General features: G+C 45.8%; 1 protein-coding gene and 2 long non-coding RNA genes across 4 annotated transcripts; 1 reads left to right on the top strand and 2 right to left on the bottom strand.

Annotated features, from left to right (window-relative positions):
- Window positions 1-8,336: 8,336 nt before the first annotated feature.
- Window positions 8,337-55,050, bottom strand: LOC106995144 (uncharacterized). Of its 2 annotated transcripts, XR_013412686.1 has the most exons (4): window positions 54,832-54,951; window positions 53,211-53,329; window positions 48,806-48,900; window positions 46,326-46,465 (listed from the first exon to the last, which is right to left on the bottom strand). It is a non-coding gene; the product is annotated as an uncharacterized LOC106995144 (long non-coding RNA). The 2 variants fall into 2 exon arrangements; XR_013412685.1 differs by lacking the exons at window positions 46,326-46,465; window positions 48,806-48,900 and adding an exon at window positions 8,337-9,612 and having other exon boundaries at window positions 54,832-55,050.
- An 85-nt stretch (window positions 55,051-55,135) lies between these two features.
- LOC106995143 (uncharacterized) lies at window positions 55,136-107,717 on the top strand. The gene is made up of 8 exons (XM_077988176.1): window positions 55,136-55,323; window positions 62,526-62,594; window positions 65,498-65,542; window positions 66,145-66,244; window positions 69,398-69,442; window positions 70,115-70,183; window positions 105,944-106,094; window positions 106,277-107,717. Exons 3-7 carry the CDS (start codon window positions 65,519-65,521, stop codon window positions 106,057-106,059), a joined length of 354 nt encoding a protein of 117 aa, XP_077844302.1. The 5' UTR covers window positions 55,136-55,323; window positions 62,526-62,594; window positions 65,498-65,518; the 3' UTR covers window positions 106,060-106,094; window positions 106,277-107,717.
- On the bottom strand, window positions 94,489-100,733 carry LOC114675028 (uncharacterized). The gene is made up of 4 exons (XR_003726121.2): window positions 100,651-100,733; window positions 100,092-100,217; window positions 95,119-95,227; window positions 94,489-94,936 (listed from the first exon to the last, which is right to left on the bottom strand). It is a non-coding gene; the product is annotated as an uncharacterized LOC114675028 (long non-coding RNA).
- Window positions 107,718-133,682: the final 25,965 nt, after the last annotated feature.

Here is a 133,682-nt window from a genome sequence, read left to right on the forward strand (position 1 = left end):
GCACTTTCTTGACCCTTAGCAGGAATTGCATATGTCCCGACAATTTATCACAAGAAAGACAAAGTAAATGCCCCAGATGGATCAGCTCAAATGCATCAGTACTAGTAGAAACAACTAAAATGATAGCTACCTGGCTGGATTCATGTTCTATGGTAGCATCTTCCTCCGTGCTGATGTGAGGTTGGTCCCTGATGCAGAAATGGCTCTTGTCACCCAGGGACAAGGAAGTCTTGGCTGGGGACGGTGGCTCATGCCTGTAATCCCAACACTATGGGAGGCTGGGACAGGAGGATTGCTTGAGCCCAGGAGTTAAAGACCAGCCTGGACAACATGGCAAAACCCTGTCTCAAAAAAAGAAAGAAAGGAAGAAAAGAAGAAAGAAAGAGAGAGAGAAGGAAGGAAGGAAGGAAGGAAGGAAGGAAGGAAGGAAGGAAGGAAGGAAGGAAGGAGGGAAGGAAACTGAGCAGAGCCCCCCAGGCTTGGTGGCTGAGATGAAAGGGTCACTGGAGCCCAGCAGGTTGAGTCTGCATTGAGCTGTGATTGTGCCACTACACCCTAGCCTGGGCTACACAGAGAGACCATTTCCAAAACCAAGAAAGAAACAAAAAAGGGAGTCTTGCTAAGGTGATGCCTTTAGAACTTGTTGTTCGTAGAGACAAAGTTGGTGTGTGAGGGCTCCCCGTGGACTTCTCTGGAGGATAAGAGAGGGTAGTGCCATTCTGCATTGAGAAAAGTGCATTTGCCCAGAGGGCTTGGGGGCTCAGGTTTAAAAGGAAAAGTCTGAAGGTCAGTGCTTGCTGATGATAATAAATGATGCTGAAATTATCTAGCATCTAGATGCTGAAATGTCACCATTTACCGTCTTTTCAACATCCTTCTGCCTCAGTGGTATGAAATGATTAATTTCACCCAGGGTAATTGGCTATTTAAACTTACTGGCACTGGCAAAAAATGCATTAAAGTGGACATTCTAAAATCAAAGATATTAATATAAAGATCTATTTTGTTTCTTTAAAAAATTACATGAGATCTTTCAGGGACCATGTAATGAGTAATAGTTAGCATATAAAGTACTCCAGACCCATCCAAACATTTGTCAACACTAGATTATAAACATCATTCCTTTATTTTCCAAATTTCTGGTGTAGAATGTGTTGCAATTGTTGGAAACTAGACTGAGATTAAACAGTGAGTAATACTCAGTATTGCAACCTGTCGTTTCCAATTTCCTGAGCCGTCGGGAGAATACAGTGCTTCTTTTTAGTGTTATTTATGAACCATAGCTTTTGCATCAATTTTGCAATTACACATGGCCAATGTTAAATATATAAAGTCATGAAAACTCTTTGGAATCTAATTGTTTTTTTCCCCTCTGGCTGGAACAAATAGTTAAGCAGAGAAAACTGTAAAGAGGTTCATGCACATTTCACAGAATGTGTTTTGTGATCTTTTTGCATCATGAGTTTGGCTCTGTCTCCAGGGGAATATGATTCCCCCAATGAAATGGGGAACTCAGGCTTCTTCCAACCAAGTTGTTCTCTTCCCTTGAATTTATTCCGTGGCAAAAATTGAATAGCCCTGCAAAGATTCTCTAGGGTGATCCAGACAAAGTCAATTCATTCATTCATGGTTGTATGCATTCATTTAATGAATATTAATGACCTAGACTGTGCCAGATATTGGAGTATGCCTGCATATATATGGGTCCCAACATTTGGTCTCAGAAAGTAATAGGTAGATAGACAGATAGATGGATGGATGGGCGGGGTAAGTGGATGAATGGATAGCTGGATAGAAAGTTGGGTGCATAGATGGATGAATTGTTAAATGGATTAATGGACGGACAGATAGATGGGTAGATGGATAAGTGGGTAGCTAGGTAGTTGGATAGTTGATTGGATGAATGGACGGATAGATAGATGGTTATACATAGAGATGGATGGATGCATATTTGGATGATGGATGCACAGATGGATGGGTAGATGGATGAATGGGTAGATACATAGTTGGTTAATTGATTGAATGAATGGATGGTTAGATAGCTGAATAGATGGTTATATGGAGAGATGAATGGATGGATATATGGGTGATGGATGGACTGATAAATGGGTAGACGGATGATGGGTAGATAAATAGTTGGATAGTTGATTGGACGAATGGGCAGATAGATAGTTGGATAGATGGTTATATGGAGAGATAAATGGATGATAGACGGACAGACCGCATGGGTGAATGGATGTGTAGATAGTGGATAGGTACTTGGTTGGATGAATTACAGATGGAAAAATAGATGAATATATGTATGGATAGATAGATAATTGCATAGATGGTTGGATGGACAGATGGAAGATTCTCAACTTCATAGTTTAATGCCAGCTCCTCTCCACCTTTCATGTCGATTGGCGGTCCCAGAGGGTGCAAAATGGGTGGTCCCATACAGTAGTTCTAAGCAGGTGTGCTGTTCTCAGCAGCTTCAGGGACTGGCTGTGTTATCTTGTTTATGTAACTCAACCTCTCTGCTCCCGTCACATCTTTAAAGCAGAGGACAGGATGGCTGCGAGAATCATGCGAGAAAATCTGGGTCTCAGTGGCGGAGAATGGTCCTCAGTAGGGAGAGCTGAAGGGATGCTACTACAATTCGGAGAGTGATCATTAAATGTGCCTCTTCAAATGCACTTCAGGACAGTCCTCTTCCGTGGCTCAAAAAATGAGGTCAGTCATTTCCCAACCGCAAACCCTGTCCATTTGTGTATCGCTTCAAAGTAAGTGACCTTACTTTTGAATTTACATCTCTTCCAATAAAAGAAACGGGAGCCCAAAGTTATCTGGAATAAGACATGTCATAAAAACACAGGGGTGTCAACCACAATGTGGAAGATGAATAACCCTGTATAAAACACAGGAAGAACAAGAAGCTGTCTCCATTCAGCCAATGAATGAAACAAATCCAAATGCAAGTGAGAACAGAGGTAAGGGTTATTACCAAGCAGGTTCACAGGCTTGCTGACGATTAAATGAAATTTTATTTATCCTGGGAGCACTGACTCTTACACTGTGGCAATCACTGTGTGTGTGTGTGTGTGTGTGTGTGTGTGTGTGTGTGTGTATTATTATTATTATTCTTTTTTGAGACAGACTCTCACTCTGTCACCCAGGCTGCAGTGCAGTGGCATGATCTCGGCTCACTGCAGCCTCTGCCTCCTGGGTTCAAGCGATTCTCTTGCCTCAGCCTCCCTAGTAGCTGGGATTACAGGTGCCCGCCACCATGCCCTGCTGATTTTTGTATTTTTAGTAGAGACAGGGTTTCACCATGTTGGCCAGGCTAGTCTCGAGCCCCTGACCTCACGTGATCTGCCCGCCTCAGCCTCCCAAGTGCTAGGATTACAGGCATGAGCCACTGCGCCCGACCTCCAATGACATATTTTTATTTAACATCATGCTACAACATGATGTTACAACAGACACTGTGCTATGTGAAAGTGCTTATGCCAAAACGATGCCTTATTTTACTCTCTCAGAATTGACTCTAGGAAATGGAGCTCTCTATTCTTCATTTCCAGAGTAAGCAGGGGGCATGTTAGCATGGTTCCCTTCTATTTTTTCACAACACTCTAAGTTTTCTCAGCTAGGTGCAGTGGCTTACACCTGCAATCCCAGCACTTTGGGAGGCTGAGGTGGGAGGATCACTGGAGCCCTGAAATTTGAAACCAGCTTGGGCAACATAGCAAGACCCCATCTCTCAAAATATCTTCAAAAAATTAGCCAGTCATGGTAGTGTGTGCCTGTAGTCCCAGCTACTCAGGAGGCTGACATGGGAAGATTGCTTGAGCCCAGGAGGTCAACACTGAAGTGAGCTATGATGTCATTCCAGCGTGGGTGACAGAGTGAGATCCTGTCTCAAAATAATAAATAAATAAATACATAAAAGTATTATCTGAAAGTACTTGATTTTAAACACTTTCTCCAAACTCCCAATAGGGCATGAAACAGCTATTAACAGTTAATTACCTTAACAATTTCTTTTTGCTATGGTCGTATCTGCAAATTATAGGAAGGACACTGAGTCCACTGTAGCCAGTATACGCAGTATATCTGAGACGCCCAAATCAGTGTGTCTCATCAGAGCTGCTCATAGACATACAGAGGTTTCAGCAAACCCCCGATAACCCATGCATGACTTTGCACAGGTATGACTGTGCCCGGTTTTCATTCATATTCAGAGTTTTCAGGTCAATCTCAAATATACCTGTCTTCCCATCTGTACAGGGTTCTCTAGAGGGACAGAACTGATGGAATCCTCTTTCTCTCTCTCTCTCTACATATATATATATGTGCATATATATATACACGCACATATATATGTGCGCGCGCGCGTGTGTGTGTGTATATATATATATACACACAAAGGGGAGTTTATTACGTATTAACTCACACGATTACAAGGTCGCACAATAAGCTGTCTGCAGGCTGAGGAGCAAGGAAGCCAGTCCAAAAACTGAAGAACTTGGAGTCCAATGTTCAAGGGCAGGAAGCGTCCAGCACAGGAGAAAGATGCAAGCTCGGAGGCTAGGCCAGTCTCTCTTTGCACATTTTTCTGCCTGCTTATTTTCTAGCTGAGTTGGCTGCCGATGAGATGGTGCCCATCCAGGTGAAGGGAGGGTCTGCCTTTCCCAGCCCACGGACTCAAATGTGAAACTCCTTTGGCAGCACCCTCACAGACACACCCAGGAGCAGCACTTTGCATCATCCAATCAAATCAGGTTGACACTCAGTATTAACCATCACACCATCTTTTCACAGCTGCTGCCAAAAACACGACTGCAATCTTCAACAGAGTCTTTTTAATGTAAAAGAAGTATCTTCGCCATTCAGAGTTTTAGACAAGGTTCAAGGCCCTTTTCAAAAAAACGTAAATTTTTAAAGAGGAGTGTAAATTCTTATCTTGTTAGCTAGCATTCAAGGATAAAGTTGCAGCTGTGACTTAATTACAGAATCCTGCCTGCTTAATTCAACAAGATTCACACTTAGGGTCACACACATCTATTTTTTCTCATTTTGTTCTTTGGTGAATTTAAAATATTCAGAATACGAGACGGGCGGATCACGAGGTCAGGAGTTCGAGACCATCCTGGCTAACACAGTGAAACCCCGTCTCTACTAAAAAATACAAAAAACTAGCCGGGCGAGGTGGTGGGCGCCTGTAGTCCCGGCTACTCGGGAGGCTGAGGCAGGAGAATGGCGTAAAAACCCGGGAGGTGGAGCTTGCAGTGAGCTGAGATCCGGCCACTGCACTCCACCCTGGGCGACATAGCGAGACTCCGTCTCAAAAAAAAAAAAAAAATAAATAAATAAATAAATAAATAAATAAAATAAAATATTCAGAATAATGGTAATGGTAATGGCTGTGAGTATCCTGGGCTTATACTGTGCTAGAAATTTTTAAGCATATTCTGCAAGTATTAATATATTTCTTTATTATTATTATTACTATTATTTTGAAGACAGAGTATCAATCTGTTTGTTGCCCAGGCTGTAGTGCAGTGGTGCGATCTCGGCTTACTGCAACCTCCACCTCCCGGGTTCAAGCAATTCTCCTGCCTCAGCCTCCCAAGTAGCTGGGATTACAAGCGTGTGCCACCATGCCCGGCTAATTTTTTTGTTGTTGTATTTTTAGTAGAGAAGAGGTTTCACCATGTTGGCCACGCTGGTCTAGAACCTCTGACCTCAAGTGATCTGCCTGCCTCAGCCTCCCAAAGTGCTGGGATTACAAGTGTGAGCCACTGTGCCCAGTGCGTATTAACATATTTCTGTGTGATATGCATGTAGAAATATTGTGTTGTGGTAGGCATTATATTATCGTTATCATTGTTTTTCAAACTGGGGTACCTTAGTTAGGCAAAGGTTAAGGAATTGGCTCTGGTTATGTTACAACTGTATGCCCAAACTGGGCTTTAAGCCAAAGCAACCCGATTCTAGATCTAGACTATGCTCTCTGTCCAGACCTTTGTACTGGATGGACCCTGACCCCTTCCGTTAAGAGAGGCTTCTCACCTTATTTTATACCTAAGGACAAGCGGTAGAGAGATCAAGTCTGTACGGCAATGTTGAATGTTGGGTATGCACCCATGAGTCTGCATGTGTCTTACGACAATGCTCCGTCAACCCGTCGGGAAGCTCTGCCTTCCTCTAGAGCTCTCCCCACCAATGCTTGGGCCCCCATACTACCACCAAGCCTGCCACTTTTATTTCCTTTTTTTTTTTTTATTTTGAGACAGGGTCTTGTTCTGTTACCCAGGACAAGGGTAACAGAGTACAGTGGCACGATCTCGGCTCACCACAGTGGTGCGATCATAGCTCACTGCAGCCTTGACCTCCCAGGCGAAAGTAATCCTCCCATCTTGGCCTCCTGTGTTACTGGGACCACAGGTGCACACCACCATGCCTGGTAATTTTTTAAATTTTTTTTTTTTTTGAGATGCAGTCTTGCTTTGTCACCCAGGCTGGAGTGCAGTGGCATAATCTCAGCTCACTGCAACCTCCGCCTCCCAGGTTCAACCGATTCTCCTGCCTCAGCCTCCCGAGTAGCTGGGATTACAGGCATGTGCCACCATACCTGTATACTTTTGTATTTTTTTTTTTTTTGGTAGAGACGGGGTTTCTGCATGTTAGTCAGGCTGGTCTTGAACTCCTGACCTCAGGTAATCTGCCCGCCTTGGCCTACCAAACTGCTGGGATGACAGGCATGAGCCACTGCACCTGACAATTTTTAAAATGTTTAGTAGAGATGGGGTTTCACTGTGTTGCCCAGGCTGGTCTTGAATTCCTGGGCTCAAGGGATCCTCCCTCCATGGCCTCCCAAAGTGTTGGTATTATAGGCATGAGCCACTGCACTGAGTCTCAGCCACTTCTTGATGATCTTCCCACATTTTCTTAGATGAACGAAAACTATCTTATGCCATCTGTCACCCCAAGATAATAAAGGCCCCTTCCCAGAGGAATGTATCCTCCTCACAGCCCCCTCAAACACCCAGACATCTTGTTAGCTGTGTAGATATGAAAACTAACCCTTAGCCATATGTCTGCCAAGTTTTCCTTCTTGGGGCTAATAATAAACTAAATGTATTAAAACTTGAGTCGATGGGATGCGGTGGCTCACGCCTGTCATCCCAGCACTTTGGGAGGCCGAGGTGGGCAGATTACCTGAGGTTAGGAGTTCAAGACCAGCCTGGCTAACATGCCGAAACCCCGTCTCTACTGAAAAAAAAAAAAAAGTATACAGGTATGGTGGCACATGCCTGTAATCCCAGCTACTCGGGAGGCTGAGGCAGGAGAATCGCCTGAAGCTGAGGAGATGGAGGTTGCAGTGACCTGAGACGGCACCACTGCACTCCAGCCTGGGGGACAGAGTGAGACTCTGACTCAAAAAAAAAGAAAAAGAAAAACATGTTATTCTTTAATCATAAATACAATTAAAATTGTGCTTATGAAATATGCCTTTTCAAACTTTGTCTCTTAGCTTTTGACCCTGTTCTGGGGTAGGTCGAGGTACTTGTGTGAGTTTTTCTGCCTAGTTGTCTGACTGGCACGTTGAGCGCCTGCCCAGTCAAAGCTGAGACCAGCAAGGGTGGAGTGCCGTGTTCCCCTGTGCAAAGGGTTAGGAGCCTTCCTGAGTTTTTCTGAGACACAGAGAAACCAGACCTCCTTGAGGAAAATGACTGTTGAATAACTCGATTGTTAACATCATTGTGTGAACTTTGCCAGCCACTTTTTGTTGTTGTTGTTTTAATGGAAAGCATCCCTTCCCACAGCTCTGGAGACCCTGTGAGAGGCATCTCATTCTATAGAATGCACCGACAGGCCGGGCGCGGTGCTTCACTCCTGTCATCCCAGCACTTTGGGAGGCCGAGGCGGGCAGATCACCTGAGGTCAGAAGTTCGAGACCAGCCTGGCCAACATGGCGAAACCCCGTCTCTACTGAAAATACAAAACAATTAGCCATACCTAGTGGTGGGCACCTGCAATCCCGGCTACTTGGGAGGCTGAGGCAGGAGAATTGCTTGAACCCGGGAGGCGGAGGTTGTGGTGAGCCGAGATCGTGCCACTGTACTCCAGCCTGGACGACAGAGTGAGGCTCCGTCTAAATAATAATAATAATAAAGTAATAATAATAATAGTGCACAAACAGCACACTGCGCCAACATCAGCTGATAAATACATTTCCACCCATGCTCCTCTGCAGGGCCAGTGAATACTCTGTTATCCAAGTGCCACCAAGCTAATGGTATACAGGCTAGGGCTCTGTTTTCACAATGACACAAAGAGCTGCACCTGAGCCGTGTGGTTTCAAAAAATATTTTATTTTCTGGAATAGCCATAATATCTCAGCTCTGTCTTTATGCCCTCTCTCCACACGGAGGAGGCAGAAGCTATGACGACACTGAGGTGTCACACATCACACCAGCAAAACAGAATAATGGGAGTGTTTAGGAGACTGTAGAAAATGCTCACCAGGGTGCATACGGACAGGATGGGGGCTGGGTGTCGCTGGGCTGCTGCTGTCTGTCAAGGACATTCAGAGAGATACACATGTCCCCTGGTGCAGGGCCCGCCTCAATCTTCATCTCTTCACTCTCATATGTTAAGTGAAGCAGAGGAAGAACAGCAGAGAGTCCTCCGCGGCTGCTGGACTCGGCAATGCAACTGTCACAGGTGATGAGACTGGGAATGTGCCTTACACATCCCATAGAGTCCGACGGTCACGAATGCAAGATTTGCTTCAAGAAATTTCTGGGATTCTTGTTTCATGTGCAAAGTGTCTAGTCTGAATTTGTAGGGTGATGCCGTTCTTCCAAGACGTGACTTTTCCTCTTTGCAACAGACAGGATAGGAATATTTGGGGTCACTTGGCAACAATGATGACGGGGAATCCTGTGTGTCTCTTCCCTGGAGCATTTGCTCTGCACACAGAAGGAAGCCATTTGCACTGGATGGAGTCTGTATGAAGCTGGCAGCAGGGATTGCATTGGAGAGTTAAGTAGGGCAAGCCTCCGAGTTGCACCCACTTTAACGATGGTAAAATCTGAAGCCGATTTGTCCTCTGGACGTCTCCAGCCAGTACTAAGAGTGAACAGTTCCACTGGGCTTCCCTTGGGCATTGGAACCTCTGTGAATTCTGACTCTGCACAAGAGGAAGGCGGATGAAAACTTCACAACAGAGTGGGCCAGGCAGGGGGTCAGAGATGGCTGGATGGGACCACAAGGATGGATGGAGGTTACAGATGCCAGCACGGCCCCGGAGGTGGCACTGCCCATGAGTCCTGGTTGCCCGGTGATGGCTTGGCAGAATGAGTGACGGGTGGGGGAGATGGCCTTAATCCTTATTGACAGTCATCCCACCCTTCACCCCCGCAGTGCAGCTGGGTTGACATGCTGGTGGACAGTCTTCAGAGAAGGGCCGAGCAGTGACCTTCAGAGATCCATCCCTCCACACTGGAGTCCTGGCCTGCTGGTGGCTTACGAGGGGGATGATGTTACCACTCCCTGGCTTGCACCTGGCATGCAGGCAAACTGAGGACTCCACAGCCACCAGCGCTCTCCATCATTGTAGGGGCCCTAAGTAGATGCAAAGGAAAGGAAAAAAGAGTAAGAAAAAAAATCAATGGTGATCTGATGAAAGATTACCTCCCCCAACTCCCTGCCACCCCCTCATTCTCTTTAGAGACAAGGTCTGGCTCTGTTCCCCAGGCTGGAGTGCAGAATCATAGCAATCAAACTCTTGCACTTTTTTATTTTTTTAGAGACAGGAGCTGGCTCTGCTACCCAGGCTGGAGTACAGTGGCACAATCAGAGCTGACCGTAATCTCAAACTCTTGCACTTGTTAAATTTTGTTAGAGACGGGGCCTGGCTCTGTTACCCTGGCAGGAGTGCAGTGGCACAATCATAGCGATCAAACTCTTGCACTTTTAAATTTTTTTAGAGATGGTGCCTGGCTCTGTTGCTTAGGCTGGAGTGCAGTGCCACAATCACAGCTGACTGTAATCTCAAACTCTTGCACTTTTAAATTTTTTTCGAGATGGGGCCTGGCTCTGTTGCTTAGGCTGGGCACATTGGCGCAACCATAGCTGTCATCTTAAATGCCTGGGCTTAAACAATTCTTCTGCCTCAGCCTCTTGAGTAGTTAATGCTACAGGTGTGTGCACCAAGTAGCTAATTAAAAAAAAAATTTTTTTTTTGTCTCGTTAAGCTTCCCAGGCTGGTCTTGAACTCCTGGACTCAAGTAATCCTCCCACCTCAGCCTCCCAAAGTGCTGTGCTGACAAGCAAGAGCCACTGTGCCCAGCCAGTACGTCTCTTTAATGCTACTGACAAGTCATTTCACCCAGCACTTTGGTTCCTAGTATCATATTCAGATAAAAAGTACCAGGGCTCTCTGGAATAATGGTTAATTCTAAGAATGGAGCTTGGGTGATACAGATATGCCTGGACCATCTTGTAGTACAAGCAAATAAGAAAATGCTCAAACACACAAAAAACTGAGGGTGTGTGAAAGATAAGGAAAAGCCAACCTGAAAGAGCTCCTGGTGCTCAAAGCTGAAATGACTTGGGCAATAAAATGAAATAATATTAGATGGTAACCCAAGGCAGTCAATAATTGAATAAATACATAAAGGAAGGAGGAGATACAAATCTCCCATGCAGAAGAGTTCCAAATAATTGATGTAGATATTTTATTCTCAAGAAGATGAAATACAACTCCCCACTCCATTAAGTGTGGGTTGCATGTAGAGACTTCCTTTCAAAGAGCATGGTCAGGGAGATCAATAACTTTTCAGTGGAGAAATCTGACAAACACCACCTCAGACGTGATCAAGCCAATGTCAACGGTGGTAGGTCATGCTGACAGTATGTACCTTGATATGATGTAATGAGAATGACTCTTCATCTCTGCCGTCATCCTCCCCAAAGCCAAGCACCCTAGTCTCACCATGAGAAAAATTGCAGACAAATCCCAACAGAGGGACAGCTTGACAAAATACCTGACCCGTTGTCCTCAAGACAATGCTTCTCGTACAGTCTGCAGGAACGTGAGCCAAATAAACCTCTTTTCTTTATAAATCATGCAGCTCAGATACTCCTCTATAGCAATACAAAATGGACTAATACACAAGCCACATCCAAGTGCCACTTGTGGCTAGGGGTCCTTGTATGGTCTGCAGGCCTTGCTTTGGATGACCTTGAAGTAAGGTCTTGTATTTGACTCTTGAACAGTCTGCAGAACCGTGAGCCAAATAAATATCTTTTTAAATCAAAAAACCCATACAAGAGTCATGTACAAGACCTTGCTTCAAGGTCATGAAAAACAAGACAAGTCTGAGAAACTGTCACAGCCAAGAGGAGACATGACTCAATGTAATGTGGGTTCTGGATGAGATCCTGGGACAGAAAGAGGATATCAGGAGGAAAGCAGTGAAGTCCAGTCAACAGAAGAGTTGAGATTACAAAGGGTGTGGGGTGGGGGGCGGCCAGGACACCCTAACCAGTACCTGCATAACTAGCATATAACTAGCATTTTTCCTTTCTTTTTTTTTTTGAGAAGGAGTCTCACTTTGTCACCCAGGCTGGAGTGCAGTAGCGCGATCTCAGCTCACTGCAAGCTCCGCCTCCCGGGTTCAAGCAATTCTCCTGCCTCAGCCTCCCAAGTAGCTGGGACTACAGGTACCCGCCACCACACCCGGCTCATTTTTTGTATTTTTAGTAGAGATGGGGTTTCACCGTGTTAGCCAGGATGGTCTCGATCTCCTGACCTCGTGATCCGCCCGCCTCGGCCTCCCAAAGTGCTGGGATTACAGGTGTGAGCCACCGCGCCCGGCCGCATTTTTCCATTTATAGATTATTTGTATTCTGTATATGGTAGAACCAAATGAAAGTCAAGACACAAGCATCTAGGGTGTCTGGAGCCTGAGAAGACCTATCTAGAAGGTTGACAGAAATTCTGAACCCCCACTGACTCTCAGTTTACCCAGAAAGGCAATGATCCAATAAAGAAGCAGACTGTAGTCCTGTGTGAATTTGCTTGGGCTGTGTGCGGGGAGGCCCCTCTGTCGGGGATAGTTCTGGCTAAAGAGCACACGTAGAAAACCACCAGACGGTTGAGAGTGATGACGAGAGAAGAGCCAGGGAAGGAAGAGGTGCTGTCTTCAGGGCCAGGGCAGAGAAATTCCGTAAGAACAGCACAGTGTTAGCTGGAAGATAAAATGAGACTTGTGCTACCCAGCACTGGGGGCACCAGTCACAAATGGCATTTGGATGTGGTTTGCGTCTTAGTCCATTTTGTGTTGCTATAAAGGAATACCTGAGGCTGGGTGACTTACTAAAGAAAAGGGCTGTATTAGGCTTACTGTTCTGCAAACGGTATCAGAAGCAGGCATGGCATTGGCATCTGCTCAGCTTCTGGTGAGGCCTCAGAAAGCTTTTACGCGTGGAGGAAGGCAAGGGGAACCAGAGTGTCACAGGATGAGAGACGGAGCAAGAGAGAGAGGAGGAGCAGCCAGGCTCTTTTTAACAATCAGCTCTTACATGAACGAATATTGTGAGAACTCACACATTTCCGTGAGGACAGCACCAAGTCATTCACGAGGGATCTGTTCCCGTGACCAAAACACCTCCCACCAGGCCCCACCCCCAACACTGGGGATTCTATTTTAACAGGAGATTTGGAAGGGACAAACCCCCAGAGGATGTCAGTTCATCTGAACTGAGATGTGCTCTAAGTGTACAATAGACACTGGATTTGAAGACTTGGTGCGAAAAAAGAATGTGCACTATCTCACTTATGACTATACATACAATTCTAATCTATTCTAAATAACTTTATATACTATTCTAAATAACTACATATACAATTCTAAATCTATTCTAAATAACTACATATACAATTCTAAATCTATTCTAAATAACTATACAATTCTAAATCTATTCTAAATAACTATATATAGAAAATTCTAAATACATTCTAAATAACTATACAATTCTAAATAATTATACCATATATACAATTCTAAATATATTTACACATATTTAAAAATATATAAATTTGAAATAAATTATGTGTATATGTATACAATTATTTCATATACTTATAAAATACATATATTCATTTATGATATTTATAAACATATGTTTATATAGGAAAAAAATATATATTTTTGAGACTGAGTTTCACTCTTGTTGCCCAGGCTGGAGTGCAGTGGCACGATCTCAGCTCACTGCAACCTCTGCCTCCCGGTTTCAAGCGATTCTCCTGCCTCAGCCTCCTAAATAGCTGGGATTACAAGCATGCGCTACCATGCTCGGCTAATTGTTTGTATTTTTAGTAGAGATGGGGTTTCTCCATGTTGGTCAGGCTGGCCTCGAACTCCCAACCTCAGATGATCCGCCTGCCTTGGCCTCCCAAAGTGCTGGGATTACAGGCATAAGTCACCACGCCCGGCCAGAAATATATCTTAATAAAATGTGTACATATTTAACATTAAAAATATATATATAAATTTATATATTTATATAAATATACATTTTGAAATGACACTATTTCATATAGTGATAAAGTATCTTACATATAAATATATTGTAATAAAATTTGTACAAATTTAATAAACTGAAAAATACACATAAGCTTTAAATTTGTTTATGTAAATATAAACACATACATGTTGAAATGAGACTATTTGATATAGTGATTGAATATATATGAAAATATATTTTAATAAAATTTGTACATATTTAATTAATTTTAAAATATAAACTGTAAATTTATATATTTATGTAAACATAGAAATATACATACATGTTAAAATGACACTAAATAGTGCCATTAAATACCATATTTATTATTAAATACCATATTTGCATATATATTTTAATAAAATTTATACAAATTTAATAAATTTAAAAACATACATAAAAATAAATTTATATATTTATGTAAATATAAATATATATACCTGTTAAAAGGAGACTGTTTAGATATAGTGATTAAACATATTATTAAAATTGATTTCACCATTTTCATTTTACTCCTTTGTTAATGTGTTTAGCAAAGAGTTTTCAATTGCTCATGTGGATCATATTGTATTTCTTTTCTTTTTTTTTTCAGACTGAGTCTCACTCTGTCGCCCAGGCTGGACTGCAATGGCGCCATCTTGGCTCACTGCAACCTCTGACTCCTGGGTTCAAGCAGTTCTCCTGCCTCAGCCTCCTGAGTAGCTGGGATTACAAGCACCTGCCACCACACCCGGTTAATTTTTGCATTTTAAGTAGAGTAGGGGGTTTCACCATGTTGGCCAGGCTGGTCTCAAACTCCTGACCTCAAGTGATCCACCCACCTTGGTCTCCCAAAGTGCTGGGATTATAGGCGTGAGATACCACACCCAGCCCATATTGTATTTCTAACGGGCAGAGTTGTTCCAGACCCTGAAAACCTGGGGCATCCAGGGAAAATACAGAAACAGGGCTCCGGGTACCTCAGTGGAGTACTAGGTGGGGCTGTAGTCACGTAGCTGTGTTCCCCAGAGGCCCCCCAAACCCCCATGATCTCTATGGACACTGGGCCGGGCAGGCTGCCGCTCCATCTCTCACCCCTGTGAACCCCAGCCCCTCCACCTTTCACAGCGGCTTGAAGACTCTTCCCAATTAGGATGACCTGAACAGCTGGATCAAGGAAGACTCAGTGCCCCAGGGAGCCGTCCTTGCTCCAGGCAAATCAGCTGGAGCAACTTGGAAGTGACTAGATAGTTATTCTGAGCACTTGGGACGAAGCTTGGGGGTGCAGGGAATTCCTTGATACTTTCTCAAAGAATTCAAAGCCTACTGAAAAGGGCTTTCCTTCACTTGAGTATCTCAAATGTTCAGCTGGGAATGACTTCTACCACCTCCTGAATCGCAGCTGTTGGTAAGAGAATGGGTTGATCCCCACAAAGTATCACGATGATCACACTTGCTAGCCCCAGGAACCAGCCGCATCCAATTCAGCTTTTGCAAGGAGTCTAATTCCTGTCTGTCTTTTCCTCACCTGTAACTCTCTAAATCTTATCTTTAAGAATGGGTGGGTGCTGGCCGTGGTGGCTCAAGTCTATAATCCCAGCACTTTGGGAGGCTGAGGCGGATGGATCACCTGAGGTCAGGAGTTCGAGACCAGCCTGGCCAACATGGTGAAACCCTGTCTCTACTAAAAATACAAAGATTAGCTGAGCGTGGTGGCGGGCGCCTGTAGTCCCAGCTACTCGGGAGGCTGAGGCAGGAGAATCGCTTGAACCCGGGAGGCGGAGGTTGCAGTGAGCTGAGATCATGCCACTGCACTCCAGCCTGGGCGACAGAGCTAGATTCCATCTCAAAACAAAGAACAAACAAACAAACAAAAGGAATGGGTAGGTCTCCACCCATTCCTGTGTGTTTCCATGAGACTGACGCCCAACAGGGTTGAGTCAGACGGCCAAGAAGCTGGAGTAATTCGAGAGGCACAGAGAGTGCTGTTTCTGGCTGGCCTTAGAGTTGGGGTTGCCACCTTCACAAAGCATCCCTGGCTTGCTTTCAGACACAGAGATTCTGGGAGGTCTCAGGAAAATCCGACAATACTGCAAGAGGTGTAAACATACCCACTCATGCTGTCTTGTTTAACGCCAACACGGCTCCGGGGAGCAGGAAGAAGGGCCAGAGGGAACAATACGCAGGATGATGGCTTTGCTTTTGAACTGCACTAATTATGTTCCAGGTACGCCACCGCTTTCAGAGTCAGTTTCCAGAGGTGCAATTTTAGTACACAAAAACCTTTATCAGCCCCTTACTTTCTCTGTTTCTTCATGAATTCTTGAGGTAGAGCTCCAACATGGAGAACCATGGTGCTCCATGTGAGTGGTGGACCTCGGCCAGGTGACTCGGGTCTCAGGCAGCACGTCTGCGAGTGAGGATCATGTTACTTACCCGCCAAAGCTCATGTGTGCATAAGGTGTTGTCATAAGGTGGGTTCTCCAGACACAGAGACTGAGGTTGGGATTCAAAGGCATAGAGCATTTGCAGAGGGAGGGAGGGAAGCCCGTTTAAAAAGGCACTAAACCGGCCAGGGGTGGTGGCTCACGCCTGTACTCCCAACACTTTGGGAGGCTGAGGCGGGCAGATCACGAGGTCAAAAGATCAAGACCATCCTGGCCAACATAGTGAAGCCTCGTCTCTATTAAAAATACAAAAATTAGCCAGGCGTGGCAGCGTGCACCTGTAGTCCCAGCTACTTGGGAGGCTGAGGCAGGAGAATCGCCTGAACCCAGGAGGCGGAGGTTGTGGTGAGCTGAGATCATGCCACTGCACTCCAGCCTGGCGACAGAGCAACACTCTGTCTCAAAAAAAAAAAAAAAAAAAAGGCACTGAGGCATGATTTGGTCTCAGGACATAGCTCAATGTGGTCAGCAGCAGGCTCTGGAATACAAACTGGGCTGCAGAATTTGCTGCCTTTGGGCATGAAAGAGTGTGTGTGTGTGTGTGTGTGTGTGTGTGCGCGCGCGTGTGTGTGTGTGCGCGCGCGCGCATATGTATGCATGCATGATCTCACTTGCTGTGGCTTCCTCTACCTGAAATGAATCTTCGCGTTATCTGGATAACCGTATCTTGACCTTCAGGGTTACACCAAGCATCACAATGCCTTAAACATCTCCTCCCAGGCCCACCTGGGTTCCTCCTCCGTGTTCCTGTAGCACAGAGACTCTGAGATCTGTCTGCCAGCTGTTTTATGGCATGTGGCCCAGACTTCTGTTACACCCTGGATCCAAATGTACCATGATGATCCAATGACCTTGCCATCTCCCCAGCTGAGAATTTACACTCAGAGAGCAGGAACCAGGTTTGTCCAGTGTTATAACTGCTGGTACAGAAGAACTAGGAGAGGTTTGTGAAATGAGTGTTTCAGGCTAAACTGTGTCTCTTCGAAACGCCTATGTTGAAACCTTAGCCCTCATTGTGACGGTGTTTGGAGATAAGGCCTCCAAACAGGTAATTATGCAAAAATTGTGTCATAAGGATAGGGCCTGATCCAACAGGACTGGTGCCCTTAAAAGAAGAGGAGACGAGGACACAGACACACACAGAGGGTTGACCCTGTGAGGACACAGGGAGAAGACGGCATCTCCAAGCCCAGGAGAGAGGCTTCAGGAGGAACCAGCCCTGCCCACACCTTGATCTCAGACGTCCAGCCTCCAGGACTGTGGGAGAATCAATGCCTGTTGCTTATAAGCCACCCAGTCTATGGTATTCTGTGATAGCAGCCTGAGATGCACTAAGACACTTCATAAGACAAGGAGATGAGGACACAGACACACACAGGGGTACGATCCTCTGAGGACCCAGGGAGAAGACAGTGTCTCCAAGCCTAGGAGAGAGGCCTCAGGAGGAACCAGCTCTGTCCACACCTGGATCTCCGACTTCCAGCCTCCAGGACTCCAGGAGAATCAACGTCCCTTGTTGAAGCCCCCAAGTTGGTGGTCCTTTGTTATGGCAGCCTTAGCAAACTAATACAATGAATGAATCAAACAGCACATAGATTACAATTCTAGCTGTGCTATCCAATAGAATAGCCACCAGCCACACGTGGCTGTTTATGTTTAAATCAATTATAGCTCAATAAAAATAAATATTCAAGCCTTGAATGAATCCATACTCAATAGCCACTTATGGTTGGTGGTTCCAACACTGCAGTTGTCTTCCTCCTCACAAGTCGTGTTCTTGGTTGAATTCACCTCCCCTACCCCTGAGGAAAGCACCCTTGTGTCTCTGCACTTCTGAAGGTTACTGCCCCACCATCTGTCCCCAGACGGAGAGCCCTTGCAGGATGCAAGGGGATATTGAAGTGATGTTTGCACTGGGCAGGATGGCTCAGGCCTGTAATCCCAGCACTTTGGGAGCCCAAGGTGGGTGGATCACCTGAGGTCAGGAGTTCGAGACCAGCCTGGCCAACATGGCAAAACTAAAAATACAAAATTAAGCCAGGCGCAGCGGCACATGCCTGTAATTCTAGCTGCCCGGAAGGCTGAGGCAGGAGAATCACTTGAACTCAGGAGGCAGAGGTTGCGGTGAGCTGAGATCGTGCCATTGCAGCACTTCAGCCTGGGCGACAGAGTGAGACCCTGTCTCAAAACAAAAACAAAAACAAAAAAACAGTTAAAAATAAAAAAAGAAGAAGAAAAAGAAATGATGTTTGCCATGGTTAGGGTGGCTCACACCTCTACTCTCAGCACTTTGGGAGGCTGAAGCAGGAGGATCAGTTGAGCCCAGGAGTTTCAGAACAGCCTGGGTAACATGGTGAAACCCCATGTCTACAAAAAATACAAAAATTAGCCTGGTGTGGTGTTACATGCCTGTAGTCCCAGCTACTCAGGAGGATGAGGTGAGAGAATCACCTGTAGTCCCAGCTACTCCGGAGGCTGAGGCAGGAGAATCACTTGAACCGGATCTCGGCTCACTGCAACGTCCACCTGCTGGGTTCAAGGGATTCTCCTGCCTCAGTCTCCTGAGTAACTGGGATTACAGGTGATTGCCTGCCACCACACCTAGCTGATTTTTTGTTTTTGTTTTTTTTAGTAGAGACAGGGTTGGCCTGTCTCTACAGCCATGTTGGCCAGGCTGGTCTCGAACTCCTGAACCTCAAGTGATCCGCCTGCCTTGGTCTCCCCAAAGTTTTTTTCTTAAGCATCTTTTTAAGATGCCTTTGTTCTCATATTTCTGTTTGTCTCTACTATTTTATTCACTTAGTTTTTTTTTGTTTTGTCTTTTGTGGTCTTGACATTTTTGCTGACAGTAGGAAAGATCCAATTTCCATGTTATTGTAATTCCCATTAGACTTGTCCATCGGTGTCATACTAAAAGATGAGATATTAAAGAAAATTGGCCTGGAATGGTGGCTCATGCCTGTAATCCCAGCACTTTGGGAGGCCAAGGCAGGCGGATCATTTGAGGTCAGGATTCGAGACTAGCCTGGCCAACATAGTGAAACCCCATCTCTACTAAAAATACAAAAATTAGCTGGGTGTGGTGGTGGGTGCCTATAGTCCCAGCTACTCAGGAGGCTGAGGCAGGAGCATCACTTGAACCCGGGAGGAGGAGGTTACAGTAAGCTGAGATCATGCCATGTCCAGCCTGGGCAACAGAGCGAGACCCTGTCTCCAAAAAAAAAGAAAAAAGAGAATCATATTTAATTCATTTAGCTTTCATCGTAATTATAGTCACACTTCACACACATGGGAATGAGGGAGCAATGAAGAGTAATGCAGCAATGCCTTGTGTCAGACCACCATTAATGGGTCGGTTTTGGGGATACTTTGCTTTTCTCTTTCACGAATGATGTCCGTCCATTTTCCCCGAGGATCTTTTCGTGAGCCTTCTGTATGGTGGGCTCACTTCTGACCTGAATCACTGCATTCACGCCAACAGAACCAAAGCATAGGTATGCTTAGTCATCCGATGACTCAGAGACAGGGGTAGGCGGACGGAATGGAAGGGTGCCTGGTCAGATGGTAAGAGATAGTACAATGACATGAAAAATAGCCACCGCTGACCGCGGGCAATCTGGCCTTGAGATCGCTAGTGGAAAGTTATTATTTACTATTTATTTATTTTGAGACAGGGTCCCGCTCTGTCGCCCAGGCTGGAGTGCAGTGGCACGATCTCAGCTCATTGCAACCTCTGCCTCCCGGGTTCAAGTGATTCTCCCACCTCAGCCTCCCAAGTAGCTTGGATTACAGGTGTGCACTACCACACCTGGCTAATTTTTGTATTCTTGCTAGAGACGGGGTTTCACCATGTTGGCCAGGCTGGTCTCGAACTCCTGACCTCAAGTGATCTGCCAGCCTGGCCCTCCCGAAGTGCTGGGATTGCAGGCGTGAGACACCGCACCCGGCCATGGACAGCTTTTAGAGCACATAATTACAGACAGTTTTCACCTTCCCCAGAAGAAAACATAACAGCCTATCCAAAGGTTTCGTAATAAAAGCATAAAATTGTCGTAAATCCACAGTAGGTATTCAATAAATGTATACATCTTGCTCCCACACCCGAAAAGTCCTAGTTAGGAGGTGAGCGAGGAGAGTTTACAACAGAAATTGCACCTGAGGTTTTGCACACGAGTGAGTTTGATCCCTTCCCTCCAGTAGGCAGGCTACTCATTCAAAGGGCCCAGTTGGCTTCAAACTATTTTTGGAACTGCTTCCGAATTGCCTCCAAGCGCCTGTCTAGACCTTACCTTACGCTGGCGCTATTTTGAGCTAAAAGCCATATTGATTAAATTGGCTTCTAAAGTTATCCCCCAGACTTGGCGCTGAAGGAGGCTTAGGTATTTCCAAAAATCCTTGCCTCTGCCTGGAAGGCTCCCCAGCTAAGGATGCAAGACAAGGACCAAGGACAACATTTCTTGAAAGATCCTGCCTCTGGGGACAGTTTCGGTAAGGAAGCGCTCAGGTTTGTGAGACAGCAGCAGGGCGCTGGGACCCTTCTCAGATGGGGGTATATCCCCCTCTAGGTCAGCACGCCCTACCCCAGCACTGCACTGACTGTAGGTACCTCCAAAGTCACCCTTTCTATTTCACTCATGTTTCCCTTGAATTTACACTTTACATGTTGCTAGACCAAATCGGCGGAGGGGAAAAAATAACTCATGGAAACATGATCTTTTTAGAAATGGCATTACTCAGAAAGCACAGCAGGAGTTTGGCTTATGGTACGGTGTTGTTTTCCTGCTTTGAGGCGCTGTTACAGATTCGTCTTCCCACTGTACAGCTTCCCGGCCTGACACGCTGCCTTGGGAAGTGCGTGAAAGTGAACGCAGCTTCCTCTTCCCCTTAGGAGCCCTCCGTTTCGTGTCTCCCACATCCTGAAAGGACCCAGCTCTCTGAGTCAGGCCTCAGTACTGTCCCTCCTACTCCAAATCCACATCTATTTCCTACTTCACCTTCTAAATGGGATTTAGCTTGACACTGTGGAGCTCAGAGTATCACGGAGCTAATATGTAAGAGCCAGACTGGTCTTTCCTTCTCTGTTGGCACCTTGCAATTCTCTATTATCTTTCAGCCTCTGCCTCCCCTCTCCCCCTGCTTTCTTTCTTTTTTTTTTTTTTTACAGACATCTGCAATGCAGGCAAGTTCCAATATGAACATCTGTGGAACAGGGCCTGAGAAGAGGAGATATAAAAGGATCTTAATTTTAGGGTAAAGGAGGAGAAGAATCGTTAAGGAGCATCTCAATAACCTGAGCCACATTCTCAGACTCCATCTTCATTAACTGAGAACAGCTTTGAAAGCAACAGTGAGATTTTCAACCCAATTCTTTGTCCCCCGCGTCACTTATCTTGAATTCCAAAATGTTTTCTTCTGCAAAAGAACCTTGTTTTTTTTTTTTTTCCAGTGATATAAATTTGAAAGGTATGTAAATATTCTTTTTGAGTGTGAAGTCCTATGACCCAAACACTTGCTTCTTCGTCTCTCCTCCCCGCTACACTTCCCTTGGGGAAGTGTACACAACAAGGCAAACACCTCTGATCACTTCTGAGGCAGCCTGTTTTCTTTTCTTTTCTTTTCTTTTCTTTTTTCTGAGATGGAGTCTCACTCTGTTGCCCAGGCTGGAGTGCAGTGGCGCAGTCTCGGCTCACTGCAACCCCCACCTCCCAGGTTCAAGCGATTTTTCTGCCTCAGCCTCCTAAGTAGCTGGGATTACAGATGTGTGCCACCATGCTTGGCTGATTTTTGCATTTTTAGTAGAAACGGGGTTTCACCATGTTGGCCAGGATGGTCTGGAACTCCTGACCTCAAGTGATCTGCCCGCCTCAGCCTCCCAAAGTGATGGGATTATAGGTGTGAGCCACCGTGCCTGGCCCCTACTTTTTTTTTCTTATAGAGATAGAGTCTCACTATGTTGCCCGGGCTGGTATCGAACTCCTGGGCTCAATCGATCCTTCCACCTCGGCCTCCCAAAGTGCTGGGATTACAGTCGTGAGCCGCCGTGCCCACCCTGTCTTTAACGATCAGCTTGAGAAAGTTCTCTCTCATCTAGTTGACCACATCTCTCTCATCACTGCCACCAACTGTCCCTCATTATGGTGTCTAGATGTTTTGTCTTGCTACATCTCAGGCTTCATTACACATCTAACTTACCCTCTTCCCTCAACTCTTCTTGTACAGAAGCTGAGGTTTCCAGGAGGCCCTCTCTGCCCCTTGGGGGACCTGCCCCTTAAATTCGGAAGCTGCCAAAACCATAAAAGGGAGATTTTAGGAGCGGGATTCACACTACATGGGATCCCAAGAAAAAATGCATTTAGGGCCAGTTTTTCAGCATCTTCGCTTTAAGGTTCATTTTTTTTTAGACTCATAAAAATCTTTACAGTTTGGAACACATAAAATATATTGGCTGGGTGTGGTGGCTCACCCTTGTAATCCCAGCACCTTGGGAGGCCGAGGCAGGCAGATCACTTGCGGTCAGAAATTGGAGACCAGCCTGGTCAACATGGCGAAACCCCATATCTACTAAAAATACAAAAATTAGCCAGATGTGGTGACACAAGCCTGTAATCCCAGCTGCTCGGGAGGCTGAGGCAGAAGAATTGCTAGAGTCCAAGAGGCAGAGGTTGCAGTGAGCCAAGATTGCGCCACTACACTCCAGCCTGGGCAACAGAGAGAGAAACTCCTTCTCAAAAAAAAAAAAAAAAACGCGCACACACACATTATATATATATAAAGATCCTCTTACAAAATAAGAGAGTTTTCCTTATTCTAGGGATATAACTGACAACTTCTAAAAGATGGAAAAACTCTTGAATTGACTTTTTAAATTTTTTATGACTGATTGTCAATATCAAAAAATACATCAAAAGCCTGTAATGCCAGCACTTTGGGAGATCGAGGTGGGTGGATCACTTGAGGTCAGGAGTTCGAAACCAGCCTGGCCAACATGATGAAATGAGGTCTCTACTAAAAAGTCCAAAAATTAGCTGGGCATGGTGGCTCAGGCCTGTGGTCCAAGCTACTCAGGAGGCTGAGGCATGAGAATTGCTTAAGCCTGGAAGGTGGAGGTTGCAGAGAGCCAAGATCACACCATTGCACTCCAGCCTGGGTGACAGAGCCAGACCCTGTCTTAAAAAAAAAAATACATAAAAAGTTTTAAAAATGGAAACCTGTGTGAGCAGCATCTAGAAACAGATAATTAGCAGTTATTCCATAATCAATTTTTAAAAAACTTTAAAGAGAATGATTAATTTTAAACCCTAAAGGAGAGCTGCAAGTAGAAATATAATTTAAAACTTTTGTGTAATACCACTGCAATATATGTGAGATTTTACATGCACACACACACACACCCCATAAACACACATGTGTGCCACAGGTCCGTTGGTAAAAGCTTGGTTACTGATGATTGAGATTTTTCTTTTATTCTTGGGGAAGTTACATAACCTTTTTTTTTTTTTTTCCCAGCCTTATTTTTCCCTTCTGTGTAATTGGGATACTAATATATTCATGTTGCTGTCAGGAGGGTAAAATACAATGTATATAATATTATTTTCGCTCCAGGTCTGGTGTTCAGTAAAAGACTCAGCAACTATTAGGTGTAATTGTTATTCATAGGAAACTGTAGGTCTTTTGACAGTAATCATAACCACCCTGGCATGTGTGGGTTGTCCATAGAAAATTAAGATAATAGCACACAGGTTTCTGTGTCATCATGCTCTTCCCAGCTTAATTGAGATTGTCCTTTTTTCCAGTCAGGGCTTATCTTTCTAGGTTCCAGGAAAGCATCCTGAGTGACCATGCTGCTGTTTTGATACTCATATCTTCTTTAGGTGTGAAATACCCAAACGGGCCAGAAGCAGTAGCTCATACCTGTAATCCTAAGCACTTTGGGAGGCTGAGGTGGGCAGATCATGAGGTTAGGAGTTTGAGACCAGCCTGGCCAACATGGGTGAAACCCCATCTCTACTAAAAATATAAAAATTAGCCGGGCGTAGTGGCACGTGCCTGTAATTCCAGCTACTCAGGAGGCTGAGGCAGGAGAATCGCTTGAACCTGGGAGGCAGAGGTTGCAGTGAGCCGAGACTGCACCACTGCACTCCAGCCTGGGTGACAGAGCAAGACTCCATCTCAAAAAAAAAAAAAAGAAAAGAAAAGAAATACCCAAATGGTCACCATGATCTAAGGACTCCCTTGGAGAACTGTTGGATGTCAGTGTGCACGGATGGACATAAAACAGGACCACAGAGAAGAGTCACACGCGTGGAAAGAAATGCCCCCCAATCTGTAGCCAAAAGCTCCAAGTGGTAGTCTGCTGTCACTGTGACAGCTCTGCACTGACTTGCTGTGTGACCTTGGGCAAGAAGCACTTCTACCTGCCTTGGTTTGTGTACCTGAAACAGGGATGTGAGCACCAACCTGGCGTCTTCCCAGGACAGTGGCGTAGATTTGGAGGAACACTGCATGGGAAGGGCTTTTGTAGATTACACAGGAGGCTACACAGACATGAGTTACTGTGATTTCCTTTTGTCTAAAGGTTTCTTTCTGGTTCTAGCCTTGTCTATCTGGGGGAAGGAGACAAGGCTATGTGATGGGGGTGAGTGTTCTTTTCCAAGAGCGTTAATTAGCTGTTCACTTGGTGACTTGGTGAGCGCCCTGCCATTTGAATTCTGAATCCCTGCGTTTTGTTCTCATTTGGTGATGAGCTTTCAGCAGACATGGCAGTGACTATTAAGCAGGAAATTTAATGTAATCATTCATAGAATCAATATGTAGATGGCTAGTTTCTAATTTATGAGAAGGCATTCTCTGGGAAATTGAATAAACAGTGCTCAATTGGAATGGAAATTTTATGTAAAAAAATAATCCAAGAGAGGCTGAGAATGTACAAGCCCTAAGGAATTATCAGATGTGAATAGGACTTCAGCTATCATGTTTAGGGTGAGCTTGGTTAGCGGCTCACATCCAGTTTCAGCTGCAACTGTATTTTCATATCATTCCCAGACAAGCCCCGCTAGTGGCTGGCTCTATAACCCTGTTTCTTCCCAAATCCTAACCTGAGAAACAGGCTTCTTGGATTAAATCTTCCTTTTTCTATTCGACTAGCCCACTGGGTATGTGCTTGGCATAATTTTGGATCCCCTGGGTGGGATGTGCTTGTGTGAACCTCCAGTAGCCTTTTCTTCTATGCCGGGAATAATCTGCAAAGCGTCCCATTTTGGATTTTCATAATATTTCTTTTCAGTTAATTTAATACCTGGAGCACAGGCAGTACTTCAAAAATATTGGTCCGTTCTGGTGTCAGAGAGTCTTTTCGGACTGAGCTGTAAAAATGGTACATTTGGGTACGTGACCTGGGAGTTGGGGGCCAGGTTGAGGAGAGGCAACAAATTCCAGAAACAAACTTGGCATCTTGGGAGATGTAATACACATACCCAGCCACAGAGTCCCATGAGAAGGTATTTTAATGGAGAATGTGGGGGACTTTGCAAATGTTTTCATCTTCTCAGGGCATATCTGTTATTCTGAAAGTGGTGTGTCTTCCGCCTAACACCCCCTGGCCCCCGCCACCTTTGCAGACACTGTTGTCTGTGGACATGAGTTAGGTGCTGCAGAATCACTCACGGTGTCAACTCCGATTTTAACTACAGAAAACAGACACACACACACAGTCACACTCACACTCACACCCTAACCATCCCAAATCAGACATTTGCAGTCCCATTGGATTTCCAAAGATTCCTGGGACAAGCAATCCATAGGTTATCCTGGACCCCCAAAAAAAAAAATTCCCAGGATTTTTAGTTTCCTTAACCCATAAGTGGCTGGAAACTGTTAATCTGAGAGGAATCCATGAACATAAATAACACCAAGCCGAGCTCTCTCAAATCCGAAGTGAGCCCCCAAACAGCTTCTGTCTGCCCTGATTACCAAAGGAAGCCATACCCACGCATCAATTGGCAGTCTGTGTAAACTGGGTGTTTTTCCTCACCGTTTTATTTATTTATTTGTTTCCCAGAGAAATATTCAAAGGGAGGCATTTTTCTGGCTAAGAAGATATTTATTTAAGTCACAGATTGCTTCACCGTCCCAAACTTGCCCGGCACGCTTGGTGTAGGGCAAAGCCTCATCCTTGTCACATCTGTCCCTCTCCCCTCTGGAGCAGGGGCCAGAGGACTTTGGAGGACACCTCCTCCCCCCACCCCCAAGGCTTCGGCTTCCCTGGGGGCGCTCGGAAGTGTGAGAAAGGCAAAGAGTCTTCCGACCTGGTTTAAATTTTGTTTTCCATTGCTCCCTAGAGGTGTCCCTTGGCCGTGGATAACCCTCGCTCGGTTCCTAGCCCCGCGCTCACCGTGTTTGTCCGTGGAGGTTATAGGGGACCTGAGTGCAGGGTCCCCATCGCCGAAGCAGAGGGCTGAGGACTTGATAGCGCCTGGTGTGCCATAGCGCAGCGGACCCACCTGAGAACCCGCGTTCTGCTGCACCAGTGGCGGCCACAGGCGGGAGCGCCTATGCTTCTCGAACCCAAGGCGCCCAGGGGGTGGGGGGGACGGACCTGGAGGGGGCACGGGAGGACCTGCGCCCACCCCTCTGCACGCGCACCTGCCGCTTCCCGTGTCCCATGGGGGAGCCCCGGGCTCAGTGAATCCTCGGGTTCAGTCCCGCGTCCGGATTCAGCTCCTTCCCCGAAGTTGGGGTTCCCCAACCGTGGCCCCCCAAAGCGCCCGCACGAGCGCACTCACCCGCTCTCTCCGGTGCGTCCCTGAAGGTCAAGGCCAGGAGGCGGTGGAGGTGCAGGGCGGGCGGCGGGGCCCGGAGTAGGGGGCGCGGGCGCTGAGCTGGGGGGCACTGCGGGACGGCTCAGTCCCCATGGCCCCGGCGCTGGGGGCGCCCCCTGCGTGGCGACCCCGGGGGTCCGCGGCGCTCAGATGCCATGGTCGCAGTCCACATCGCGGCAGATGTACCATAGGATCACATAGAGGATGAGGAGGATGGCGAAGATGAAGAGGGCCACCAGGATCGCCTTGGTCACCGGCGAGATGAGAGACTGCATGGCCCCAGCGGGGCGCGCGGGAGGGCGGGGGGCGCGCGGGGGCGCGGGGCGCGGCGCTCACGACCCCCGAGCGCGCCCGGAGCCCCGCGCCGGCCCCGCGCGGCATCCGCAATGCTCCGTGCCCGGGACAGACGCTGCCTGGGTGGCTGCTCGGCGGCGGCGGTGGTGGCAGTGGTGGCTGCTCGGAGGCCGGCGCGCTCGGGTGCAGGCGGCTGCGCGCGGGGCTCCCACCGTCCGGGTGCCCCCAGCTGCTGGCGCTCACCGGGCCCGGCGGCCGTGGGGCTGGGCGGGGGGCACGGGGGCCCCGGGGGGCGGCCGGGAAGAGGCGGCGGCGGCCATGGGGGAGAGCAGGAGGAAGGCGGCGCGCCGGGCAAGTCCCCCGAAAACTTGGGGCGGCGGCGGCGCGGTGACAGGTGGAAACGCCAGCCCCGCGGGCAGCAGCGCGCTGCCGTCCACCGGCGGCGGGGGGCGCGGGGGCGCGGGAGGGAGGCGCGGGGGCGAGCGCGCGGGGAGGGGCTGCGGCGCTGGGCGGGGGGCCTCCCTTTGCAGATGGGGAGGGTGCGGGGAGAGCAGGCGTCCCCTACTGCGCGCCTCTCCATCACCCCTCCCACCTCTCTGCTTTCCCCGGTCCCCTCCCTCCAGCGCAGCGGTGGATGTCTCTCTCGTCCTGGTCTTGCATGTCACCCCTTCTTTGGGAGTCCCCTTTCTTTCCTCTTTCCCTCACTCTCACCCTGCACCCCGGTATGGGTGAGCTGCGATATTCTCATCAAAGAATGAAGGTGCTAATGGAGACAGGCTGCCCCTTCTCTCTCTCTGTCTCTTGTACAGGGAAGGGGGTTTCAAGTTGCACCTAACTCATTGCTGACACCAAGCAGGATGGGTCCAGGCAGGAAAAAAGCATACACCCTTGCCCAGAGTCACAGCTTACATAAGGGGAAGGGGGCGACTGGGTTCTGTGATGAAGGGGTGAGGAAGACGTCTTGGTGTGAGACTCACAGTCCCGTGATAAAGGGCGATGCACACAGACGCCTTAGTTTAAGAATCCAGGTTTCTGCCCTTGCATCACAGAAAGCCCTCCACACCACGTTTGTCTCTTACTCTTTGGGGCTTAGCCCTGGGGAATGGAGAGACAGGCGTTGCGGCACGTGGGTGCACACACATTTTTCCTGAAGCGTGAGCTGCGTTTAGGGCTGATGTCTGGTGGAGACACGAACAGGTCAGGGCACAGCACAGAAGGCCGAAGGAGCCCAAATTATCGGGAAAGGAGGTAGTTCCTCCCCAGCTGGGCATCCTGAATACTCTCTTTAAGGGAGGGAGGGAGCTGGCGGTGTTGGACAGGGGTGTAGGGCTTGCACCAGGAATCCATGACACGGAAGAACGGGGACCACCCAGTTTCCCAGCAAATACACAATTCGGGCCTTTCATGCCCTGATTTTTGTCTCCGCTACCTGTGGCCCCTAACACCGGTGAGCAGGAGCTGGTCCCCGATGCCTGGTAGAAGTCTTGGCTTGCCTGCAGTGACGCACTGCTGAGGGAAAATTATATACCTGCATGCAGTGACCCCAGCACCGATGCCCTGCGGTTCTGGGAGACAGAAAGAGCTTCAGGGTTGGAGAGCCTTTGTCTGAGATCCTGGCTCCCGAGGGTAAGGCATTCCTGACCTTCAGAAACAGGAACAAAGGAGAAGATACGACCTGACCCAGGTAAAAATAGCCTCCCCTGCTATGGTCTAGGATGGATTTGCAGCTGAGTAAGGATGCCAGGAAAATGTACCACAATATCAGAGGGCTGTGCGGGTCTGGGGGAAAGGAATTCGTCAAGCACTAAAGTGGTGATGCAGTCTGTCCTCTGCACCCTCCTTCCCAGTGTTTCCATTCCAGAGACAGCTCTTCCCCCAGATGACACAGGTGGGAGGGAGGAGACCCTCTTCCTGCTGAGGGCAAAGAGGAGAGCCCACCTCAGGGTCTCCCAGCAGACAGCGGCGTGGCTGGCATGGCTTTCCCTTGAATCTGCAGTCTGTGAAAGGTTTTCAAGCAAAAGTGGGGAGCAAGGGAAGAGTTTTGTGGATGGTATGACCCATGCCAGCAGGGCTTGCAGCCAGGCAGCTTCTTCTTGCCACTTTAGAGAGGAAATCAAGCGTGTGTGTGTGTGTGTGTGTCTGTGCGTGCGCACGCGCCTGTGTGTGTGTGTCTGTGCGTGCGCACGCGCCTGTGTGTGTGTCTGTGCGTGCGCACGCGCCTGTGTGTGTGTGTGTGTGTCTGTGCGTGCGCACGCGCCTGTGTGTGTGTGTCTGTGCGTGCGCACGCGCCTGTGTGTGTGTGTGCGTGTGCGTGTCTGTGCGTGCGCACGCGCGTGTGTATGTGTGTGTGTGTGCACGTGCCCACACGGTGAACTGTCAGTGTGCTGCATGAAAAGGTCCCCGCTCAGCAGCGATAGCGCGCACATTTCCAGGGCGGCAGCTTCTAACTTTCAATTGAACTTGCATTTCCAGCCTCTAGCTGTTCATCGGCTGAGAGAAGAGGGATAATTGAATTTCTATACTTCCACTTCTCTGCACATGAAGAGTTGGTATTCCTCAGGGGAATTCCTCAGGGGAAGAAACACCAAAGTTTCAGACAGTTGGTTAAACTTAATTTTGTCTGTACGATTTATCGGACACCCACAGTGAAGCCAAGAGCAGAAAGAACATCCAGGTGGAAAGGTATAAGGCAGGTGTCAGAGCTAATACACCACGATTCCTTTGCCACAAATAGAATTTGATTTTTTTTTTTTTTTTTTTGAGACAGAGTCTTGCTCTGTCACCCAGGCTGAGGTGTGGTGGCATGATCTTGGCTCACTGCAACCTCTGCCTCCCGGGTTCAGGTGATTCTCCTGCCTCAGCCTCCTGAGTAGCTGGGATTAGCCCGCCACCACGTCCAGCTAATTTTTTGTATTTTTAATAGAGACAGGTTTTCACCATGTTGGTCAGGCTGGTCTCCAACTCCTGGCCTCAGGTGATCCACCCACCTTGGCTTCCCAAGGTACTGGGATTACAGGCATGAGCCACTGTGCCTGGCCTAGAATGTGATTTTTAATGTAGGAAGACACAGAACAGAATAGACATCCCAGGAAAAGAAACATGGATTTACACCCAACTGACTTTTGACAAAAGCAGCAGGAATGTACACAGGGAAAAGAACCCTCTATTCAATAAATGGTGCTAGAAAAACTGGATACTGTACTCAGAAGAATAAAACTAGCCCCCATCCCTCACCATACACAAAAACACACTCCACATGAATTAAAGACTGAAATATAAGACCCCAAACGATGAGATGACTAAAGCTAAAAGAGGAAGAAATGCTTCAGGACCTTGGTCCAGGCCACACTTTTGTGGCCACAACTCGAAAGCATAGGTACCACAGCCCAACATAGATAAATGGGTTATATTAAACCAGAAAAGCTTCTGCACAGCAAAGGCAACAATCAACTGAGTGGAGAGACAAGCTGCAGAATAGGAGAAAATATTTACAAATATTTGGGAGACAATAATTACTCATCTGACAGGGGATGAATCTCTAAAATTACAAGGATCTCAAACAACTCAAGAGTAAAAACAGTAATCCAATTTAAAAATTACCAAAGGGGCTAGGCGTGGTGGCTCACGCCTGTAATCCCAGAACTCTGGGAAGCTGAGGCAGATGGATCCCCTAAGGTCAGGAGTTCCAGACCAGCCTGGCCAACATGGCAAAACCCTGTCTGTACTAAAAATACAAAACATTAGCTGAGTGTGGTGGTGGGGCACCTGTAATCCCAGCTACTTGGGAGGCTGAGGCAGGAGAATCACTTGAACCTGGGAGGCGGAGGTTGCAGTGAGTCGAGATGGTGCCAAGCCTGGGGTACAGAGTGAGACTCTGTCTTAAAAAAAAAAAAAAAAAAAAAACAAAAAACAAAGGATCTGAATACAAATTTCACCCAACGAAGAGAGACTCATGGCCAACTCGTCCTAGTTAGATTCGCTATTATCAAAGAGACAAAAAGTAAAAAATGCTGGTGAGGACTGGGCCAAACGGAAACTCATACCCTGTTGGTGGGAATGTAAATGAATACAGCTAGGATGGAAAACCACACGGCACTTTCTCAGGAAACTCAAAGTAGAACTGCCATATGATTCGGTAATCTCACTACTTTATACATTTCTTAAAAGAAAGTCCGTCTATCCAAGAGGTATCTGCACCCCCAAGTTTATTGCAACACTCTTCATAATAGCTAAGATGTTCATTAACACATGACCGGATAAAGAAAATGTGGTATCTATACACCATGGAATACTATTTGGCCATAAAAAATGAAATTCTCCCATTTCAACAGCGCAGATGAAACTGGAAGACATTATTTTCAGTGAAAAAAGTCAGGCATGGAAAGATAAATACCCCATGTTTTCACTCATAAGTGGGAGCTAAAAAACAGTTGAGCTCATAGAAGTAGAGAGTAGAATTATTGTTATTAGAAGCTAGTGGCTGGGTGCGGTGGCTCACACCTGTAATCCCAGCACTTTGGGAGGCTGAGGCGGGTGAATCATTTGAGGTCAGGAGTTGGAGATCAGCCTGGCCAACATGCTGAACCCAGGAGGCCGAGGTTGTAGTGAGCCAAGAACGCGCCACTGCACTCCAGCCTGGGCAACAGAGTGAGACTCTGTCTCAAAAATAAAAATAAAAATAAAAATAAAAATAAGATGCTGTTTCTGCTGCTTAATCCTGCAGTCAGGTACATATCCTTCATTTTCCTCATCCCTGAGTGACTTCTCGAACTAAATCTGGTGGGAAGGCAATGTTTCAGTGCAGCCACTCTCCCTAGAGGGAATTATTTTAGAATCAGAGAAGTGGTTGCTTCCTAAATCACGACGTGTGAACTACTAAATGCTCTTTCTATATATGGCTTGCGGTTGTTTGCTCCTGAGATGCAGAGCTTCTAACAGGGACAGTAATCTATTGATTTACTATGAGTGATTAGGACTTCTCCTTTTTAATCTGTGTATCTGGGTTTTCTTTGTTTGTTTTTGTTTTTGTTTTTGAGACATAGTCTCACTCTGTCACCCAGGCTGGAGGGCGGTGGTGCAATCTCAGCTCACTGCAACCTCCACCTCCTGGGTTCAAGTGATTCTCCTGCCTCAGCCTCCCGAGTAGGTAGGACTACAGGCACCCACTACCACACCCAACTAATTTTTGTATTTTTAGTAGAGATGAGGTTTCTCCATGCTGGCCAGGCTAGTCTCGAACTCCTGACCTCAAGTGATCTGCCTGGCCTCCCAAAGTGCTCACAGGCATGAGCCACCGTGCCTGGGCCGGTGTGTTTTTATTTTAGCTTATAGTTGCATGTAGAAACTCATGGACAAGATGAACCATGAGCCCTGGGGCAGGCAGATGAGGGCAGGGAAAGTCCCCCATTGACCAATTCATTACTGGGTGATTGAAAGTATTGGAAGGATTTTATCATTTCTGATTGGCTCAGTATCTGTGTGAGTAAGAGCTGCTCATGGGCTGACCAGAATCTGCTCCAGGTGGACAGCTCTCTCTGGGTCTGTTTATTGAAGAAATGTGTGCACTTTCTTGAATGTGCTACAACTGTTCAGGGTATCCCTGGAGAACTTTGGGATAGGTCCAGCATTCCATATAGAAGATGGAACATCTTTCCCAAGAGTTTTTGGACCGTGTCTATCTCTGGCTTGACTCAATCGCCTAAAGTAATTGAATAATAAGTGCTTTTCCTCTGTTTCACTTTGAATGCTGAAACATGCATTTTGTTTTTTAACCAGAGGAAACTTGCCCAAATTCTTTACAATCCTGGGATCCTTTGGAGGACTGAAAATCTTGGGTCCTGGCTCTGTCTCCTGGATCTGCATGTTAGGTCATCGATATTGAAAATAATTCAAACTCAGGTGATCCAGTGACCAGCTTTCACAATTTGCTATATGAAACTCATTTGGCTGGGTGTGGTGTCTCACGCCTATAATCCCAGCACTTTGGGAGGCTGAGGTGGATGGATTGCTGGAGGTCAGCAGTTCAAGACCAACCTGGCCAACATGGTGAAACCCTGTCTCTACTAAAACACAAAAATTAGCTGGGTGTGGTGGCAGGCACCTGTTGTCCCAGCTACGAAAGTTAGCTGGCTGTGGTGGAATGCGCCTGTAGTCCCAGTCACTCGGGATGCTGAGGGAGGAGAATTGCTTGAACCCGGAAGACGGAGGTTGCAGCAAGCTGAGATTGCACAGGGCACTCCAGCCTGGGCGACAGAGTGAGACTCTATCTCAAAAACAAAAAAGATTTGGGTTACAAAATCAAGTCTGTAAACCAAATCAAGTTTGTGGTATGGATTTGTGTCCAGTCCCTCTTTATGTGTGCCTTTGTGTTGGGGTGGAGATGTGGACATGTGTCAAAATAACAGTTATTGTTTTTTCTGATACTTTTTCCTAATGTGTTATTTTTAGTGAGGTTAAGTCTACAGCTTAACTGAGGCATAAACAGACTTGCTATATTTGCTAATTTAGGCAAAACACAAAGCCAGTGATAAAAACCGATAAAACCCAATGGACGAAAACGGATGTTTCTGTAGTAGCAGGAGTTGCTTAGAGGTTCAAAAGCATTTTACTTTCTTAGTTCATGGTTGCTGCTTTTCTGTAGTCCGCCAGTATTGTTGCCTTTGGGATATGTCTTTTTACTATTTGCTCAAATTATTTCAAAGATGATACAGGGCAGTGTTGTGTAAAATAGCTAAGATTTTATGTAGATGCTATTAATAAATTTAAACTAACATTTTAGGTGTGCAGCATTTTTCCTCTATGAACAGAGGAGCTCACACTGCAAAGAGTTATCTTTACAGGGAAGCAGGTATCACCCACCTGCTTTTTAGAATGGGGTAGTTTTACAAGGAAACATCTCTCTAGTTTTTGTTTTGTTTTGTTTTTGTTTTTTGTTTTTGTTTTTTTCTGAGCCAGAGTCTCACTCTGTCACCAGGCTGGAATGCAGTGGCACAATCTTAGCTCACTGCAACCTCTGCCTCCTGGGTTCAAGCGATTCTCCTGTCTCAGCCTCCCAAGTAGCTGGGATTATAAGCACGTGCCACCACACTCAGCTAATTTTTGTATTTTTAGTAGAGACGAGGTTTCACCATGTTGGCCAAGATGGTCTCGATCTCCCGACCTTGTGATCCACCCGCCTCGGCCTCCCAAAGTGCTGGGATTACAGGCGTGAGCCACCGCGCCCGGCCAGAAACATCTCTTAGGTTCCTAAGGTAATTGCTTTGTTCCAAAACACAGATTCATTAAACTCAGTATGTGTGAAAACTAGTAATAAGTTAGCAGAGCTGATGGGGAGTTGAAACTTTAGTGTATGTTTTTTACTACCTTATTCCAGCAAGTATGGGTTGGTGACAAAACCATATGAATGACAGAAGAAAGGACATTTTATTTCTAAAATAGCAGAGCGGGAACCAGTCAGTCATAGATTCAGATGACAAAAACGACCAAAGAAATATGCACAAACTCTCATAGTGTTGTTTCAACAATGAGTATATATTTCCAGATTGTCTAAATGGGTATGCTTTTTAGCTTTAAGCTTTGCTCTCATTTTTATTTAGTTTGTGGGAAAAAATATGAAAACCAACAGAGTTGGGGAACACAACATTGGCCATGCATTCTAATTAACTTGTTTTTTTGGTTTGTTTTTGTTTTGAGATGGAGTCTTACTCTGTCACCCAGGCTGGAGTGCAGTAGCATGATCTCGGCTCACTGCAACCTGTGCCTTCCAGGTTCAGGCGATTCTCCTGCCTCAGCCTCCTGAGTAGCTGGGATTACAGGCATGACCACGCCTGGCTAAGTTTTGCATTTTTAGTGGAGACAGAGTTTCACCATGCTGGCCATGCTGGTCTCAAACTTCTGACCTCGGGTGATCGATCTGCCTCGGCATCTCAAAGTGCTGAGATTACAGGCATGAGCCACACCGTGCCTGGCGACATAAAAAAATGTTGAAATTAAGTCGAATCAAACTGAATTTCTTTGTCGACTAGTGGTTTCAGCATTGGTTTGAGGGGAGTTTTGTTAAGGGCTGTACATTGCTTTTTGATATTGTAGGCTGTTTCAACTGGCATCTCACATAAGTTAATATTTCTTCCTGCCTCCATGTCTTGGAAAGGAAAGGCCTTTTCACTTGGAAAAAGTTGAATTATTATCACACATTTTTTGCTTTCTCTTTTGTTTGTTTGTTTGTGTTTTGAGATAAGGTCTTGCTCTGTCACCTAGGCCGGAGTGTAGTGATGCAGTCATGGTTCCTTGCAGACTTGACCTCACAGGATCAAGCTAACCTTTCACCTCAGCCTCCCAAGTAGCCGGTGCTATAGGTGCGCACCACTATGCCCAGCTCATTTTTAATTTTTTGTAGAGATGGGGCCTTGCTATGTTTCCAGGGCTGATCTCCAACTTCTGGGTTCAAGTGACCCTCCTGCCTTGACCTCCCCAAATATTGGGATTAGTAGCATGAGCCACCACACCTGGCGATAAATTTCTTTATACAGTGTTTGGAAGCTATAAAACACTGTGTACTGATTGAATTTATCGTCTCCATTTAAAATTTTTTTATAAGTTGTATGCAATCATTTTATTTCTCAGGCTACTATGTACAGAATATGGGATTTGTTATGATTTGCATACAAATCTGTGGCTTCTCAATTAACATTTGAAACAATCTTTAATTATGAGGTGTTGAGACCCAACTTCAATCCATATTTTATAGCTTTGCCCTTTATGTAAATAGGAGAGTAGCTGCCTGACAAAAACGGATGGTCTGTGTCTGAATTGTGAGAAGGGGGCAAAATCTCCAAGTCTAGGAGAGTTTATATTGCTTTCTTGTTTTTTGTTTGTTTGTTGAGATGGGGTTTCGCTCTTTCACCCAGGCCATAGTGCCGTGGTGCGATTTCGGCTCACTGCAACCTCTGCTCCCTAGGTTCAAGCGATTCTCCTGCCTCAGCCTCCCAAGTAGCTGTGATTACTGGCACCTGCCATCATGCCTGGCTAATTTTTGTATTTTTAGTGGAGATGAGGTTTTGCCATGTTGACCAGGCTTGTCTCGAACTACTGACCTTGTGTGATCCACCTGCCTTGGCCTCCAAAAGTGCTGGCATTATAGGCATGAGCCACAGCACCCAGCCAGTTTATATTACTTTCTATAATCATTATTCAGGATGGCTTTCCAACCTACTGAAAAGTAGAAAATATCCCGGGTGGGGGTGGAAGCAGATGCAGATTATTGTCACATACTTGCTCCGGGACAGCTTGTATGAAAACGCTGAGTTGGAGAAGAAAAGCTCGAACAAGCTTAACTCTTCTCCTTTAATTCCTTTAAGACAAGCTGTCCCTCTGTCTCAACCCCATGCCTTTCCAAAAAGACAGGCATACCAAGAAGATCTCATGGCTTTATCCACTGGACATTTGACAACAACTTTTTTGTTTTTTTTGAGATGGAGTCTCACTCTGTTGCCCAGGCTGGAGTGCAGTGGCGCAATCTCAGCTCACTGCAACCTCCGCTTCCCAGGTTCAAGCGATTCTCCTACCTCGGCCTCCTCAGTAGCTGGGATTACAGGCACTTGCCACCACATCTGGCTAATTTTTATATTTTCAGTAGAGAAGGGGTTTCACTATATTGGCCAGGCTGGTCTCAAACTCCTGATCTCAGGTGATCCGCCCACCTCGGTGTCTATTCTTTGTAACAATCATGTGCCTTGATTTAAGAATTCCCATGTGGTCAACCTTCTTGACCATCAGAGCGATTGTAAGATAAAGTAAGAATGAGACACCCTGAGGTCTCATTCAGGCCAGTGGGGATATTTGGGAAAAACAAGAAACAAAAACAGGAAATACAGGTTAGTCACTAACCATTTAATGGTGTTTCCTGTGTGTTAAAACTTTTTACATAGAGCCACTGCCTCTCACGTAGGCATGACTGTGTCCCTTTTTCAAATGAAATAGTGGGGGCAGCCAGGTGAAATCACCCGTGTGATTTAAACCCGTGCATTACTTGGGGGAGAACTGTTGACATAATTCAGTGTCATTAGGGGAAAGAACATGTTCTGTTTCCAGAAGGGTATAAAGGTACTGGCTAGGCGCGGTGGCTCACGCCTGTAATCCCAGCACTTTGGGAGGCAGAGGCAGGTGGATCACCTGAAGTCAGGAGTTCGAGACCAGCCTGGCCAACATGGTGAAACCCCATCTCTACTAAAAATACAAAAATTAGCAGGGAATGGAAGCGGGCGCCTGTAGTCCTAACTACTTGGGAGGCTGAGGCAGGAGAATCACTTGAACCCAGGAGGCGGAGACTGCAGTGAGCCGAGACTGCTCCATAACACTCCAGCCTGGGCGACAGAGTGAGACTCTGTCTCAAGACAAACAAATATATAATATAATCTATTATATATATTATATATAATATATATTACAATCTATTATATATATTATATATTATAATATAACATTAAATATTATATCAGACCAGCTAAAATCACGTATATACATATATATATGGGTCAAACATAAATGTGGTGTTTGAAATGTTCCTTTTCTTTGACACAAATCTTCATTTTTCAAGGCTAAAGCCAGATTTTGATGCCCATTTGCAGTGTGCAAGTCCTCATTATTCCAATGCTTCAGAGTCTGTATTATAGGCAGAAATGTAAATATTTATTCTGTAATCATCCTTTTTTTTTTTCTTTCCTGCATCACAGAGTTTTTGACTGGCTGTTTCAGAAGACTATGTGTTAGTTTCCTTTAACGGTGGGAGAAGAGCCCTTCATAATGGTGCTAAAGAATGATGATGCCTGTGTGTGTGGGGACCTGACCAAATTCTCAGGTTTGGGGTTACGCTCTAGATTCTGATGGGGAGAGTGAGCTGTGATTTAGTTAATGCTTATCTGGCTGCGCCACCTACCGGTTCTGCAGGGAATAAGCTGCCTGCCTCTGAGGTTTTCACGGAGGCCGGGCGCAGTGGCTCACTCCTGTCATTCCAGCACTTTCGGAAGCCCAGGCAGATCATGAGGTCAGGAGTTCGAGTCCAGCCTGACCAACATGGTGAAACTCTGTCTCTACTAAAAATACAAAAGAGTAGCCTGGCGTGATGGCCTGGCGCCTGTAGTCCCAGCTACTCAGGAGGCTGAGGCAGGAGAAATGGCGTGAACCCGGGATGCAGAGTTTGCAGTGAGCCAAGATCTCACCACTACACTCCAGCCTGGGTGACAGAGTAAGATTCCGTCTCAAAAAAAAAAAAAAAAAAAAAAAAAAAAGGTGTGTGTACCCCTGCATCCCTGCAAGGGGATGTAAAGCACCATGGCCACCTGTCATCGTTTTCAGATCTGAGAAGAGTGAAATTAAAAAAAAACATGCTTACTGTGTTCAGATAGATTTTGGAGTTTTAAAGCCTGCTTGCTGTGGGAGATTTTTAAGCATTCAAACCTTTATATTTAAGTATTATTTTTGATGATGTTGTGTCTTTTTTTTTTTTTGAAATGGGGGTCTTGTTCTGTCACCCAGGCTAGAAAGAAGTGGTGCCATCACAGCTCACTGCAGCCTTGACTTCCTGGGGGCAAGTAATCCTCCCACCTCAGCCTCCAGACCAGCTAAAATCACAGTCATGTGCCACCATGCCCAGCTAATATGTTTGTTTGTTTTGTAGAGATGAGGTATCACTATGTTGTCCAGGGTGGTCTTGGACTCTTGAACTCAAGAAATCCTCCTGCCTTAGTCTCCCAGAGTGCTAGGATTACACATGTGCGTTACCGCGTGCAACCTGATCTTTTATCTTACAATGGTAGGGAGGGACTAGAAGAGTCAGGGAGGGGAAGATGGAGACAGAAAGGGAAAGGAATACAGAGAGAGAGAGAGAGAGAGAGAGAGAGAGAGAGAGAATGACACACACACACACACACACACACACACACACACACACACACACACACAGAGACTGATGGAAATTGTTTTCCACCAACCGAGAAGAGAAGCAGCATCCCATCAGAGGGGGTTGATCCAAGCCATCTACTGTATTAGTTCATGAGAAATGACTGGCTGTAACACATGAGCCCTGGAATTTCTGTGGCTTAACAATTAAATAATTATTTCTTACTTATCCAGTTATCCAGTGTAAGATCCAGGGACGCCTAAGCAGGCGGCCAGCTTTCAGCGCAGACAGCACAGTACCAGGGTCACAGGAATTTTGGTGCATGGCCAGCTGGTTCTACTGCACCTGCCCAGGGACACTGGTCTCCAGGCTCCTGGCTTCTCAGCCTCAGCACAGATATCTGCATCCCCAGAATTTTAAGGGAGGCTGCTGGAAGCCGGGGCAGGAGGTGGGATGAGAATGAAGCTTTTCAGAGCAGAGACCATGATGGACCAGTTTTCAAATCGGCTCAAAATGGAGCGTGACCCAAATTCTTAGGAGACTCTAGGGAGGACAGGAACTGCAATAATAGCCGAGATCACATTTCCCATGGGAGTGGAGTCTAAGAGTCAGATCTGAGTCCATTTAGATTGAAATTGGAAAGATACAGAGATGGAAGAGTCTGATGTTTCCTCAAAAGGTTAACTGAAGACATACCATAAGTATTAGTCTGTTTTCATACTGCTGATAAAGACGTACCAAAATTGGGCAATTAACAGAAGAAAGAGAGGTTTAATGAACTTAGAGTTCCACGTGACTGGGGAGGCCTTATAATCACAGCAGAAGGCAAGGAGGAACTCACGTCTTACATGGATGGTGGCAGGCAAAGAGAGAGCTTGTGCAGGAAGACGCCCCTTTATAAAACCATCAGATCTCATGAGACTTATTCACTACCATGAGTACAGCATAGGAAAAACCTGCCCCCATGATTCAATTACCTCCCACAACACCTGGGAATTCAAGATGAGATTTGGGTGGGAACACAGCCAAACCACATCACCCTATGAGCCAGCAATTCTGCTTCTGGGCATATACTCAAGAGAAAAATGAGAACATGTGTCCACCCAAGAGCTCGTACATTTGTACACGTAATGTTGATAGCTGCAATACTCACAATAGCCAAAAAGTGGAGGTGACCCAAACATCCCTCAGCCGATGAACGGATTTAACAAAATATGGCATATCCATACAGTGGAATGTGATTCGGGCAGAAAAAGGTTTCAAGTACTGACACATGCTACAATGTGGGTGAACCTTACAACATACACTGGCCAGGTGCAGTGGCTCATGCCCGTAATCCCGACACATTGGGAGGCCAAGGCAGGTGGATCACTTGAGGCCTGGAGTTAGAGACCAGCTTGGCCAACATGGTGAAACCCCATCTCTACTAAAAGGAAAATGCAAAAATGAGCCAGGTGCAGTGGCACACACCGGTACTCCCAGCTACTTGGGAGGCTGGGGCATGAGAATTGGTTTAGCCTGGGAGATGGAGGTTGCAGTGTGCAGTGAGCCAAAATCATGTCACTGCACTCCAGCCTGGGTGACAGAGTGAGACTCTGTCAAAAACAAAAACAAACAAAAAAACCCACTAACACCAATGATTGCTTATGAGCTTTTTATAAAAATCGCAATCTTGGTCTCCTAAGTCATATTTTGGGTGGTGGTATAGCTCGGTATCATATAGGACATTCCTTTAGGTATTGCTCATTCACCCAAGATGGCAGATTCCTATGGATTCCATCATAAATCAAGGACATGAATGAAGCCAATATTCTGTTCTCTCCCGTTATAAATAAGCATCACGAACAAGACAGGAAAAACCATGTTGTGGTTCATGCTTTCCATAGAACTCCCGTAGCACTGACATAGTCTGCTTTATTCGTAGCAATGTGCCACCAGGACATACTTGCTTATTCCTTGCAGAAATTAAGGGTAATGACAACCACTTTCAGTTTACCAAACATTTTGAGCATGTAACTGAAAAGTGCATTCACTGTATCTCCAAAAATAATGACATGCATGCATATTTGTTTCTTGCAAAAAATGTAAGTGCTCACGCTATATCTCCAAAATGATATGCGTGCATATTTGTTTCTTGCAAACAAAGTGCTCATGCTATATCTCCAAAATAATGATATGCATGCATATTTGTTTCTTGATAGGAGAGATATAAATATCTATGTGTGCTAAGATGTGTGGGACACTGAAAGGCCGCTGGGGTTTTTGCAGGCCCCTTAGAAGTGCTGTGTGTGTTAAGAAGATGGGAAATACCTTATTCCATAATTTGTGGATGCTAACTACATTCTCTGGCTCCCTTTCAGAGCCTGTCAGATACAAATGTAAAATTGTGCTTTCCTTTCTCCCCATTATTTTTCCATGGATGTCATTTAGGAAATGAAAACGAACTCATGAGGACATGAGGACTGGATTGGATTCAACAAGGAAAGTGAAGGAGGGGTTTCAACAAAGTTCACCAAACTCCAGGCTCTTCATGGTGTCTCTCTGTATGATTCAAACTGTGATACACCCAGGCTTCCCAGAATTTAATTGACAGGTAACATTTCAACATGTTTTCTGGAAGCACAGAAAGTCTAGATTTCAAGGAGGTGAAAGCAGACCTTGAGACCACGATTTTACTACAAAGCCTTTGTGTTTGGGGAGGGTGGGAGGGGAGAGGGAAGGAAGACAGAGAGTAGAAGATATTATCAAGCCAGTGACTGCAATGAGAGCTTGGAGACTCAGGGTCATCCCACCTGAGGAGTGAGGAAGACCGGGGTCTTTTTCGGTCATTTCCCAAAATGTGTTGGCTGAGGCTGCTTCTAGGAGGGGGGCATGTGCTAGTTTTCTTGCACTTCCAATCTGCTCAATGGGTGGTGTATTCGGCCCTTCTTTCACTGCTATAAAGAAATGCCTGAGACTGGGTAATTGATAAAGAAAAGAGGTTTAATCGATTCACAGTTCTGCAGGCTGGACAGGAAGCCTGACTAGGGAAGCCTCAGGAAACTTACAATTATGGTGAAAGGCAAAGGGGAAGCAGGTGCATCTTACGTGGTTAGAACAGGAGCAAGAGAGAGAGTGAGAAGGGAGGTGCCACACACTATTAAACAACTTGATTTTGTGAGAACTCACTCACTAGCATGAGAACAGCACCAAGAAGAGGATGCTAGACCATTCATGAAAAACCATCCCCATGACCCAGCCATCTCCCACCGGGCCCCAGCTTTAACATCGGGGATTACAATTTGACATGAGATTTGGGTGGGAACACAGATCCAAACCATAGCAGGTGGGAAAGCAGGCTCAAGGGATAAGAGAATGCCATTGGGAAAATGAGCGCGTGTCTTGGCACCCAGAGGTTGGACCGTCTTGCACTGACTGATACTGATAAGGAGATAAAGTCCACGCCATATTGGTGAACTCCAGGAACATGCTTCATTTTTTTTCACAAGCAAGCAATGGCATCTTTCATATCTAAGCAGCAAGACAAGCTGCCATCTTGTTTATCAATAGCTCTAACATCTGCCTATGAATTCCTACATCTCCTATCTGTTTGTCTATGAGAATAGCCAAGTTGCCTCTTTGCCTTGAGAGGAAAGGATGGATGGAAAAGAGTTTGAACACTCCAGGTTTGCTGGAGGGAGTGATGACATCTGAACAGAGGAGTCAAAGTGTTACTAGAAAGGGGTCCCAATTCAAACCCCAAGAGAGTTCTTGGATCTCATGCAAGAAAAAAATTCAGGATGAGTCCACAGAGTGAAAGCAAGTTTATTAAGAAAGTAAAAGGGCTGGGCAGGGTGGCTCATGCCTGTAATGCCAACACTTTGGGAGGCTGAGACGGGCGGAATGCTTGAGCCCAAGAGTTTGAAACCAGCCTTGCCAACAAGACAAAACTCTGTCTCTACCAAAAATACAAAAATTAGCTGGGTGTGGTGGCGTGCACCTGTGGTCCCAGCTACTTGGGAGACCGAGGTGGGAGGACTGCTTAAGTTCAACAGGTTGAGGCTGCAGTGAACTCTGATTGTGCCAATGGACTCCACTCTGGGTGACAGAGTGACATCTTGTCTCAGGGAAAAAAAAAAAAAAAAGAAAGGAAGGAATAAAACAATGGCCACTCCACAGACAGAACAGAAGCATGGGCTGCTTGACTGAGTATACTTATGGTTATTTCTTGATCATATGCTAAACAAAGGGCATTTAGCATATAATCTAAATACCATATTATATGCTAAATATAAGAGTTTTCTGGGAAACGGGAGTTTCTATAACTGAGGGTTCCTCCCCTTTTAGACAATATATGGTAACTTCTGGATGTTGCCATGGCATTTGTAAACTGTCATGGCACTTGTGGGAGTATCTTTGAGAAGCAAATTTATTAGAATTAGGATATAATGAGTAGTGAGGACGATCAGAGGTCACTCTCGTCACCATCTTGGTTTTGGTGGGTTCTGGCCGGCTTCTTTACCGCAACCTGTTTTATCAGCAAGGTCTTTATGACCCGTATCTTGTGCTGACCTCCTATCTCATCCTGTGACTAAGAATGCCTAACCTCCTGGGAATGCAGCCCAGCAGTTCTCAGCCTCATTTTATCCAGCTCCTATTCAAGATGGAGTTGCTCTGGTTCAAATGCCTCTAACAAGAGAACATGTTGGGGTGGGCGTGGTGGCTCACACCTGTAATCCCAGCACTTTGGGAGGCCGAGGCGGATCATTTGAGGTCAGGGGTTCGAGACCAGCCTGGTCAACATAGTGAAACCCTGTCTCTACTAAAAATACAAAAAATTAGCTAGGCATGGCGGCGGGCGCCCGTAATCCCAGCTACTCAGGAGGCTGAGGCAGGAGAATCTCTTGACCGGAGAGGCGGAGCTTGCAGTGAGCCAAGATCGCACCATTGCACTCCAGCCTGGGGGACAAGAGCGAAGCTCTGTCTCAAGAAAAAAAAAAAAAAGGGAGAGAGAATGTGTTCGTCATGTACTTCCTTGGCCAAGAACCTATGTGTGAGTCTAATAGTGAGAAAAATCTAGCACCATTCACTCCGTCTTGCTTCTTACCTCACAAGCTAACTGCGTTTGCTCATTCCTACAAATAGGCCAAGCTAATCATGAATTCAGATTATGGTTTAACTTTAAAGCAAGAATGATCATAGTCCCTTCCCAAAAATAACCCCCAAGGGGATCAGGAGGATGTACACAGAAGGAAAAATGCTATGTCAAAGATTTGTAAGAGCACTGTGACCTGACCAAGGACGAGGAAGTTCCACAAGGCCCCCTGGACCATAACAGCCGCCCAGATGTCTACGATCATTGCTCACCTCCTGCCCTCTATCACCCTCCCTCTCCCCCTAGCATAAAAGGAGCCTAAAATTCTATTAAGATGGTTCTTTCAACCCAAATGCCCATCAGTGATAGACTGGATAAAGAAAATGTGGCACATATACACCATGGAATACTATGCAGCCATAAAAAAGAATGAGTTCATGTCCTTTGCAGGGACATGGATGAAGCTGGAAACCATCTTTCTCAGCAAACTAACACGGGAACAGAAAACCAAACACCGCATGTTCTCACTCATAAGTGGGAGGTGAACAGTGAGAACCCATGGACACAAGGAGGGGAACATCACACACCGGGGCCTGTTGCGGGGTGGGGGGCAAAGGGAGGGAGAGCATTAGGATAAATACCTAATGCCTGTGGGGCTTAAAACCTAGATGACAGGTTGATGGGTGCAGCAAACCACCATGGCACATGTATACCTATGTAACAAACCTGTACATTCTGCACATGTATCCCAGAACTTAAAGTATAATAATAATTTTTTTTTTAAAGATGGCTTTTTAGGACGGCACTCTTCTGTCTTCTCGACTTGCTGGTTCTTCAAAATAAAGCTGCTGTCCTTACCTTTACACCTTGTCTCTAGACTTACTGGCTGTCATGCAATGCGTGGAGCAAGCTTTAGGCGCGACGATGGGAGTGTGAAGGGGGTGGTCACATGTGGAAGGAGACAGAAGGAAAGGTGGAGAGAATTGGGCAAGTGGGCAAGGTACCTGGCACAGCTGACCATTTTGTGTGATTCTGGGACAGAGAGAAGTGATGGTAGGTAATCTCCCAAAACTGTTTGGCAGCTGAGAGACCTGCTCCTTCCCCCAGCCGGCTCCGAGGCACTGCCTTCCTGCACAATGCACAGTAGCCCCCCTTATCTGTGGTTTTGCTTTCTGTGGTGAAAGAGTTTGGATATTTGTCCCTGTCAAATCTCACGTCAAATTGTCATGCCCAATGCTGGAGGTGGGCCTGGTGGCAGGTGTTTGGGTCATGGGGGCAGATTCCTCATGGCTTATGTCTGTCCTCACAATAGTGGGTTAGTTCTTGCCAGATCTGGCTGGTTCAGTGTTGTGGCACCTCTCATCACCCCCGAGTTGCTCCTGTTTTTCTCGTGTGATATGCTCACCCCCACTTCATCTTTCACCATAACTGGAAGCTTCCTGAGGCCCCCCAGAAGCTGAGCAGATGCTGGTGCCGTGCTTTCTCCACAGCCTGCAGAACCGTGAGCCAATGACACCTTTTGTGTGTGTGTGTGTGTGTGACGGGAGTCTTGCTGTCGCCCAGGCTGGAGCGCAGTGGCACGATCTCAGCTCACTACAACCTCCGCCTCCCAGATTCAAGAGATTCTCCTGCCTCAGCCTCCTGAGTAGCTGGGATTACAAGTGCCCACCATGACCCCGACTAATTTTTTGTATTTTTGGTAGAGACAGGGTTTCACCATGTTGGCCAGGCTGATCTTAAACTCCTGACCTCAAGTGATCCTCCCGCCTCAGCCTCCCAAAGTGCTGGGATGACAGGCGTGAGTCTCCGTGCCCAGCCCACTTCTTTTTTTTCATATAAATTACCCAGTCTCTGGTATTTCTTTGCAGCAATGCAAGAACAGCCTACAACATGTGGTTTCCGTTATCACTGGTCAACTATAGGCTGAAAATACTAAGATATTTCAAGAGAGAGACTGAGACACACACATGAAAGAGAGAAAGAGCACACCACATTCACATAACTTTTACTACAGTATATTGTTATAATTGTCCTATTTCATTATGAGTCTGTTGTTCATTTTTCACTGTGCCTAATTCATAAATTAAACTTTATCATCATAGGTTTGTTTGTATAAGAAAAGAAACAGGCTGGCCGCAGTGGCTCACACCTGTACACCCAGCACTCTGGGAGGCGGGTTGATCACCTGAGCTCAGGAGTTTTAGACCAGCCTGACCAACATGGCAAAATCCCATCTCTATTAAAAATACAAAAAAATGAGCCAGTTGTGGTGGCAGGCAGCTGTAATCCCAGCTACTTGGAAGGCTGAGGTGGGAGAATTGCTTGAACCCGGGAGGTGGAGGTTGTCGAGAGCCGAGATCACACCATTGCATTCCAGCCTGGGTGACAGAGCAAGACCCTATCTCAAAGAAAAATAAAAAATAAAAATAAATAAATAAAACATACTAAAGGAAATAAAAATATTTTATCTCAAAATATATTTCTTTAATATATTGGGGAGTACTCCTGAAATGCTATCTTTCCACTTCTCGAAAGAAGACATTCATGTGGCCAAAAAAAAAAACATATGGAAAAACCTGAACACCGCTGATCATCAGAGAAATGCAAATCAAAGCTAATGACGAGACACCATCTCACACTAGTCAGAATGGCGATTATTAAAAAGTCAAAAAACAACAGGTGCTGGTGAGGTTGTGGAGAAACAGGAACACTGTTACACTGTTGGTGGGAGTGTAAATTAGTTCAACCACTGTGGAAGACAGTGTGGCGATTCCTCAGAGACCTCAAGGCAGAATTACCCTTTGACCCAGCAATCCCATTACTGGGTATGTACCCAAAGGAAAAATCATTCTATCATAAAGATCCATGCATGTGTATGTTCACTGCAGCACTGTTCACAATAGCAAAGACACAGAATCAACCTGAATGCCCATCAATGATAGGCTGGGTAAAGAAAATGTGGTGGCCAGGCACAGTGGCTCACGCCTGTAATCCCAGCACTTTGGGAGGCCAAGGCGGGCAGATCACTTGAGGTCAGGAGTTCAAGACTAGCTTGGCCAACATGGTGAAACCCCGTCTCTACCAAAAATACAAAAATTTGCTTGGTGTGATGGCGGGTGCCTGTAATCCCAGCTACTCGGGAGGCTGAGGCAGGAGAATCGCTTGAATCTGGGAAGCAGAGGTTGCAATGAGCTGAGATTGCACCACAGCACTCCAGCCTGGGTGACAGAGCAAGATTCCATTTCAAAAAGAAAAAAAGAAAAAAGAAAATGTGGTACATATACACCATGGAATACTATGCAGTCATACAAAAGCATGAGTTTATGTCCCTTGCAGGAACATGGATGGAGGTGGAAGCCGTTACCCTCAGCAAACTAATGCAGGAACACAAAATAAAATACTGCATGTTCTCACTCATAAGTGGGAGCTGAAGAATGAGAGCACAGGGAGGAGAACACACACTGGGGACTGTGAAAAGCTCGGGGGTAAGGGGAGGGAGAGCCTCAGGAAGAATAGCTAACAGATGCTGGCTTAATACCTGAGTGATGGGTTGATCTGTGCAGCAAACCACCATGGCACATGTTTACTTAGGTAACAAACCTGCACATTCTGCACATGCACCCTTGAATTTTAAATTAAAGGTGAAGGAAAACAAAAAAGAAGAAACACCGTCTTTTGTGGGGGAACCCTGCGTCTGTTGATCTGTAGAGGGTCTACTGTAAGGCGGCCAGCCCTTCTCTTGTCTGGATTAGACAGTCAGCTGTAAAGTGACCAACTCTTCTCTTGTCCGGATCTAGGAGAGATTAACTGAGAGTATGGAGCTTTTAAAGACCTGAAAAGAAATATTCACCATCTCTTCTCTCTGGGGGCTGCTACCTGTGAAGTTGCATCTACATAACGAGCCCACTTTTGCTAGCAAAGCCTTTTCCTTTCTCCCTCCCATAACCTGTCTTGCAGCTAAAACTTGGTTTCGGCTGTGCTCCGAGTCTGCATTCTTGTTTTTTATTTTGTTGTATTTTGAGATAGGGTCTCAGTCGCCCAGGCTGGAGTGCAGTGGTGCAATTACATCTCTGCAGTCTCCACCTCCCAGGCTCAAGCAATCAGCATGCCTGGCTAATTTAAAAAAAAAAAAAAAAAAAAAAGGGGAGGCGGGGGAGGTGGGCACTGTGGCTCATGCCTGTAATCGCAGCACTTTGGGAGGCTGAGGCACAGGAATCACCTGAGGTTAGGAGTTTGAGACCAGCCTGGCCAACATAGTGAAACCCTGTTTCTACTAAAAATACAAAAATTAGCCGGGTGTGGTGGCGCACACCTGTAAACCCAGCTACTTGGGAGGCTGAGGCAGGAGAATCGCTTGAACTCAGGAGACGGAGGTTGCAGTGAGCTGAGATCACACCACTGTACTCCAGCATGGACGACAGAGCTAGACTCTATCTCAAAAAAAAAATTTTTTTGTGTAGAGATGAGACCACACTTAGTTGCCTAGGCTGGTCTTGAACTCCTAGCCTCAAAGCAATCCTCCTGCCTTGACCTCCCAAAGACATTACAGGCATGAGCCACTGTGCCTGGCCCTGGAAGAGGAGAGAAGGTCTGAAAAGCTTTTCTACTCGTCGAGCAACGGCATTTGCAGGTGGCACATTGAAGAAGTAATTAGGTTATTAAGTGGAATTAATGTCTCTGGAAGGAAGGGGCTAGCTATTGTGGGACTGTGGCCCCCTTGTTTTTCTTGAGCACATACCTTCTCTCCTCGTCCACTTTCTCTCCAAGCTATGAACCAGAATGAAGCCCTCATCAGATTCAGCTGCTCCACCTTGGACTTCCCAGCCACCACAACTGCAAGTTAAAAACACCCTCTATTTTTAATAAGCTACTCAGTCTGTGGTATTCTGTGATAGCAACAGAAAACAGACTAAAACACACCCTTTCTACTTCTAGTGCTGACCAACACTTTCTCCTTGTCACAAAGGCTGGATGTGATGCCCTCCGTCACCCTCAGGGAGGGAGGGGTCTCCTCTTCATTAAATATGGCAGTGGTCAGGCCAGATGCAGTGGCTCATGCCTGTAATCCCAGCACTTTGGGAGGCCAAGGCAGATGGATCACTTGAGGCCAGGAGTTTGAGACCAGCCTGGCCAACATGGTGAAACCCAGTCTCTACTAAAAATACAAAAATTAGCTGGGCATGGTGGTGCATGCCTGTACTCCCAGCTACTCAGGAGGCTGAGGCAAGAGAATCACTTGAACCCGACAGGCAGAGGGTGCAGTGAGCCAAGATTGCATCACTGCACTCTAGCCTGGGGGACAGAGGAAGACCTTGTATTAAAAAAAAAAAAAAATTCTATCTATCTATCTATCTATCTATCTATCTATCTATCTATCTATCTATCTATCTGATTGTGGTCAGAAACAAGTAAATGTAGGGAAGCCATAAACTCAGTAATGAACTAGACTCCTTTTAGGGAGATTAGGCTGTTCCTGGTGTGTGCTATCAGAAATTCTGAAATATTCCTTGAATGCCTCTCAGAGTGATATAGTTGACCACAAACCTCCCCCATCTGCTATATCTACTTGTCTTGTCCCCCGAAATTGTTTTCTCCTTGCTTTGCTTTTCCTGATGGGGTCAGGAAACATTCCACCCGGAACCGTGGCATTTGAGAAAACAATGTAAGTAAGAAGGTCACTTTCACCTTACCCTCACGGGTCTTCCTTAACGTAGGTCATAAAAGCTCAGAAGGACTCTCTGATCTTACCCTGAAGCAGGTCACGGGACCCCCACTCCGGAGGTCCCCTCCCTATACCAGGAGGAAGAGAATATCCTTAACTCTGAACACGCAGGGACGCAGAAGAATCTGAACAAACAGGCCCTGCTAAGTTCCCGCAGTTTATTCTCATTAGATCAGATCCTTTTGCCAGAGGTGTGTAAACCAGAGCCACTCCATCTTGAATAGGGGCTGGGTAAAATGAGGCTAAAACCTACTGGGCTGCATTCCCAGATGGTTAAGGCATTCTAAGTCACAGGATGAGATAGGAGGTTGATACAAGATACAGGTCAGAAAGGCCTTGCTGATGAAACAGGTTGCAGTAAAAAAAAAAAAAAAAAAAAAAAAGCCGGTCAAATCCCACCAAAACCAAGATAGCCACAAGAGTGACCTCTGGTCATCCTCACTGCTACACTCCCACCAGCGCCATGACAGTTACAAATGCCATGGCAACATCAGGAAGTTACCCTACATGGTCTAAAAACGGGAAGCATGAATAATGCACCCCTTGTTTAGCATATCCACAGAAATAACCATAAAAATGGGCAACCAGGAGCCCTCGGGGCTGCTCTGTCTATGGAGTAGCCATTCTTTATTCCTTTTGTTTCCTAATAAACTTGCTTTCACTTTACTCTGTGGACTCACCCTGAATTCTTTCTTGCTTGAGATCCAAGAACCCTCTCTTGGGGTCTGGTTCGGGACCCCATTCCTGTCACACTTGTCCAATAATCACACTTCTCCATCACTGTTCACTCTTCATTAAAACTAAGCATATCACATCTGTAATCCCAGCACTTTGGGAGACCGAGGCAGGTGGATCAACTGAGGTCAGGAGTTCGAAACCAGCCTGGCCAACATGGTGAAACTCCGTCTCTACTAAAAATGTAAAAATTAGCCGGACGTGGTGGTGCTTGCCTATAGTCCCGGCTACTCGGGAGGCTGGGGCAGGAGGATCGCTTGAACCCACGAGGTGGAGGTTGCAATGAGCCGAGATCACGCCATAGAACTCCAGCCTGGGCGACAGAGTGAGACTCCATCTCAAAAAACAAACAAACGAACAAACAAAAAACCAAAACCGAAGCACAAAAATACTCACATTTCCCTATTTATTTCTTATGATGGCTTCCATGTCACATAAAACCTCAATACATGGACCTGCTTTTCTCTTGCTATTCTGTTTTTGTTCTAGGGGCCTTAGTCATAAAGCCGATGATGGGTGAAGAGAAACATTTCTCTCTCCCTGCTACCCTGCCATTACGACAGGCCACAGGCAGCACTCCCAGCTGCTCCGTGGATGTGCTGCAACTTGAATTTGAACTTATTTCAAGTTCTTTGCCTTCAGAATGGTCAGGAATAGAGACCATGTTCCAGGTGAAGCACAGCCCCATCATGTCAACAGGCTTAGACGCAATGACACTGGAGAGGCTTGACTGCTCAAAGTGAAGAAGGAAAGTGCTTCCTAGGATAGGGTTTGTAAAGGAGCTTAAATTAGTGATGTTTCCTTGCATCCGGTCCATGCCAATGTGCAATTCCATTTTGTTTCTCTTTTTACAGAAAAGGCTGGCCCCTGACTCTCTGGAATTGTATGCATGAGATATTTCTCCTGAACCTACAGAGACTCAAATCCCCATGACTCAAAGGCAGAATCTGTGAAATTTTACTGTCTGATCTGGGAACAGTTTCTAGGATGTCATTGTCATCGGTTGATTGGATTTTGAGTTGACCCCCAAAAATTCAGATAAAGAACATGTGTCTGAGCAGCTCTGGTAGGCTGTGCCCCCCCTTTTTTTTTTTTTTTTTTCTTTTGAGATGGAATATTGCTCTGTTGCCCAGGCTGGAGTACAGTAGTGTGATCTGAGCTCACTTCAACATCTGCCTCCCAGGTTCAAGTGATTCTCCTGCCTCAGCCTCCTGAGTAGCTGGGATTACAGGCACTCACCACCATGCCCAGCTAATTTGTGTATTTTTAGTAGAGACGGAGTTTCACTATTTTGGCCAGGCTGGTCTCGAACTCCTGACCTCAGGTGATCCACCCACCTCAACCTCCCAAAGTACTGGGATTACAGGCACGAGCCACCGCGCCCGGCCTGCCCTTCTTTTCTTGCATGTCTTTGGCTGGTATTTAGCATGCGAACATGGCATCACTGATACTGTACTAGCCAGCTGAAAAGACGCATACACAGGCTCACACATCAAGTTATTGCCAAATTAATTATTGCTGTAAAAATGCTTTGTACCACTGAGGGGACACAGATCATGAAATTTCCAATGTATGAACTCTAGGCTACCAAATACTGCTTACCTTTGGGCGCTGTGAACCGCGAGGAAAATTCCAGTGATCTGGGGGCAGTCACAAGGCAAAGTGGTCCAAATGGCCTGAACTCAGAATCAAAGAGCCCTTCGTTTTGATCCCAGCCCACTGCTAATGAACTCTATGGCCCTGTGTTGTTTTCTTATCAGCAGACATGAGCTAATAAGTCCAATATCCATGTATCACAATTATTTCCCAGTGAATCAACACATAGAAAGTTATACGACAATACAAAAATGTCAGGTAAAAATTTACTTGTTTGTCCATCAATCCATCTATTCACCTACTCATCCATCCATTCATCCATCTATTCTTCTACCCACCCATCTATCCAGCTATCTATCCACCTGTCTGTCTGTCCATCCATCTATCCATCCGTCCGTCCGTCCGTCCATCCATCCATCCATCCATCCATCCATCCATCCATCCATCTATCCATCCACCCACCCACCTACTCATCTATCTCTCTACCCATCCAGCCAGCCAGTAATCTGTCCACCCATCTATCCATCCATTTGTTCACCCATTTATCCATCCATCCACCCACCTACCCATCTATCTCTCTACTCCTCCATCCACCCAGTAATCTGTCCATCCATCTATCCTTCCAACCATCCATCCACCCACCCATCCACTCACCTATCTATCCATCTATCCATAGATCAATCCATTTATCCCCGCTTTCATCCATCCATTTATTCATCTGTCCATTTATCCATCCATTCCTCCACCCACCCATCCATTCATCATTTATTCATCTATTCATTCATCTATTCATCCACCCACCCATCCATTCATCCATTTACTCACATGTATCCATCCATTCATCCATCCATCCAACTATCTATCCACCCAATCGCCCACTCATCTTTCCATACATCTATCCACTCATCCTCTCATCCATCCACCCATTTGTCTGCCCATTTATTCATTCATCCAGCCATCTATCTCTTTATCCATCCTTACAGCAAGTGATCCACCCATTCGTGCATGCAGATGGCTGTCTGTCCATTCATTCATCCATCCACCACTTCCTACCCTCAGACCCATCTATATCCACCCATCATCCACTGACCTCAAAAACTTCATTTGATCGTCTGTGCAGCAGACATGGTGTGTAACGCTCAGACATCTCTTAAGGGTCTTGGTTGTCCACAAGAACCTCACAGGAGGTCTCTAAGTTGGGTTCAGACCCTGGTAATGAAAAACAGAAATAAAAGTGATTTAAAGAAAGCTGATGGAGACCTGACTTTAGCAAACAGTGAGATAAAAATGTACGCCTCTGTCCTGTAAAATAAGTTGGGAGAGTGAGTCTGGGGCTGGCATGGCCGTCGTGCTATGTCACCAGCCACCCTGACACCTTTGCTCAACGTGTTCTGCCATGCTTAGAATACAACTTCTGGCTGGGCGCAGTTGCTCATACCTGTAATCCCAGCACTTTGGGAGGCCGAGGTGTGTGGATCATGAGGTCAGGAGTTCGAGACCAGCCTGGCCAACAGGGTGAAACCTTGTCTCTACTAAAAATACAAAAATTAGCCAGGCATGGTGGTGCACGCCTGTAATCCCAGCTACTCAGGAGGCTGAGACAGGAGAATCACTTGAACCCAGGAGGCGGAGGTTGCAGTGAGCCAAGAGGGTGCCACTGCACTCCAGCTTGGGCCACAGAGCAAGAATCCATCTCAAAACAAACAAACAACACATACACAACTTCTATCCTGTAGGAGACTTCCTGCTCCAAACTGGCTGCTGGGACTTCAGTCATCACGTCATTATCCCAGGCAGGTTCAGGACGAAGCAAAGACAAAAGAAAAAAAAAAAAAAAAAAAGAAAGAAAGGAAAAAAAAAAAGAAAAAGAAAAGTGATTCCGCCTCCAGGAGTGGAGTGCATAGTTTCACTGCTGCAATCCTCAAACCCCTGAGGTGGGCCCTGGGGTGCGGAGCCAGGCCCTCTGGCCTTGCCTGTGTCTGATCCAGGGGCACAGATGGTCTGGGGAAAGACGGTGTCGCCGCAGGCCTGGCACAACACAAGACCAGTGTTACCGAAGGGCCCCTGACTCAGCCTGCGGGGGCAAGTCGCCAAGGACCAGGACTCAGCCAGGCCACCCAGATAGGGGTCTTACCCCCAACCCCAAACCACGGCCACAAGTCCTCACTCCCAACCCTGTCTCTGAGCTTGTGGCCGAACGTCCTTGGTCCCGCGCAGAGTGGGTATCCGCAGTGTGTCCCAAAGCCCCTCACCCCCGCCATCCCTCTCCACTGAGCGCCCCCAGCTCCGACGCTCCAGAAAGGACCAGGGGCCGTGGCTGCCTGTCGAGGCCTACGCCTTTCTGAACAGGGAAGGGATTGCACTTTGCACCCCTTGGGGAGCGCCCTGAGCGCCCCGCGAGCAGCGGGAAGAGGGCCCCATAGTTTTCCGAGCAGAGAAGCAGGAAAAGTTTCATTTTCTCCCCGTTGGGGCTGCCTGGGAGGGCGCCTGTTAGGAACAGAGAGGGGACAGCAAGGGCGAGTGCGGAGAGGCCCACACCTCTCCAAGAAGGGCAGTGGTTTCTCTTGGCTCCAGGTAGGGACCACCCTCGGGCGTGCATTTAAGGGGCTGTAAAGAGGGAGGGACCCGCACTTTCCCGGGGGTTGCACTTTGCTCTAGTTGGCGCCGTCCTGGGCGTCCTGGCGACGGGCCTGTGGGCCGGGGGCACTCACAGTTTCCTGAGAAGGGAAGGGGGGGCGTCCCGTGCTCCCCTCGGCGCCGCCTGGGTCACCTCCGCCCGTCCCCTCCCCGGGGCCCCTCCTCCGCCCCCTCCCCGGGGCCCCTCCTCCGCCCCCTCCCCGGGGCCCCTCCTCCGCCCCTCCCCCTCCCCGGGGCCCCTCCTCCGCCCCTCCCCCTCCCCGGGGCCCCTCCTCCGCCCCCTCCCCCTCCCCGGGGCCCGGCGTTGCCGCCCCTTCCGTGTGCACGTGGAGGCCGGGGTGGGGCGGGCCAGGCGCAGCCCGGGCTGAGCTTGCAGGGCTGCTCCACTCACCCAACCTCTTCGAGTCCTCCGCGGGCTCCGCCCCACCCGGCTAGTGGGGGAGGTTCTGTCCCGCAGCCTTCGCGGGCGCGCTGCTCTCGGGGACGGTTCCTGCTCGCGTTGGGCGCACCATGGCGCGCTGGGCTGCTGCTCCTCGGCCTGCTCCGCCCTCTGGTGGCCGCCCCTGGTGAGCGAGCGGCGGGATCCGGGTCGGGGGACGCGGTGGGGCGCGGGTCGGGCCTGGAGATCCGCTTGGGGATGTGGGTTGCGGGGTGGTGCACCCCGCTGGGACACCCGGTCCCTGTTCCCTGCCCGGCGGGACGCGCTGTGCCCACGGGGGCCCAGGTCCGGAGGAGGCGCCTACTTTCTCCACAACGCTCTTCCTGGGGCCAAGTGGCAGCCGTTTCAGAGGGAAAGGTCGGCGTTTCTTTTGTAAACCAAAAAGTACCTGGGACAAGTCTCAATACATTTGAGTTAATTTGGCGAAGGTCAGGAAGGAGCCCTTTCTCCAAAGGTGATACTGAGGGCTTAGGTATTTAAAGGGGGGGGGGAAGCACGCTGGAGGGGAAAGGAGGAGGAAGGCTCATTTTACCCAATTTACCTGTTGCAAAAGAAAAGGAGCAGGTAGAATAGTCAATTATGTGTTTGTCTTACGCTCACTAAATTGGCACTTTACTAAGATAAGGTCAACAGAGTTGTTGCATTCTTTCTCTGCATCTATCTGCTTGGGAACAGAAGGAAAGACAGCTTTTTGCCTAATTCAGCTTCCAGCTTTATTTATTATTATTATTATTATCATTATTATTTTGGCAGAGTGAACTGGGGTTCCAAGTTTTAATTTTCCTTCTACACTTTTCAGAATCGCAAGCTCTTAAATTTAGAGGGACCTGGGGAAGAGGTGGCATCCGATTCACCCCAACCCTGGTGACGTTCTTAGGGATCTCTGCCCCTTTGCATGAGCCCCTCACGTCCCCTGTTATCTCCCCACCGCCCCCCAGGATTCTGGGACCTGGGTCTTGGTTAGGGCAATTGGGGAGGTCTCCCTGGAGCAGCCTCCCGGAGCCACGCCCTGCATCCCGGGCCTAAATTTGGAATTGCTGGGAGCCTGAGACCCGGGGTGGGGGAGGGGAAGGAAAGTTAGAAAAAATGTTCACTCCTGAAAACGTTCAAAAATACTTTGCGGGCCGGGCGCGGTGGCTCACGCTTGTAATTCCAGAACTTTGGGAAGCCGAGGCGGGAGGATCACTTGAGGTCGGGAATTCGAGACCAGCCTGGCCAACATGGTGAAACCCCATCTCTACTAAAAATACAAAAATTAGCTGGGTGTGATGGTGCACATCTGTAATCCCAGCTGCTTGGGAGGCTAAGGCACGAGAATCGTTTGAACCCAGGAGGCGGAGGCTGCAGTGAGCCGAGATGGGACCACTGCACTACAGCCTGGTCGACAGAGTGACACTCTGTCTGAAAACAAACAAACAAAAAAATTAGCGGATACAGGCTCCAGGAATTTAAGCCCGTGCGCTGTGCGACAGGTCCCTGTGAAAAGCGACACGTGGGGGTAGAAATGTGCCCCTACCAGATTGTCCGTGTGTACCAGAGGAGAATTCGGAAAACAGAAAAAATACCAGGAAGGAAGGCTCCCCTGCCATCCCCGACACTGTTACCTTAACAGTGTTTTTCTTTATTTTTTATTTTTGTAGGTACATAGTTGGTGTATATATTTATGAGTCTATAAGATATTTTGATACAGGCTTGCAATAAGCAATAATCACATCATGGAGAATGCAGTATTCATCCCCTCACGCGTTTATCCTTTGCGTAGCGAGCAATTCAATTATACTCTTTAACAACATTTTTCTATCCCCAACCTTTTAAAATAAAACAGGGGAACCTGCTGGCTGTCCTGTGTTATAAATTCCTTTTTCCACTCCCTGGTGCATTTTTGGTCCTTAATATAGTCAGGTTTTTTTTTTGAGACAGAGTCTAGCTCTGTCGCCTAGGCTGGAGTGCAGTGGTGCAATCTCAGCTCACTGCAACCTCCTTCTCCCAGGTTCAAGCAATACTCCTGCCTCAGCCTCCTGAGTAGCTGGGATTACAAGCACCCACCACCATATCTGGCTAATTTTTGTGTTTTTAGTAGAGATGGGGTTTCACCATGTTGGCCAGGCTGGTCTTGAACTCCTGACCTCCGGTGATCCTCCTGCCTCGGCCTCCCAAAGTGTTGGGATTACAGGGGTGAGCCACCACGCCAGCCTAGTCAGGCTTTTAAGTAGACCGGCTTGCAGGCAGTGTCGTGTCTGGACTGGCCTTACCTGTAGGGTCCAGCCCTACAGGGCTTGGCGGGTGTTCCCCCGTGTGTGGAGACGAGAGATCATAAGAAATAAAGACAAAAGACACATAGATAAAGAGAAAACAGCTGGGCCCGGGGAACCACTACCACCAAGACACCGAGACCGGTAGTGGTAGCGGCCCTGAATGGTTGGGCGCTGATAATTTGTTGTATACAAGACAAGGGGGCAGGGTGAGGAGGGTGAGTCATCCAAGTGATTGATAAGGTCAAGTAGCAGAGAGGGAAGGCAGCATACGTCAACGTTTTCTTCTATACACTTATCATAAAGATCAAAGACTTTAAGACTTTCACTATTTCTTCTACCACTATCTTCTAAGAACTTTAAAGAGGAACCTGGAGTATGGGAGGAACGTGAAAGTGGACAAGGAGCGCTGAAGCACAGCACCACAGGAGGGGGCTTAGGCCGATGACTGCGGGCAGGCCTGGATCATATCCAGCCTTCCACAAGAAGCTGGTGGAGCAGTGTTCCCTGGCTCCTAAAGGAAAGGAGACTCCTTTTCGTGGTCTGCTAAGTAACGGGTGCCTTCCTAGGCACTGGCATTACCGCTTGACCAAGGAACCCTCAAGCGACCCTTATGCGGGTGTGATAGAGGGCTCACCTCTTGCCTTCTAGGTCACTTGTCACAATGTCCCTTCAGCACCTGACCCTATACCCGCCGGTTATTCCTTGGTTATATGAGTAATACAACAAAGAGTAATATTAAAAGCTAATGATTAGTAATATTTATACTAGTGATTGATAATGTCCATGATCATCTCTATATCTAATTTATATTACAACTATTCTTATTCTAACCGTTTTCTTTATTACACTGAAACAGTTTGTGCCTTCAGTTTCTTGCCTCGGCATCTGGGTAATCCTCCACCCACACTTACCAGGGCTGAATATATTTAGGATTAAAAGCCTGCATGCCCGGCTCTGGGGAAGACAGAGGAGGCCGGGTTTGCTCAGCAAAATTTCTTCTTAATAGTATGTAACTCAGCCTAGAGCATCTCTTAGGAGTCCGGCCCTCTATGTTTAAGGAGGAATTGCTAATGGCTTTCCACATTTCAAAAAATGTGCCCTGGGCATCCTAGAAATTGTGCTTTCAATTGGTAGAGATTAGAGACAGTGAGGCCTGCTCCATAGGGGGAACCTTAGAGGAGCTGGCAGCCTGCAGGGGAGGTTCCGAACAGGGCTTCATGTTTTTCCGTTTTCTTTATTTTTTATTTATTTAATTTATTTATTTTGAGACAGAGTCTTGCTCCGTTGCCCAGACTGGAGTGCAGTGGCGCAATCTGGGCTCACTGCACTCTACACCTCCTGGGTTCCAGGGATTCTCCTGCCTCAGCCTCCCAAGTAGCTGGGATTAAAGGTGCCCACCACCACGCCCGGCTAATTTTTGTATTTTTAGTAGAGACAGGGTTTCACCATGTTGGCCAGGCTGGTCTTGAACTGCTGACCTCAACTGATCCACCTGCCTTGGCCTCCCAGATTTTTTTAAATTAATTTTTTTATTTCCATAGGTTATTGGGGAACACATGGTGTGTGGTTACATGAGGAAGGTCTTTGGTGATGATTTGTGAGATTTTGGTGCACCCATCACCCGAGCGGTATACACGGCACACTATTGGTAGTCTTTTATTCCTCACCTCCTTCTCACCCTTTCCCCGTGATTCCCCAAAGTCCATTGTGTCATTCTTATGCCTTTGCATCCTCACAGCTTAGCTCCCACATGTGAGTGAGAACACACGATGTTTGGTTTTTCATTCCTGACTTACTTCACTTAGCATAATAGACTCCAATCCCATCCAGGTCGCTGCGAATGACATTCCTTTTCATGGCTGAGTAGTATTCCTTTGTATGTACATACCACAGTTTCTTTACCCACTTGTTGATTGATGAGCATTTCGGTGGGTTCCACATTTTTGCAATTGCAAATTGTGCTGCTTTTAAAATGCGTGTGCAGGTATTTTTTTCATAGGATGACTTCTTTTCCACTATGGAAAACAGTATGGAAGTTCCTTAAAGAACTGAGAGTACAACTACCATTTGACCCAGCAATCCCGCTACTGGGTATTTTCTCTTTTCTTCTTAACTGTCCTTCCTTCTTCCTGGCAGGCTACCACCGTAGACAGGATGGCTCTGTCGGGTTTTATCGGCTGCATTTGTTCCCAAGCCACCTGCAGAAAGGGTTTTTTCTTGTCTCTCTGCGAATTCATTTCTTCATCCTTCATGCATTCCTTCCTTCCTTTGCACCTACGGTGTGCTTGGGGTCAGGAAAATATATCCAAGGGAGTTCTGGTGGCCTAAGAATTCTGTTTCCTGGAGAAGAAAGGCATGTAACAGGCAGACAGGCGATAGGGCGACAGGGACCACCATACTTGCATCAATAACGATGATTTGCAGGAGTGTTGGTTTCCGTGTAGCCCCTCGAGTTTCCTTCATGGAAGCCTCCTTATTCGCCCTTCCCAATTGAAAAGTGCCTCAACTGTAGTTGGGATTTGAAAAGCTTGAAACTAGATGGCCCCTCTGACATCATGGTAAATGGTCACATCAGTTTGTGGGGCATAGCTGGGTTGGGAAAGCCACTTCTTGGACACCCTCTAGCCTAAATGTGATGACAGTCATCTGTCTCCACCTCTTAGGGTCTCCCTCAAAAAAGCTGTTGGGGACGTGGGAGGAGAGGATGGTGGGATGAGGAATCAGCAGGAGGGACTTGTGTGCAGGGAGAGTTGGAATTCCAACCTGGTACTGGTGGCACAATTGATTTAATACATTTTTTCTCTCTCTCCTCTCTCGTGCTCTCTCTCCTTTCTCGCTCTCTATTCTCCTCTCTTCTCTTTCCTCTCTCTCCTCTCCCTGTTTCTCTTCTCTTTCTCCTCTCTCTTCCCCCTCTCCTCTCTCTGTCTCCCCCTCTCTCTCCTCTCTCCCCCCTCTCTACTCTCTCTCCCCCCCCTCTCTCCCCCTCTCCTCTCTCCCTCCCCCTCTCCTCTCTCTCTCCCCCTCTCCTCTCTCTCTCCCCCTCTCCTCTCTCTCTCCCTCTCTCCTCTCTCTCTCTCCCCCTCTCTTCTCTCTCTCCTCTCTTTCCCCCTTCCCTCTCTCTCCTCTCTGTCTCCCCCCTCCTCTCTCTCTCTCCCCTCTCTCTACTTCCTTCTCTCTTCTTTCTCTCTCATCTCTCTCTCCTCACTCTCCTCTCTCTTCTCTCCTCTTTCTCCTCTCTCCTCTCTCTCCTCACTCTCCTCTTTCTCCTCTCCTCTTTCTCCTCTCTCTCCTTTCTCTCTCTTTTCTCTCTCCTCTTTCCTTCTCATCTCTCTCCTCCTTTCTCTCACCTATCTCTCTCCTCTCTCCCTCTCTCTCCTCTCTCTCCCCTCTTCTCTCTCTCCTTTCTCTCTCATCTCTCTCCTCTCTTTCTTCTCTCCTCTCTCCTCTTTCCTCCCTCTCCTCTCTCTCGTCTCCTCTCTCCGCTCTCTCTCTCCTGTGTCTTTCTCCCCTCTCTTCTCTCTCTCCTCTCTCTTCTCTCTCTCTCCTCTCTCTTCTCTCTCTCCTCTCTCTTCTCTCTCTCTCCCCTCTCTTCTCTCTCTCCTCTCTCTTCTCTCTCTCTCCTCTCTCTTCTCTCTCCCTCCTCTCTCTTCTCTCTCTCTCCTCTCTCTTCTCTCTCTCCCGCCCCTCTCTCATCCCCTCTCTCTCTCTCCGTCTCTCTATGTCTGTCTCTCTCTCTCTTACTCCCTCTTTTTCTGTCTCATGCTCATCTTTTACTGTTTTCACCTGAGGGAAGAGTGATGTGAAAATAGGAATTCACTTTTTCTGAAGTGGTTAGAAATGTGGGGCCGTGGTGTGTTCTCCGCCTGTTTTGGGGTCATTCCTTCCTCATTCCTTAGAACGTTGGTATTAACAGCTTATTTCCCTCCTTTAGGGGCTGATTTGAGTTAGCAGATGCCTTTCGTGATGGAGGAAACAGTGAGGAAGTTTTTAAAGTCTCCTCTGTTGCTGGCTTTGCTGATTATCATCGAATTATTATAATTTTCGAGACATCTCTTTTGCATGATAAATGAATGGAGTTTGGACAGTGGAAACAGAGGAAGTACATGTGTTGTTTATTTTTGTTGTTGCATTTTTGATTATTATTATTATTTTTTTACCGGTATGCTGGCTTTTTTTTTTTTTTTTTTTAAGTGTAGTTTCAGAGTCTAACTCTGTGGCCCAGGCTGGAGTGCAGTGGTGCGATCTCAGCTCACTGCAACCTCCGCCTCCTGGGCTTAAGCGATTCTCAGGCCTCAGCCTCCCCAGCAGCTGGGATTACAGGCGCCCACTACCATGCCCGGCTAATTTTTGTCTTTTGGTAAGGGCTGGGTTTTGCCAGGTGGACCAGGCTGGTCTCAAACTCCTAAACTCAAGCTGTGCACTCACCTTGGCCTCCCAAAGTGCTGGGATTATAGATGCGAGCCATCACGCCCAGCCAGTATGCTGGCTTTTATTTTAAAATGGTTACAGTCTTTGGAACAATGTAAGGCAAATGTGACTCCCCTGACCAGGTCAGGCCTCATGGGCATATGACCTGTGCAGTCACACAGGGACCTGTGCTCACAAGGGTGCCACGGTTTATTGCTGTATTGCTGCCATCTTCAAGTTCTTCATAAAGCTGGAACAATGGGTCGCACATTTTCATTTTGCACAGGACCTCCCAAATTCTGCAGGTGGTCTGGACGCCTGATTTAGTTTTCTCTGAAAATACTTGAAGTTAAATCCTGTAGCTGGAAGATGACAGAAGGGAATTGGCAGGAGGCTACGAGTATGGGCATCCCCACCATGACAAAAACAGGGGTCAATTTTTACCTGTTTAGTCAACAGTCTCTATGCAAATTGATATTTCATTTGCTTTTCTGGTCGCTATCGAAATTGGTTTTTCATTTTCTGGTTGCTATCAATATTGATTTTTCATTTTCTTTTCTGGTCGCTATTGAAATTGATTTTTCATTTTCTGGTTGCTGTGGCAATTGATTTTTCATTTTCTTGACTACAGGCACTGATGATCGCAACTCTCATGTCTTATAAACAGGTGACCCAGCACCCCTTGATCCCCCCGAACCAAAGCCAGATCCAAACCCCAACTGACCTGGTTTCACTGGTAAGAGCCTCTAACCCTATGGGTGGTCTCTATGTTGTTTATTGTAACATTATTTTATACTTATTAATAAGAATATTTATTCACGTTTTCTCATGTCGTTTTCTCATTTCTATCATATGACATTTACTGACAAATACTATTCTATCTAAGTATATAATAAAATACATTAATTTCTTTAATCCCTAACGTTGAAAACGTGTCCTCTGACATTTTAGAATTATGAATTACAAAGCCAATTTGAGTCAACTTTATCTATTCTTTTTCATTCCTTTGAAGAGATTTCTGGTATTCAGATTGTCTAGATCAATGCATATGACTACTTTTATAGCTTTTAACCTGGTTGTTTGCTTGCCCCAGAATCGCACCAGTTTGATTTGATACCAGGGTATCTGCAAATGTCTGTGTCTTCAAACCTTTTCCAGTAGCAATGATCACCTACAAAACCTTTGTCGAATAGTGTCATTATTATATCACACTAGTCTTAGTTTCACATCTCTCGTTCTGAAATGTACAAAGCATAATGCATCCCAATGGGCCATGGAGACTGCTTCTTCTGTGTATTGGATGCTTTGGCCTTTATCCTTCAATTCATGGTGCCCGCCACCAGGCCCGGCTCAGTTTTGTATTGTTAGTAGAAACGGGGTTTCACCATGTTGGCCAGGCTGGTCTCCAACTCCTGACCTCATTTGTTCCGCCTGTCTCGGCCTCGCTACCTACTGATGTATAAGCCTTCTTCAGTGATTTATCGATATAAAAGATTACCAGCCACTTATTATGAAAATGGTTTTGCACTTTATTTTTGCCTTTGAATATTTTTAACAGGAATGTTTTACAAGCAGTATGTTTATTTTTTTTAATGGTGTCTTACATTTGTGTGGGTATCCTGCTTCATGTAACTTTTTCTTTTCCATTTAAATTGGGAATCATTTTGCTGTTGTCTCTTCTCTTGGGAGAAGTAAAACCTTCTTTTTAATTTCGTTTGAATTGTTTATAATCATAGGTTGATTCAAGGAATGGTAATGCGTTTTCAATGTTGAGCTTTTTCTTTTTTTTGTTTTGTTTTGTTTTTTGAGACAGACCCTCAAGTGGCGTGATCTTGGCTCACTGCAGCCTCCACTTCCTGGGTTCAAGCGATTCTTGTGCCTCAGCCTCCCAAGTAGCTAGGATTACAGACATGCACCACAATGCTAGGCAAATTCTTGTATTTTGAGTAGAGACGAGATTTCGCCATGTTAGCCAGGCTGGTCTTGAACCCCTGACCTCAGGTGATCTGCCCACCTCAGCCTCTCAAAGTGCTGGGATTACAGGTGTGAGCCACTGCGCCTGGCCTGAGCTTTTTCTTTGAGATTAGATTTGTCTCTTTCTCTTGTTTCCGTCAATGGGTTTCTAAAGTGTTTTTTCCTTGTTTTTGTTACTCTGAATCCATTTTCGTGTCCACTATTTTTCTGTTTATTTCTGTCAAGTAGAAACGATTGTGTATGTATTTTTTTACTATCTATGAAATGATGACCCTTTGTTAAAATCCAATTTTTTTCTCGTCATTTCTGACCTTTTCTAAGAAGTCTGTCATATTATTTGGTAATGGGTTTTAAAAATTTTCCCCGTTCCTGGATTTATATGTTCTCTTTACAGTTTATCTAGCTAGTCTTCAGCGTGCATTCATATTTTTATTGAATTGGCTTTGCTGGAGAACACATGATGGCTTTAAGTATGAGTGAAGAGAGGAGACATTTTTTTATTCCTGATTTCAAGGCAAAAACCTAAAGAGGTTCACCTTTAAATAAAATAAATTGTCTTTGCAAAACCAGATATTCATTTCAAGAAGATCTCTCTATTCTAGTATACTTTATTTTCTAAACATATAATATATAGGTTCTCATCCCGTGAGACTTCTTCTTTCTTTATACACAATATATTGGAAAAATCATCAGTTTTTTAGTGATTACTAATGTACTGTTGTTACATGGTGTTGAAAAGTGTTGGATTCAAAGTAGCCCCTCATGTTTCCTTCATTTAAGCCTCCTTTTTTCCCCTTCCCCATGTAAAAAGCTCCTGATGGCCAGGAATAGAGGTTCACACATATAATCCCAGCACTCCGAGAGGCTAAGATGGGAGGATCTTTCAAGCCCAGGAGTTCAAGACCGGCCTGGGCAACATAGCAAGACCCCCTCTCTAAAATGAAATAAAAAATTAGCAGGCGTGGTGGCACATACCTCCTGTCCCACCTGCTTGGGAGGCTGAGGCAGGAGGATTGCTTGAAGCCAGGAGGCGGATCCTGCAGTGAGCTGTGGTCAGACCACTGCACTCCAACCTGGGTGACGGAGGAAGACCCTGTCTCAAAACAAAACAAAAACAGTTGCTCTACCTTAATTAGAATTTGAAAAGCTTAGAACTGGAAGGCAGCCTCTGAAATGATCAAGAACATACCTGGTGGGTAGACCCACTTTTTAGACGCTCTCTAGCCCAAATCTGATCACAGTCATTCTTCCTCACCTCTTCGGGTCTCCCTCACAGAAGGCGTTGGGGGTGTCGAACGAGATGATGATGGGATGGGAATAAACAGGAGCAAACAGTGTGCAGGCAAAGTTGGAGTTCCTACTCAGTCCGGGAGCAGAATTGATTTATGAATTTCTTTCTCTCTTTGTGTCTATCTCTTTTTTCTCTTTCTCTTTCTCTCTTCCCCCCAGCCCCACACCCCGACCTTCTGATCTCTAATCTGTTCATGTGAGAGAAGAGTGATGTGAAAATGGTCAGGAATTTGCTTTTTCTAATGAGATCCTGGTGAGAGTCATATTCAGAAAAGTATTTAGTCACATGGGGCTCTGGTGATTTCTCTGTTTATGAGCTCATTCCTTCCTCATTTCTGAGAACTTTGGTGTTAACAGCCCGTTTCCTTTTTGTAGGGGCTGACCTGGACTTCGCAGATGCCTTTTATGGTGGAGGAAATCGTGAGTAGCTCTTTAAAGTCTCCGCTGTTGCTGACTTGCTTGTTATCACTCAATTATTATCATTTGCAAGAGACTTACCTCTTGAGAATGATCAATGGAACTTGTTTGTACCATAGAAACTTAGGGAGTAAGTGTGATGTTGTTGTCTGTTTTTGATGTTGTTGGACTTTTTTTTTTTTTTTTTTTTGCCAGTTCACTTGCTTTTGTTTAGTCTTTGGAATGATGTAAGGCAAATGTGACTCTCTTGGCCATGTGAGGCGCACAGGCATGCGACTTGTGAAGTCACCCAGGGAGCTGTGCTTACAAAGGTGCTATATTGGTTTACTGGTCTGTAGTTACCATGTTGCTCTTCTTCATACAGTTGGGATGAGGGTCCCACATTTTTGTTTTGCACAGGACCTTGCCAATTCTGTCACTGGGCTAGACAGCTGCTTTAGTTTAATTTGATGTTAAACAATGTAGCTGGAAGTGATGGAAGAAAGTTGGCAGGAGGCTGTGTGTATGGTTATCCCTGCCATGACAAGCAGCAAGCTCCAACTTTTACCTGATCTGTCAGCCATCTCTATGCAAATTGATGTTGCATTTTCTTTACTCTAAGACAGTCACAATTGCAACTCTCATTGTCACAAAGAGATGACCCAGCACCTCCTAATTCACCCAAGCCGAAGCCAAATGCAAACCCTAAGCAACCTGGATTCATTGGTAAGTGCTTCTCACTCTATGGGTTGTCTGTATATTGTCCATAGTAGAGTGGCATCCACGTCAGCTGGATGAGAGGCTTTCAGATGAGCATGTGCTTGCTATTAACTCTGTACAGAGTTATTCCATTGGGCAGGGAGGGAAGTACACAGTTTTCTGAAATAGATATTTGACTTCATTTTATTTTTAGTTTGCTGATTTTACTTCCAAGATTGTATGGAACTTCTAAAACACTGAGCACAAGATTTTCATGTGAACTTGGTGTAGAGAAAATGGCCTGTGCATTCCCTGTAGAGAAACTTGGGTGTTTTCAATGTTTTTGCTCTTGAATATTTGTATCAGCTATTTTGACACATGAGAGCATTCTCAGGGTAATCTGACTAGCAACTGGTTTTTGAAGTGAATTGTTGTGAAACATTCAGGGTTTTAGTTTTGTTTTTGTTTTTAATTTTTAACACAGAATCATAAATAATGTGCCTGCGCTCTTGGCATTTTAATGGTTATTTGCACTTATATTTTATATATCAGTTTAAATGAAGCAAATGTTAAGTAATAAAGCCAGTCTTTTGTTCATACTGCACTGTAACATTATTATTATTATTATTATTATTTGAGATGGAGTCTCGCTCTGTCACCCAGGTGGGAGTGCAGTGGCACGATCTCAGCTCACTGCAACCTCTGCCTCCTGGGTTCGAGCAATTCTCCTGCCTCAGCCTCCTGAGTAACTGGGATTACAGGCATGCACCACCATGCCCAGCTCATTTTTTTGTGTGTATTTGTAGTACAGGTGGGGTTTCACCACGCTGGCCAAGCTGGTCTCAAACTCCTGACCTCAGGTGATCTGCCCACCTCGGCCTCCCAGAATTCTGGGATTACAGGCATGAGCCACTGCACCCGGCCTATTTTATAGTTATTAATAGTCACTGAACATTTGCTCATGTCATTTTATCATTTATATCATATGACATTTACTGTCAATTATATACTATTCTATATAGATATATAATACATTAATTTAACTAATCCCTAATGTCTAAACTATTGTGTCTTCTGACTTTTTAGAGTTAGGAATTACAAGGCAAATTTGAGTCAACTTCATCTGCTTTCTTTTTTTGAAGAGATTTCTGGTATTCAAATTGTCTAGATCAATGTAGATGAGTCCTTTTCTAGTTTTTGACCTGGTTCGCCATTTGCCCCAGAATTGTCCCAGTTTATTTTGACGATGGTGTGTGCAGATGTCCCTATCGTCACACCATCTCTACTGGTTATCACCTACAAAACCTTTGTCAGATAGTGTAAGGATTGTATCAAACTTGTCTTAGTTTCACATCTCTAATTCTGAAATTAAAAAAAAAAATAGTGCATTCCAGTTAGCCATGGATACTTCTTTTGTGTATTGGATGTTATACCCTTTATTCTTAAATTATCATATGTACCTACTGATTTATAAGTCTTCTTCAGTTATTTATGGATATTAAAGATTATTAGCCACTCACTATGAAAATGTTTTTGCTATGTATTTTTGCCTTTTAATATTTTTCACAGGAATGTTTCACAAGCAAGACCTATTTTTTTAAATGGTGTCTTAAGTTTGTGTTGGTTTTCTGGTTTTTAAATTTTTTTTGATGGAGAATAATTTTGCCATCGTGTCTCCCACTTGGGAAAAGTAAAACCGTCTTTTTAATTTCATTTGCATTGTCTTCAAACATAAGTTGATCAAAGAAGTTGGGAAACATTTTCAAAGTTGAGCTTTTTCCTTGAGATTTGATGCATCTGTTTTTCCTGATGATTTCTGTCAATGGATTTCTCAATTGTTTTTTGTTTCTCTGAATCTATTTCTATGTCCACTATTTTTCTGTTTGTTTCTATAATATACAAAGGATTTTGTATATTTTTCTTTACGATCCACAAATTGCTTGCAAATTATTTTTTTTAATTTCCTCTTTTTTATATTTGTACATTTTGTTTACAGTTTATTTGTAATTTGGTTGTACTGTCTTTGCTAGATAAACCCAGGACAGCTTTTCATATGTAGAATTGTAAGTGTAGTAAACAGCTTTTATTTCAGACTTTAGGGCAAAAACCCAAGGAGATTCACCTTTAAATAAAATAAATCATTTCAAAAAGCCTCTTTCTACTCTAGTATACTTTTTTTCCTAAACATATAATAATATAGTTTCTCATACCATGAAATATATTATTTATATGCAATATGTTTGACTACTTATTTGATTTTTATTGATTACTCATGTACTGTTACATGGTTTTGGAAAAATGTTGGATTTGATGTAGCTCCTCATGTTTCTTTTATTTACATTTCCTTGTTATCCCCTTTCAGTATAAAAATTTCCCCAACCTGGCTGGGCACAGTGGCTCACCCTTGTAATCCCAGCACTTTGGGAGGCTGAGGCGGGTGGATCACAAGGTCAGGAGTTCGAGATCAGCTTGGCCAATATGGTGAAACCCCATCTCTACTAAAAATACAAAAATTAGCTGGGTGTGGTGGTGGGCACCTGTAGTCCCAGCTACTCAGGAGACTGAGGCAGGAGAATCTCTTGAACCTGGGGGAGGAGGAGGTTGTAGTGAGCCGAGATCGCAACACTGCCCTCCAGCCTGGGGGACAGAGCAAGACTCCATCTCAAAAAAAAAAAAAAAATTCGCCAACTTTAGTTGGGATTTGAAAAGCTTAAAACTAGAAGGCAACCTCTGAAACCATGGTGAGTTTTCACGTCAGTTTGTCTGGCACATCTGGGTTGGTAGAGTCACGTTTTAGACACCCACTAGCCCCTCTTAGGGCCTCCCTGGCGGACGGTGTTGGTTACCTGGGGGGAGATGATATTTGGACAGGAAATCAACAGGAGAGAACCATGTGCAGGTTAGAGTTGGAATTCCAACTCTGTCCAGGCAGCACAATTGGTTTATAAATTAGTTTATTTCTCTCTCTCTGGCTCTCATCTTTTGCTGTTTTCATCAGAAGGGAGAGTGATGTGAAAATGATCAGGAATTCATTTTTTCTGTTGAGATTCTGGTTAGAGGGATTTCCAGAAAAGTATTTAGGAACGTCGGGTTATGGTGTTTTCTGCATCTGCTTACGAGATCATTTCTTCCTCATTTCTCTGAGAACTTTGGTGTTAACAGCCAGTTTCCCTTCTTTAGGGGATGACTTTGACTTAGCAGATTCCTTACATGACAGAGGAAACTGTGAGTAACTCCTTAAAGTCTCCTCTGTTGCCGACTTGCTTATTACCACCAAATTATTATCGTTCCCAAAAAACATATCTCTTGTGAATGATCAATGAAACCTGTTTGCACAGTGGAAAATTAGGGTAGGTGTGTCGTTGTTTGTTTTTGATGTTGTTGGACTGTTTTTTCTTTCTTTTTTTTTCTTTTTCTTTTTTTTTTTTTTTACCAGTATGCATAGTTTTATTTTAAAATTCTTACAGTCTTTGGAATGATGTAAGGCAAATGTGACTCCCCTGGCCAGGTTAGGCTTCATGAGTGGGTGACTTGTTCGATCACCCAAGGACCCATGCTTACAAGGGCGCCATATTGGTTTATGAGTCTGTAGTTGTCATCTTGAAATTCTTAATACAGTTGAACAAGGGTTTCTGTATTTTCGTTTTACACAGTACCTTGCCAATTCTATAGCTGATCTGAAAAGCTGCCTGATAGGTTTTATTGAAAATACTTGAAGATAAGTACTGTAGCTGGAAGATGTTGGAAGGATATTGGCAGCAGACTGTATGGGTATCCCCACCATGACAAAGAACAAGGTCCAGTTTTTATCTGTTTAGTGAACGTCTGTATGCAAATTGATGTTTCATTTTCTTCACTGCAAGGCACTCATAATCGCAACTCTCATCTTACAAACAGATGAGCCAGCACCACCTGACGCACCCAAACCAAAGCCAAGTCCAAACCCCAAGCAGCCTGATTCCACTGGTAAGAGCCTGTAACCCTGTGGGTCATCTGTATGTTGTTTACAGGACACTGATGTCCATGTCAGCTGGGAGGAGATTTCACGTGAAACCTGTGCTCACTCTTCACTCCTTGTACAAGGAAATTCCAGTGTTGAAGTGGCGAAAAACCTAGTTTTCAACTATATGATTTTTATTTGGATTACATTTTTAGTGTCCTGATTTTACTTCTAAGATTTTAAGATATAAGTCATAAATCTTAAATAGGATCTTAAATTCTGAGATTTTTTGGATTCCACCTCTAAAAAGTTGAATGCCAGGTTTTAAACATAGACATGATATGAAGGAAGGGATCTTTGCATTCCCAGTGGAGAAGTGAGTGCTTTTTGAATAATTAGATAGTTACTGAATTTTTTTTTTTGTTTACACGCTTGTTTAACTTGTAACACAGAAAAATATAGTGTCCAAATCCTGTTGACATTTTGATAGTTATGTGCTAGTAACGTTATTTTTGGCATATTCATATTTCTTAATGACTTTTTCATGTCATTTAAGTCTTTCTAACATGACTTTTACTGTCAATTTTATATTCTTATTTGTTTCACACATAATTATATACTTCAGTATTTAATTTCAAACATGTTATGTTTCTTCTAACATTTTAGAATTACGGATTTCAAAGCCAATTTGAATCAACTTTATGCACTTGTTTTTATTCCTTTGAATCAATTTCTAGAATGCAAATTGTTTAGATCAATGTGTACGAGTGCTTCTATAGCTTTTGACCTGGTTCTGAAATTGCCCCAGAATTATATGAATTTATTTTGATGCCAGGGATATGTGCAGATGTCCCTTTCTTCCCACCGTCATTACTGCTGGTGATCACCTAGAAACCCTTTGTCGTGTACTATCACATGGAACATTAATCTTTGCCTAGTTTCAGTTCTTTACTTCTGTAATTAAAAAAAAAAAAAATAGTACATCAATTGGCCATATATACTACTTTTTTTTTTTTGAGACAGAGTCTCGCTCTGTCGCCAGGCTGGAGTTCAGGGGCACCATCTTGGCTCACTGCAACCTTTGCCTCCCAGGTTCAAGCAGTTCTCCTGCCTCAGCCTCCCAAGTAGCTGGGACTACAGTAGGTGCACACCATCGTGCCCAGCTAATTTTTTTTTTGTATTTAGTAGAGACGGGGTTTCACCAGGTTGCCCAGGCTGGTCTCCTGAGCTCAGGCAATCTACCCGCCTCGGCCTCCCAAAGTGCTAGGATTGCAGGCAAGAGCCACTGTGCCCAGCCTACTTCTTCTTTTAGGTATTTGTTACTTTGCCTTTATTCTTATCTCCCGATATGTCCCTACTGTTTTATAAGTGTTCTTCATTTTTTTATAGACATTAAATATTGCCAGCCATTTACTATGAAAATGCTTTTTCATCTTATTTTTGCCATTAGATAGTTTAACAGTATTTTTTTGACAGGCAAGTCTTCAAATTTTTATTCATGGTGTCTTATATTTGAGCGTTCTGATTTTGGTGACTTTTTTTTTTTTTGAGACAGAATCTTGCTCTGTCACCCAGGCTGGAATGCAGTGGCATGATCTCGACTCATTGCAACCTCTGCCTCCTGGGTTCAAGCAATTCTCCTGCCTCAGCTTCCCGAGCAGCTGGTACTACGGGTGCCCACCACCACACCCAGCTAATTTTTGTATTTTTAATGGAGACAGGATTTCACCATATTGGCCAGGCTGGTCTCGAACTCCTGACCTCATGATCTACCTGTCTCAGCCTCCCAAAGTGCTGGGATTATAGGCGTGAGCCACCACGCCCGGTTGACATTTTTTCCTTTGAACCTCAGAACCATTTTGTCATTGCTCCCTTCCCTTTTGGGAAAAATAAAACCTTTTTTTTTTTTTGAATTGTTTACAAGTAAGAGTTGACTTGTAGAGTGCCGACATGCCTGCAAAATTGAGATTTTTCTTGATATTCGACGTACCTCTTTCCCCGATGATTTCTTTTAATGCAGTTCTAATTTTTTTCTTTTTTTTTTTTTTTTGTTTCTCTGGATATATTTTTATGCCCACTATCTTTCTGTTTATTGTTGTAACATAGAAAGGATTTAATATATTTTTCCTTACTGTATCCTGAGCTATGATCCCTTATTAAATTTCTATTTTTTTCTCATTTCTTACCTTTCTAAGAAGACAATCATATTATTTGCACATGATTTTAAAATATTTTTCAATTTTCTGTGTTTATATGTTCTCTTCACATTTTATTTGTATTTTTGTTGTATTACCTTTGATAGTAAACCCAGGACAGGTTTAAATATGAGTGAAGAGAGCAGATATTTTAAATTCCTGACTTTAAAGTGAAAACCCAAAGATATTAACCTTTAAATAAAGTAAATTGCCTTTTAAAAAATGTACTCATTTCAGGAAGGGTCTCTCTATTCTGGTATACTTTTTTCCCAAAATATATAATATTATTGGTTTTCATACCATGAGGTTTCTTACTTCTTTATATATATTTGTATAATCATCTGGTTTTTATTGATTACTTGTCAAAACCATATAAGTTATTGATTACTCATTGAAACTATTATGTAAGTGTATTCTTACATGGTTTTGGAAAAATGTTGGATTTGATGTAGCCCTTCATGTTTCTTTTATTTAAGCCTCCTTATTATCACCTTTCAGTATAAAATTGTCTCCAACCTTAGTCGGGATTTGAAAAGCTTAACACTAGAAGGCAACCTCTGAAACCACGGTGAATTTTCACGTCAGTTTGTCCAGCACGTCTGGGTTGATAGAGCCATTTTTTAGACACCCTGTCGCCCAAATCTGATCACAATCATGTGTCCCCATCTCTTAGGGCCTCTGTGGTGGAGGGTGTTGGTTACCTGGAGGGAGATGATGATGGGATGGGAAATCAACAGGAGGGAATCATGTGTTGGCAGGGTTGGAGTTCCAACTTCCTCCAGCCAGCACAGTTCATTTATAAATTACTTTGTTTCTCTCTCTCCCTCTCTTTCCACCCCCGACTCTTGCTCTCATCTTTTACTCTTTGCATCTGAGAGAAGAGTGATGTGAAAATGATCAGGAATTTGCTTTTTCTTATAAGGTCCTGGTCACAATGATACTTAGAAAACACTTAGAAACACAGGCCTGTGGTGTTTTCTCCATCTGCTTCCAGGTCATTTCTTCCTCATTTCTCTCAGAACTTTGGTGGTAACAGCCTGTTTCTCTGGTTTAGGGGATAACTTTGATTTCATAGATGTTTCTTCGTGGTGAACGAAACACTGAGTAACTCTTTAAAGTCTCCTCTATTGCCGAATTGCTTATAGTTTATTTGTATTTTTGGAGTGCTGTAGGAAGAGCAGTGATGAAGGTTTGAGGCTTCTAGATGCTTCCATATTAGTTGCCTGAGGCTTAGGCAGGGGACATGTGGACCCCTGGGGGGATGCGACAGTTGAGATGACAGCTGAGGAATGAGGATGACTTATATCCCAAGGAGTGGGACAAAGGGAGTTTTGTGTAGCAAGTGTGGCATGTGCAAAGGGCCTGTGGTCAATGGAACTGAGGCTGCCTGTGGGGCTCAGTGAGGGGGAAAAGAAGAAGTGAGGTATGGCATGGGATGGAGGGGAGCAGAGTGAGACCACAGTCAGTGCCCAGTCTTCAAAATGTCCCTTTGAGTGTCCCCAGGGCCCATCCTTGTTTTCAGTGCTTATTACTCTTGCTCCCCTCTGCTTGCTCCCAGAGACCTCTCTCCTGCCTTCCAGCTCTGCATCTCTCAGATCCTGGCTCTGATCCCACGCTGCTGTTGCTTACACTCATGTACCCATTGCTAATGTCATCATTCCCTTCAGCAGCTAAGTGCAAAATTCACTTCCCATTAGAAAAGCAGTCTATACTAATAACAGCCAACTGGGAGACCCTAAAGAGTGCAGTTAAAGAAAAAAAAAAATTCAAATTTTCCCTCGAAAAGAAACCAGTGATATCACTTGGGTCCACCTCTCTGAGGTTCAAAAGCCTCTCATTAGTGTTAGTTGCTTTTAGGCCTGTTCTTACTGCATTAGCAAAGTGTATCTTTCTCTTCATATGCAGACAGTGCCCTTTCCTGGTGGGAGGCTCTCAGTCTCTGTCTACAAATCCAAGACCTGAGAGGTAGAGGGGTCCCCAACTGTCTGTCTTCTGCCAAAGTGGTGCCCTTGGGAATCACCAACTTCCTATGCCCACCTGTTCCAGCTACTTGGTTCACTTTGACCCAGCTCCTCCGAGGTGACACCCTTCCTCATCAGGCTCCCAGATTCCATCAGGTGTTCAAACCCCATGTGACAGGTGAAATACTGGTCCCCAGAGATGCCCACATTCTAACCCCTTGATCGTGTAAATGGGTGACCTTATGCAACACATGGGACTTTGCAGGTGGGATTTCATTAAGGATCTTGACATGGGAAGATTATTTAGGATGAGCTGTGTAATTGCAATGGAATCACAGGTTCCTTATAAGAGTGAGGCCTGTATCAGAGGATGAAGGAGGTGTTCATATGTGGAAAGAGACAGAAAGAAAAGTGGAGAGAACCATTGAAAAAAAGTAATTGAAAGACTTTGGCACCCAGGTTACCATGGCTGCCCCCAGCCCTTCAAATTCTCCTAAAGCCTCAAATCATCTTTGCCTGGAAGATGCACCAGCCCACTGGATAGCTGAGATGCAGCTGTTGGAGGGTGGATCTAGCCTGTGAGGACCCAGTAACCTGGATCCAATACATGACGATAAGGATTGAATGAGTGGTCATTTATTGATGAGTGATTGCTGGTTTTCTTGGCTTCCTGGGCCCTGGGTCACAGGGATGGGAGGGCTGAGATGAACCTGGAAAAAAGGCTTTTCAGCACAGAGTCCCAGAGATTTTGAGTATGTGGATAGAAAAAAGCCGTTGTTCCTACACATTCAGTGTCAGAAGTGAAGGATGAGAATAGTGTGCATGTCAAAGGAAAAACAGCTTTTTCCCCCTGTACGTGAGGTCACAGCAAATTTGCAAGATTCAGTGCACGGTGAAAGAAGCAGGCAGCCCCTGACATCCAGGGGCTGGCCTGGCTCCCACTGCCTGGCTTCGGGTTTCCTGTTGGTCATAAGGAATGTCACAGACAGGACATTTTAAAGTCAATAAGAAATGTCAGACAAGAGCACTGTGACTACAGTGAAGTCAGGAGACCTTGGGTTGTGCTTTGGCTGGTTCTTGATTTATTTCAGCTCAAGGCAATCAGTATGCCAAGGTGGCATATTTTGGGGTGTCATGTAATCTCTTACATTTGTATTTAGGGTGGGGTGTCCTGTACCCCATCATCTGGAAGGTTGTAGCACTTCCTGCTTTCTAGAGATGGTAAATGAACTCCCTGGGTCACTGGGAAGGTTGTAGTACTTCCTGTTTCCCAGAGATGGTAAATAAACTTCCTGGATCACTGGGGATGTTGTAGCACTTCCTGCTTCCTGGAGATGGTAAATAAACTTCCGGGGTCACTAGGGAAGTTTGTAGTACGTCCGCTACCTGGGGATGGTAAGAGAACTTCCTGGGTCACTGAGGAGGTTGTAGCACTTCCTGCTTTCTTTTTTTTTTTTTTTTTTTTTTTTTTTGAGACGGAGTCTCGCTCTGTCACCCAGGCTGGAGTGCAGTGGCGCGATCTCGGCTCACTGCAAGCTCCGCCTCCCGGGTTCACGCCATTCTCCTGCCTCAGCCTCCCGAGTAGCTGGGACTACAGGCGCCCACAACCGCGCCCGGCTAATTTTTTGTATTTTTAGTAGAGACGGGGTTTCACCGTGGTCTCGATCTCCTGACCTTGTGATCCGCCCGCCTCGGCCTCCCAAAGTGCTGGGATTACAGGCGTGAGCCACCGCGCCTGGCCTAGCACTTCCTGCTTTCTAGAGATGGTAAATGAACTTCCTGGGTCATTGAAAGGTTGCAGCACTTTCTAATTTATAGGGACACTGTAACACTTCCTGGTTTATCTGGAGATTGTAATGCTTTGTGATTCGTAGGGACACTGCAACACTTTCTGGCTCACATTGTTGCATTTCCTGGTTCAAATGGGTAATAGTAGCACTTCCTGGTTCACGGGGACATTGTGACACTTCCTGGTTCATAGGGATAAATGTAGCACTTCCTAGTTCACAGGGATATTGCAACACTTTTTGATTCATACAGATAATTGTCACACTTCCTGATTCACAGGGATCTTGCAACACTTCCTGGTTCATAGGGATAATTGTAGCACTTCCTGTTTCATAGGGACATTGTAGTACTTCATACAGATAATTGTAGTACTTCTTGGTTCATATAGATAATAGTAGCACTTCCTGGGTCACAGGGACATTGCAATACTTTCGATTCACAGGGACATTGCAATACTTACTGGTTAATTCGGATAATTGTAGAACTTCCTGGTTTGCAGGGACGTTGTAACATTTCAAGGTTTGTACGGATAGTTGTAGCACTTCCTGGTTCATAGGGACATTGTAACACGTCCTGGTTCATACAGATAATTATAGCACTTCCTGGTTTGCAGGGACACTGCAATACTTCCTGGTTCATAGGGATAATTGTAGCACTTCTTAGTTTGTAGGGACACTGTAACACTTCCTGGGTCATGGTGACACTGCAACACTTTCTGGTTCATATGGATAATTGTAGAACTTCCTGGTTCATGAAGACATTTGCAGCCCTCTGGTTCATAGGAATAATTGTAGCATTTCCTGGTTCGTAGGGACATTGCCACACTTCCTGGTTCATCTGGATAATTGTAGCACTTCCTGGATCATAGGGAAATTGTGACACTTTCGGCTTCATAGTGGCATTGCCACTCTTCCTGATTCATATGGATAATTGTATCACCTCCTGGTTCATAGGGACATTGCCACACTTCCTGGTTCATCTGAGTAATTGTAGGACTTCCTGGTTCATAGGGAAATAGTGAAACTTCCTGCTTCATAGTGACATTGACACACTTCATGATTCATATGGATGATTGTATTGCTTCCTGGTTCATAGGGACATTGCCACACTTCCTGGTTCATCTGGATAATTGTAGCATACTTGCTTGTTCATAGGGACATTGTGATACTTTCTGGATCATAGCGACACTGCCACAGTTCTTGGTTCATATGGATAATAGTAGCACTTTCTGGTTCACAGGGACATTGCAACACTTTCTGGTTCATTTGGATAATCATAGACCTTCCTGGTTAGTAGGGACATTGTAACAGTTTCTGGTTCATATGTCTAATTGCAGCACTTCCTGGTTTATGGAGACCCTGTAAAATTTCCAGGTTAATACAGATAGCTGTGGCACTTCCTGGTTCATAGGGACATTATAACACTTCCTGGTTCATACGGATAATTGTAGCACTTCCTGGTTCATAGGGAAATTGTGACACTTTCTGGTTCATAGTGACATTGCCACACCTCCTGATTCATATGGATAATTGTATCACTTCCTGGTTCATAGGGAGATAGCCACATTTCCTGGTTCATCTGGATAATTGTAGCACTTCCTGGTTCATAGGGACATTGTGATACTTTCTGGTTCATAGTGACACTGCCACACTTCCTGGTTCATATGGATAACTGTAGCACTTCCTGGTTCATATGGATAATAGCACTTTCTGGTTCCTTTGAATAATTGTAGAACTTCCTGGTTTGCAGGGACATTGTCACACTTTCTGGTTCATATGGGTAAATGTAGCACTTCCTGGTTTATAGGGACACTGTAACATTTCCTGGTTCATACAGATAATTGTAGCACTTCCTGGTTCATAAAGACATTTGCAACCCTCTGGTTCATAGGAATAATTAGCACTTCCTGGTTCACAGGAATATTGCTACACTTCCTGGTTCATCTGGATAATTGTAGCACTTCCTGGTTCATAGGGAAAGCGTGACACTTTCTGGTTCATAGTGACATTGCCACACTTCCTGATTCATGTTGATAATTGTATCACTTACTGGTTCATAGGAACACTGCCACACTTCCTGGTACATCCGGATAGTTGTAGCACTTCCTGGTTCACAGGGACATTGCTACACTTCCTGGTTCATCTGGATAATTGTAGCACTTCCTGGTTCATAGGGCAAGTGTGACACTTTCTGGTTCATAGTGACATTGCTGCACTTCCTGATTCATGTGGATAATTGTAACACTTCCTGGTTCATAGGGAAAGTGTGACACTTCCTGGTTCATAGGGACATTGTAACATTTCAAGGTTCATATGGATAATTTTAGCACTTCTTGGTTCATAGGGACATTATAACACTTCCTGGTTCATCCGGATATTTGTAGCACTTCCTGGTTCATAGGGACATTGTAACACTTCCTGGTTCATACAGATAATTGTAGTACTTCCTGGTTTGCAGGGACATTGTGACGCTTCCTGGTTCATAGTGACACTACAACACTTTCTGGTTCATATGGATAATTATAGAACTTCCTGGTTCATAAAGACATTTGCAAACCTCTGGTTCATAGGAATAATTGTAGCACTTCCTGGTTCATAGGGACATTGCCACACTTGCTGGTTCATACGGATAATTGTAGTACTTCCTGGTTTGCAGGGACATTGTGATGCTTCCTGGGTCATAGTGACACTACAACACTTTCTGGTTCATATGGATAATTGTAGAACTTCCTGCTTCATAAAGACATTTGCAACCCTCTGGTTCATAGGAATAACTGTAGCACTTCCTGGTTCATAGGGACATTGCCACACTTCCTGGTTCATCTGGATAATTGTAGCACTTCCTGGTTCATAGGGAAAGTGTGACATTTTCTGGTTCATAATGACATTGCCATACTTCCTGATTCATATGGATAATTGTATCACTTTCTGGTTCATAGTGACATCGCCACACTTCCTGATTCATATGGATAATTGTATCACTTACTGGTTCATAGTGACATTGCCACACTTCCTGGTTCATCTGGATAGTTGCCACACTTCCTGGTTCATCCGGATAGTTGTAGCACTTCCTGGTTCATAGGGACATTGTAACACTTCATGGTTCATACGGATAATTGTAGTACTTCATAGTTTGCAGGGACATTGTGATGCTTCCTAGGTCATAGTGACACTGTAACACTTTCTGGTTCATATGGATAATTGTAGAACTTCCTGGTTTATAAAGACATTTGCAACCCTCTGGTCCATAGGAATAATTGTAGCACTTCCTGGTTCATAGGGACATTGCCACACTTCCTGATTCATATGGATAATTGTATCACTTACTGGTTCATAGGGACATTGCCACACTTCCTGGTTCATCCAGATAGTTCTAGCACTTCCTGGTTCATAAGGATATTGCAACACTTTCTGGTTTATATGGATAATTGTAGCACTTCCTGGTTCATATGGATAATAGTAGCACTTCCTGGTTCACAGGGACATTGCAACACTTCCTGGTTCATTCGGATAATTGTAGAACTTCCTGGTTTGTAGGGGCATTGTAACACTTTCTGGTTCATATGTCTAATTGCAGCACTTCCTGGTTTATGGAGACGCTGTAACATTTCGAGGTTAATACAGATAGTTGTGGCATTTCCTGGTTCATACGGATAATTGTACTTCCTGGTTTGCAGGGACATTGTGACACTTCCTGGGTCATAGTGACACTGCAGCACATTCTGGTTCATATGGATAACTGTAGAACTTCCTGGTTCATAAAGACATTTGCAACTCTCTGGTTCATACGAATAATTATAGCACTTCCTGGTTCATAGGGACATTGCCACACTTCCTTGTTCATCCAGGTAACTGTAGCACTTCCTGGTTCATAAGGATAGTTGTAACATTCCCTGGTTCATCACCACCATCCTGCCATCTGCTCTAGCCCTATGCAGCCACTCACAAATCTACTTCGTATCCATGGATTTGCCTATCAGGGGCATTTCAAACAAATGGCATCCCATGTGGTTTTGTGCCTGGCTTCTTTCACTCAGCATAATATTTTTGAGGTCCATTAATTCTGTACCATGCATCAGAATTTCATTCTTTTTGATGGCCGAATGACATTCCATTATATGGGTAGACCACATTTTGTTTACCCACACACCTGTTGATGGGCATTGGGTTCTTTCCACTGTGTGACTACCATGAATAATGCTTAGCACTTAGCATACAGTTAGGACTTCTATGTACGTACTTGTCTGAGTACTTGTCTTCAATTTTTTGGGTAAATACCCGGGAGGGGAATGGCTGGGTCATATGATAACTCTATGTTTAACCATTGAAGGATCCGCCAGGCTGCTTTTCAAAGCACCTGCACCATTGCACCATCCCACAAACAATGTAAGAGTACTCCAGTTTCTGCACATCCGAGCCAACACTTGTCATTGTCTGTCTTTGTCATTAGAGCCATCCTAGTGTGTATGATGAGCTGTCTCATTGTGGTTTTGATTTGCATTTCCCTGATGACCACATAGGTCGGCTTTCAAGTTTTCTTGTTCTTTCTTCTCTGTCAAATAGGTGAGTAATACATAAATAAATATTTCTTACTCAGCGTTTTGATGTGTTTTATTCATAGCCTTATTAATGCTTGACCTCATTTGCTTGTCTCTCAGATATGCTTCTCTAAATGTCAGTTTCAAGAAGGAACTGTGTTTTGTTCAACTCCAAAATCCCCAGATCTATCTAGGACACTGCCTGAAACACAGAAGGGGTTAAAAAAATATGGATGAAATATAATAGCAAATGCATGTTCTATTTCAAAATATCAACAGTTATTCCATTTGCAGAACAATAAAAAATTCAATGTGAAGACTAAGACACTGTTGTTTATGTGTGTATGCTTGTATATGTATATGTACATACATATATATGTGTGTATACCTCCATGTATGTATAGGTATATATAGGTATATACACATATACAAGCATACCCACATTGTGTGTGTGTATATATATATATGTATACACACACACACACATACACACACATATATTTACACATATCTTTATAAAACACAGACCTAGGATATTTTCCCTAGAATCAGGTCCAAGCCAGAGAGTTGAAAATGTTGGATTTCTAATTTTTTGTTAAAATAAAACTAAGAACATTTCATTATTTTCATCATGATTTATTTTGCTGACTTGTGGAACATATGCAGGCTTGTTACGTGGGTGTGATGCTGAGATTTGGGGTATGATCGATCTCATCACCCAGGTAGTGAGCAGAGCGCCCAATAGGTAGTTCTTCAGTTCTTACCCCTGTCCCTCCCTCCACACTCTAGAAGCCCCCAGTGTCTGTTCCTATCTTTGTGTCCATGAGTACCCAATGTGTAGATCCACTTATACATGAGAACGTGCAATATTTGGTTTTCTGTTTCTGGATTAGTTTGATTACAATAAGAACCTCCAGCTCCATCCGTGTTGCTGCAAAGGACGTGGTTTTGTTCTTTTCCGTGGCTGTGTAGTATCCCATGGCGTCTAGGTACCACATTTTCTTTATCCAGTCCACCATTCATGGGCATTTAGATTGATTCCATGTCTTTGCTATTGGAAATAGTGCTGTGGTCAACATATGTGTGCAGGAGTCTCTTTGGCAGGATAATTTATTTTCTTTTTTTTTTTTTTTTTTTTTTTTTTTTTTTTTTTTTTGAGACGGAGTCTCGCTCTGCCGCCCAGGCTGGAGTGCAGTGGCCGGATCTCAGCTCACTGCAAGCTCCTCCTCCGCCTCCCGGGTTCACGCCATTCTCCTGCCTCAGCCTCCCGAGTAGCTGGGACTACAGGCGCCCGCCACCTCGCCCGGCTAGTTTTTTGTATTTTTTAGTAGAGACGGGGTTTCACCGTGTCAGCCAGGGTGGTCTCGATCTCCTGACCTCGTGATCCGCCCGTCTCGGCCTCCCAAAGTGCTGGGATTACAGGCTTGAGCCACTTTACGTATGTATGGAGGAATGGGATTGCTGAACTAAATGGTAGTAGTTCTCTTTTTAGTTCTTTGAGAAATCAGGGAGATATGTTTTGGAATGAACTTCGTATAGCTTTTTACTTTCTCCCTTTTAAAATGCTTCCAGAAGGCTGTCCCTTATTTGGTGCACAGAAACTGGCTGAAAAATAAACGTGACCAGCTGGGAGCGGTGGCTCACGCCTGTAATCCCAGCACTTTGGGAGGCTGAGGCGGATGGATCACCTGAGGTCAGGAGATAAAGACCATCCAGGCCAACATGGTGAAACCCCGTCTCTACTAAAAATACAAAAAAATAGCTGGGCATGGTGGCAGGCGCCTGTAATCCCAGCTACTTGGGAGGCAGAGGCAGGAGAATTGCTTGAACTTGGGCGCCAGAGGTTGCAGTGAGCCAAGATGGCTCCACTGCACTGCAGCCTGGGTGACAGAGCGAGACTCCATCTCAAAAACAAACAAAAAATTAACCAGGCATGGTGGCACACGCCTATAGTCCCAGCTACTTAGGAGGCTGAGGCAGCAGAATCACTTGAGCCCAGGAGGCAGAGGTTGCAGTGAGCCTAGATCGAACCATTGCACTCCAGCCTGGGCGACAGAGCAAGACTCCATCTCAAAAAAAAAAAAATAATAATAATAAATATAAATAAAATTAAAATAAAATAAATAAAAAATAATAATAATAAAAGTGACCTGCAGCCACCTCTCCAAGGGGCCTGGATACCAATGGAAGGAAGTGGAAAGGAGGAGATGAAAAATGTACACCTTGAAAGCTGGAAGTGTTCTAATATTACCAATGCTGTGTAGTCAGACACATCGATAGTGACTCTAATACCTCCTGACGTCCTTATGTTATGAATACGTAGATGGTAACAAATTATCCTCCGCTTTTTTCCAGCTCATTGAAACATTTTACGGAGGAACACTTCTGCACTGATAACAGCTTTAAATATTTAATTAGTGCTTTGAAGAAACAGAAGAGTCTGTGACGCAGAAGGGAAATGAAAAGGAAAGCTTAGTCTCCATTTAGTTATGTTTCTCATAAATATTTTCCCAGGGGCAAAGATGTTCTCTTTAATATTAAAAATACAAATAAACACTTGACTTCTCATTAGCCCAAGAACATATTGTGGAGATTTTCATTATTCTAAAAAGGCACACTTTCAAGACACACGGAACAGAGATGGAGCATTGCCTTAGCTTGCTTCTGGCTAGCATGTCTGGCTATTGACCAGATTTTATTTTTAAATGACTAAAATAATATCTTAACTAAATGGTGAAATTCATTTTCAGCATTGGCTTGAGGGCACAGGAGGGTTTTGGCTGGGCCAGTCATCCCTACCAGTGAAGAAAGCAAGGAAATAGGTCATTTCACTCAGGGACAGCTTGAAAACAGAAATTTCATGGAGCTTCATCGTTCCATCAGCCTAGAGTGGGATTTGGGCTGTCACCCTTCAAGGATGAAAAGGTGCAGAGGACATTGGGCTAGAGATGAGGCACTCGTTTAAATGATTGAAAAGTTTTGGCCAGGCGCGGTGACTCATGCCTGTAATCACAGCACTTTGGGAGGCCAAGGCGGGTGGATCACCTGAGGCTAGGAGTTCAAGACCAGCCTGACCAACATGGAGAAACCCCATCTCTACTCAAAGTACAAAATTAGCCGGGCGTGGTGGCACATGCCTGTAATCCCAGCTACTCAGGAGGTTGAGGCAGGAGAATTGCTTGAGCCTGGGAGGCGGAGGTTGTGGTGAGCCGAGATTGTGCTGTTGCACTCCAGCCTGGGCCACAAGAGCAAAACTCCATCTCAAAAAAAAAAAAAAAAAAGTTTCCATCTGGCTGGACACAGTGGCTCATGCCTGCAGTCCCAGCACTTTGGGAGGCTAAGGCAGTTCAATCACTTGAGGTGAGGAGTTTGAGACCAGCCTGGCCAACATGGAGAAACCCCCATCTCGACTAAAAATGCAAAAATTAGCCAGGTGTGGTGGCGGAAGCCTGTAATGCCAGCTACTCTGTAGGCTGAGGCAGGAGGTTGCAGTGAGCTGAGATTACACCATTGCACCCAGCCTGGGTGACAGAGCAAGACTCCGTTTCAAAAAACAAAAAAAAGAGTTTCCGTCTAAGTGAGCTCTGTTGGTTCTCCCACCTCTGACCTTATGAGCTTTCTTCTTTCTTTCACCTTCACCTTGTTCTCTGAGTCACTTTGCATTTTAAGGCACAGCTGCAGCTCTCCCATCAGACTTGTTGGTCTTTTATGAAAGGATGAAAAAGTTCTTCCTCCTTTGGGTCTTTAACCGTTTCCTGGTGTAAGACAGCTTTTATGTTTGCTACCTGCTGGAATCAACCTGAAATTTCCTCCCAGAAAATTTGTGAATTTATCTTGTTCGAGTTACTCATGGTCAGTAAGTTAATAAAGATAGGTAGACAGACAGACAAATACATTGATACAGATAGATTCATGATAGGTAGATAGATGATTGGTAGATAGATATTACATAGATACATAGATAGATACATAGATTAGACCTGATATATACAGGGTGGGTGGATAGATAAATGAATAAATGGCTAGATACAAGATTGATTGATAGATGATTAGATAGAGATTAGATAGATACATAGATAGATACATAGATTGGACCTGATAGATATATAGATATATATACAGGGTGGGTGGATAGGTAAATGAATAAATGGCTAGATACATGATAGACAGATAAAGCCAGTACATAAATAGATACGTAGACAGGGTAGGTAGATAGATAGATGAATACATGGATAGATAAATATACACAGAGACAGATCAATGATAGAAATGGATATATAGATATATGAATGATAGAAGATATTTTTAGAGAGAGATGATTGATTAATAGGCGATTGACAGATTAGAGGACAGATAAAAAGTGGGTAAAATGAAAATAAACTGTAAGCCAAAAGTCCATGTGGAATAGCGTGGGAAGCATTGAGAAGACAGTTTTTGGTGGTACCTGTTTAAAAATCGAAAACCTGAGCTAATTCCGTCCACAGTAAGATAGAGGAGGGCACTGGGAATTTATACCTCCCAGGAAAAAGAAATCATGGTAAACAGGCAAAGATCTTTCCAGATTACAGCTCTTGTGGGTAAAAGGTCCCCGAGATGCTCAGTTTGTGACAACCTGTTCTGAACTATTCAGTTCAAGGTTTCTGTTTTTTCTCCCAGGGGAGTTGCCTCGACTCTGATGTGTTTGCTTCGGTGCTCTATGTATTGTATTCATCCCACCCTTCAATTCATAAGCTCTGGAAATTGTTTATTTCACTGGGCAAACCATATGCCTCAGTCTGTCCTCTGATGGAGGCCCTTACATGCAAAATCCAAGAGCAAAATTTCAATAGGTAAGATTTCAATCAGGACCCAAGAGGAGGCTGGCATCAGGCTCTCAGTCACCCATCTTCACATTCAGGTTTCCGGATTCACTTTGCAACTCTTTGGGCGACCTCTGGACTCCTTGTTCCCAGGGTCCACATTTAGTTGCATCTTTACTGCATTGGTTTTATAAAAAAGAATAAAATTGGATGAAACAGGTACAGATACAGAGTATGGGGTCAACCTAAGTAAACACAAAGAGATGGTTTGGATCTGGTTCCCCACCAAATCTTAGGTTGAGTTGGAATCCCCAGTTTGGAGGTGGGGCCTGGTGGGAGGTGACTGCATTGTGGGAGTGGTTTCCGTTGACTGGTTTACCACTGTTCCCCATGGTGCTGTTGTGGTGAGGGTGAGTTATCATCCAATCTGGTTGTTTAAAAGTGTGCAACAACTTCCCCACCCCCGTCCTGCTCCTGCTCTGGCCATGTAAAACGTGCCTGTTTCCCTTTTGCCTTCTGCCCTGATTTTAAGTTTCCTGAGGCCGCCCCAGCCATGCTTCCTGTACTACCTGTGGAACTGTGAGCCAATTAAACCTCTTTTTCTTTATAAATTACCCTGTCTCAGGTATGTCTTTATAGCAGTGTAAGGACTGACTAATATACTCTGTAATAGAAGAGATGTTTATTTGGGAGTATAGTAGTGCCATGAGAATAGATGTGCCATATTAAAATATGTACATATTCAGGGAGGTAAAGGGGAAAAAAGGATTTTAAAGGAAATAATGAAGAGGATTCCATAATTATTTTGAAATGATTATCCTTGGCTAAAAAGATCAATAACATGGTGACAGCAGTCTGAGTTTGGACAGCCAGTTGTTGAGCAGATGTCCTTGTGGAATTATTTTTTTTGCAAGGGTGAGATTTTTGCAGTCTCTTATGATAGTTTTTGTTATCAGGCATATAAGCATAAAAAGCATTAATATACACTAGAGGTACATTGAAGAGCTTATAAAATTGAAGTTTTTCTTCTTTGGTCAGAATATGACCAAAATATGTCTAAATATGAGTCTAAAATATGAGTCAGATATTTCCTTGGTTATCTTTGAGATTTATGTGGTCCCAGCTTTCTCCTGGATGGGTAGAAATTCCTGCAGCATATACAAAACTATCCTTCATGCCATACTTCTTCCTACCATTATACGATTAAAACTAACAAAAGAGAGTTTTATAAAATGTTCTTCCTCTTGCTCTCCTGTACCAATAGGAAGCACAATTGTGTGTTCTTGTGGTTATTCACAAAGGTTCTATTGCAGTAAGTTTTAAACCCTTGTGTGTACACAGTCACACACACATATATCACACATACACATGCATGCACACAGTTATACACATCTTACAAATACATACTGCACATGTATATGCAGATATAAACACACATACATGCACAAATATACAGACATACATACACAGATACACATTCTTATGCACATGTATGCAGACATACACACGCAGATACACACATATACCTATGCACATAAACCATACACAGATATACACATATAAAACATACATACACAGGGATACATACAAACATATACACAGATGTATGCCTACACACGTATACACACATACACATGCATGCACACAGTTATACACATCTTACAAATACATACTGCACATGTATATGTAGATATAAACACACATACATGCACAAATATACAGACATACATACACAGACACACATTCTTATGCACATGTATGCAGACATACACACGCAGATACACACATATACCTATGCACATAAACCATACACAGATATACACATATAAAACATACATACACAGGGATACATACAAACATATACACAGATGTATGCCTACACACATATACACACATACACATGCATGCACACAGATATCCACAAGCCTGCGGATATACACATGTACACACAGATATGCATATGCATACATACCAAACATACATTCATACTTACACCTATACACACACATACAGAAACACAAAGATATACACATATGCACATGAACACAAATACATACACACATACACATACACACAGATACACATGTACATACATACCAACTATACATGCATACTTACACCTACACACATACACGAACACATATACACAAACACACATACACAGAGATATGCACATGCACACAAATACCTACATACACATGTACATACTCATAGTTGTACACGCACACATACATGCACACGCAACTTTGGCATAATGGAAATTTGATGATTGGTCATTGGAGTCAACCATACAGTCCCTATCAGAAACAGAGGACCAAAATCGAAGGGGACATGGATGTCACAAACATCTCAACATCTATGGAACCACATAACTTGGAGAAACATGCAACTGAGTAAGGACAGAAGATCTGAGTGACTGCAGCTCTTTTTCTTTTTCTTTTTCTTTCTTTTTTTTTTTTTTTTTGTGAGATGGAGTTTCGCTCTTGTTGCCCAGGCTGGAGTGCAATGGCGTGATCTTGGCTCACTGCAACCCCCGCCTCCTGAGTTCAAGCGATTCTCCTGCCTCAGCCTCCTGAATAGTTGGGATTACAGGCATGTACCACCACACCCAGCTAATTTTGTATTTTGAGTAGAGATGGGGTTTCTCCATGTTGGTCAGGCTGGTCTCGAACTCCCAACCTCAGGTGATCCACCTGCCTCTGCCTCCCAAAGTGCTGGGATTACAGGCATGAGCCACCGCTCCTGTCCTAACTGCAGCTTTTACTTTGGAATTCAGGCAGCTACAGAGCCAGATTCCTGCAGGCACAGGCATGTGGCTAATACATTTCCCTTCCTTTCCACAGAGTTGGGTGGGTTTTGTTGCAGTGAGTGTCTGGTAGCTCCAGAGAGAACAAATATGAATGTGAAAATACATGCCTTGGTCATTAGTGTTTCTTAACAATTCTCCATCCCACCCCACTTAATGAGGGCTCTGCTAGAACTCTGGGGTCGGGTCAGTTCCAAGAGCAAAAAACATCCCTGCCTAAAAGAAGCAAATGGAAGAACTGATTTTATGCTGCCATGTGTGTTCTTATCAGGCATTATCTAAGTTTCTCACTAGGAGATGTTGAAAAATATTGATTGATGTCCAAAGGCTAATATACTGCAGTGGTTTATTGAGAAATCCCAGCCATCATCTCTTGCTTGTTAGCTGCTCTGAACGCTCTTAGAAGGCACCATTCATGCTGCTGTATTCAGGACTGCTGAATTGTGCCGCGCTCCTTGGTGTTACGCGTGTCTCTTCTTGAGGAAGTTCTAACCAGAGTGCCATTGTGAGGTTGGAAATGTCCTTGGGTGAAAAAGCAGCCCCTGGGTCACACGCCCCATGATTCAGATGCGTCTGAACCCCTCCAGTGCTTTACTGCCAGGGTCCAGGAGAGAGGGAAGGAATGTCACTGTCCCAGCATCCTCTAATTTACTTGACAACACAATTGTTTTAATGTCAGGATTTTGTTTTGTTTTGTTTTGTTTTTGAGATGGAGTCTCTCTCTGTCCCTCAGGCTGGAGTGCAGTGGCACGATCTCGGCTCACTGCAACCTCTGCCTCCCAGGTTCAAGTGATTCTCCCGCCTCAGCCTCCTGAGTAGCTGAGATTACAGGCACCTGCCATCATGCCTGACTAATTTTTGTATTTTTGTAGAGACAGGGCTTCACCATGTTGGCCAGGCTGGTCTTGAACCACCGACCTCAGGTGATCCGCCTGCCTCAGCCTCCCAAAGTGCTGGGATCACAGGCGTGAGCCACCATGTGCAGCTAGGTTGGTTTGTTTTTTTTTTTCCTCAGCTCAAGAATGAACTTTTTCTTAGTATTCTGTAGCTACAGTAATGCTTCTCCAGTTTTATTTATTAAAAAATCCTAATGCCGGCTGGGCCCTGTGGCTCACGCCTGTAATCCCAGCACTTTGGGAGGCCAAGGCTGGCAGATCCTGAGGTCAGGAGATCGAGACCATCCTGGCCAACATGGCGAAATCCTGTCTCTAGTAAAAAAATACAAAAAATTAGCCGGGTGTGGTGGCGGGCACCTGTAGTTCCAGCTACTCAGGAGGTTGAGGCAGAAGAATCGCTTGAACGCAGGAGGCGGAGGTTGCAGTGAGCCGAGATCGTGCCACTGTGCTCCAGCCTGGCAACAGAGTAAGACTCCATTTCAGAAAAGAAACAAAAAAGCAAAGAACACTTAATACTAATGATCACATTTTTTGGCTCAAACATCCTAATTAATTAAGGAAAGAGGAGATGCCACAACGGATACCACACTATGAGATGCCCTGAAGAGTTTCACAAGGGAAGAAATTACCATCTTAGGGAGGGCAAACTACGGAAACTTTTCACGCACTGGTCATTCACGGGTATGATTAGAAGAAATGCCATACAGACCTCAGGATACTTTGACCCAGATGGGGCCACTCTGATGCCTTCTGAGATGAGAATCTATCACATTACTACAGCTGATCACCACTCAGTGACTTAAGACAAAGGAAATTGACGTCACCATTCCAAAGACCAGAAGTCTGAGATCTAGGTGTGAGCAGGGCTGCGCTCCTCCTGGAGGCTCTAGTGGAGGATTCTTCTTGCCTCTCTCACCTCTTGGGGGCCCCAGGTGTCCCTGGACTTGTGGCCACATCACTGTAGTCCCTGCCTCCGTCACTACTTGGCTTCCTCCTCTGTGTCTCCAAATCTCTCTCTCCTTACAAATACACTAGTAATTGGATTTAGGACCCATCTGCAAGGATCCTATTTCTAAATAAGATCCTACTTCTACATTTTGAGGGCAAGGACATGATACACATTTTTTTTTTTTTTTTTTTTTTGAGTGGAGCCTTGCTGTTGTCACCCAAGCTGGACTGCAATGGCATGATCTTGGCTCACTGCAACCTCCGCCTCCTGGGTTCAAGCAATTCTCCTGCCTCAGCCTCCCGAGTAGCTGGGATTACAGGCATCCACCACCACACTAATTTTTGTATTTTTAGTAGAGATGGGGTTTTGCCATGTTGGTCAGGCTGGTCCCGAACTCCTGACCTCGTGATGTGCCTGCTGCAGCCTCGCAAAGTGCTGGGATTACAGGCGTGAGCCACCGCGCCTGGCCCCACATATCTTTTTATGACTCATGACAGTATGCAACTCTGGCATACAATCATGCAAATGGTTTACTTAGGCAGACCCTCCAGGCCTGCGTGGCAAGGGAGTGGGGGTTCACGCCACAGCAAAGGGAGGAAAGAAAACCCCTGTGCTTCTCTAGCTTTTTCAGATCACAGGAAAGAGCAAACCAGCAATTCAAGGGCAACAGTCAAAGATTGCAGGTATAGAGCATGAGAAGCAATGAGCACAGGGCTGGAGGGGTGCACAGAAGTGGTAAAGGAGGTCGAGGATAGCCTGAAGTGGGGCTGACCTTCATGGGAGGGATGGCAGAAGGTGAAGGTGATTGAAAGGGAGGATGGGACGCCAGTAACATCAGCTCCAGGACCTCAGGAAAGTGTAGAAGGGAGCTCCTTTTCCATCCAAGACTGACCCCATGTCTCTCGCGCTTTGGTGCAAGGATGCATGGATGCTGAGACTCATAGGAAGGGCATGTGAGGGGCGAAGCATGTGGGAGGTGGAAAAAGGGAAAGAGGAGGAGAAGGGCTGTGGGGAAATAAGTGAGGAGAATTGCGGAAACAGACCATTGACTTAATTCTCAAGAGGATTCAAAGGCCAGATGCAGTGGCTTATGTCACTAACCCCAGCTACTCAAGAGGGTGAGAGAGGAGGATCACCTGAGACCAGGGGTTTGAGATCAGCCTGGGCAACATGGTGAAATTCTGTCTCTACCAAAAATACAAAAATTGGCTGGGCAGGCTGGTGGGCACCTGTAATCCCAGCTACTTGGGAGGCTGAAGCAGGAAAATTGCTTGAACCCAGGAGGCAGAAGTTGCAGTGAGCTGAGATCGCAGCATTGCACTCCAGCCTGGGCAACAGAGTGATACTCTGTCTCAAAAAAAAAAAAAAAAAAAAAAAAAAAGATACAGGTCGAGCACAGTTGCTCATGCCTGTAATCCTAGCACTTTGGGAGGTTAAGGCAGGAGGATTGCTTGAGACCAGGAATTCAAGGCCAGCCTGGGCAACATAGTGACACCCCATCTCTAAAAAAACAAAAAAAAAAAACAAGAAAAATAAAAAAAATCATGGCCCCTGTATTTACACTCCTCATACACTGCAGACAGATGCCATTTAGAAGAGACGGAGCCTTATTCCTGAGTGGGCAGTTGAAGAAGGATGAATTGGGGAAGTGCGTGCATTACTTTCTTGTTGCTGTGGTAACGAACTGCCAACACTGAAAACAACACATGTTTATTTTCTTACATTTCTGTAGGTCTGGAGTCTGAAATGGATTTCACTATTTTAAAATCAAGGTGTTGGGAGGCTTGCGGTCTCTCCAGAATCTCTAGGAGAGAATTCATTCCTTGCTTTCTCTAGTTTTTAGAAGTCACCTGCCATCCTTGGCTCATTAGCCGTTACCCCATCTTCAAAGCACATGTCTCTGATCTCTGCTTCCATCCTCACATCCCGTTTTTCTGTGGTTAAATATCTCACTTCCTCTCTCTTATAAAAGCCCTGGGACCCCACTGTGATTACATGGATCATTCAAACAATGTCCCCATCTTAAGAACCATACCTGAATCCTTTCTGCACATTCCTCTTTGTCCTAAAAGGTCATACGTTCTAAGAATTAGGATATGGGCATCTCTGGGGACCAGGATTGTACCTGCCACATAGAGTTTCAACACTTGATGGGATCTGGGAGCCTGATGAGGGAGGGTGTCACCCCTGAGGGGCTGGGTCAAAGTGAACCAAGTAGCTAGAACAGGTGGTCACAGGAAGTTGGTGATTCGCTAGGGCTCCAGCTTGGGAGAAGTAAGGGGGGCAGCTGGGGACCTCTCCACCTCTAGCGTCATGAATTTGGAGCCAGGCACTGAGAGCCTCCCACCAGGAGAGGGCACCGTCTACATAGAAAGATAGGCTGGGTGCAGTGGCTCCTGCCTGTAATACCAGCACTTTGGGAAGGTGAGGCGGGTGGATCACCTGAGGTCAGGAGTTCGAGACTAGCGGAGGTCAGGAGTTGGAGAACAGCCTGACCAACATGGCAAAACCCCATCTCTACCAAAAATACAAAAATTAGCCGGGCATGGTGGCAGGCGCCTGTAATCCCAGTTACTTGGGAGGCTGAGGCAGGAGAATTGCTTGAACCCAGAAGGTGGAGGTTGCAGTGAGCCAAGGTCATGCCACTGCCCTCCAGCCCGGGCAATAAACTGAGGCTCAGCATTCAAAACAAAAAACAAAAACAAAACTAGCCGGGTGTGGTGGCACACGCCTGTAATCATAGCTACTTGGGAGGCTGAGGCATGAGAATCGCTTAAACTCGGGAGGCGGAAGTTGCAGTGAGCCGAGCTCACGCCACTGCACTCCAGACTGGCTGACAGCGAGACTCCATCTCAAAAAAGGGGGGTGGAAAAAAAAAAGAAAGACACACCTTGTATATGCAGCAGGACCAGGCCTAAAAGCAACTTACACTAACAGAGAACCTCAGGGAGGTGGACCCAAGCCATATCACTGGCTTCTTTTCAAGGTAAAATTTGATTTTTTTTTTCTTTAATTGAACTATTTTGGGCCACCCTGCTGACTGTACTGAGCACAGACTGCGTTTATAGTGGAATATGAACTTTGCAATGAATTACTCCAAGAAACGATGCCGTTAGCAACGGGTACATGAGTGGAAGCAACAGCAGTGTGGGATCAGAGCCAGAATCTGAGAGACGCAGAGCTGGGAGGCAAGAGAGAGCTCTCTGGGAGCAAGCAGAGGGTGCTAGGCACAATGAACATGGCAAGCAAGGCTAGCCCCTGAAGACAATCAAAGGGCCATTTTCAAGGTTGAGGACTGACTGTGGCCTCACTGTGTTCCCCTCCATGCCACGCTATACCTGAACTCTTTCCCTCCTCACTGAGCCCCATGGGATCGTCAGTTCCATTGACCACAGGTCCTTTGCACGTACCACACTTGCTACACAAAACTCCCTTCTGCCTGTATCTTGTGCTGTCTTCATTCTTCAGTTGTCAGCTCCACTGTCACTTCCCCTTAAAAGTTCACATCTGTGGCTGGGCGCTGTGGCTTACTCCTGTATTCCCAGCACTTTGGGAGGCCAACGCGGGCAGATCACGAGGTCAGGGGATCGAGACCATCCTGCCTAACACGGTGAAACCCCGGCTCTACTAAAAGTACAAAAAAATTTATCCGGTTGTAGTGGCATATGCCTGTGATCCCAGCTACTTGGGAGGCTGAGGCAGGAGAATCGCTTAAACCCAGGAGGCAGAGGTTGCAGTGAGCAGAGATCGCGCCACTGAACTCCATCCTAGGTGACGGAGCAAGACTCTGTCTCAAAAAAAAAAAAAAAAAAAAAAAAGTTCACATCTGTGTCCCTGCCTGACCCAAGCTGACCACATTGTAAGCATCTACAAGTCTCACCTTCTTACTGCTGCTCTGACCACAGCACTGCTTTTATGTCCTGTGGGCAGTTTTGTTTAAATGTCTGCTTTCCTCGTTAGACCCTAAGCAACATGAAAGTGAGTGAGTGGCCATGGTTTGCTCATCTGTGCACCTCCAGGACTGGCTGGGTTCCTGGACCTTCTGTCGTGTTCAAAGCTGGGTGACCTGGGTGTGAAGAAGCAGAGGTCCACGCACATGGGTGAACCTGTGCTTATTCTCACCATCACACTGCTTGACTTCCTTATTTCCTTCCTGTCACCTGGAATGCCTACCCTGTACTTCTCCCCAGTGCCAACACCATCATTTACCACCTCGTTCAGCTCCCAGTCATCCTGGGAGCCTTTCCTGACCACAGGGATGCATCGTGGTACACAATCCCTGCAGCTGCTGCTATGGTGCAAGGTGATTCTAGAAGAATAGTTTTGCTGTGCGGTCACCCTTATGCGCTATTGTGATTTTGCCTGTAAGATGTTGAAAAAGACATGGAAAACACACACCATCTGATCATCAGTTGCAGGCACATCCCCCGTTGCTAAGAATGTGCCGTGGTTTAAATCAATATCTGTTGGCTCTTCGGCTCCTGCTCTGGGCTTCGTACATCCCCCCTCAGCCCTGAATTCCATTCCCCCTAATCTTGGTAACTTTGGTGGCTTTTGCACCAACCAAAATCAGATCCTAGGTCTTGAGCAAAACCAAGAGCAAGGAAAAACATCCCCCATGGGAATCTGAGTCACTCTAATGACTTCAGTTGCTGTTGACTTGATTTCCTTCAGCTGCTTAAGGGGGTTAGCTCAGCTTCCTCTTGCTTCTAGGACAAAGCGTCACAGACTTTGCAGCTTAAAACAATGCACATTTCTTTGCTTTCAGTTCTGGAGGTAAGAAGTCTGAAATTAGCTTCCTGGGGCTCCCATCAAGGTGTCAGCAGGGCTGGCTCTCTTCTGGAGGCTCTAGGAGAGAAAGGGTTTGCTTGACATTTCCAGCTTCTAGAGGCTGCCTGCCCGTCTTGTTATGTGGCTGCTTCCTCCATCTTCAAAGCCAGCAGTGTAGCATCTCCTAATCTATCTCTAACTCTGACCCTCTTGCTTCCCTTTTTCAATGATAAAGACCCACGTGATAACATTGGTCCTACCTGGGTAATCCAGTAATGTCTTCTCATCTCAAGCTCAGCTGATCAGCAACCTTCATTCCATCCGCAACCTTCATTTCCCTTGCTATGGAAGGCAATATATGCGCAGGTTCTGGGAATCAAGACATGGATATCTTTGGGGCCCATTATTACTTCTACCTACAACAGGTGTTACAAGACTTGGCCTACTTCATCTTGCAAATCCTTTCTGCCCCTCTCCTGCACCGAATGAGATCTGTTCTCTGTGAATGTTCAGGACCTCAAGAGTAGGGACCCCAAAGGCTGGGGGCAAAGTAGATGTGACCGGTGCCAAGCATAGGGTGTGTGACCAGATTCAGATATGTGATTACATTGGGCGGTGACGCAGTCATTTTCGTTAGGAAGGAACATGGTTGTAGGAAGAGAAAATGGAACACAACCCACACGTGTTGGGTGGTTGGAAGATCTGAGAACTCTCGTGGGTGTGCTCCTCCATTTCACTCACCACGGTACAGGGGACATTCTTAGACCTGTCAGTGTCACTATTTAACATAAACATCCAAGAAAGTCAGCGAACTTCAGGCAGGATGAAGGCAGAGACCCACCCCGAAGCACAGTGTGATTCAACTGTCGAAAACCACAAGACAGAAGCGACTGATCCCATCTGAGGAGTCCTAAAGAAGATTATCATCAGACTTCCCTTCGGAAACTTTGGAAGTCAGAAGGCAGTAGGCTGATAAATTCAAAATGCTAAAAACCAAAACCAACGAAAACTTGCTAACCAAGAAAAAAAAATACTACACGGCTAAAAAATCATGCAGAAATCTTAGCAAAATTTTAAATGATCCAACAAGGTCTATTGTTTCTGCTCAGATATGGGCAAACATGAACTTGTACGCTTATTTTTATGGGTACAAGGAGCACGCAGTTATCTCCACTAGCATATTTTTTGTTTTGTTTCGAGATGGAGTCTCACTCTGTCGCCCAGGCTGGAGTGCAGTGGCACAATCTTGGCTCACTGCGACCTCTGCCTCCCGGGTTCAAGCAGTTCCCTGCCTCAGCCTCCCGAGTAACTGGGATTACAGGCATCTACCACCACGCCTGGCTAATTTTTGTATTTTTAGTAGAGATGGGGTTTCAGCATCTTTGCCAGGCTGGTCTTGAACTCCTGACCTCGTGATCCACCTGCGTCGGCCTCCCAAAGTGCTGGGATTACAGGTGTGAGCCACCACACCCAGCCTGTTTTTCTTTTTAACTCATGTTTAGGTTCAGAATTTAGTTCCAGGTACGTGAGAGCTCTTTGTAGATCTTTTTCATGGTGAGTCCGCTGGCTTACCAGACCTTGCCTGACTTCTCCTTCCTGTATCTTCCCAACAGCTCAGCACCTTGGTGCGGTACAGGGTCCCATTAGCGGCCTCATTTTCCACCACTGACTGAACATCAGCAGGCTCAATCCACGAGTCAGGGGCTGGGGATGTCTTGTCAAGAATTCCCTCTTTTGGAATGAAATTTATAACAACAGCCGTGCTGCTTGATGGAGCCCTTTCTACATGGCAGGTGCTTTGCAAACACTTTCAGAAAATCTGCAGCAAACCTTATAGTAAGAATGATTGCTCTCATCCTACAAGTCAAAGATCAGATTGGTGACATGGTCACCAATGCACTGCTAATAAACAGCAGAAGTGAAATTCAAATATCAAGACATTTGTCCTCAAAGTCTCTGCTTGCAACTAGATTATGGTCCTGATATCCTAGGGGTGAATCAGTTTCAGTTGCCCTTCCTGGACCCCCAGCAAGTAGTACATTGGAATTATTCTTGTCCGGTATAGCGGGGAGCAGTGTAAACAGATCAACAAGGTTTTCTGGGACCCTGGTTCAGGCAAATAAATCTTACAACATTATCTGGCTCTTTCAAGTAGACTTTAGACTTGGCCTTGCTTTCTATACTTTATTTTACCCACCGGAAAATAGTGTTTGTATCTTTACAAAATGTAATACTTGATTTTCCCCTCTCAATATTTTGCAGGGCAGAGATATTGCTTTGATCTATTTTCACATAATAATTATTATTTGAGGTCTCAATTAAGACCAGTGTCTTCATCTGGGTGGATGGATGGATGGATGGTTAGGTGGATGAGTGAATGAGTAGATGGGTGCATGAATGGATGGATGAATAGATGGATAGGTAGATAAGTGAATGATTGAATGGATGGATGGATGGATGCATGAATAAACAGGTTCATGGATGGGTGGGTGGATGGATGGATGGATGTGGGTGGCTGGCTAGATATGTAGATAGATGCAAAGGTGAATGCAAATAGAAGGGTAGATTTATGAGGATGAAAGAATTTTTCGCCGGGAGTGATGGCTCACGCCTATAATCCCAGCACTTTGGCAGGCCGAGGCGGGCGGATCACGAGGTCAGGAGATCGAGACCATCCTGGCTAACACCGTGAAACCCCATCTCTACTAAAAATACAAAAATTAGCCAGGCGTGGTGGTAGATGCCTGTAATCCCAGTTACTCGGGAGGCTGAGGCAGGAGAATGGCATGAACCCAGGAGACAGAGCTTGCAATGAGCCGAGATTGTACCACTGCACTCCAGTCTGGGCAACAGAGCGAGACTCCATCTCAAAAAAAATAAAAAAAAATAAAAAAAAAAAAGAAAGCAAGAATTTTTCTCCTTAGGTAATCAGGGGAAAATTAAATCCTTACCCACAGAGATGTCTTTCATTGACATCAGGCGGAGGCTCTCTTTTCTCTCTTCTGGTGACCAGGACAAAGAGAAGTGCAGGTTTAGAGGGCTCTGACGAGGGAGCCCTGCCTGCCTCCTGTCCTGAGTCACCTTTACCAAATCGTCTCCTGTGTTGGGTCTCCCTAACCTTGATTTTCAAACGCTAGCTTCTAGGCTTTGCCTTTTCTGTGTCTGTGGTTCTGTGTCATCCACCAAGTCTCCCAGAGAGCCCCTTCCTGCCTCCCCTCTGTCCCTTTAGCCCCCACTCCAGACCCCAGACTGGGCTCAGGGTTCCTCTGTAAAAGTCACTGATGGGAGTCCACACCCTGAAAATGCCTTCAGCCTTCATTCCAGCCTCTCCTCTCTGCCAAGTGAGCTGCCCCTGCCGGCAGCAGTCACTTCTTCACACAGGGATGCTTGTTCCGGCACACTGAGTAGGCGCTGTCTCCTGTGTGGGAATCGGCTTGGCATAGGCGACCGTATGACATTGTTTCAAAAAGTCATTCAAATTCTTTGTCTTGTACATCCTGTCTGGAAGCACGTGTATACATTCCCGCCTCCCCACTGGGCACACTCTTACCCTTGCCCTGCCATTGTGGTGCTAGGAGCTGTCTGTGCCGTCCACTGGGTGGACCAGACGTCTTCCCCATGAAAAGGGGAATCAGGGTCTTCATGTGTCTCTCAGAAGCCAGGCATTTGGCACCGGGGCTCATGAACAGCTGATTTTTGAAGCGGTCCCAGGGGAAGCTGAGTTGGTGACTGATAAGAGGAAGGTCTAGGTCCAGTGTGGTGGCTCACGCCTGTAATCCCAGCATTTTTGGAGGCTGAGGCAGGCGGATCAGTCAGGAGATCGAGACCATCCTGGCCAACATGGTGAAACCCTGTCTCTACTAAAAATACAAAAATTAGCTGGCCATGGTGGCACGCGCCTGTAATCCCAGCTACTTGGGAGGCTGAGGCAGGAGATTCGCTTGAACCCGGGAGGTGGAGGTTGCAGTGAGCTGAGATCGTGTCACTGCACTCCAGCCTGGGTGACAGAGCGAGACTGCATCTCAAACAAAAAGAAAAAAAGAAGAAGAGGATCTGAAGAATTGGGATACCGAGGCATCATCTTCCTTGCCCAGTGGATTTGCAGTTTCATACCCTGGATCTCCTGAAGCTTTGGGGCTCCTTTTTCTTTTTCTTATTTTTTTTTCTTTGAGACGGAGTCTCTTTTCTTTATATTATCCAGTCTTAGTTATTTCTTTATAGCAATATGAGAACACACTAATGATGCTGGTCTCTTCAAGGAAACTCCTGCCATACCCCCTCCCCCATCTTCTTTCTCTCTCTCTTTTTATTTTGAGATGGAGTCTAACTCTGTTGCCCAGGCTGGAGTGCAGTGGTGTTATCTCGGCTCACTGCCACCTCTACCTCCCTGGTTCACGCCATTCTTCTGCCTCAGCCTCCCGAGTACCTGGGATTACAGGCGCCCGCCACCACGCCCAGCTAATTTTTGTATTTTTAGTAGAGATGGGGTTTCACCATGTTGGCCAGGTTTGTCTTGAACTCCTGGCTTCAAGCGATCCACTTGCTTCGGCCTCCCAAAGTGCTGGGGTGACAGGCGTGAGCCACCTCTCCTGGCTGGGGATCCTTTTTCATCTCTGGTGGACGACAAGGTGTATTTTCCTCTTGCTGGTCCAGGGGGCTGCAGACGGACAAGCAGACTCCAGTGTTTGGGGGTCTGTGTGTGTGTTCTTTTTCCCCCGTGGTGCCAGCTGTGGCAGGTCACAGGATGCAGGTGGATAATGATGGCACAGACATATCCTGGCTGTTGGCCTCTCCTACTTCACTTCATTATTGATGGATGCAGCACCCACTAAGTTGATTATAAAAGGCTGATAAGGCCGGGTGTGGTGGCTCACACCTGTAATCCCAGCACTTTGGGAGGCCAAGGCAGGCGGATCACCTGAGGTCTGGAATTGAGCCTGACCAACATGGAGAAACCCCGTCTCTACTAAAAATACAAAATTAGCCAGGCTTGGTGGTGCATGCCTGTAATCCCAGCTACTGGGGAGGCTGAGACAGGTGAATCACTTGAACCAGGGAGGCAGAGGTTGCGGTGAGCCAGGATCGTGCCATTGCACTCCAGCCTGGGCAACAAGAGGGAAACTCCATCTCAAAAATAAATAAATAAATAAATAAATAAATAAATAAATGAAATCAATGAATGAATGAATAAATAAATAAATTTAAAAAATAAGCTGGGCATGGTGGCATGTACCTGTAGTCCCGTCTCCTCTGGAGGTTGAGTTGGGAGGATTGCTCGAGCCCTGGAGGTCAAGGCTGCAGTGAGAGGTGTTTGTGTCACTTCACTGCAGCCTGGGTGACAGAGTATAGACCCCCATCTCTAAAACAGATAAATACATATATACAGAAATGATTAAATGGTGAAGTTAATGTTACAGGTATTTTTCCACAACAACATCCTTACCCACAGAAACCTCAGTGGAGAAGACAGGAGTGTGGCAGACCAACATGCTTCTGTAGCCCCACAAAGCTGTCCCTTTAATTGGTAGCACTCCTGGTAAAGGCTGTTTGCTTAGCGGACATTGACCTCTGACCTTGTCCTCCACCTGCTGGCGCAGCGACTCCTGCTATCTCCACTTTGTCCAGCTCACCTGTCAGTCCCCAGAGTCCTAGAACCGTCTATCGGTTCTTGCTTCTCCCTTTTCCCCTAGAAGCATCTCCTGGGAATCGCCCTGATCAAAAGCCCCAGCCACCTCTCCAAGACCCCCTCCAGAAGCCCACACAGCCCTTACATTCATTGCCTTTGAACCTACCCGAAGTCAGCAAGTTCAAAACTCGTCAGAAACCAGGAGAAGTCTCAGCCCCAAATCAATAGCAGCCGTTGTCAGCTCCTCCCAGCTCAAAGTCCCCCGGAGATTGGTTCCCTGGTCTGAGTCAGGAACAAGAGACTGAAAAGCACGGGGATCTGGTGCTTTTTCTTCGTAGGGTTACTCCCTCTCCCCACCAAAAAACCTACCAACTGAAAGATCACTGATTGGTTGCGTCAACCAGCCTCAACCACCAGATGTCTTTGAGATGGGGAGCCAGCCCCCTAAAGCTGAGTCTCTGTGTGTAGCTTCCAAATATCTGGTCCCCTGGGTGCAGACAGAAGAGAGGACACAGAGGCTGGACATCTCCCAGAGGAGGGGGAGACTGGCTGGGCACCAAATAGTCTGGCTTCCCTCTCTGATATCATAGGAACATGAACAGACTTGGAGATACTGATTGAAAGTATATGTCATTTGAAGGAGACATTGGTTCCAGAGCCATTAGTTCCTAACCTCCTACCATACTCTCTGCATGGTGGAAGATGCCAGAACATTCTCAGAGCTTGAGAAGAAAGAGGAATTGAGAGAAGGGATGGGGGTCAAGAGATAGAGAAGGTGAGGAGGAATGTGAGAGAAGGGAGGGAGGGAGGAGAAATGAGGAAGGAGAACTCAGAAGCTCAGGTCTAACTTCACCCCACTCCCCTCAGGATCCCTACACTCTAACAGTTGTTTCTGAGAGTTCCTGGGGGCCACCCATAAACAATGAGGTTAAATGTAAATGGAAGGGCAGGACTCTGTTGAAGTCCCTGTTGGCTGCATAGTCACCAGCTCTCATGACCCAAAGAGGAGAGTGATCAGGTGACTAGATCGTCAACGAGGGTAAATCTGGAAGACAAAATGTTTGAGGCCAGGTGCAGTGGCTCACAACTGTAACCCCAGCACCTTTGGAGGCCAAGGTAGAAGGATCACTTGAGCCCCAGGAGTTTGAGACCAGCCTGGGCAACATAGGTAGACCCTGTCTCTACAAATAATTTTTAAAAATTGCTCACGCCTGTAATCCCAGCACTTTGGGAGGCCGAGGCGGGCGGATCACAAGGTCAGGAGATCGAGACCACGGTGAAACCCCGTCTGTACTAAAAATTACAAAAAATTAGCCGGGCGCGGTTGTGGGCGCCTGTAGTCCCAGCTACTCGGGAGGCTGAGGCAGGAGAATGGCGTGAACCCGGGAGGCGGAGCTTGCAGTGAGCCGAGATCGCGCCACTGCACTCCAGCCTGGGCTGGGCGACAGAGCGAGAGTCCGTCTCAAAAAAAAAGAAAAAAAAAAAAAAAAAAATTAATTGAAGGATTTCTAAAGACTACATGAGTGGTTTTTGTCTCCTGGAGTCAGAACCCAGGGAGGATTTTTGCTGAAATACCAAAGCCGCAGGGAGCCTGAATAGAGATGTTCAGACAGAAATTAAGTTTGAAGAAATAGATTTTGGCAGAGAGGCATGAGGCCACAGACAACTCATACATTCATTCATTCTTTCACTCACTCAACAAACATTAAATGGACTGTCTCTAACTGCATTTCCCTCTCTTGACAAGAGGGGTACATGGGAGAGAGACAGGCTGAAGGAGTGTAGAGTTGGTATTGGTTGGGCCTGGGAGCTTTCCAGAGGCACTGTGCTCTGCTGTGCCCTTCTTCACATCCCAGTCTCTACGATGTTGACTGTGTTCGTGGATATCACATCGCTGTTGAGATCCCAGAAAGAATATGCATGAACCACCGTGACAAATGTCATTCATAATCCTTTCAGCGAAGAATAACCTACAAAAATGTCTTCTGTGTACCTTCCCCTGGAATAGTTTGTGATTCTGATGCAATTGGAGACAAAACATCTCTTATCCATGGCCTCTGTTGAATCAGTTTTGTCTCCAATCTGCCTTTCACGGGCACTCTAACAAGAAGGCAAACAAGGAAAGTTCAGCTGGTCTAGCAGTTCTGAGACAGCAAATTATCTCACTGTTGATGTGGACAAAGAGGCTTTTGCAGAAAGACTATACTTAACTTTGAGAATCTGGGTCCCAGCTTTTTGTTTACCCAGAGAGGTATAAATCTGAAAGAATCTGGGTTCCAGCCGAGCTGAGAGAGGTGTAAAATCACAGAGGTATGCCTCCACTCAGAACACACCATTATCGTGCTTTTATATGGAAGGCACAGCCATTCACTCATTGTCTGATAGACGTTTCCATTGAATGTTGGATCTCTTCAAACCAAGTGTCTGTAAACCAAGGGTTCTGCACTGACACTGAGGATGAATCCAACAGGAAAGATAAAGAGAAACATCACAGCACACCCCAGAGACATAGGCAATTATTGTTTATTGATTAAAAATATAATGAAAATTAGGAGGCCGAGGTGGACAGATCATGAGGTCAGGAGTTCGAGACCAGCCTGGCCAATGTGGTGAAACCCCATGTCTACTAAAAATACAAAAATTAGCCAGGCGTGGTGGCACACACCTGTAGTCCCAGCTACTCAGGAGGCTGAGGCAGGAGAATCGCTTGAACCCGGGAGATGGAGGTTGCAGTGAGCCGAGATGACACCGTGGCATTCCAGCCTGGGCGACAGAGCAAGACTCTGTCTCAATAATAATATTAATAATAATGAAAAATAAAAGAAGAATAAGGGAAACCAAAAATAAGCATCTAGAAGAGCAGTTTAACATGCAATTTCATTTTCATTATTTCTGCTTTAAGTTTGATATTTATATCGTGTCTCAAACGAACAAGGCTGGCCACTCGTTCCCTCTTCTGTTACCCTGTCGTTGGAGGTTTTGTTCTTTGCCTTGGTATGTTGAGAGACCCCAGAGGTCTGTGAGTAAAATTCAAGGGCTCTGTCAACTCAGATGGGACAAAGTCTACTTCTCTGGATTTACTCACTTGTAACTGAAATTCTGCATCGCCTGTGGACCTAGGCAACACCCCACAACAATATTAGTCTCGCCTGTAGATTTCTTACCAACCATTATCACAGATGCTTTCCTATCACTGTACAGGAGTTGCAGATGAAATATCTTTCATGCTCATGACCACTTCAGCATTACTGTGCTCCTTGGATGCCTCGAAATATTTTAATCTTACGAATATCTAATGCATTACTGTGTTTCCATTACACGAAATAAAACAATGACTTAGCAGTTGCCCAGGTGAAGGGAACCACTTCCAACAGGTGGAATTAATCGTTCAGGGTTTTAAAAAGTTCTCTGTGTAGTTGGATTTTAAGCTCCAGGGTTAATCTGATAGAACTTGCTCATCTGGTTGTAAGAAGTGTGGTTAATGGGGATCTCTTGACTGTAGAATTAGTTTTAAAACACCACATTTACTTCTGACAGTAGGTAAATTTTACCTTGGGGAGAATTGTATGGCCTTGGTGGTAGTTAGTATAAATTAGTATGAATTAACTTGGGCATATGTGAAAATTAGTATAGCATAAGTGAATGAAGGCATATGTGAAAATTTGCAATTATTTTCTATATTCATCTAAAATGGAATTGCACTGGAAATATAGCATGCTTGTTTTGTGATTTCTACATATCTCTGTTTTATTCTCATGTCAAATTCTACTTTACCCCTCAATGACAGTCATTTGACACTCCTCTCTGTGTCAGTGTCTGAGGCACCCTGGGACCGTCCTGACTGGAAAGCACAGTGACATTGCTGGCCTGAGCTGAAGTGCTGATTAAAATAAATTGAAAGCTGAATGACCTTATGAAGAGCTGCTTTACCCAGGAACAAATATGGAGAGGAACTCCTTGCAACTGTGTTCTCAAGTAGACCACTTTTGAGAAATTATACATTTATCATAACACCTCAAGTCCTGCTCTGCATAGAATGACCATTATTATCAAGAAAAGTTCTCCATTCCCTGTGATTCATAAGGAAGTGCAGGCCTAACCAGAAAACAGGAGCTGCGACAACCTTGGGTCAGACACATTCAATCTCTCTATTCACAGTTGCATTTTCTCTCTCTCTCTCTCTCTCTTTCTTTTTTTTTTTTTTAACAAAGCCAATTACCAATAACTGGGAAAAACAAAAACAAAAACAAAAAAAAATGAACATATGGTTGAGCTGACTTCTGAGAAAGCTTCTGCATTGTGAATGTCAGGATTCCACATTTCTGAAGCACCTTTGCTCCTCCAGAAAGCGCCTCTCTAGTTTCGTGGTGATACGGGAGGGAAACGACAATTGTCTGGATTATCAGGATGGCCCATTGTTCTCTGTGGTTCTCAATCCATGTGGACATCCACCATGACCAAGCTCTTTCTTTCTTTTCTCTCTTTCTTTCTCCTCTCTCCTTCTTTCCTTCCCCCTTCCCCTTCCCCTCCCCTCTTTCCCTTTCCTTTACCTTGTTTCTTGCTTGTTTCTTTCTCTCTTCCCTTCCCTCCTCTCCCCTCCTCCCTTTCTTCCCTCCCCTCCGTTTCTCTCCTCCCCTCCCCTCCTCCCTTTCTTCCCTCCCCTCCCTTTCTCCCCTCCCCTTCTCCCTTTCTTCCCTCCCCTCCCTTTGTCCCCTCCCCCCACCTCCCCCTTCCCCTCCCCTTCCTTCTCCCCTTCCTTTTCCCCTCCACTTCCCCCTCCACTCCCTTCCGCTCCCCTCCCCCTTCCCTTCTCTTTTCTTTTCCTTTCTTTTCTTTTTTTGAGACAGGATATCACTCTGTTGCCCAGACTGGAGTACAGTGAAGTGATCGTGGCTCACTGTAGCCTCGACCTCCTGGGCTCAAGCCATGCTCTTTCCTCAGCCTCCTGAGTAGCTGGGACTACACACACACACAACCATGCCTGCCTACTTTTTTAAATTTTTATATTTTTTTGAGACAGGGTTTCATGCAGGTTTTCATGCCCAGGCTAGAGTGCAGTGGTACAATCTTTTGGCTCACTGCAACCTCTGCCTCCTGGGCTAAAGCGATATTCCTACCTTGGCCTCCCAAGTAGCTGCGACCACAGGCACTAGCCACCACATTCGGCTATTTGTTTATTTTTTTTTTAAAGACACAAGGTTTTACCATGTTGTCCAGGCTGGTCTCAAACTCCTGAGCTCAAGCGATACACGCGCGTCAGCCTCCCAAAGTGCTGGGATCACAGGCATGAACCACCGTGCCCAGCCTGGTTAATGTTTAAATGTTTCCTGGAGATGGGGCTTCACTGTAGTGCAGGCTGGTCTTGAACTCCTGGGTTCAAGTGATCCTCCCACACTCAGAGATACTATTTTCTTTTCTTGCTTTTTTTTTTTGAGAGGGGTCTTGCTCTTGTCCCCCAGGCTTGAGAGCAGTGGCTCGATCTCAGCTCACTGCAACCTCCACCACCCAGGATCAAACGACTCCCCTGCCTCTGCCTCCCAAGCAGCTCAACTTCAGCACCTCATTCTTTGTCTAAGCCAAGTTTAGCCGAAGAAAACACCTGCCGAGAAGGTAAAAACAAAAACATCTGCCAAAGGCAAGAACCCGGTGGGAAGCCCCCTGAGCCCAGGGGCCTGCAGAGTCTGTTCTGGTGACAAAGCAGGCAGTTGGAAGAGAGCAGGGCTGCGAGACAGCGTGGGTGGGTTTTATCTGCTGCTTTTGGAAATTCATTGCATGATGCGTTTGTTTTTCAGAGGTCCCAAAGCAAAGAAACAAAAGCCCCGCAGAGTTCACCCAGAAGGAAAGCCTTCATTGGATCAGGCTATAAGAGGACTCTCCCCTGAGAAAGATACTTATTTTGGCGCTGTGTTTAGAGAAAAGGGAAGAACGATGGCTTTCCCGTAGAAACATTTACTTATTTCATGATTTGAAAATGGACTTTTATGTTTTAGGAATTATGTGGATGGGATGTTTTCTTGGGTGATAGGATTTGAAATTGCAGAGGGGAGCAGGTGCCATGTGCCAGCAATGGCCGGCCAGTCTGCCTGCCTTCCTGCCTGCCTCCCTCCCTCCCTCCCTCCATTTCTCCTTCCCCCCACCCCGTTTCTTCCTTCTTTCTCTCTGTGTTTCTTCTTTCTTTTCTTTTCTTCTTCCTCCCTCCCTCCCTCCCTTCCTTCCTCCCTCTCTCTCTCTCTCTTTCACTTTGTTTGTTTTAATGAGAGTAGAGAGGAGGAAAAACACTTTTTTTTTTTTGAGACGGAGTCTCGCTCTGTCCCCCTGGCTGGAGTGCAATGGCGCGATCTCGGCTCACTGCAAGCTCCGCCTCCCGGGATCATGCCATTCTCCTGCCTCAGTCTCCTGAGTAGCTGGGACTACAGGCGCCCGCCACCACGCCCAGCTAATTTTTTTGTATTTTTAGTAGAGACGGGGTTTCACCGTGTTAGCCAGGATGGTCTCGATCTCCTGACCTTGTGATCCGCCCACCTCGGCCTCCCAAAGTGCTGGGATTACAGGCGTGAGCCACCACGCCCAGCTGGAAAAACACTTTTTATTTTTTGTCTACCTTTATTGTAAGGAGAGAGTGAGAATACCATGCCACACATGCAGGGTTCTGAGCAGAGGGCTACACCGTGCTTAGTTCTAAAGGCACCTACACTTTTATCATGAAAGCCATGGAGAGGCCCACATTTTGAAACACTCAGTCTCTCAGAAGAGGATAGAATGGGCTGCCAGTGTGATAGGGAGAGAAATTGAACATAGCTGACTCCATCTTGCTTCTGACTCCTCAAGCTAACTGCTCTTAGGCACTTCTGCACATGGGCCAAGTTAATCATGGAAAGAACTTAGATTACAGTTTAACTGGAAAGCAAGGATGATAAGAATTCCTTTCCAAAACTAACCTCTGAGGAGATAAGAAGGGCATGCATACAAGTAGCAATGTTGTCTTGAAGATTTGTAGGAGCACTGTGACCTGAGCAAGGACAAGGAAGTTTTGCAATCTCCTTGGGCCCCTGCTGATGCCCAAGTGTCTGTGGTCACCAGCCAACCCCCTCACCTCAGCCTCCTCCTTGTTCCCCCTTCTCAATGTACAAAGAAGTTTGAGATTCATGCCTTTAAAAATGGTTCCTTAGGACATGGGTCCAGTATCTTCCTGACTGGCTGGCTCTCCAAATAAAGATGCTTTTCTTTTTCTAACTTCTTGTCTCTCGAATGATTGGCTGTTATGCAGCGAACCTCAGGAACTTTGGACTCCACAGCACTAGGACCACTCTCAGGACTTCCAGTCTGTACTGGGTGCAGGAATCACTGGGGAGTCGGACTGAAATGCGGGAATCACTGGGGAGTCGGACTGAAATGCGGGAATCACTGGGGAGTCGGACTGAAATGCGGGAATCACTGGGGAGTCGGACTGAAATGCGGGAATCACTGGGGAGTCGGACTGAAATGCGGGAATCACTGGGGAGTCGGACTGAAATGCGGGAATCACTGGGGAGTCGGACTGAAATGCGGGAATCACTGGGGAGTCGGACTGAAATGCGGGAATCACTGGGGAGTCGGACTGAAATGCGGGAATCACTGGGGAGTCGGACTGAAATGCGGGAATCACTGGGGAGTCGGACTGAAATGCGGGAATCACTGGGGAGTCGGACTGAAATGCGGGAATCACTGGGGAGTCGGACTGAAATGCGGGAATCACTGGGGAGTCGGACTGAAATGCGGGAATCACTGGGGAGTCGGACTGAAATGCGGGAATCACTGGGGAGTCGGACTGAAATGCGGGAATCACTGGGGAGTCGGACTGAAATGCGGGAATCACTGGGGAGTCGGACTGAAATGCAGGAATCACTGGGGAGTCGGACTGAAATGCAGACTCTGATTAAGGAGGCCTGGGACACGAGGCCTGAGATTCTGCATCTCCAGTAAGCACCCAGGGGATGTTGCTGCTGCTGATCCAGGGACCACACCTTGGAGAGCAACGCTGAGAAGCTGGCGGAAGAGCCCCGGCTGATGAGGATCTGAACATTGTCCATAGCAGGGAGGCTGGGAAAATGAGATAAAAATGTTAAAAATGGCAGAGTCACCTTCCTGGAGAAGAAATGGCTTTTCCATTCCTTATTACGCTCATGTCTTTGCAACTAGCCCCCAGTGGTCTCCTTCCTGCTATATACCTGCAGTTACCGTGTTCTTGTTAAGGAAGAATTGCAAATGAAAAAAAAAAAAAAAGACGCGGTGGCTCAAGCCTGTAATCCCAGCACTTTGGGAGGCCGAGACGGGCGGATTACGAGGTCAGGAGATCGAGACCATCCTGGCTAACACGGTGAAACCCCGTCTCTACTAAAAAATACAAAAAACTAGCCGGGCGAGGTGGCGGGCGCCTGTAGTCCCAGCTACTCGGGAGGCTGAGGCAGGAGAATGGCGTGAACCCGGGAGGCGGGGCTTGCAGTGAGCTGAGATCCGGCCACTGCACCCCAGCCTGGGCGACAGAGCAAGACTCTGTCTCAAAAAAAAAAAAAAAAAAAAAAAAAGGAAGTTGATCATGTTTGGTTGCTTTTGGTCATGTTTGGTCATCACAATAAGCAAATAAAATCTGAAATTTCCCCCTGACTTTGCAAATGTTTTCTTCCAAGGAGATCAACCTTATTGGATTTCTTTGGTTCCCGAACAGCCTGCCATGAGGTATGAAGGACACACGATCTTTTATGTAATTGGTGAGACCCAATGCCTTCTAGATGTTGGGTGTCTCATCCCAGTGTGAGGATTTTTTTTTTTTTTGGAAATGGAGTCTTACTCTGTAACCCCAACTGGAGTGCAATGGTGCAATTTCAGCTCACTGCAACCTCCGCCTCTCAGGTTCAAGCGATTTTCCTGTCTCAGCCTCCCGAGTAGCTGGGATTACAGGTGCATGCCACCACACCCTGCTAATTTTTTGTATTTTATTAGAGACAGGGTTTCACCGTGTTGCCCAGGCTGGTCTTGAACTCCTGAGGTCAGGCAATCCATGTGCCTTGGCCTCCCAAAGTGCTGGGATTACAGGCGTGAGCCACTGTGTCCGGCCAAGGATATCTTTTGAAGACTTAATTTCCCTTTAGAAAAGAGAACTTAATCTACATGTTGGTTCTTTTTGTTGTTGTTGTTGTTTGTTTTTTTGAGACAGTCTCATTCTGTCTGGTGCAATCTCGGCTCACTGCAAACTCTGCCTCCCAAGTAGCTGGGACTACAGGCGCCCGCCACCACGGCCGGCTAATTTTTTTGTATTTTTTTAGTAGAGATGGGGTTTCACTGTGTTACCCAGGGTGGGCTCGATCTCCTGATCTTGTGATCTGCCTGCCTCGGCCTGCCAAAGTGCTGGGATTACAGGTGTGAGCCACCGCGCCTGGCCTAGATGTTGGTTCTTTTAATTTATCTTGAGTAAAAGTTGTTTTTGCTAATATGAATTTTTAAAGTCATCATTTGGTTCAAACAGTTTTGTGTAATTCACCTCTAAATGCTTTCAGCAGAGGGAGTAACAAAAAAGAAAAGGTTTTTTTTTTTTTTTTTGACATGGAGTCTCACTCTGTCGTCCAGGCTGGAGTGCAATGGTGCAACCTCGTCTCACTACAACCTCTGCCTCCCAGGTTCAGGCGATTCTCCTGCCTCAGCCTCTCAAGTAGCTGGGACTATAGGCACCCGCCACCACACCTGGCTAATTTTTGTATTTTTAGTAGAGATGGGGTTTCACCATGTTAGCCAGGCTGGTTTCCATCTCCTCACCTCATGATCTGCCCGCCTTGACCTCCCAAAATGCTGGGATTACAGGTGTGAGCCACCTCTCCCGGCCAAAAAAAGGTAATTTTAAGGGCAAAGAAGTGAGATGACTTGAGTAACGGTATTCCCCATGCATGGCTATTAACAAATGTTTCCTGACTGCCCACCTGGCGAAAACATCGAACAGGTAGAATGTGTGGTCCTAGGAGGTGACAAACTTCTATTTTAAATGAAATATTAGAAAACAGATTAGACATCCAAGTCAAAGGGGTGACAAATAAGGAATTTCATGGGAGTTCAGTGATTTTTTTTTTTTAAATGATGATTGTAAGTCTATTAGAAAGTAGCATATAAAATTTGCTATGGTCTGAATGTTGCTATCTCCCCAAAATTTCTATTTTGATCTCCTCACTTCCAAGGTGATAGTGTTCAGACATGGGGCCTTTGGGAGGTGATGAGGTCGTGAAGGTGGGGCCTCATGGATGGGATGAGTGCCCTTGTAAAAGGGGCCCCAGAGAGCTCCCTCACCCCTTCCACCATGTGAGGACACAGCCGGAAGGCTCCATCTAGGAACCAGGAAGTGGGTCCCCACCAGACGCTGAATCTGCCACGTCTTTGCCCTGGACCTCCAGCCTCCAGGACTGTGAGCAATCAATTCTCCAGTGTTGTTAGAGGGCTTGCTCCTCGGTCACCACAATAAACTGAACGCTCGTTTTTCCCCGAAATTTCTGTGCCGCAAAGTGGTGGCGCTAGGAGGTGGAGTCTTTAAAAGGTGGTGTGGTCATGAGGGTGGAGCCTCACGAAGGGATCAGTGCTCTTATAAAAGAGACCCCAGGGGCCGGGCGCGGCGGCTCACACCTGGAACCCCAGCACTTCGGGAGGCCCGGGCGGGTGGATCACCTGAGGTCAGCAGTTGGAGACCAGCCTGGCCAACATGGCGAAACCCCTTCTCTTCTGAAAGTACAAAAATTAGCCAGGCGTGGCGGCACATGCTTGAAGTCCCAGCTACTTGGGAGGCTGAAGCAGGAGAATCGCTTGAACCTGAGAGATGGAGGTTGCAGTGAGCTGAGATCGTGCCATTGCACTCCAGCCTGGGCGACAAGAGCAAGACTGCGTTTCAAAAAAAAAAAAGCACATCGGCTCAGACTTACTTTGCTGGAAAGCATATTAGAATGTGTCTCATCCCCCTTGTATGCCGTTTCCAAGAGCTGCTGTAGCAAGCTGTCACACACCAGGTGGCTTACAACTGGGATTCATTCTGTCACAGTTTTGGAAGCAGAAGTCTGAAATCAAGGTGTGGGCAGGGTGAGTTCCTTCTGGAGGCTCTCGTGGTGGATCCGTTCCTTACCACAGCCCCGAGCCTATTCCCGTGGCCTCAGGGCTTCCCATACAGTGCACAGGACGGCCTCACCTCAGAGAGTGATCCAGACTCCAATGTCCACAGTGCTGAGGCTGAGAAACCCTGTATTAGCTTCAAATGCACACACACTCTCTCTCTCTTTCACTCTCTGTCTCTCTCTTGCTCTCTTTCTGTCTCATGCATTGATCTAGCTGTCTGTTTCTCCGTAGTTGTCTACCTATATCCATCTGTCTGTCATCTACTTTTTCTTTTTCTTAGAGACAAGGTCTTGCCCTTTTGCCCCGGCCAGAGTGCCGTGGTGTGATCATAGCTCACTGCAGCATCAAATTCCTGGGCTCAAGCAATCCTTCTACCTCAGCCTCCCAAGTAGTTGTGACTATAGGTATGTACCACCATTTCCTGCTAGTTTTTAAATTTTTTGTAGAGATGGGCTCTTGCTATGTTGCCCAGGCTAGTTTCAAATTCCTGGGCTCAAGCAATTCATTTGCCTTGGGCTCCCAATATGCTGGGATTACAGGTGTGAGCCATAGCACTTGGCCTCTTATTTTATTTATTTATTTATTTATTTCTCTCTCTCTCTCTCTCTGTATCCATTCATCCACGTATCCATATCTGTCTATATATCTATTCATATCTATCTATTTATCTATCTGCCTATGCATTTATCTATATCATCTATATATCCATTCATCCATCTATATTATCCATATCTATCATCTATATATCTATAGCTATATATCTAACTACCTATTCTATATATCTATCCATTTTATCCATATCTATCATCTATATATCCATATCTATGTATCTACCTATCCATTCATCTCTATCTATCTATATCTATCTATCTATCTGTCTGTCTACTATCTGTCTGCCTACCTATCTGTCTGCCTATTCATCCGTGTATCTACCTCTATCCATCATTTATCCATGAATCTACTTTCTATCAATATATCCATACATGTATCTCTATCTATTTAGCAATCATCTATCCATGTATCTATTTGGATCCACATATTGGTATTTACCTATATATGCATTCATGTATCTATATCTGTCCATTTATTCATTTATCTCTGTGTGTCTCTACATTTAATATACATTTGCACTTATATATGCTATGTCTCAAACATGTGCACACTCACATATGCATGTGTGTCTGTACACACACACACACACATTTTAGTGAAGGGGCACCCTGACTTGATTTGTACATATCTCAGTGGTGAGAGTCATCAGCAAGAAGCGGCCCCAGGCCCCAGGCTGATTGTCCCCTTCTCAGGCCCCAGCCTGAGTCCCAAGCATCGCGGCAGAGGCTCACCGAAGAGTCCACCCAGCCAAGGCCACCCCTGGGACCTCCCCTCCCTGGAGAAGCCTCATGCCTTTGGCTTCCATTTCTCTTCAAATGGCATAATAAACACCCACGCTCCGGACATGGCCTCGGGATAGAAAATTAGAGCCAGATTAACCATGCTTGCTGGCCCTGTGGTGACCACTAAAAATGAGGTGGTTTCCTCTTCCCGTCATTTCCATGCAGTGGTATTTGAAAAGGAAATGGTTTCCATTGCAAAACATTTTCTGTGACTTTTGGCTGCAATATTTTGCTTCTTATGCTCTTTTTTCTCATACTTTTCCTCCCCTGCCTACATTTTCTTTAAGTTTTTTCTGTACATTAAAAATATTCTTTATATGTTAAGTATAAAGAATATTTCAAACACTCTTCTGTAAATTAAACAAATAAAGAAGCTGAATTTTCCAACAGTGACAGCATCACCACAGACAGACGAGAAAAAAAGTGATTTCTCCCAACAGAAAATGCTTACAGTAAGAAATTAAGCCCCATGTTTTTATGTGAAAACTCCCAGTTCAAAACTGTACAAACATTGAAACCTCACGTGAAGAAAATTGTCCGCCAAATTCATCTCTATATTTTATTTGCTCTTCTTGAGGATAATTTGGAATACAATCAGTCCTCTGCCAGAGTAATGTTTTATTTATTTCTGTATTTATCTATTCTTACTCCCTTCCTTCCAAAAATCATGTGAGAAGGCTTTCAGACAAAATGGCTTTAGTTTGACTTTTAGAACGGCAACATTCTAGGAGTCAGAGCCGGAAATCAATGCCTTTTATAGTTATCTGTTTTCAAGAGATGAATTTTCCTGGCGCAACAGTACTAGAAGATAGAACCCCAGTTGAACAGGCTTTTTATTCTTAGTCCTGTGACTTTCTTTCTTTCTTTTTTTTTGTTTGAGATGGAGTTTCGCTCTGTCACCCAGGCTGGAGTGTAGAGGCATGATCTCGGCTCACTGTAACCTCCACCTCTCAGGTTCAAGCGGTTCTCCTGCCTCAGCCTCCTGAGTAACTGGGATTACAGGTGCATGCCACAATGCCTGGCTAATTTTTCTATTTTTAGTAGAGACAGGGTTTCACCGTGTTGGCCAGGCGGGTCTCGAACTCCTGACCTTGTGATCCGCCTGCCACGGCCTCCCAAAGTGCTGGGATTACAGGTGTAAGCCACCGCGCCCGGCCCTGTCCTGTGACTTTCAAGGAGGGACAGCCCTTGACATGTGGCCTGGCACATGTAATTTTTGTGCTGAATCAGTATCCCTGGACTATAGTCCTCTTTTCACCCTTCCATATCCACTTTCTGCCCTGGGAGTTGATTTTTAGAGACTGTATCAGAGGGACTCAGGCCTGTGAGTTTCTAAACGGTGTTGGCCAATCTGGGGGACTGATATTTGACAGTAAAACCTGTATTGGGGTGAGCAGTGGCCCCTCCAAACTCCTGTCTCCTAGGGAGTTCAGAATGAGACCCTATGTGGAAATAGGGTCTTTGTAGATGCATTTGTTAAGATGAATGAGGCTGAGCCCTACATCCAATGACAGGCAGCCTTCTAAGAGACGAAGAAGAGACACAGACACAGACACAGAGGAGAAGGTCACGTGGAGATGGAGGCAGAGACTGAGGTAAGATGGCCACAAGGCCAGGGACTCCTGGAGCCACAAGGGGCTGGGAGAGGCAAAAAGGAGCCTCCGCTGGAGCCTCTGGAAGCAACTGGATACAACTGTAGTGGACTGTGCGGTGGTCCTCCTAAAAGATATGTCCACGTCCTCATCCCCAGAATCTGCGAATGGGAACTTATTTGGAAAAGGGGTCTTTGCAGATGTAATTGAGTTAAGAATCTCAAGATGAGGGCCAGGCGCGGTGGCTCACGCCTGTCATCCCAGCACTTTGGGAGGCTGAGGCGGGTGGATCACCTGAGGTCAGGAGTTTGAGACCAGCCTAGCCAACGTGGCAAAACCCTGTCTCTACTAAAAGTACAAAAATTAGCTGGGCGTGGCGGCAGGCGCCTGTAGTCCCAGCTGCTTGGGAGGCTGAGGCAGGAGAATTGCTTGAACCCGGGAGGCGGAGGTTGCTTTGAGCCAAGATCGCACCACTGCACTCCAGCCTCGGCGACAGAGCGAGACTCCATCTCGAAACAATAACAACAACAGCAACAAATCAAGATGAGATCATCATGGCATAGGGTGGACCCTCCACTCAATGACAGGTACCTTTGTAAGAGACAGAAGAGGAGACACAGACACAGAGGAGAAGGCCAAGTGGAGATGGAGGCAGACACTGGAGAGATGCGGCCACAAGCCCAGGGATGCCTGGAGCCCCCAGGAGCTGGGAGAGGGAGAACGGATTTTCCTGCAGGGAGGTCATGTCTGTGTCCCACTATCTTCTTCTTATAAGGCCACTAATCATATCAGATTAGGACCCACCGTAATGACCTCGTTTTATATTAACCACCTTTTTAAAGAACGTATCTCCAAACACAGTGACACCCTGCAGTCCTGGGAGTTAGGATGTCAATTGATCAATTTAGAGGACAGAATTCAGCTCACAACAGTCTTTGCAGTTGAGGTCACCAGGGTGGGCCCTGATTTAGTGGCTGCTGTGTTTATAACAAGAGGAGATGAAGACGGACACGGAGGAGAAGGCCAGGTGGAGATGGAGGCAGGGACTGGAGTGATGCGCCCACAAGCCCAGGGACGCCTGGAGCCCCCAGGAGCTGGGAGGAGCAGGGGGGATCCTCCCCTAGAGCCTCCAGAGGGAGCACAGCCCTGCCCACCCCTTCATCTCAGACTGCTGCTCTCCAGAACTGGGAGAGAATAAATTCCTGTTGTTGTTTTGTTTTGTGTTTGAGACAGAGTCTTGCTCTGTTGTTCAGGCTGCAGTACAGTGGTGCAATCTCGGCTCAAGACAACCTCTGCCTCCTGGGTTCAAGTGATCCTCCTGCCCCAGCCTCCCAAGTAGCTGGGATGACAGGTGTGCACCACCACACCCGGCTAATTTTTGTATTTTTAGTAGAGACGGGTTTTGTCGTGTTGGCCAGGCTGGTCTCAAACTCCTGACCTCAGGTGATCCGCTCACCTCGACCTCCCAGAGGGCTGGGGTGACAGGCGTGAGCCACTGTGCCCCATCAGTCCCTGTTGTTTTATACCACTGTTTGTGGTCATTTGTTAAGCCACTCCCAGGAATCTCATTCATACCCTCTAGTCTCCTCTGAGTCCCTCAGGCAGCAGCACACCCCTCCAACGGCTACAGCACCTGATCATGAGCTCAGGCTCCGCACGTCACCCAGCTCAGCTCTCTATGGCCCCAAGGCCCAGCACAGAAACTCCTGACCACGGCCCTTCCCACCACTGCCTGCCTGGACACTGACTGATAGAATGCTGCCCTCCCTGTCATCTCAGTGACCCCTTCTCCTTCCCAGGGCTCTGTTCCTTCCTACCTTTGCTCACACATCCCCTGGTGTGTGACAGATGGTTTTTTTCAATAGTTTTGGGGGTAAAGGTGGTTTTTGGTTACATGGATAAATTCTTTAGTGGTGATTTTTGAGACTAGTGTACCTGTCACCTGAACAATGTACACTGTATCCAATATGTAGTTGTTGTTTGTTTGTCTGTGTTTTGAAACTGAGTCTCACTCTGTTGCCCAGACTGGAGTGCAGTGACGTGATCTCGGCTTACTGCAAACCCCACCTCCCAGGTTCTAGTGATTCTCCTGGCTCAGCCTCCCAAGTAGCTGGGACTACAGGCACGTGCCACCACGCCCAGCTAATTTTGGGATTTTTAGTACAAATGAGGTTTCACCATGTTGGCCAGGCTGGTCTCGAACTCCTGACCTCAGATGATCCACCCGCCTCAGCCTCCCAAAGTGCTTGGATTACAGGCGTGAGCCACCATGCTTGGCCTGAATAGGTAGTCTTTTATTTTCACCTCCTTTCCATCCTCACCCCCGAGTCCCCAAGTTCCATAATATTCTTGTGCATTTGCATTCTCATAGCTTAGCTCCTACTTACAGATGAGAACATACGATATTTGGTTTTCCATTCCTGAGTTACTTCACTTAGAATAATGGCCTCCAGGGCCAAGCGTGGTGGCTCACACCTGTAGTGCCAGCATTTTGGGAGGCCAAGGCGGGCAGATCACCTGAGGTCGGGAGTTTGAGACCAGCCTGACCAACATGGTGAAACCCCGTCTCTACTAGAAATACAAAAAAATTAGCTGGGTGTGGTGGCACGTGCCTGTAATCCCAGCTACTCGGGAGGCTGAGGCAGGAGAATCGCTTGAACCTGGGAGGCAGAGGTTGCAGTGAGCCAAGATTGCACCATTGCACTCCAGCCTGGGCGACAAGAGCAACACTCCATCTCAAAAATAAATAAATAAATAAAATAATAATGGTCTCCAGCTTCATCCAAGTTGCTGCAAAAGACATTATTCCATTCCTTTTTATGGCTGAGTAGCATTCCATGGTGTATGTATACCACATTTTGTTTATGCACGGATTGGCTGATGGGCACTTAGATTGCTTCCCTATCTTTGCAGTTGTGGATTGTGCTGCTATAAATGTGTGTGCAAGTGTCTTTTTCCTATAATGACTTTTTTCCCCCACTGAGTAAATACCCAGTAGTGAGACGGCTTCCCCGAAAGGTAGTTCTACTCTTAGTTCTTCAAGGAGTCGCCACACGGTTTTTCAGAGTGGTTGTGCTAGTTTACATTCCCGCCAGCAGTGGAAAAGTGTTCCGTAGGATGGTTTTGATGGGGCCATTTTACATCTACCCTGGTTTGTTTGGCCCAATAAACAAACCAGAACTAATCCCTCAAAATAACCCAAGGGAATCTAAATTCTTCTTCCTTCTCATGAATTCCTGGAACTATCACACAGCTTTTTGTTTTTGTTTTTTTTTTGTTGTTGTTTGTTTGTTTTTGAGATGGAGTCTTGCTCCATCGCCCAGGCTGGAATGCAATGGCATGATCTCGGCTCACTGCAACCTCCACCTCCTGGGTTCAAGCAATTCTTCCTGCCTCAGCCTCCCAAGTAGCTGGGATTACAGGCACCCGCCACCACATCTGGCTAATTTTTGTATTTTTAGTAGAGACGGGGTTTCACCGTGTTGGCCAGACTGGTCTCGAACTCATGACTTCAGGTGATCCACCCACCTTGGCCTCCCAAAGTGCTGGGATTACAGGCATGAGCCACCGTGCCCGGCCCTAGCACAGCTTTTTATCACTATGTGTGCATGGAGCAACAAGACCCTTCAGCATTGACCTACAAGCACTCCTTCAGCCCTCAAGTTGGAAGACGTTGCAACATGACTCTGAAACAATTGCTGGGTATTTCTCCCAGAATCCAGCATAGAGCTGACCATTCATAAATATTTCTGGATTGGCTGATAAATATTCCTCTGTAATGCTTTGTGTATATTGGAGTTGATGAAGATGTGTTGACTTAAAGCTATTAAACTTGTGACAACCGATTGATGTCTGTAGTCTTGTTATCAGAAGTGCACCCGTGTTGGTGACCCGCCTTTGATATTGCACTCTAATCCTAATAGAAAATGAAGCTGGGTTAAGGGCAAATGAAACTCTAGGTGGGGGTCTTGCGTCCTTGCATCTTCCTTAGACTCTTTAATTACCTCAAAAGGAAATTTAAAGAAAAAATATCAAATTACAAATTGTAAACATTATGCAGAAAACTAATTTGGAAAAATGGTACATTTTACCACGTCTTGTTATATTTCAAAATCTAAATTTGCTTGGATGTCATGAAATAATCCTGTCTGGAACCAAAAACTTTCCCATCTTTATTTTTTATTTATTTATTTTTGAGATGGAGTCTCACTGTGTCAGCTGGGCTGGAGTGCAGTGGTGCGATCGCAGCTCACTGCAACCTCTGCCTCCCAGGTTCAAGCGATTCTCCTGCCTCAGCCTCCCAAGTGGCTGGGATTACAGGCACCTGCTACCACCCCCAGCTAATTTTTGTATTTTTAGTAGAGATGGGGTTTCACCATGTTGGCCAGGCTGGTCTTGAACTCCTGACCTCAAATGACCCACCCGTCTCGCCCTCCCAAAGTGCTGGGATTATAGGTGTGAGCCACCACACCCAGCCCCGTGTTTATCTTTGAAGTTGACTTAACATCATTCCTTGTTAAGGAGAGGTAGTTTTATTACATTGAGCAACAAATCTGTTGGCTTCTTTGAAATCAGGCTTAAGCATTAACTAGAACCCATGATGGGGTTAAAGTGATGGATGCATAAACACACACACTTACACAGACATGCATGCACAACTGCACACACACATCAATTAAAATTCAGTTCACTGATTTGCTGGTGACAAGAACCTGCAAACAGAATGTGCAGGTGTACTGATCTGACCTTGGAGGAGAGATAAAGGTTCAAAGATGAGCTCTTTTAATTTCAAGATATGAATCAACTGCCTTGGATTCATTTCCTTGTTTTTTTTTTTTAATATTAGGGATGTCAATGACTTCCTCATAAGATTATCAGGAGAGATAGATGGCATAAAGTGTATTATAAATGTGATGGTTCTTACTGCCTGTTTAAGGTTCTAGTGCAATAGAATATTAGGGATGTCAATAGCTTCTCATAAGATGATGAGGAGACATAGATGGCATAAAGTGTATTATAAATGTGGTGGTTCTTACTGCCTGCTTCAGGTTTTAGTGCAATAAAATATGAGAAATACATGGCTTATAATTCAAGCAGCTATTAATGTGATCCCGTTGGATTTTTGCTGCCCATATATGGCCAACCAAGACCGAACAAAGGATATTCTTTAAATGTTGGAAGAATCTGCAAACCACAGACTAGCCAGTTTGGCGTTAATCACCAGAAGATGATTAAGCATGGAAATCAAATCCAGAGAAACAGTTTATGGTCATGAACTGAACATGTATGTGTACCTCCCCTTTCTCCAACCCCAAAAAGGATGGCAAAGCCCTTGAGGATGCTTTATCTTGTGTCCCTCAAGGTGCCTAGCAAAGCGTTGAAAACTCGGCAAATTCTCAGTAGTGTCTGTGTTGGAATGGGGATGTGGGGACGTTGAGAAGCTCGTTAGGTAAACAGTGATTAACTTTTGCAGCATGACAAACCACTCCAAAACGTGGTGCTTTAAAACAACACCCATTTAGTTCATTCCCGATTCTGTGGCTCAGCTATTTGGGTTTGGCTCAGCGAGGCAGCTCGGGGGTCAGTTGGATTCCCTTATGAGTCAGTGCTCAGCTGCCGGGTGGCCAGGAGCAGGCTGGTTTCGATGACTCAGCTGGGGCAGCTTGGTTTAGCTCCAAGTGGTCTCTCCGCCTTCACTGAGGCAGCTCAGGCTTATGGATTTGGCAGCCAGGAAGGCTTCCAAGCCAGGGAGCTAAGGCGTGAACAGCCTCTAAAAGCTCAAGTGCAGAAATTTTTTAAAAATACTTATTTATTTGTTTTTAGAGACCAGATCTCACTCTGTCACCCGGGCTGGAGTGCAGAGGGACGATCATACCTCACCGTAACTTTGAATTCCTAGGCTCAAGTGATCATCCCACCTCAGCCTCCCAAGTAACTGAGACTCCAGGTGTGCACCACTATGTCCTGCTAATTTTTTGTTGTTGTTGTTAGAGAGATAGGGTGTCATTGTGTTGCCCAGGTTGGTCTCAAACTTCTGGCCACAAGAGATCCTCCCCCTTAGACTCCACAAGTGCTGGGTGTACAGGAGTGAACCACTGAGAGCACAATAATGTCGATCTGTTTTCACTGTATTCCACGCAGGGATTACAATTCGAGATGAGATTTGAGTGGGAGCAGAGAGCCAAACCATATCAACTCGGTAAGGCATACAAGGTTCATCCCCACCTGATCCCAGACTACCTACCCACCCTCACCTCCCAATTCTCCTCCTACTCATTAAGGTCATAATTTTTTCCCTCAATGTCTGTGTTTTTGCTCATGTATGTATGCTCTCTGGAATGGATGCCTGTACATTTTCTATCTGGAAGACTCCTACACATGCTACACAACCCAGCTTAAATGCAGTCTCATTCGCGAAACATTTCTCAACCAGCATGGCCTCCGTTTTTCTCCTTTTTCCTGGCACAGCACTGTGTGTCCATCATCTGTAGACTATATCACGTTGTGTGAGATAAATTGTTATTTTTGGTGGTGTCGTTGTTGTGCTGTTCTGTTTTCTTTTTTGCTCTCCCTCAACAGAACAATTGGGCTATTTGATGAAAGAAAAAGGACTTACTCACCTTGGCATGCTTTGCATGTAGGAGACAATCTGTAACACTCTATTTGCTAAGTCAATGTTTATTGGATAAATAAACATAATTTTCACATGTTATTACATTACAGTGCTTAAATGTGCTTGCGTTAGCTCTGTAGCTACAATGATGCACATATTGTTGTTGGAAGAGATTATATTTTTCATAAATGGCCACAGCAATATTTCTGTCCCACACTGTCTTCCAGAACCTTGGCGCTTCCCATCAGGAGTGGGAATCGAATTCCCGTTTCCTTGAAATTGGGTGGATATTTGTGGCTGCTTTTGTGCAGAAGTGATGCCACGTGACTTCAGAAACCAGGTTGTAAATGTGCTGTAACTGTCACCTCGCTTTGCCTCCCTCCTTCTCTGTGTTCACTTTTGGGATCAGCCAATACGCTGTGAAGAAGCCCAAGCCGTGCAGCGAGGCCGTGGGTGGCTGTTCTTGGTGACGGCCACACCAGATACCTAAGCCAGGGCCAATTTCCTGAGCCCACAGTCTATGCAGGTGGACTTGTGCTCAGAAGGGGACCCCATGCTTGGATGAATACTCTGTTTCTGTCATCCTGAAATTCTTAATAAAGTTTGGGCAAGGGACTTCATGTTTTCATTCTGCATTCAGCCCTATACATCCTGTACCTGGTCCTAGTCTTTTTCAACAGCCAGCCTCAAGCATCAGAAACGTGGATGAGCAAAGCTTCTGTGATTTAGCCCCAGCCTTCTAATTCAGCAGAAGAGTCACCCATGCTGCGATCTGTCCACACTGCAGATTTATGAAGAAAATACATGCAGTGGCTCTTTGTTTTTTCTTTGTTTTTTTTTTTTTTTTTTTTGTGATGGAGTCTCACTCTGTTGCCCAGGCTGGAATACAGTAGCAGGATCTCGGCTCACCACAACCTCCGCCTCCCAGGTTCAAGCAATCCTCCTGCCTCAGCCTCCCAAGTAGCTGGGACCACAGGCACGCACCACCATGTCCAGCTAATATTTTTAGTAGAGATACAGTTTCACTATATTGGCCAGGCTGCTCTCGAACTCCTGACCTCGTGATCTGCCCGCCTTGGCCTCCCAAAGTGCTGGGATTACAGGCGTCAGCCACCGCACCTGGCTGCAGTGACTCTTTTAAACCAGTAAATTTTGGGATAACTAGTTATACATAATAACTGAAACAATCAGGCGTTTTATAATTCATATGTAAGCTAACTTTTACCATGTAGCATTCTCACACATTTGTGTGTTTGTGTGTGTGTGTGTGTGCGCAAAAGAAAAGAGATAAGGAGCTTTGTTATTGCAGAGTGTTTTGTGGTCTGCTCACTTTTGCCTTGCCTGCATTCAGTTGAGCAATTAAGAATCTAAAGTACCCAGTCTGTACATTGGGCTGTCTGCCAGGTACCGTGTTAAAAACAAAGCTGAGCCTGCTCCTAGCTTGTTGGAAAACTCAGATAAACACAAATTAACAGACACAAATTCCAACAGCTCTCCTGTCACATTCTATGTTTCGGAACACCCTAGGGTGGCTCTCTCAGATTCAGCACTGGGACCATCATAGTCAACACTTGTCATGATCAAGACTCAACCTTAGGTCTTGGATACAGTCCTAACGGACCACCGGTTCTAACCCACAAGGTTGTTTACCCATCTAAGCAGACTTAGGGGTAAACAGGATTCCTGCTTCAAATACAGGATTCTGGGAAGTTGATTCTTTCTTGACTCTAAGTCAAACTAAATGCAAGCATAAGCTTCATCAGCAAAGTAGTTGTTTGTATATTATGCAACTTCCCTAATGCCTTTTAATTTCTTCCGAAGACTCAACCAATGCTACAGGTAAGACAATTAAAAAGACACACAGACATAGGATCACACATCAAGTTTGTGCCAAATTAAATTACTGTTTTAAAAATGATTTGCACCACTGATGGGCAAAAACCATAAAATTTCCAATGTATGAACTCTGGGATACAAGACACTCTTTATCTTTGACCACTGTGAACACTCTGAGGAAAATTCCTGTGGTTTTGAGGCAGTCACAAGGCAATGTGCTGCAAATGGCCTGGACTCAGAAGCAAAGGGCTCTTGATTTTAATCCCAGCCCACCACTGACAAGCTCAATGGCCCTGGGATGTTTCCTCATCAGCAGAGGTGGGCTAATGAATCCAGAGCCCCTGATTCACAGTTGTTCCTCAATGAACGAACACACAGAAAGTTATACGACAATACAAAAATATCAGGTAGAAATTTACTTGTTTGTAAGTCTATCAATCCATCCGTCCACTCACCCGTCTGTCTATTCATCCATCTATTTTTCTAGCCACCCGTCCATCCGTCTATCCATGCACCTATTTATCCATCCATCCAATTATCCATCCATCTATCCAGATGACATATCCATCTGTGCACCCACCCATCCATCCATTCATGGATACAACCATTCATCTACACATCCACCCACCTATTCACCAAATTATTCATCTGTCTGTCCATCCATCCATCCATCCATCCATCCATCCATCCATCCATCCATTCATCCATACATACATTCAGCCACCCATTCACCAAACCCTTATCTATCATCCATCCATCCATCCATGTGTACACCCACCCTTCATCCATCCATTCACCCACCCACCCATGTGTTTATCCATTCATTCATCCACCCACACATCCACCTACCCATTCATCCAACCCTCTATCTATTCACCCATCCACCCACCCATCCATCCATCCACTCACCCACCCATTTGTCCATGCATTCATTCATCCACCCATTTATTTATTCATCTACCCATTTATCTCTCAATCAATCCATGCATCCAGATGGCTGTCCATTTATCCATACATCCACAACTCCCACCCATCCACCTATCTGTACATCCATCTTCCCACTGACTCATGAGACTTCATTTGAGTGTCTACAGCCGACACTGCATGTGGCTCAGACACCTCTTAACTGCCTTGGTTGCCCACAAGTACCTCACAGGAGGTCTCTACTATAAATTTTGCTCAGCCCCTGGCAATGGAGGCCAGAAATTAAAAAAAAAAATGATTTAAATAACACTGAAACAAATCTGACTTTTTGAACGGTAAGGTTAAAAACGTACTCCTCTGTCTGTAGTGAGGTCAGGAGAGTTGCTCTGGGCCTGGCACGGCCATCTTGCAGTGTCACCAACCACCCTGGCACCTTTGCTCCATATATTCTGTCATTCTTGGAATAGGACCTCTACCCTCTAGAGGACTTCCTGCTCTAAGCTAGCTGCTGGAACTCCAGACATCACATCATTATTCCAGGCAGGCCCGGCATGATGCAGAGAAAGTGAAAAGTGGGCTTGTTGGCCACCAGTCCCCTCTTTTTTTTTTTTTTTTTGAGACGGAGTCTTGCTCTGTCGCCCAAGCTGGAGTGTAGTGGCCGGATCTCAGCTCACTGCAAGCTCCGCCTCCTGGGTTTTATGCCATTCTCCTGCCTCAGCCTCCCGAGTAGCTGGGACTATAGGCGCCCGCCACCACGTCCGGCTAGTTGTTTTTTTTTTTTTTTTTTTTTTTTGTATTTTTTAGTAGAGACGGGGTTTCACCGTGTTAGCCAGGATGGTCTCGATCTCTTGACCTCGTGATCTGCCCGTCTCGGCCTCCCGAAGTGCTGGGATTACAGGCTTGAGCCACTGTGCCCAGCCATAGTCCCCCTCTTAAGGGACTCCTCAGAAGTTTCACCCAATAACTTTGGTTTACATTGATTTTATTAACTAGAACATAGATTTTTGGTTACACCTAACTGCAAAGGAGAATGAGGATATCGTCTTCCAGCCGTCACATTGCCAAAATCAGTAAATTCAAGGTCCCTTAATATAAAGCAAGAAAGAAAGGATATGGGATAAGCAACTGGAGTCTCACACATGCATGAGAAATGGATGGACGGACAGTGGACAGGGGCGTGTATGTAAATACTATATTAGTCTTCTCAGGCTGCCATAATAAAATAGCGTAGACTGGGTACTTAAACAAAAGGAATTGATTTTCTCACAGTTCTGGAGACTGGGAAGTCCAAGATCAAGGAACTGGTTGGTTCAGTTCCTGGCGAGGGCTCTCTTCTTGGTTTGCTGTGTTCCCACATGGCGGAGACACAGAGCAGGCAAGTCCTCTGGTATCTCTTCTCATAAAGGCGCTAACTTTACTGCCTAGGGTCCTAACTTTACGATTTCATTTCACCTTAATTATTTCCTTGCTGCAAGTACAGACACATGGGGAACAGAACGTCAACACAGGAATTTGGAGAGCAGACAGCACCCTGCTCATGGCACGTGTAAGCATGCATACTGAATGTGTGTGTGCATGTGTGTGAATGGAACGATTGGAAACCTCATTCATAGCACATATATGCATGTATACCGTGTGTGTGCATGTGTGTCTGTATGGAAAGATAGGAAACCTCATTATCTAAATGCCTAGCCTTTTGGGGGAGCTACGTTTTGTTGTGTATGCATTCAATTGAGTAATTTAGCTTCTCAAAGGCTGCCTCTCTTTGTTGGGCTCTCTGCCAGGTGCTGAGGTACAAACAAAGATGTGACTGCTCCACAGCTTATTGGGAGGCTCAGATAAACACGAATAAATCTAAATGAACACACATAAATTAAGGGCTATTAAAATAAACACTTGCTGCTCCCAGAAGCAGAGCCACAGCTGTTTGATTCTACTGCTGTATCCCACAGAGCAGATACTCAAAAAGCTTTGTGGAGGCCGGGCATGGTGGCTCCTCCCTGTAATCCTAGGACTTGGGGAGGGCTGAGACTGGGGGATTGCTTGAGGCCAGGAGTTTGAGACCAGCCTGGGCAATATAGTGAGAGCCCATCTCTAAAATAAAATAACCTGGGCATGGTGGTGCAGTCCTGTGGTCCCAGCTACTCAAGAGGCTGAGGTCAGAGGATCACTTGGGCCCAGGAGTTTGAGACCAGCCTGGGTAACACAGAGAGACCCCATCTCTAAAATTATAAAATGAGCCGGACATGGTGGCACATTCCTGTGGTCCCAGATACTCGGGAGGCTGAGATGGTAGGATCTCTTGAGTCCAGGAGTTTGAGACCAGCCTGGGCAACAGAGAGAGACCTTGTCTCTACAAAAAATAAAAATAAGCAAAAATAAATAAAATATTTTTTAAAACGTGAAAAAGCTTTGTTGAATAACTGGGCATGTTGAGAAATCACCAAGAATAGAGCACTGTAGGAACCTGAGGAGAAAAAAACTGAGTTGGTGGTGCAGGAGCCAAGCAGTTAGGGGTACATGGAAGAAAATTGCGAGTGGGCTATACCCTGGCAAATGCAGCTAGACAAAAGATCTGATGCTACTCGTTCCCCAAGATCACATTCTTAAGCTCGAATGGGTGGCAGAGTTGACCTGACTCAGGGTAATGGTACAGGAATATACATGTGCATATATTTCATACTGCAAATGTATCGGTTTTGAATCTGACTCTCTAAGAATAATCTAGAGGCCGGATACGGTGGCTCCCGCCTGTAATCCCAGCACTTTGGGAAGCCGAGGAGGGTGGATCACCTGAGGTCGGGAGTTCAAGACCAGCCTGACCAACATGGAGAAACCCTGTCTCTACTAAAAATACAAAATTAGCTGGGCATGGTGGTGCATGCCTGTAATCCCAGCTACTCGGGAGGCTGAGGCAGGGCAATCACTTGAACCCGGGAAGTGGAGGTTGCGGTGAGCTGAGATCACGCCATTGCACTCCAGCCTGGGCAACAAGAGCAAAACTCTGTCTAAAAAAAAAAAAAAAAAAAAAAAAAAAAAAGCCGGGCATGGTGGCTCACACTTGTAATCCCAGCACTTTGGGAGGCCGAGGTGAGCAGATCACGAGGTCATGAGATCGAGACCACCTTGGCTAACACAGGGTGAAAACCCGTCTCTACTAAAAATACAAAAAATTAGCCGGCCGTGGTGGCAGGCACCTGTAGTCCCAGCTACTCGGGAGGCTGAGGCAGGAGAATGGTGTGAACCCAGGAGACAGAGCTTGCAGTGAACCGAGATCGCGCCACTTCTTTCCAGCCTGGGTGACAGAGTGAGACTCTGTCTCAAAAAAAAAAAAAAAAAAAAAAAAAAGATAATCTAGACATCAGGAGAACATCTGTTGGTCACAATTTGAGAGAACAGGGAGATAAGAATATCCAGCCACCTATCCATCTATTCATCCGTCTGTCCATCCATGCACCCACCCACCCATGTATTTATCCATCCATCCATCCATCCATCCATCCACCCACCCACCCACCCATACATACATACATCCACCGCCCCATTCATCCAACCCTTCATCTATCCACTCATTCATCCATCCATTCGTCCACCCACAATCCACTCCATCCACCCACCCACCCTCAATTCATCCACCCACACATCCATGCACACATCTACCCATCCATCCATCCACCTATCCATCCATCCATCCATCCACTCACCCATCAATTAGCCCACGCATCCTATCTGAATTATGTCTGTGAGGTTCCTCCATAGTGAAATTATTCTTTTCCTAATTTTTTAATGTCATACACTTTGGAAGAAGTGGGGATTTGTGTCCACCTCCTTGATGGTTAGAGCAGCAGTCCCCAACCTTTTTGGTACCAGGGACCAGTTTCATGCAAGACAATTTTTCCATGGGACCAAGGGTGGGAGGGATGGTTTCAGGATGATTCAAGCACATGACATTGATTGTGCACTTTATTTCCATTATTATTATTATATTGTAATGTGTAATGAAATAATTCTACAACTCACCATAATGTAGAAACAATGGGAGCTTATATGAGCCCATTCTCGCACCGCTATGAAGAGCTACCTAAGACTAGGTAATTTATGAAGGAAAGAGGTTTAATTGAGGGGGGCGGTGCAAAACCATTCATGAAGGATCTGACCCCATGATCCAGTCACCTCCCACCAGGCCCCCACCTCCAACACTGGGGATTTCAGTTTGACGAGTTGGGCAGGGACACAGAGGCAAACTGTATCACCACCAGCACAGCACCTAGCATCTTGCCACTCAGAAAGAATGCCAACATTTCTCTCTAGACATATTTTCTTTTTCTTTTATTTATTTATCTTTTGAGACAGAGTCTCTCTCTGTTACCCAGGTCGGAGTGAAGAGGCACGATCTCGGCTCACTGCAACCTCTGCCTCCCAAGTTCAAGTGATTCTCGTGCCTCAGCCTCCAGAGTAGCTGAGATTACAGGCACTCACCACCACGCCCTGTAAATTTTTTCTGTAATTTTAGTAGAGATGGTGTTTCACCATGTTGGCCAGGCTGGTCTTGAACTTCTGACCTCAGGTGATCCACCCACCTCAGCTTCCCAAAGTGCTGTGATTACAGGTGTGAACCACCGTGCCCAGTCTAGACATATTGACATATTTCCTTGTTCTCTTTCTTTCTTTTTTTTTTGAGACAGAGTCTTTTTCTGTCACCCAGGCTGGAATGTAGTGGCGTGATCTTGGCTCACTGCAACCTCCACCTCCTGGGTTCAAGTGACTCTCCTGCCTCAACCTCCCAAGTAGCTGAGATTACAGGTGTGCACCACCACACCAGGCTAATTTTGTATTTTTAATAGGGACGGGGTTTCTCCATGTTGGTCAGGCTGGTCTCAAACTTCTGACCTCAGGTGATCCGCCCGCCTCAGCCTCCCGAAGTGCTGGGATTACAGGTGTGAGCCACCGTGCCCAGTCTAGACATATTTTCTTCAAGGATGCACTTATCATTGGAAATGGTTCCTTCTGACAACCCCCTGCCCCGATGCTTTCTTTTCTGTTCCATGGAGTTCCGTGTTCTGTGCAGCGTAGTTTGATTCTCAGTCCTCCTTTGAATTCTGCAGCTGTGTATTTAGACCCATTTCCCAGACCAGTAAACAAAGCCCCGTGGGCAAGAAACCACAGATCCCCCCTAGAAAGTGGGAGAAAAAGCCAGTCTGCAATAGTGTGTGCATGTATGTGTGTGCGTGCATGCATGTGTGTGTGCATGCACGTGCATGTGTGTGCATGAGGATGGAATATAATTATAACCCACGTGTGTGTGCAGTATAAAACATATAAAACTGGTTTGGAGAGCAGGGTATGAAAAGTCCAAAGTCAGAAGAACTAATCTTTGGCCGGGGGTGGTGGCTCACACCTGTAATACCAGCACTTTGGGAGGCCGAGGCTGGTGGATCACTTGAGGTCAGGAGTTCGAAACCAGCCTGGCCAACATGGTGAAATCCCATCTCTACTAAAAATACAAAAATTAGCCAGGCATGGTGATGAGCACCTGTAGCCACAGCTACTCAGGAGACTGAGGCACAAGGAGTGCTTGAACCTGGGAGGTGGAGGTTGCAGTGAGCTGAGATCGCACCACTGCACTCCAGCCTGGACGACAGAGTGACACTTGGTCTCAATAAATAAATAAACAGAAGAAGAACTAATTCTTAAAAATTAAAGACACATGGAAGGTTTCCGCAGGAGGCCGGGAGCTACCAAGGGTTAGGTTGAAAGGTGCAGCGTGGCCACTTGGGTCCCTTGGAAATGGTCAGAACGTCGTTATTTCTTGGGGTTCCACTGGTGAAATAAATGGGAAACATGGAGACTGCCCCAGCGGTGAGTTCCCCATCCCTTCCTCAGCCTAGCTTGTGGCCTTCAAAAGATGCTTCCCATGGCACCTGGACACAATTCAGAAGACTTTTTCAATTAATTTAATTTTCGTTCTGGAGGTTACAGCCTCTTGGTGCCAGTTCCAGAGTGTCTGCAGAATATTATGGAAATTCGTATTTGGAGCCAAAGAATGGTAGCGTTAAAAAAAAAAAAAGAAAGAAAAAAGGCAAAAGGCATCTAACTAAATGAATTAGAAACAGAAGTCTTCCAAATGCTTATCTGTGTGAACGCAAAGAAAAAGCCTCAAAGCCTGGCCTTCAGAAGCTGATGTTGCGTCTTTATTATGGCTGGCAAGAGTGACCTGCGCCCTCCCTGAAAGGCAGCCAGAGTCTAGACTCTACTGGAACATAATGGACGGTCAGAGGAGGGAAGCTTCACCTGCACTGCAGTGCCGTCCAAATGTCAGAGGCTGGAGATTGTCCAGGGTAGGGCCTTTCTTTTGGAGGTAATGGGGGGGAAGCAGGAAGTTCACAGGGAGAGGGGTCTCTGGAGTATGAGACGGCAGAAAGACCCTGCTTTCTTTGCATCTCTGCTTCATCCCAAGTCGGACTTGCCTCAGGGTGCCAAAATGCCCAGGCAGCTCCAGCATCCCCTTTCTCCTCAAAAGGAGCCCCCAGGGTCCTCCTGCTTACCCTGACCTAGGGTCCACACCCTCCCTCGATCCCAGCCCAGGACTGTGGCCAGGGAAAAAGAAAGTGCTAATTGGTAGAGTCAATGCCACATGGGGAGGTCGGGGGAGAGGTGCAGGAGAAAATACCACGGAAGGAGCTCTGGTTGGGTAATTCATCCGGATTCACTCCAAGAGGTAACACTTTAAAGATGGTGTTCCCATGAAGAATGATTACATTTTCCTCATGCCTCTAAAGTGCAATTATGTTGCTGGGGTTTTGCTGGCTGAAAAGAAAACAAAAAAGAAAAGAAAAAACCTTCCGGTGTGCAAGCTCACCCTGTTACTTCTGAAGATATGCATCACTCACACCACCTGGGGCACAGGCCCAGCCCCTCTAGCCTTGCAGGTTTCTGACCTAGGGGTGCAGATGACCTAGGGAGGGGTGGGTATGGCCACAGGCAGGGGACAGCTCAAGACCATTTGACCCAGCAAGCCCATTACTGGGTATATACCCAAAGGATTATAAATCATTCTACTATAAAGACACATGCACACGTACGTTTATTGCAGCACTAGTCACAGCAGCAAAGACTTGGAACCAACCCAAGTGTCCATCAATAATAGACTGGATAAAGAAAATGTGGCACATAGACACCATGGAATACTATGCAGCCATAAAAAAGGATCAGTTAATGTCCTTTGCAGGGACATGGATGAAGCTGGAAACCATCCTTCTCAGCAAACTATCACAAGAACAGAAAACCAAACACCACATGTTCTCACTCAGAAGTGGGAAAGCACATGGACACAGGGAGGGGAGCATCACACACCGGTGCCTATTGGTGGTGGGGGGGGGGCTAGGGGAGGGACAGCATTAGGAGAAATACCTAATGTAGATGATGGTTGATGGGTTCAGCAAACCACCATGGCACGTGTATACCTATGGAACAAACCTGCACGTTCTGCACATGTGCCTGCCCCAGAACTTAAAGTATAACAATAATAATAATAATAATAATAATAAAAAGACAGTTGTTATCTCAGAGCCCCTGACTCAGCTGGCCAGGCAGCAAGTCTGCCAGCCCAGGAATGGGCCAATAGATGAGGCAGGGTTTTGTAAACCAAAAATAAAATTCTTTGGGAGGCTGAGGTGGGCGGATCACTTGAGGTCAGGAGTTCCAGACTAGCCTAGCCAACATGGTGAAACCCCGTCTCTACTAAAAATACAAAAATTAACCAGGTGTGGTAGCAGGTGCCTGTAGTCCCAGCTACTCAGGAGGCTGAGGCAGGAGAATCGCTTGAACCTGGGAGGTGGAGGTTGCAGTGAGTTGAGATGGCGCCACAGCACTCTAGCCTGGCCGACAGAGTTAGACTCCGTCTCAAAAACTCAATAAATTAATACAATAAAATAAAATCCTAAGCCCCCCACCTCCCCACCTTCAAAACATCTGAATGGACTTCCTCCTCGGCCAGAGCTTTTTAAAAATTTAACCTCAGAGACTGTTTCAGGCCGTGATGCGAAGCAGGGGTCGAACATGCCTCATGATGCCTCTCCGGGGTTAACATCCACACAGGCTTTAAGTCTGAGAAGAAACATTTTACAACCTCTTCTCTCTGACCCTAGCACCCAAAGGCTCCTGTTCAAATAAGAACTTGATTCTTCACAATTCTTTATCTTAACCCAGACATTCTTTTCTATTGATCCCAGGACTTTAAAGAAACTCAAGCAATTGCCAATCAGAAAATTCTAAAATCTACCTGTAAGCTGGAAGCCTCCTGCTTTAAGTTGTCCCGCCTTTCTGGACAAAACCAATGTGTCTTACATTTCATTGATGCCTCACGCCTCCCTAAAACGTATAAAACCAAGCTACACCCCGACCACGTTGGGCACACGTTCTCAGGACCTCCTGAGGGCTGTGTCACAGGCCATGGTCACTCATATTTGGCTCAGATTAAATCTCTTCAAGTATTTTAGAGTTGGACTCCTTTTTCTTTTCTTTTTTTTTCTTTTTCTTTTCTTTCTTTTTTTTTTTTTTTTGAGACGGAGTCTCGCTCTGTCACCCAGGCAGGAGTGACAGAGTGCAGTGGCCTGATCTTGGCTCACTACAACCTCCACCTCCCGGGTTCAAGCGATTCTCCTGCCTCAGCCTCCTGAGTAGCTGGGACTACAGGTGCCCGCCACCACATGCGTCTAATTTTGTATTGTAGAAGACAGGGTTTCACCTTGTTGGTCAGGCTGGTCTCCAACTCGACCTCAGGTGATCTGCCTGCCTCGGTCTACCAAAGTGCTGGGATTACAGGCGTGAGCCACTACGCCGGGCCTAGTTTGACTCTTTTCGTGAACAGTTGGAAACGTGGAATGCAAGAATATTCAGGGTTATTTGTCAGGCTGCAAAGTTGTTCCACCACCCTACAGGAAAATGGATACAATTTTAGGCTTGGGTGTTAACAAAAAACATATAGTTAGTGTGGGAAGGGCGACAACTGCACTGCAGCTGTGGCCGGTGGTGCGGGAGGGTCTCTAACCTCGAAGCCCACTTCGGAAGGCGAGTCGCCCGTGACCAGGACTAGGGCCTAGGCACCCCAGATAGGAGAAGGGACCTCGTTCCCTATTGTTCCCCACTAACCCCCATGACCAGGAGTCCCCACTCCCAGCCTCGTCCTGGGGATTCTGGGGAGAAACTGCCCCAGCGCAGAGGCTCCTCCAAGGGTCGTCCTTGGTCCCGCGCAAAGGGGGCGTCCGCCACCCTCCCGGCTGCGCACCCCCAGCTCCCCAGCTCGGACGCTTTAGAAAGGACATGAGGCGGGGGTTGCCCGTGGAGCGGGGGCCACGCTTCCTGAGCAGGAAGGGGATTGCCCTTTGCTCCCCTTGGGGAACTCCCTGAGGTGAGCATCTGGGAGGGGCCCCCATAATTTTCCCAGCAGGGGAGCCGGGAGAGTTTCCTTTGCTCCCATTGCAGAGCAGGGGAGGGTCCCTGTTAGGGTCAGAGAAGGGGCGCAGGGGCGAGTAGGGAGAGTGGGGCCACACATTTCCACTAAGGGCGGCAGTTTCGTGTCGCTACAGTTAGAGGCGTGCATTTAGGAGGCTGTAGACAGGGAGCGACCCGCACTTTCCCGAGCAGGGGAGCTGCTGGGAAAGTTTATTTTGCTCCCACTGGAGACCAGGGGGTGAGGGGGTCCTTGTTAAAGGGAAGG

Source organism: Macaca mulatta, chromosome X, assembly GCF_049350105.2.
Source record: "Macaca mulatta isolate MMU2019108-1 chromosome X, T2T-MMU8v2.0, whole genome shotgun sequence".
Lineage (NCBI taxonomy): Eukaryota > Metazoa > Chordata > Mammalia > Primates > Cercopithecidae > Macaca > Macaca mulatta.

Coding starts and splice junctions, on each gene's coding strand:
- LOC106995143 (XM_077988176.1), top strand. CDS start 65,519: ATGCCTTTTATGGTGGAGGAAATC. Junction 65,543..66,144: donor CTTTTATGGTGGAGGAAATC/GTGAGTAGCTCT, acceptor ACTCTAAGACAG/TCACAATTGCAACTCTCATT. Junction 66,245..69,397: donor TAAGCAACCTGGATTCATTG/GTAAGTGCTTCT, acceptor TCCCTTCTTTAG/GGGATGACTTTGACTTAGCA.